The sequence below is a fragment of the Phoca vitulina genome, unplaced genomic scaffold (assembly GCF_004348235.1).
Source record: "Phoca vitulina isolate PV1807 unplaced genomic scaffold, GSC_HSeal_1.0 scaffold11, whole genome shotgun sequence".
NCBI lineage: Eukaryota > Metazoa > Chordata > Mammalia > Carnivora > Phocidae > Phoca > Phoca vitulina.
The window spans coordinates 11,860,134-11,974,815 of record NW_022589714.1 but is presented as its reverse complement, the minus strand read 5'-3'; the positions used below and the strand labels follow the sequence as shown (position 1 = coordinate 11,974,815).

The following is a 114,682-nucleotide window of genomic DNA, read 5'->3' as shown; positions in this document are numbered from 1 at the left end:
AAAGGAAAGGAAAGGAAAGGAAAGGAAAGGAAAGGAAAGGAAAGGAAGGAAGGAAAGGAAAGGAAAGGAAAGGAAAGGAAAGGAAAGGAAAAGAAAGGAAAGGAAAGGAAAGGAAAAGGAAAGGACCTTACACCTAAAGAAATTAACACAAAATAAATCATAGATCTAATGAAAACATGAAACAAAAAAATTCTAGAAGAAGATATAGGGAAAAAGTATTTTGATATTAGGTTAGGCAAAGATTTCTTAGGTGTAGCACCAAAAGCAAAACCATGCAGAAAAATGAATCAATAAATTGGACTTTATGAAAAGTAAAAACTTTTGTTTTGTGAAGATTTTGTTAGAAGAATGAAAGGACAAGTCACAGACTAGAGAAAATATTTTCAAATCATATTTCTAACAAAGGACTTGTATCTAAAATATATGAAGAACTTCAAAAATTCAACAAGAACCCATTTTCATATTGCTTTCTGTTCTGAAACCCAAAAATTCAACAAGAACCCATTCCGCTAAACAGACATTTCACCAGAGAAGATACACAGGTGGCAAATAAGCATTTTAAAAGATGCTTACCATCATTAAACATTAGTGAAATACAAATTAAAACAAAATGAGAAATCCCTGCATACCTATTATAACAACTAAAAAATTTTTGGCAATATCAAGTGCTGTGAGGACATGGAGTAGCTGAATTGCTCTTACATTTTGGTTTTACTTTGGAAAACAATCTGGCAGTTTCATAATAAGTTAAATATACACCTACCAGAAGGCCCAGTAATCCCATGCCTAGGTATTTATCCAAAAGAAATGAAAACTTGTGAACACACAATAATCTGCATACAGCTATTTATAGCAACTTTATTTGTAATTGATAAAAAATGGAACAACCTAGATGTCCTTTGGCCAGTGAAAGGATAAAAAAACTGTGGTACACTCATATAATGAAATATTACTCAGCAATAAAAAGGAACAATATATTAATATAAGCTACAGCATGGAACAATTTCCCATGCATTTTTTTAAATGTAAAGAGTTGGACCCAAAAGGCTACAAACCATATGATTCTATTTTTGACATCTTGGAAAAGACAATACATAGGAATAGTGGTTGCCAAGGATTACAGGGGGGTGAAGAGGTAACTACAAAGGGGCAGTACAACAGAATTTTTTAGTGTATCAGGATGGTAATGACAGACACAACATTTAGTCATTTGTTAAAGCCTTAGAACTGCATACCACAGGAGTTAATTTCAGTGTACGTAAATTTAAAAATAAAAGAAAATGTAAAAACTATTACTTCACCTCTCCATCACCAAATCCACTTATCCACACTTGTATCCATATTCATACTCTGCCTTCTCTGACACTAAAATGGATAAGCCTTTTTTTCCTGCTTCACTTGTTGAACAGGGACAACTCATCTCCACTTCTTTTGCCTGTAGACTGAGGTATGTACCATTGGCTCCCCTGGTTCTCAGAACTTCAGCCTTGACTGAATTATACCACTGGCTTTCCTGGGTCTCCAGCTTATAGACATAGGATTGTAGGATTGCTCAGTCTCCATGATGGCACTACAAAATACTGAATTTTAGAAAATAGGGTGCAAAGGAAAGACAGCAAGATGGCCAAAACAGACATCCCATACTTAAATCCTGCTCAACAACAACAATTTGGCATTCATCCATGGACAAAAGTGCCTTTGTGAGAGTTGTGGGACCCAGCACCATACACCAAGGGATCCAGGAAGAAGACTCTTCTAAGGACTTCCTCTATGGCTTGCTTCCTTATGTCCTCAGTGTCTGTTCAAATATCTCTTGATCACATTATCATAGAAGGTATCTCTGATATGGGTATCTGACAATCCACAATGGTGTCCCACCTTACTCCCCCCTTCTCAAATAATTTTTCTCTCAAGGGCTTATCCCCATCTGATGAACTATACATTTTACTTCTTTATTTATATCTTACCTCTTCTCACTGCAATGCAAGCATCTGGAGGCCAGGACCTTTATCTCTTACTCATTGATCCATCCCCAGAACACAGCACAGAGTAGAAGGTCACAAACTATCCAGTGAATTTGTAATCCTGAGGAGCAGGCAATATCACATTCTCTTTATAGATGAGAAAACCTGAGACTCTGAGAATTTATGCAACTGCTCAAAATCACACAGTATGCACTGGCAAAGCCCAGAAGCCTAATAAAGGAAGTTTCCTCCCTTTTTCATTTTGCCTTTGGCCAACTCTGCAAAATAGTCATTGCTAAAGAGAAGAGAAAAGTCATATGAATAACTGCCCTTCATTGCTCTTTTAATATAAAAAATATCAGAAGATATTGAAAGCTGGAAATCTTCTCAAATTTTAACAGCCTTTGACCCATTTATGTTGAGTGCCTAAAATGAAATTCATACAAAGGAAGAGCTGTGCATGCCAACTTGTCTCATTTTTTCCCTTCCTTTTCTCCACATGCCTTGTAGCTTGATTCACTTCAGTGGAAGAGTACAAATAATTCACCAAGCTACCTGTTATGGATAATGAACAATCAACCCATGTGAGATACTCAGAGTTGAAAAGTGGAAGGAAATTACTTTGAAACAGAGATGAGTCCAAGGACCACATCAGCAGATTGTGAGAATGCATAGAGATAAGAGTAATGTTGAGAATGCAAGCCAACACTCATGCCTGAAAACGGCCCTGGAAATAAATGCTATTATTGTCTCACTGAGACACTGTACTAAAAAAAACGCAGACCACAGTTTCAGCTAAACTTGTAAAAATATCTAGAGTGTATTAGTCAGACCACTTCCATAGTTTTGATTCTATACCACTAGGAATTTTTGTTAAAAGTTTAGGTCTCAAATTTATCCAAAAGTGCTTTCAATTCCCGAATATTTGCTCAACAAGTTATCCATCTAAGATAGGAAGACATTTCTACATTCAGTGTTTATTTTAGGTAATCAATGCCTTAACTGCCAACACCAACCAAATGATGAATTTAGGTAAAAATTTGATGACTACTGGGATGGTTGTCACCCAGCTTATTTAAAAAAAATAGTCTGCATTGCATGTCTTCATTTCACTTTAATTCTGAGATGACTGCCTCAGCCTGCTCACTGTGCTAGCCCACACTGTCCTGTCTTCACTGGATAAATTTCCTTGGGTAGTGAAGGGATGGAGAAACAACAGGAAGGTGTTAGATAGTGTTCAGTCTTACTGAGGCACAGGACTCTGAATCATTCCCACAAAAAATGTCCAGACACCTGAAGAAAATAACTAGTGAAATTTAAGCCTAGGCCATCAAATTAGAGAAGGAGTAGAAGAACTCAGTATAGTCTCATTAGTGTTTGAAGAATAAGCTCTGTGATTGGTCTAAGAGTCTGTTAACACAACTTCCTGAGAGCTCTGGATAACCAGCCTGAATCCTATTCTGCAGCTTCAGATTTAGGAGCTTACCTGGGACCAGGATTACTCAGCTTGGGGAGGACAAGGGTGATAAATGAGAGATGTGTTCATGCGTGAGTGTTCCGCTCTCTGTTTTACTAAGCAGTCACCCTGTATAATCCTGAGATCGAGATAAATACACCTAGCTCAGAAGAGGTGGTCCTCTCAAAACACATCCAGACTACTGTAGGTATCATCTGTAGACATGCCTCAGCCTCATGTGTATATGTATAACGCTACCTTGAGGAGTGGGTTTGGCAGTTGTGTTTCCTGGGGTTCTGATGGGTTCTTGCTGACCCAGACATTGCCATCCACAAATGTCTACCCTGCTATCCTCTGGAAGCTAACACCTCTATAAATGTCCTGAGGACTATTGCTGACTGCACCAACTTCCCTCTCTATTATCTGGAAAAGGAAATCTTATTTGATTGACCCAACAGGTGTGTTTGTCTTTCTGCCAATGCAAATTTGCTGGCGCAACTGACAGTTGTCAATACAAAGTTTGTGCCTGAATTTTGCACTGGGGCTTCAGCTCACAGGAAAAGGATAGCCCTGTTTTAATATCTTCTATACACATAAACACACACATAAAGTAAAAGATAACTTTATACATACATACGTATTTATATACTATAATACATTCAAAGAGGTTTCTAATTGCTTTTATTTTTTTATTATTTTTTATTATGTTATGTTAGTCACCATACTGTACATCATTAGTTATTGATGTAGTGTTCCATGATTCATTGTTTCTGTGTAACACCCAGTGCTCCATGCAATACGTGCCCTCCTTAATACCCATCACTGGGCTCACTGATTCCCCCCACCTGCTCTCTAAAACCCTGTTTGTTTCCCGGAGTCCATACTCTTTCATGGTTCATCTTCCCCTCTGATTTCTATCCCCACTTCATTTTTCCCTTCCTTCTCCTAATGTCCTCCATGCTATTCCTTATGTTCCACAAATAAGTGAAACCATATGATAATTGACTTTCTCTGCTTGACTTATTTCACTTAGCATAATCTCCTTCAGTTCCATCCATGTTGATGCAAACATTGGGTATTCATCCTTTCTGATGGCTGAGTAATATTCCATTGTATATATGGACCACATCTTCTTTATCTATTCATCTGTTGAAGGGCATCTCGGCTCTTTCCACAGGTGGCTATTGCAGACATTGCTGCTATGAACATTGGGGTGCATATGGCCCTTCTTTTCACTACATTTGTATCTTTGGGGCAAATGTCCAGTAGTGCAATTGCTGGGTCATAGGGTAGCTCTATTTTTAAATTTTTGAGGAACCTCCACACTGTTTTCCAAAGTGGCTGTATCAACTTGTATTCCCACCAACAGTGTAAGAGGGGTCCCCTTTTCCACAACCTTGCCAACATTTGTGGTTTCTTGCCTTGTCAATTTTTGCCATTCTAACTGGTGTAAGGTGGTATCTCAGTGTGGTTTTGATTTGAATTTCCCTGATGGCTAATGATGATGAACATTTTTTTCATGTGTCTGTTAGCCATCTGTAGTCTTCTTTGGAGAAGTGTCTGTTCATGTCTTCTGCCCATTTTTTGACTTGATTATTTGTTTAATGGGGGTTGAGTTTGAGAAGTTCTTTATAGATCCTGGATATCAGCCCTTTATCTGTAGTGTCATTTGCAAATATCTTCTCCCATTCCTTGGGTTGCCTCTTTGTTTTGTTGACTGCTATGCAGAGGCTTTTTATCTTTTTTTTTTTTTTTAAAGATTTTATTTATTTATTTGAGAGAGAGAGTATGAGAGATAGAGAGCACGGGAGGGAAGAGGGTCAGAGAGAGAAGCAGACTCCCTGCTGAGCAGGGAGCCCAATGTGGGACTCGATCCCTGGACTCGAGGATCATGACCTGAGCCGAAGGCAGTCGCTTAACCAACTGAGCCACCCAGGCGCCCAGAAGCTTTTTATCTTGATGAAGTCCCAAAAGTTCATTTTCGCTTTTGTTTTCCTTGCCTTTGGAGACGTGTCTTGAAAGAAGCTGCTGTGGCCGATATCGAAGAGGTTACTGCTTATTTTCTCCTCTAGGATTTTGATGGATTCCTGTCTCACATTGAGGTTTTTCATCCATTTAGAGTTTATCTTTGTGTATGGTATAAGAGAATGGTCGAGTTTCATTCTTCTGTATATAGCTGTCCAATTTTCCCAGCACCATCTATTGAAGAGACTGTCTTTTTTCCATTGCATATTTTTTCCTGCTTTGTCATAGATTAGTTGACCATAGAGTTGAGGGTCCATATCTGGGCTCTCTATTCTGTTCCATTGATCTATGTATCTGTTTTTGTGCCAGTAGCATACTGTCTTGGTGATCACAGCTTTGTAATATACCTTGAAATTGGGCAGTGTGATGCCCCCAGCTTTGTTTTTCTTTTTCAGAATTTCCTTGGTGATTCGGGGTCTTTTCTGGTTCCATACAAATTTTAGGATTGTTTGTTCCAGCACTTTGAAAAATGCCATTGGCATTTTGATTGGGATGGTGTTGGAAGTATAGATTGCTCTGGGCGGAATAGACATTTTAACAATGTTTATTATTCTGATCCATGAGCATGGAATGTTTTTCCATCTTTTTGTGTCTTCTTCAATTTCTTTCATGAGTGTTCTGTATTTTCTGGAGTACAGATCCTTCACCTCTTTGGTTAGGTTTATTCTTATGGTTTTTGGTGCTGTTGTAAATGGAATCGATTCCCTAATTTCTCTTTCTACAGTTACATTGTTAGTGTATAGGAAAGCAACTGATTTTTGTGCATTGATTTTTGTATCCTGCCACATTACTGAATTGCTGTGTGAGTTCTAGTAATTTGGGGGTGGAGCCTTTTGGGTTTTTCACATAAAGTATCATGTCATCTGCGAAGAGAGAGAGTTTGACTTCTTTGCCAATTGAATACCTTTTATTTCTTTTTGTTGTCTGATTGCTGTTGCTAGGACTTCTAGTACTATGTTAACCACTAGTGGTGAGAGCAGGCATCCTTGTCATGTTCCTGATCTTAATGGAAAAGCTCTCAGCTTCTCCCCATCAAGAATGATATTTGCTGTGGGCTTTTCATAGATAGTTTTTATGAGATTGAGGAATGTTCCCTCTATCCCTACACTCTGAAGAGTTTTAATCAGGAAAGGATGCTGTATTTTGTCAAATGCTTTTTCTGCATCAATTGAGAGGACCATATAGGTCTTCTCTCTCCTCTTATTAATGTGTACTGTCACATTGATTGGTTTGCAAATGTTGAACCACCCTTGCATCCCGGGGATAAATCCCACCTGTTCGTGATGGATAATCCTTTTAATGTACTGTTGGATCCTATTAGCTAGAATCTTGTTGAGAATTTTTGCATCCATATTCATCAGGGATATTAGTCTGAAATTCTCCCGCCTTTTTGATGAGGTCTTTGCCTGGTTTGGGGATCAAGGTAATGCTGGCCTCATAGAATGAGTCTGGAAGCTTTCCTTCTGTTTCTATTTTTTGAAACAGCTTCAGGAGAATAGGTATTATTTCTTCTTTGATTGTATGGTAGAATTCCCCAGGGAATTCATCAGGGTCTTGATTTTGGTTTTAGAGTGGAATGGTGTTATAGAAGGAAAGAATTATGGGCTTGAGTAGTTTATTAAACAAAGACTTTTTCTATATAAATATGTATGGTTTGAAGGAATTTAATCTAACCTTTATAATAAAAATATTTTGCCAAGCATTTTAGTTATAGGTCTTGATATATTCAAACTATCCTAGGAAGGAGATAAAGTATCAAGTGTCACTGAATGCAGCAGCTGTGGGTGATGCCCCAACACTGTCTCTTATAAACTTTATGTGAAATTGAGTCAAGAGCTGAAAGCTCTGACTCTTCAAACCACTAATTTCAGATGTAAGCTTTCTTAACTCCACATCTCACAAAATATTCAAGCTAACTTTGCCAAAGATCAGAAATCTAAGCATTTGTATGAAATTAAGAAAGATAAAATGTTTAGAAAACATATTGCAGTTTTATACTAAGCCCTAAGATGTACTAAACTATTTAAGATAATTGACTTCAAGAATTAATCAACAAATGGGAGTTTGAGCTATAAAATATGAATATTTAAAATGCAAGGAATTCTCTTATCCATGAATGCAGTCAAACAACACTGATCTTCATCATTCATTCAGCTCTAGATCAAATGTGTGCCCAGGATAAACCCTCGACATAGGTGCAGCCTACAAGCCATGGGGAAAGAGAGCTAAATGCAATTATCAATCCTGCACAATATGCCTGAAAGGAAAAGCCAGGTTCTCCCTGTTTTGTTCCCAGGAAGGATGGGGCATCACAGGAACAGGGAGAAAGATATCACAACTTTCAAGTTCGTACAGGTACCATTGTGGGACCTTATGGCCACTGTCTCAACCAGAACAGCCACTTAGGCTATGTTCCTTAGGTATAGGACATTCCTTCAGGCTCAACACTCCACACTTTGCTTTGCATTTCTACTTTCATAAGGTCTCTCACCTTTCTGTCCAGTGCCTTCACATCTGGAATCATCTCATCTGCATGGCCACATCACAAGAAGTGTCCGATGGACTCTGCATGGCCTCAGTTCCTTTTTTAGGAGAGGCTCCCTTCACATAACTTCCATGATTCTCTACACCACAGCCTGCAAGGGAGTGATATACTATTTATACATCCAACCAACTTCCCCAGGATGCCCAGTGCCCAAGTCCCACCTGAGAAGTGGGTCTGATGAGTTATTGTGCTTGAAGATCTCCAAAGCATAATTTTTCTTTAAATACAATGTGTTTCTCAAAAGAAAATAAGAGCTATGAGAAGAGTAGATGGTGTGTTAAGAAAGCTTAATATTCTAACAGTATATTTCAAACATCAGTGCTTGTTCTTATTACCCACTATTTGTACCTTTGTGTTCATCTTCTTCCTGCCTTTCACAGTGTGTGCATGGCTGTATGGCTACAGGCACATTCCTGTTCTTTCCTATATTTTCATTCTCCTTTTCCCTTTCTCTTTTACCCATGACCCACTAAGCATTGTAGTCAGCTAATTCCAGGTTAAAGGATTAATTTTCCATACCCACAGGCAAAGACTGTGCTTCCTGTCATCTGGTAGCACACAACTTCCTAGGGATGAGGTAGGAAACCCAATGCTCCTGAATTAAATGACCCTTACATAGTCCAGCATCTTTGCTAAAGGAATCATCCTCTCCATCTGGGGCAGTCTTACAGAAAAGTATTTAATCATTTAGAAGCAAATTAGAATCTTAGAAGTAAAATTATTCTCAAACATCCGTTAAATTATCAAAAAAGAAACTAGTCATCTTGCCAAGTATATATCAAGTAATATTTTTAGCCACTAATGGAACCGAAGATTATTTATTAAAAGAGTTATGGTTTATAAATGTCATTATTATATTGTACTATTTTTTTTTTTAAGATTTTATTTGCGAGAGAGAGAATGAGAGACAGAGAGCATGAGAAGGAGGAGGGTCAGAGGGAGAAGCAGACTCCCTGCTGAGCAGGGAGCCCGATGTGGAACTCGATCCCGGAACTCCAGGATCATGACCTGAGCCGAAGGCAGTTGCTTAACCAACTGAGCCACCCAGGCGCCCTATTGTACTATTTTTAAAAGTCAACTAATTACCCCAAAAAGATGGCAAAGTCTAGGCAGTACAGGAGTATGTTTTCTTTCTTTCTTTTTTTTGTTTTTTAGCAGCATGTTTTCTTAAACAAAACAAAAACCATTAGTTTTGACACTCTTTTGGCTAGAGTACTAATTAATGCAGCATTTGTGTAACAGTGAAGGAATACTACCAAAAATACACATCTATGTATGTGTGTATGCAAATATAATACATATTATATACATATATATGTAAAATTATTATGGTTGACTATTTGAATTTTGTTAATAAAAACAGTACTGAGAATAGCCTCTTTTTGGCTTGACTTATATTAGAAAAAGTGATATACAAGAATCTGGTCCTTCCTTTCATGTAAATGTATACATACACAAATATACATTTATATGTGTTTTTTCTTTTAAATCTTTATAACTTTATAAGGCCTGCTTTTCCTACTATGCACCAGGTACTTGAATGTACACTAATCCTCATGAAATCCTATGAAGCAGGCTTTATTATTTCTATTTTATTGATGAGAATGATGAAACTTGGAACATGTAGATAACTTGTAAGTTCGCACATCTGATGAGTGGCAGAATGGGGTCCTAAACCCATGTCTCCTCAATCCAAATCCTTAGTTTTCCCACCATGTATGTTATCCAATCATATACATGTAGGTATTTTATTTTGTAAAATGAAAAAGGAAGAGAAAATGGTCTCTGGAAAATTCAAACATAGAGGTCTTTCCTCTCTCCTTCTGTGTCCCTAATTTCCCTTTTCTGGCTATATCATTTTGGCACTGCAGAATATTAACAATGCCCAGGGAAATTCAAAGAAGTAGAAGGTGAGAAATGAAGATTCTCCTATATCATTAAATACTTTCACAGTTACTCCGTTTGACTGACAGATACAAAGAGGTTTCTCCGTGACATCCATCACACTGCCTAGGACTGTTCCAAGCTTGGTCTCAATGACAAATGCTTGAAGTTAATCATCTGTTTGCCTCTACCTTTCCTTTGAAGACATTGATCAAGCTGTGTTGACAGAGCTGTGATGAAATATCAGGTCTGGGAAATGCTGAGCTAGCTTTGAATCTACCATTATTTGAACACAAGTTTTGAGGGACATCTGTCATTTTTCTTTGGCATTAACTGTCCTCTTTAATATGAGGCCACATACGTTTTAGTCAGAGTTGTAGATTCTATAAATGCTTATAATGAAGTTCATGATTGGCATTGGGCTATTATTGCTGAGTGCTAACAATATCATTTAATTCACCAAAGGTCAAAGAACCATAACATTGTAGGACTTTGGAGATAGAAATTTATTCGTGCTCTGTTACCTAAACAGTGAAACAGAATTCTTTTAAACTTCTTTATATGTTATAACATCTTCCATTTAATAGAAAGCATCACATAGATTATTCTCCACATAATTTAATTACTTGAGTTTCAAATGCATTTTAAAGACATTTAAGTATACTCTTAATAGTTGTTAGTATACTAAATAGTTAGTAAAATAACTGTTTTCCCTCTTTTATACATATGAGGAAGTACATGGAGTTCTATAGACTTTATGGAGAACTGAGTCAGGCCATTAAACCAGAACATTTAGCATGTAGAATAATTTGCATTGGGCTCGTGGAGAAAAGAGAGCTTCAACAAATTAAATACACTAGAAAAAAAAATGCCAGGAGTCAGCTGGATACTAGTTCTGTGGAGACTCTCCTCAACTCTCAAATGTATACCTTTCCAATTTGTTTCAAGTAAAATCTTAGAATGTGAAAATCCTATTAGAAATATTGCTTAGGAAAAAAAAAAGAAATATTGCTTAGGGTCAAAGAGTAGATTGAAAAAGGCAGTTACCCATAAAATAGCAGGTTTATAATACTTATATACTTGGGAGAGTCCCAGATGCTAGAACTTGAGGGCAGTTAGGAAGAAAAGAAAGAAAATGTCCTTCCTTTGTATTCATGGTACAGATTCATTCCCAGTAAAATAATGAAACAACAGTAATAATAATAATGATAATTATTTGATTTTAAAAATTTAGCAGGCAAGTTGTATTTCTCCCAATGCCTTCCTTCATGTATCTCTCTAAGCACTTTCCAGTTGTTCAGTGTCATCATATTCCTCTCACACAAGCCAGCTCCCAAACTATTTAATGATGAAAACTTAAGTAATAATCTCCAAATACACATTTAATTTTATGAAAAAAGAACTTGTGGTTTCTTGTCTAACCACTGCATTGACTGAGGCTATATTTCTCCTACGTGCAATGAGAAGGCTCCACTATATAGCAGCTAAAAGTTCAGATACTGAGTGTCATTTTTTCTAAATATGTATTTAACATTTCCATGACTTCAGTTTAGGGGAATAGATGAAATAAAATGCTGATGTGTAGTTTACCACTTAAAAATAATCATGGAACACTACAACAAAAACTAATGATGTAATGTATGGTGATTAACATAACATAATAAAATAAAATAAAATAAAATAAATAGTTCTAAAAATATTATCTATTATTATCATTATCATGACTTTAAAGGACATTATTGAAGAGTCTTAAGCCAGAGAGTGACAATATCCAATGATATTTTAAAAAATACTATATAAAGAATGGAACAATGGTCACATGATAATGTGCTTTTAAATTTCATTTAGAAGAAAACAATATGCTAGCATATTCAAGAAAAAAATTAGAAATAGAAGAACAATGAGAAGATTATATGGCATTAAAATTGTTCTAAAATTTAACAAAAAATTGTTCTAAAATTTAAAAATGTGTAACATACTCAAATGTACCTTCTCTATTTTTGTTTTTGTTTTGAAACAAATTATACTTGTTTATGTTGTTCAATATTTCTTAGAGATAATTACATTTCAATATATAACTATGTCACTCTTTTGCATAGTATACAATTCAATTAATCACCTTTTATAATAAATTTCATTTAAAAAATATTAAAAAGTAGCAAGCATACAACAGTTATCATGTTTTATGCCTAGATATACAAACCGAAGAACAGAATTTTGTGTCTGGTATGGTGATGTGACTTCTGTCCAGATCAACCCTCTGGTTCACACTAACAACTGTAAACTCTGGGCAAAATACAAAAAACAACTACTTAAGAATTCCAAAGAATAAACAAAAACAGGTATACAATGGAAGGTAGTCAAATCGGAGAAATAACCAGAATCTCCTTCCTCCCTGTCTTTGTGGTTTTGCCCCAAAGGTATTAGGGACATTGTAGGCAATTAAATAAGGGGTAAAAATAGTGACATATTTGTCCATTGGGGATACAAAATAAAGACATTTTCTGGAAAAAAAAAATTGTCTCCAGCAGAACTGCCCTACAAGAAACGCACTACTCTGGACCAGAATGGCAACACAGGAGGCTCCTGAATTTCCTTCCTCACATAGATGCACCGAATATACTGTTACACATGGAGCAATTCCCTCTGAGAGAAACCTAGAAACTAGCTGAGTAACTCCTATACATCAGATTACTCAGAAAATACCCACATCAAAACTGGTAGGAAAGGCTGAGAAACACTCTCATCAAAAACCTCACCCTAGGGGCGCCTGGGTGGCTCAGTTGGTTAAATGACTGCCTTCGGCTCAGGTCATGATCTCAGGGCCCTGGAATCAAGCCTCGTATCAGGCTCCCTGCTCAGTGGGAAGCCTACTTCTCCCTCTCCCTCTGCTGCTTTCTTACTTGCGCGCTCTCTCTCTCAAATAAATGAATAAAATCTTCAAAAAAAAAAAACCTCACCCTTAGTACAGTGCCATATAATCTGGAGATATATATATATATATACCTATCTGCTGATCCTTGGTTGGTGGAGCATATTTAATGAATGAAGGACCATGTTGACTGGCATGGGTAACTTGTCTTCTGCACTTGTAATATTCTAGCTGTCCAACAGGCCTCCCTCTAAATGAAGGGATGAATGCTGTCTCTGTGTAAGTTGAGCATGCTTATACAAAAGCATGGGGGAAGCAGACAGGTAAGCTATAGAACAACATCTATGACCTAAAAGAGGCCTTTACTCAGGGCGGGCATGCAGAGCAGTTTAAACTATTTCCCTGATGTCAAGATGTCCTTCAATTTCTACTTCTCTCTCAGACCAAAACATTCACTCTATGTGCTCTCTCCAGACACATTAATTCATTTAGGTAGAACTCCAAGGGATGGGAGTACAAACACATAAGCAATCTCTTAAGTTGATAATTCAACCACAGACAACACTTGCCTTTGTGTGTGTTGACTTTAAACTTGAAATATCCCTGGAATTGCTTCTCCTGTAATAGTTTTCCCATTTGTTTTGGTCTATGTTTTTCTCTTCTTTTGTTTCCCTGAGATCCCAATGCCATCTGCTTTCTTATTTTCAGCAATTCCTACAAATATCTTGTCTGCTAATAGCTTTCTCCCCTTTACACCAGACTGCTATAGATTATTTTTAAAATAAATTTTCTGCAAGTTTAAGGATTTTAGGTGAGGAGGGATGCACATATATCAGCTCAGTCTACCATTATCACTAGATACAATAATTTAATGAGTAATTTTCAAGGTTTATAAGATGTAGTGAAATGTGCACTTTCACAATATTATTAGGCATGAAAACGAATGTACACTTTGTACAAATTATTAAAAAATGAGATATACTGAGCACGAAATTTTATAATACATATAAATACATTTTAAACATTCATACTCTTTAAATATAAGTATTAATATATATTTCAAACATTCCTTTATAGGAATCTATGCAAAAAGAAAAAAATCAGACCCTTGAGCAAGGCTATTTACTTAAGCATTTTTATGAATGCAAAAAAAAAAGGTACATTCAAGATATCTAGCACAAGAACTAGTTAAACAATATGTGGCCCATCTACATGTTAAAATAGCATACAGAAATAAAAACTTAAAAACTCAAAAATATTTAATGTTATGTGAGAATCTTCATAATATAACTGACAAAAATCTGAAATGTTATACACAGTACTGTGTCAATTTTTTCATATATTTAATTATGTGTACAAATTTTTAAAGGACTTGAAGGAAATTTATTAAAATGTAATTGGTACCTGGTTGTTGAATAACTTTAACTAATCACTGGATATTGTCTTCTATAAAACTTAAAAAAAATTATTTTCCAAGTTTCTAACACTAGCACATATTATTATAATCAGAAAAAAAACAAGCATAAAATGATTCCCTTTTTAAAGGTGAGTTTATTTTTTAAATATTTTAAATAATTTGCCAAACAAATCCATTCTCCTAAGGTTCCAGTTAATCAAGGTCTGGGCTCTATTTATTGTTTTACTTATAATGAAAGCTATTCAGTCTTTCATGGCCAAAATTTTATTTTCAAAGTAATTTCTGGTTCATTCTATTTGCCATGATGATGCTTATTATCACCTCTGCATGGGGACTCCTTCAAAATTTTCCTCATGCTACTAAGAAGGATTAATACAAAGAAACTACACAAATGGAGATTAATAATAACTGAGACCTCTGAATAAAATAATTTTATACCCTACTTTCTACTAATGAGCTTTTGAACACTTAAAACTGAAGGCCTTAGAACTGTGGTCCTTTGTGGCTTCTCTTGTCTGTCATGAATGATTAAGTGGCTTATTAAGACAATTAAGTTTGGACCTCTAACTAATTGTTTTTACTGCAACACAGTATCCTATTAGACATCCCCAAACCTTGTGGGGCTTTTTTTATTCAAAGTTTCAGCTAAACTATAATAGTGAAAATCAAGAAGCTGTGGTAATTAATTATCAAGGATCAGCTCATTTGAAGCACCATCTCTTTCTTTCTGCCTCCCACCCTCCATCTCTCTCCTGTCAGAATCCGAATGTGGACAAAAAGTTGTAGTAAGAACTTAAATTTCTCTGTTTTTATTTAAGATGATTAAGTTAAACTCGATATGGTTTCTGGATAAAGAGACTCCCTCCTCACCCATGTCTTATATCTGGCTAACTTCCTCTCCAGCAGGCCTCAGAGTAAATGTCACTCTCGGGGGAAGGTCTCACAAGCTCCCATCTGTTATCACAGTTGCACTGATATATCATTTGTTTGATTGTGTGCATAATGACCGTCTTCCTCAAAACTGTTGGTTTTATGAAACCTACCTACCTCGTATCCCATTGAACTTCTAGTACGTATCTCAGAGCATGGCAGGTACATGATAAAAATTTTATGAATGGGTTAATCATAATTCATCACTTTCTCCTTATCACAGTTTAGTCAAATACAGGGACATTTTATAAAAACAAGTTTTTTTGATCTTCAGCTTTCGGAGTTTTAAAAAATTATTTAATTCTATATGCAAGACAGAGTAATATAATTGGAACAGCACTGGATTAGTGTTTGGAGGCATATCTGCTTGTGCTGGTTGTCACTTCTTAGTCCCATGATGTTGGCTAGTCAGCTCAACTCTCTGAGCCACAATTTCCTAATCTACAGATTGAAAATAATAATACTTCCCTTCATGCTTCACACAGTTATTAAAAGGATCAAGAGAGAATTAATTTGAAATTACAAACTCTACCATACTATCCAAAAGTAAGAGGCTGTCATTCTAACAGTTTTATATATGGCAGCTCTTCATTTTTACTGATTACCTCTAAATATATAAACAAAAAAATACTTCCAGGTGAAAATTAAAAGCATTATAGTAGTCTATTATAGCCCACCTCATTATTACATCTTTGAATAAACCACTAATCTATCATCTAGATAAAAGAATTGATTACAGCAAAATCACAATATGACATAGAGTTTAGATAAAATTTTGAGTAATGTTTCCCAAGCCAGAACAAGAAGTTCTACTGTGCTTTATGTGGTGAAGTTTCAAAGGAAATAGTGAAATTGAGCCTCACCAGGCAAAAAGTGTTCTCTTTCTTCTTCTCTCCCACCTTCTTTCTCTTTCTCCCTCTTATCTCAGAGTTTTCAGAATTGAATTTATGGTGGTAAAATCATCAAGCAATGAGTTCTGGCCATCAGACAGATAAGCTTAAAACCTAAATGTCAACCAAAGCCAACATCATACTCAATAATGAAAGATTCCTCTGAGATCAGGAACAAGAAAAGGGTGTCCATTCTTAGCACACCTATTCAACACAGTACTGAAAGTCTTAGCCAGAGAAATTAAGCAAGAAAGAGAATAAAAGGCTCCCAAATCAGAAAAGAAGGATTAAAACTGTCTCTGTAGGCAGATGATATGATCTTATATAGAGAAACCCCTAAAGATTCCATCAAAAACCTTTTAGAACTAATAAACAAGTTCGGTAAAGTTGCAGGACACAAAATCAACACATAAAAATCAGTTGTATATCTATACACTAATATTGATCTATCTGAAAAAGAAATAAGGAAAACATTCTCATTTACAATAGCATCAAACAGAATAAAATACTTAAGAATAAATTTAATGAAGAAGGTAAAAAATCTATATACTGCAAACCATAAGATATTTATGAAAGCAACTGAAAAAGACACAAATAAATGGAAAGATATCTTTTGTTCAGGGATCAGAACCATTAGTAGTGTTTAAATGACATACTAATGAAAGCTATCTATAGGTTCAATGAAGTCCCTATCAAAATTCCAATGACATTTTTTACAGAAATAAAAAAAAGTCCTAAAATTTATATGGAACCACAAAAGACCTTGCATAGCCAAAACAATCTTCAAAGAAAAAAAAAAAAAAGCTGGAGTCATCATACTTCCTGATTTCAAATTATACTACAAAGCTATATTAATCAAAACAGTATGGAATTGGCATAAAAACAGACACATAGACCAATAGAACAGAATCAAGAGTCTAGAAACAAACCCACACATATATAGTCAACTAAATTTTTATCAGGGAACCAAGAGCACTTAATGGGAAAAAGATAGTCTCTTCAAAATTGTATTGGAAAAATTGGATATTCACATGCAAAAATAAACTATACCCTTATCTTACACCAATCACAAAAATTAATTCAAAATGGATTAAAGACTGAAGTGTAAAACCAGAAACCATAAAACTCCTAGAAAAAAATATAGAGGAAAATCTCCTTGACAATGTTCTTGGCCATGAATTGTTGGATATGACACCAAAAGCATAAGTAGCAAAAGCAAAAGTAAACAAGTGGGATTACATCAAACTCAAAAGATTCTGCACAGCAAAAGAGCCATCAAAAAAAATGAAAAGGCAATATATGGAATGAGGGAAAATATTTTTAAATCATATATTCAATAAAGGGATAATATCCAACAAATAAAAAAAATCTCCTACAACTCAATACCAAAATAATAATAATTATAATAATAATATGAACTCAATTAAAAATAAGCAAAATATCTGAATAGACATTTTTCTTTTTTTAATTGAAGTATAGTTCACATACAAAGTTATATTAGTTTCAGGGGAACAACATAGTGATGCAATTCTATACATTACACTATGCTCATCATAAGAGTAGTTATCATCTGTCACCATACAACATTATTAAAATATTATTGATTACATTCCCTATGCTGTATTTTTCATCCCTGTGATGTTTTATAACTGAAGTTTGTACCTCTTAGTCCCCTTCACCTATTTCATCCATCACCCCCAAAACCTTCTGGCAAGCACCTGTTTGTTCTCTGTATTTATGATTCCATTTGTGCTTTGTTTGTTTCTTTGTTTTGTTTTTTAGATTGCACATATGAGTGAAATCATGATGTTTGTCTTTCTCTGTCTGACTTATTTCATCCAGCATAATACCCTTTAGGTCTATCCATGTTGTTACAAATGGCAAAACCTCAATATTTTTTATAGCTGAGTAATATTCCAGTGTGTGTGTGTGTGTGTGTGTGTGTGTGTGTACCACACCTTTATTCATTCATATATCGATAGGTACTTAGGTTACTTCCATAACTTGGCTACTGTAATAAGACTACAATAAATATAGGGATGCCTATATCTTTTTGAATTAGTGTTTTCATTTTCCTTGGGTAAATACCCACAGAATTACTGGATTGTATGGTATTTCTATTTTTAATTTTTTGAGGAAACTCCATACTGTTTTCCACAGCAGTTGCATCAATTTACCAACAATTTATCAATTAACTGGTGCACCAATTTCCACCAACAATGTACAAGGATTCTCTTTTCACCATATCCTCACCAACACTGTTATTTCTTGTCTTTTTGATACTATCATTCTGGAGGTGTAAGGTAGAAACTCACTGTGGTTTTGATTTGCATTTCCCTGATGATTACTGATGTTGAGCATTTTTTCATGTGTCTGTATGTCTTCTTTTGAAAATTGTCTATTCAGGTCCTCTGCCCATTGTAAATTGGATAATTTGTGGGGATTTTTGGTGTTGAGTTGTATGTTTTCTTTATATAGTTTGGTATTAACACTTTATTGGATATATCATTTACAAATATCTTCTCTCATTCAGTGGGTTCCCATTTTTCATTTTGTTGGTGGTTTCCTTCATTGTGCAAAACTTTTTTTTTTTCATGGGTCCCAATAGTTTATTTCTGCTTTTGTTTCACTTGCCTGAGGAGACATATCTAGAAAAATGGTGCTAAGGTTGATGTCTAAGAGATTATTGTCTGATTTCTTGTAGGAGTTTTATGGTTTCAGATCTCACATTTAGTTATTTAATCTATTTTGAGTCTATTTTTGTGTATGCTCTATGACAGTGGTCCAGTTTCATTCTTCTGCATGTAGCTATCCAGTTTTCCAACACTATTGAAGAAACTGTTTTTTCCCATTTTATATTTTTGCCACATTTGTTGCAGATTGACTATACAAATTGGGGTATATTCTGGGGCTCTCTTTCCTATTCCAGTAATCTATGTGTCTATTTTTGTGCCAGTACCATGTGTTTTGATTACTATAGCTTTGTAATATATCTTTTTTTTTTATTTTATTATGTTGTGTTAGTCACCATACATTACATCATTAGTTTTTGATGTAGTGTTCCATGATTCATTGTTTGCATATAACACCCAGTGCTCCATTCAATATGTGCCCTCTTTAATACCCATCACCGGGCTAACCCATTCCCCCACCCCCCTCCCCTCTAAAACCTTCAGTTTGTTTCCCTGAGTCCATAGTCTCTCATGGTTCATCTCCCACTCTGATTTACCCCCTTCATTTTTCCCTTCCTTCTCCTGATGTCCTCTATGCTATTCCTTAGGTTCCACAAATAAGTGAAACCATATGATAACTGACTTTCTCTGCTTGACTTATTTCACTTAGCATAATCTCCTCCAGTCCCATCCACATTGATGCAAAAGTTGGGTATTCATCCTTTCTGATGGATAAGTAATATTCCACTGTATGTATTTTTAAGAGAGAGAGATAGAGATAGCAACAGAGATAGCGAGAGAGAGCAGGAGCAGGGAGAAGAGGGAGAAGCAGGCTTCCCTCTGAGCAGGCAGCCTGATGTGGGGCTCAATCCCAGGACCCTGAGATCATGACCCAAGCCAAAGGCAGATGCTTAACCGACTGAACCACCCAGGCGTCCCCAACAGTGTTTGTTTTAAAATCTATCTTGTCGGGCGCCTGGGTGGCTCAGTTGGTTAAGCGACTGCCTTCGGCTCAGGTCATGATCCTGGAGACCCAGGATCGAGTCCCGCATCGGGCTCCCTGCTCAGCAGGGAGTCTGCTTCTCCCTCTGACCCTCCCCCCTCTCATGTGCTCTCTCTCTCAAATAAATAAATAAAATCTTTAAAAAAAAAAATAAAGTCTATCTTGTCTGATATGAATATTACTACCTCAGCTTTTTTTTTCTACTTTCATCTGCATGGAATATCTTTTTCCAACCTTCAGTTTCAGTCTGTATGCCTCTTTAAGTCTGAAGTGAATCTCTTGTTGGCAGCATATAGATGGGTCTTGTTTTTTATCCATTCAGTCATCCTATGTCATTTTATTGGAGCATTTAAACCATTTGCGTTAAAAGTAATTATTGATTGGTATGTACTATTGATGGGGATGCAAATTAGTACAGCCACTATGGAAAACAGTATAGAAGTTCCTCAAAAAATTAAAAATAGAACTACCATATGATTCAGCAATTCTACTTCTGGGTATATATGCAAAGAAAATAAAATCAGGATCTTGAAGAGATATCTGCACCCCCATGTTCATTGCAACATTATTCACAATAAATAAGGAAACAACCAAAATGTCCATCAATGGATGAATAAAATGTGGTGCAAATATACTCTGGAATAGTATTCAGCCATAAAAAAGGAAATCTTACCATTTGCAACAACATGGATGAACCCTGAGGGCATTATGTTAAGTGAAATGAGTCAGAGTGGGACAAATGCTATATGATCTTACTCATATGTGGAATCTAAAATACCAAACTCATAGAAATAGAAAATAATTTGGTGGTTGCCAAGGACAGGTGGGTGGAAGTGGGGGAAACAGGTGAAGGTGGTCAAATAGTACAAAGCTTCAAGTTATAAGATAAATAAGTTCTGAAAATCTAATGTACAGCTTGGTGACTACATTTAACAATGCCGTATTGTATACTTGAAAGTTGCTAAGAGTAAATCTTAAAAGTTCTCACCACACACACACACACACACAAACACACACACACAATGGGTGTTAGCTAACCTTACTGTGATAATCATCTTGCAATATGTATTTATATCAAATCATTGTGTACACATTAAACTTACATAATGTTATATGTCAATTATGTCTCAGTAAAACTGGAAAAAAAAACACTAAATGTCAGCACATTGAGAATCTATCTTTCAGGGAGTAAACTTCATCCATCTTATAGGCAGAGAATGATGTATAAGATTACAATTCCAATATGCAACAGAAATATGAATGTCCTACTTTCTTAAACACTTACATCAGCATAATCAGCTCTTTCTCCCAAAGGAAGACCCTCAAGGACAGTCAACCTTTAATGGGCCAGGTCTTTGGTGAGAACAGAACCACAACAAAAGTGAGTTATACAATTCAAATAATGGCCTGAAGCATGGATCTTCACAATAAAGCCACTGACCAATATGTTCTTTTTGTGTTTAGAAAGGACATAGCCAATGTTTGCTCCTCTGGGTCAACTTTTCCTGATTTTATTGCTGAATAACATCCTCATTAACTATTATTTTTCTTTTAGATTTATTTATGTATTCAGTCAAGTCTGTTCTGACCCTGCCAGTAAATTTAATTTTTTTTCAGATGACTACATATCTTTGTTCTGATACACTATCCATTGATTTTATAATTTAATTCTCAAAGGACAATTTCATTACCCCTATTTATAAGCTCTTAGGGGTACTTTACAGCTGCCCCCAGGGACCACCTTCAATAAAAACAAGAAAGAAAACATTAGCCAAATATGAGCTCTCTATTGTTCAAAAGACAGTGATTTATTAAGCCAGAACTCAAATATGGGAAAAATGTTTTAAGTGACGTCTGGCCAAAATTATATTAAAACAAGACTAGTGAAGATCTCAAAGGATTTTTTTTTAATATGACCTGCTTTGACAAATGATATAACCAGATCTTAGGCAACATGGAATAACTTTTCATTTAAGGCATTAATGTGTGTAATGAAGTAGCAAAAGAAATGAAAAATCAATTTCTTCAGCTTATTAATTTATGTTGAGATTGATTTCCACTTATAATTCATTATTATTAGTCTTTTTTATTGATATCTGACTGTTCATTTATAAAGCATAGCCTTTGATAAGCTAAGTATTTATTTTAATAACAATAGAAAAAATATTGAAAACTTAGTTGGATTACCAATCATCTCATGAATAAGACTTTTGATAGAGTCACAAACTGTATAAAAACAACCTAGGCAATAGTACAACTCAAATATTCACAAATTTAATGCTTGGGATAAGATGTCAAAAGAAGTTCTAGGAGCACATAATTCAAGAAACAAGTTTTTTTTTTTGTTATGAATTTTATAGTTTATACTGTCTTACTTGAAGTTAGGATGAGAGGCATTCCAATGTCACATTAATGTAATCCATGTATTGCCATGGAAAGTAGACTAGATGTCTATATTATAAATCTCTGTTTTAGAAAAATGTAATCATATTTTTAATAGATGTCTCCAAAAGAAAGTAGGATCTTTTTTCAATAAAATATAAAACAGAAGAGAAAAGCCACAATGATACAGAAGAAAGATGTTTTTTGCCCCTATCCTAGGTTATATAGAATTCTAGTGACATTTTTATAATTATCATACTCACTGTAATAGGAGCATATGTCCTGGATGATTGCCATCAGCTTACTTGCCTTTGAGATGTTTTAATTCAAGCCCATTTCACTATTTATCTATGCCCAGACTCATCCCACAGCAGATTTATGTTTGGCTTTTATACCATTTTGGATATGTAAAAAGAAAGCGTACAAACATCCAACATTTTATACCTTAAGGGAAAGTTACTTTGTAATATATTTGTAGGATAGTTTTTAACCAAGTGAAGCCAAAAATTTTACACATTCCAATCTATGGGGGAGTGCAGGGAGAAGGAGAGTTGGAGGTATTTATCAAATACAAATTCCTAATCCCTAGATGTTTTATCCTTGAAATCAATCATGTTTCTGAACCAGATTACCCCATCACCTCTTAGCTTCTAATAATGGAATATAACCCCATTTTGCTAGTCATCCAAGTCATCAGTATTATGGATTAAAAAGTCACATAGTTTTGGAATTTGAATAATTCACAGGAACAAAAGGCACAGCATAGGGAATATGGTCAATGGTATTATAACAGCATCGCATGGTGACAGATGGTAGCTACACTTGGTAAACATAGCATAACATATAGAGTTGTTGAATCACTATGTTCTATATCTGAAACTAATGTAACACTGTGTATCAACTATACTCAGAAAAAATGTCACATAGATAAACCATATTAGCTTCTCTTTGAGATCCTTGTTTTTATTATTTCAATTAAACTTTTTAAAATGTTTGTTTCCTGTCTCTGTGCTATAGTTTAGGACACAAAATAAAAAATATATATATATTCTTTAGCCTCAAGGAGCTCAAAGTCTATGGCAAACACAGACGCTCATCTACTCAAATGACTCTAATACAAAAGACAACAATGACCGATGATGATGATGATGATGATGATGATGATGATAAACACCATTGACTGAACACTTACTCTGACCTAGACACTCCTTTATGAGTTTTGCATGCATTACCTACTCAATGATGTAGATGTTAATATTTTTATTTTTACAGATAAAGGAACTAAGAGATTAAGTGATTTGCCAGAGGCCACACAGCAAGTAAGTCTAATCCTTGAGCCTACTTCCTTTTTCACTTCTAAATTGGATACCTCTCTAATAAAAGCCCCATAAAATGTATAAACAAAATGCCATGGCAATAGTAGCTGTAATTAATACCATGAATATTGGGATAGGGTGGTGATGTCACTGATGAGAATAAGGGTGGGGAGGCTTCATGGAATAATAATTAAGCTAGGTTTGGAATAATGTGTAGCGATGTTTCACAGGGTAAGTCTAGGAGCAATACAATGAAAGGAAACTTAAGAGCAAATGCTCTACTGAAGAAAATGCAGGGCATATTAAAGACTAATTATAGAATGGTTGTTGAAAGGTTTGAAAGCAGAGTCTAGGACAAAGGGTGCAGTGGGGGGGAAAATGAGCCTGGAAAGTAAAGTCATAGAAAATTAGTTTAAGGTCTTGAATAAAATGTTAAGGAATTTTTGCTTTAGTTGGTAAGCAATGGGAAGTATTTAAGATTTATATTTGTTAAGTAAGATGCCTCTTACTTATGGATTGCAGAGGGAAAACTTTGGAAACAAGGAGATGAATTAGGAGACCATGCAATAATACAAAATAGGTAGTCTTTAAAAACAAGAAAAGAAGTGCATATAAGCGATAGTTCAAGGAGGACTCTAGTAATCTCAACAACAGATAGGATAGGGAAAGAGAAAAGTCAAGAGTTACTCTGAGCTTTCTGTCTTACACTCTCTTGGGAATCACCAACCCAGAGTACATAGGAGGTAGGAGAATGAAAATCAAGAAAAAAATGGATTTGTGTTTGGGTGTATTGACTTTGAATTATTAGCAGGATATCTAGAAGGAGATGTTTAGTGGCACTTGGACATTGGAGGGATCATGTCTGGCACAATATGATCTTGAGAATAGATAAACTCCCATAAAATGAGCACAGAATCAGAAAAAAACACCAACTCTTGCAGAATGCTTACATCTTAAGAGGGGATGAAGAAAGAGAGGCTAGGGTGAAGTGAGTAGTCAAAAATAAGAACCAAGTCAATAAAGTGCATCACCACATAAATCAACAAAAGATATTTTGAAAGTGTAAAATCAACAGGGTTTAATGCTGTGGAAAGATTCCATGTGAAGATGATGGGGGAAAAGCAAATTATGAGGAAGTGTTCTCATTGTGTCATAACAGAAATAATGGAAAACATTGTTTCAGTAGGGTATTAAGGATAAATGACAAGCTAGAAAGTCAATGAGATGTGAGGAAACGAGTTAAACTCACTTGATTACTCCTTCCCACTGAAATATTCTCAAATAGCACCAGTCTATCAGTCCATTCCTAGGTTTGTTTTCCAACTTGGTCTGGACTCAAGGTCCAGTCACTATAACTGTTTGCAATGATACTTGAATTTTTGACCTTCTCACCTGGTCCCCAGAGTCCCTCATGAAATCCTGCTTTGCTTATCTGAAATCCTGGGAAGATTGTTTTCTCCACTCCAGCTTCTAGACTATCTGAAATAAGTGGAGAAAACTATTTTACCATACAAGTGGATCATTTATAGGTTTATTTTTTTTTACAAAAACTGAGTCTTAAGTACTGTTCAAAATCTGTTACTTATCTCCAGCTGAAGGAAAATCAACACGTAGACACACTAATTACCAATTATTAATTACCCTAATTACCAACTTCCTAACTTTAAACATACTTCTAAGCTCCAATTTCCTCATTCTAAACTGAGCATAGTAACAGTTTTTCAAAAGTGATTGTCGGGGCACCTGGGTGGCTCAGTCGTTAAGCGTCTGCCTTCGGCTCAGGTCATGATCCCAGGGTCCTGGGATCGAGCCCCGCATCGGGCTCCCTGCTCAGCGGGAAGCCTGCTTCTCCCTCTCCCACTCCCCCTGCTTGTGTTCCCTCTCTCGCTGTGTCTCTGTCAAAGAAATAAATAAATCTTTAAAAAAAAAAAAGTGATTGTCAATATTAGACTTAGTATATACAAATTACTTTGACTAGTTCATAACACATAATAGGTACTCAATAAACAGTAGCTGTAGTTAATACCATGAATATTAGGTAGATCATTCACTACCGTGTATCTCCCAAAGCTTTTTATTCGCCTAACATACTCTTCCTTTGTTTTCATGTGAAGATTTATTGACAATGTCTATTCATTTAAATATTTATTGAGCACCTACTATATTGCAGGCACATGCTAAGTATGCAGTATGAATAAAACAGACAAGTGTCCTAATCTCAAGGAGTTTACTTCTGTAGGTGCTGATGAATACTAAACAACTAAAGACATACTCAGAACAAAATAACTTCAGGTAGTAGTAGATATTATGAAGAAATAATCAGGTTGGTAGAATAACAATGATGGTTGGAGTGAGGGGAGGAGATGATTATGAATAGATAAGAGCCATAAATATAAACTTGTTCAACTCAGTTCCTCCACACTTCAAATTTTTTCTCAAAGTCCATTTTTTCATATCTTCCTCTTCTATAAGAGTAAGATTTGTTTTTATTCTTTGTTCGAAGTCAATCCTTGTTGAGTTCATTTTGTATCTTTGTCACCAACTTTCTCTTATACTCTCTTATATATTTACTTTTTTTCCCAATAAGTTCTTTTTTTAAAAGATTTTATTTATTTATTTGACAGGATAGAGAGAGGGAGAGCACAAGCAGGTGGAGTGGCAGGTAGAAGGAGAGGGAGAAGCAGGCTCCCCGCTGAGAAAGGAGCCCGATGTGGGGCTCAATCCCAGGACCCTGGGATCATGACCTGAGCTGAAGGCAGTCACTTAACCAACTGAGCCACCTAGGCACCCCTTTCCAATACTTTCTTTCACTGAGTCTATAATTATAATGGGGTATTGGAATTATTGTGTATTTCCTTTAGTAAATCTAGAAAGTTGAAATTTAGTACTTCTTTTCTCCCATAATATATCAATTATATTTCAAATATTTTACAATCTAAACCAACTCTAAAGTGACCATTTGAAAGACATATTAGCAATGGAAACATAACACTCTGTACTAGCAAGAAATGCAATGATTACAATCGGGAAAAAATGGAAAAAGAACTTCTGAGAGATGCCAACTTTGAGGAATTTGAAAGGCAGAGGAAAATAGCAGACCTAACCCATCTGCAGTCAAAAATAAAAATGTTTGAAATAGTACACAGCCAATGGGAAATTCAACATTCAAGTGGGCTGATCTCTTCATTTGTAGGTAGGTACACAACATACAACCTCATGCTACATCTTACATCACACATAAGTGATCCATATATAAAACCAACTTGTGAAAGAAAAAAAATGCATGAAATTCCCCCTAATAATATAATTACAAAAAATGCACAGAATTTTGAACCACTTCAACTATTAGCTCAGTTTTAACTTTGTGTCCATATTCACAGATGCCCTATAGATATTTTTCATCTTTTCTTCCACTGTGTGCCTTCTTTGCATTGCATACTTAGACTCAGAAAAGTAAATACAAAAACTGCAAGCTCAGCCAGGTGGAAAAAGAAGAAAAATGGAGTATAATTGAATAAATCTTCTGAAATAGAATAACATTCACCACTGTTTATTAATCTCTTTAATAGCCCTTTCCCTGAAGAAGGAAAAGAACCAAGACCTTTCAGACCACTCCAAATAACTTTAGCTGCTGGCTCAGAGAGATTTACTCACATAAATCTCTCAAGCTTTGTTTCTTTAAGAAATGGCACTCACTGGGTGCCTGGGTGGCTCAGTTGGTTAAGTGTCTGTTTTTGGCTCAGCTCATGGTCTCTGGGTCCTGGGATGGAGCCCTGCATCATTGGGCTCCCTGCTCAGCAAAGAGTCTGCTTCTCCCTTTCTCTCTCCCCCTGCCTCTCCCCCTGCTCATGCTCACTCTCTCTCTCTCAAATACATAAATAAAATCTCTGGAAAAAAAAGAAAAGAAATGGCATTCACTGTGTAATTTGGCTCAAAATCCACAATCTTGCAAATGTAATTTCCTTGCAGTCTTAAGTGACAGCAAACTTAAGCTGAGCATTAAATGTGTTGTACAGATCACATAGAGACCTGAACATACTTTAGTTGTTAAACTAGAGGAAATAAAGGGGGAGACAAATAGGAAAAGACAGACAGGGATACCAGGACAGATGGGGAAGGAAGAGAGTAAAAAGACATCAGAATTCTTCCAGTCCACTCAGCTGATACCCAGGAATCAAACATAGCTCTGTCCCTTGCATGAAGCTGTGACTAGAGCAGGCAAAATCTGACATAGGTATCATTGTCTCTCAAATGTCTAAGTTTTTCTTTTTTTTTTTGGTCTGGCCAGAGTACTTTACTCAACTGCCATATGACACCATCTCCCATATGGGCTAGACTTGCAGGGAAGAATCAGTCCTTCCTCTTTCCAGTATCATCTGTGAAAGACCACGTGAGAATAGTGAAGGCCACATCCAGTTGGAAGGGTTTCCATGACTAAACATCAAATAAGATGTTGCAGTCACATTTTTGTCCCTGTCACACTTAAGACCAAGCTCCCAAGTAACCCCTTCTGCAGCTGCCTCACTGTACATACCCATCCTCATTCAGTCCATCCCTAAAGAAATATTGACATTGACACATGAACTGCACATAGCTGGCTGGCCTACCATGTCCTTTATGCAGTTGAATTCACAAGGTGACACCAAAGTAAGACAAGTAATGTTCCAATTTAGGTGCCTCCACCTCCCTCCTCTGAATCCTGATCCACTGGCTGCCAAAGCCAGAAGGGGTTTGGGATAGAGTGCTTGGTCATGGGGAAAGCTGCTGTGGTTGGCCCAACAGATGGGCAGAGTGGAAGCTTTTACTTATTCACAGTCTGAATGACATCCTCATCCTCGACTGTATGGCCTTTACCCACTTTTTGAGGATTGTGTTTCACAGACAGACCCCAGACCAGAGTGTATTTAAACTCTTTGATAAGATTTTTGTGAATCTTCATGCAGAAATCCTCCACTGTGGTCCTGGAGTAAGGCAGAACCACCGGGGACCTATAATCTGGCAACTGGCCTTTGGGTTTGGTGTTAATCCTCACTAGTTTCAGATAGTCCCAGATCTTTTCTAATAGGTCATCAATATTCCAGTGGTGATGGGCAGAAATGGGTACACAGTGAGGCACCTTATAGATTATACCCAATTCCTCAATGGATAGCTGATCAATTTTATTGATTAATAAATACACATACATACAAGGGATATAAACTCTGCTTTCTTCCACCAGGTCAACGAGGTCATCCACTGTGGCATCATTATGCAGAGCCAATTCAGCATTGTGAATTCAAATGTCTAACTTTTTAAGTGTATTTAAGAAACATATCACCAACATTATCATATACTGAATTATATCAATAGAGACATAATACATATCATAATACTATTATAGGGAGAACAGTTAGTCCACAGACCCTTTGCTTTCAGTTTCTTGTATTACCAATCAATTTCTCCCATTTTGTGTTTTCCATCAAAGTACTGGTTAAAAAAAAATACAGTGAAATGGAATAAATGGTTTCATCTAAGTGATGTTTCCCTAATGCAAAGCTTATTGATAAAAGTATAATATCTGATACAATGTGCTAAAGAACTTATTTACTTTACTATTTCATTCAATATGAACTATAGAACAATGCATACACATAAAAATGAGCTAACCACAGATTTGAGTGGCAATATATGAGAAAATAACTGTCAATTTCTTTCTAAATTATTTCTCTGGTATTCAGTAAAGTTGTTTGTTACAAGAAACTTTCTTCAACTGCTCTTCAGTATATCTGTAATTAATTTGTACTTCTGGTTCTGAAGAGATGAAGAAGAAATTCTAATAAAAGCATAAAATATTTTGATAGCTTTGAGGATGTTTTGCAAGATAAGACTTCAAAAACTTTCCCACCAAGCTTTAATTCCATTTCTGTCTGTCCAAGGGAAAACATATAGTTCTAATTTTCATTCTGCTTCCTGAAGTTCTCAATTCGCTTTCCTTACTCTTCATCAATTCATGTATTCTCTCCTGCATTTCTCCCGCTAGCCACACTACTCTTGGGATTATCTCTTTATCACTGTCAGTAACCACAGGACTCATTAAAGATAGGATGCCAAAAGTTATTTTGGACTAAGGAAATTGCTATCTCATTAAGAGTTGTAAATATCTATAGATGCCAGGTTACAGAATTTAAAATGTGGTACCAATTTCAAGCTAAAAAAGAAAAAGAAAAAGAGAAAGGAAAGGAGGAGAAAAGGTAGGCAGGCAGACTGTAAGAAAGGACTTCACTTCAAGAATTGGACCTCCTTTCCTTGGGTTCCATGTTGTCATTTATCTTTTTGTTTCCTCTCATTTTGCGGAAGCTTATTCTGCAGTAACTAATGTATATGTGTGTTAAATCATCACATTGTACATCTTTTAAAAAAATCACATAGTACAACCTGAATATATATTATTTTTTGTCAAACATACCTGAATAAAGCTGGGGGAAAAGGGCACAGAAATCAAGAATGATTTTATTTTTTGCATTCTTGAAAAATATTCTACATAAGTACTTGAATAATAGTTTGCTTAGTTATATAATTTTAAGCTGAGGACTATGTTCCTTTTAAATTTTAGGCTATATTTCCATACTCTGGTGTTGCTTTCAACAATTCTAATGCCATTCTGATTCCAGAGTCTTTGTAGGTAAATGTGTTTTGTTTCATTTGTTTTGTTTCTATTTTAATTCTCTCTTTGGAAAGTTTTGAAATCCTCTGCTTTTTCTGAAAGTTCATAAAAATGTACTTTGATGTGAATCCTTTTTTTCTGGGCTCTTGCTGGTTTCTTTTCACCTGAAGGCCTTTGTAGTTCAGTTCTGGAAATATTTTTGTGTTCTCTTTCTTGAGCAATTTCCTAATGCCTGCTTCCTCTGTTCTCTCTTTATGCAATATCTATAAGCTGAATGCTGAAACTCTTAGATTGATCATCTCATTTTCATACCTCTTTTCTTCTGTTTTCCACTTTTTTATCTTTTGATTCTATTTTCCCAGGGATTTTCTCAGCATCTATTAGATTTTCCTAAATAATTTTATTTTAGTTTACAGGAAGTTTTTCTGATTCTGTTTCTTTACATAAGCATCATACTTTAGCTTTTTGTTTGTTTGTTTGTACTGGATGCACTACCTCTTGTCATTCTGAGGATTTCAATTATAACAGTTGCTTTTGCTTAAGTGTCTGCTAATCCTCCCTGCATTGTCTCTGGTTTTTTGTTTTTGGGTTTTTTTTACTTTTCTTTTTTAAAATTTGTCATACCAATGTGTTGCTGTATCTTGTGTACAGAGGTCCAGAGTATGCAGATTCAGTTTTCCCTGAACATTAATGGCTAGCCTCTTACTTAGGGGAGAGTCACCTGGTTTCCAGGGAGGGAAGAAGATCTGGAGATCCAACTGCACACAGATTTTTCTCCATTCCAAGAAAGCATTACTAACTTAAGGAGCATGGAACATCTTGAGAGTGAGTTTTGCAAGCTGCACTGGTCTTCAGTGAGGTCTACCATAAACAGCAAATCCACACACCGGAGACAAAAATAACAACATCCATAAAATGCTTTCTTGATATCTGTCTTGGTTCTTTCTTGGTATTTATACACATGTGTCATTCTCCCCTTGGTCATTAGATTCCAAGTCACATTTACCTTCTTTCAGTTCTCATGGTACTTCGAGTTCCGTCCTGTGCTTATTTTAGAATTAAGACAATAATTCTGTATATAGATTACACATAAGCAGATACATACTAAAGGAAGGAGCAACAACCAAAAATTTATGACCAAATGAACATAACCTCATGGTTTAAGGAAACATAAAATTCTATAAAGTATCTATTCTAATAATTTAAAGTAAATCAATTCTTTGTTGATTGTTATACCAATCTACCATAGGAAATTATGTAAGTAAAATAGTAAACCCAGAAAGGGATGCTCCATAAAGGCATATTGATTGACTGGATGTTTTTAAAAAGGATACATCCATAGAATTCCTTTAAATAACTGTACCAAGCACTACAAAGGACTGGCTAAAACAACGCTCACAAACTTGGTCATTAAGAAAAACTAAGAACATAAACTAAATCCAGATTTTTGTGAGTTCCCTTTTCTGAGAGCTGCCACTACCTGCTCCTGGAGTCATGCTTGTACTCCAGTGCCCTGTTCTATGGCTCCAGCACATTGGGTAGTTTACAGACGAGCTAACAATGAAAAGTCTGGGCTAGGGTATTTCCAGGTATTTGGAATTGGACCAAAGAGCAGAAAGGTCAGTCAATGGTGGTTGGTTCTTTGTCAAATGATGCAGACTCCTAGGTAAAGGATCCCACTCTGAGGAAGCCATGATAGAGATGTGTAAGTAGAGTACAGAAAACCATTCTTTAGGAAGAAAAGGACAATGAGAGATGCCTAGAAATGGTCATGTGTATTACCCGCGAGAGGCACATGCTAAGAAAATCTGCCTAGGTCCTGGTGAATTTCAGTTCTAGTTCCTGTCACGATGCCCTCACTACCTTTCTATCCTTGAATTCATGGGAAAATCCCATATCCTTCTAGTTAAGCTCTTTTTCCATAAAAACAAAATAAATCAACTTATACAAAGGCATTATTATTATTTTATTGATTCCAAGACACACCTGACAACTGGCATATAAGTGTTCTAAGGAGTGTTGAATGGAATACCAGGGTCACATTCCAAATTAGGTGTCCTTTTACACTTAATAAAATATAAACTCTGAAATCAACCTTTATTTGGTAAATTATATATTCTATGTCTTCACCTTATGGTCAAAATCTATGGGATAAACTAAGGAACTATGTTTTGATTTGATAAATGGGAATGATAACTTGACTTTTTTAAAATGCTGAATAAATCCAGTGAAGTTTAGTAATGTGGGAGAAACAAATATATTTGTTTTTCATGTATTTTCTTCATTTTCTCCTTCACTTACATAATTTATTTTGATGTAAATGGGAGCTATACCCCTCAAAGGACTAAAAGGAAATCAAAGAGTACATCTCTCTCAGAAAACATCTGGTCTGGTGAAAGTCCCCTTGAGCTTTGCCCTTGGAGTGAGGAAGCTTTCTAAAGATGAATTACTGAGTGTGGGCAATTCTGTCATGGTGTGAGTGTGTCTGTGGCGTGTATTTAAGCTGACACATATAATATAAACTTTGCATTTAAGAGCCTGCATGGAAATTAAATTTCTAACTTAAAATATAGCTTGAAGAAACAATTATCAATCCAGTGTGCATTTGTGCTTAGAAATGTTTAGTGTATTGTAGATGAGCTGCCAGAGTGTTAGATTACAACATGCCCAGCATTAGAGAATGATTCATATGAACACCTGTGCTTCAAGGAATAAACATAGTAGCATGAAGTAGCATGAAATAGAGTTAAAGGACTATCCATTAATTGACTATGTGTAACATAATTTCACTGAACCACATAATAACAATAACAATAATTATTAATTAATATATGTATAATGCTCTATTGTGCTAAAACCACTTTAATATACTTGAATATTACCTTACTAGAATTTCCCAACAACCCTGTGAAGTACATATTCACCATAACTTACTAAAGAAGCACCTGAAGTTCAGAGATGCTAGGTAACTTTCTTAAGGTAACACGGCTTGGAAATGGAAGAGCCTGAACTCAATCCCCAAATTCTTGTATCAAAATCTGTTGTTCTTTTACTATCTAATACTGCCATCTAAAGTAAAATATTTTTTTAACTAGCAAGGATCACCTTAACACTGCTTTTTCTCTTTTCAGATTTCTGCAACATGGCTCCATAACTAAGCAAACCAACATACCATAAGGTATGAGATTCTGCACACTACTTCCTGTGCTGCCCAGATGAAGACCTGTTCTCGAAGTCCAAAGACTTTACTGCCTCCAGGAATTCTCCCAGAGTCAGTAGCAGTGTAAGGCATGAGGTCAGCCCCAGGGCAGTTGGTCACTAACAACCAGGATCAATAAATAGAGAAGCTACAATAAGCTGTTTCCACAGCATGGTCAGGGAGGCCCACAGACCATCATAAGGCCATAGCAAGAGTAATATGAATGCTTAAAGAACACTTTGAAAATAAATAATGCACAAACCTGTGAATTACTCTCATCATCCTTGCCATGCCTTTTTGCTGTTTGAAAAAACAACAACAAAAAGACTTATGCTCTGTCTTGTGCTCATTTCATGATCATAGGCAAGTGTCTTCCTTTTATATCCTTTTTCTGTAAAAATGAGGATAATAATTTCTACCTCATAAATTTATTGAGAATATTTTTTAAAAGAATGCATGTATAGTGCTAAGAACCATGACTAGCAAGAAAAAGCCTTGACAACTATTGTTAATTTTATCATTTTTATTAAGAACTAAAGCCACATAGTCCAATATCTGCATTAACATGATTTTACTCTTCCAAGAAACTCTTGTCCAAGAAGCTGAAAGTGCAAATAACTATTTTTTTATTTCAGGAACTTCCTCCAAATCCATATATCCAAACTTTTGACAATCTCTAGTTGCCTCCGTTCTCAGGACAATAGACCATTCAACTGGGCTTATCAAATGAAATGGGCAAAAGACATGAACAGACATTTTTCCAAAGAAGACATACAGATGGCTAACAGACACATGAAAAGATGCTCAACATCACTCATCATCAGGGAAATACAAATCAAAACCACGAGGAGATACCACCTCACACCTATTAGGATGGCTAAAATTAGCAACACAGGAAACAACAGATGTTGGTGAGGATGTGGAGAAAGGGGAACCTTCTTGAACCGTTGGTGAGAATGCAAACTGGTGTGGCCACTCTAGAAAACAGTATGGAGTTTCCTCAAAAAGTTAAAGACAGAACTACTCTACAACCCAGCAATTGCACTACTAGGTATTTATCCAAAGGATACAAAAATGCTGATTCAAAGGGGCAGATGCACCCCAATGTTTACAGCAGCATTATCAACAATAGTCAAATTATGGAAAGAGCCCAAGTGTCCATCGACTGATGAATGGATAAAGAAGATGTGGGGTGTGTGTGTGTGCGTGTATACACACACACAAAGGAATATTGCTCAGCCATCAAAAAGAATGAAATCTTGCCATTTGCAGTGATGTGGAACTACAGTGTATTATGCTAAGCAAAATAAGTCAGTCAGAGAAAGACAAATACCATATGATTTCACTCCTATGTGGAATTTAAGAAACAAAACAGATGAACATGGAGGAAGGGAAGGAAAAATAAAATAAGATAAAAACAGAGAGGCAAACCATGAGAGACTCTTAACTATAAAGAACAAATTAAGGGTTGATGGAGGGCGGTAGGTGGGGGATGAGGTAATTGGGTGATGGGAATCAAGGAGGGCACTTGTTGTGATGAGTACTGGGTGTTATATGTGATGAGTCACTGAATTCTACTCCTGAAACCAATACTACACTATATGTTAACTAACTTGAATTTAAATAAAAACTTGAAAGAAAAAAAAGAACTACAGAAGAATAAATTTCTGTTATTTTAAGCCAAAAAACATGACTACTTACACTTCCACACTTCCTTGAAATCCTTGTCTCACTGTGGCCACTGATTTTAAACTGTTATGTAAAGAACTTAGTCAGATCCCAATCAGGTTGCTGCTGCAGTGAAAGATCCGTCTTAACAGACTCAAAAAACAAAATATACATCCTTGCCTTCACCTCCCCCCTCAGAAATGTTACTCAGGCTTCAACAAAATATTGATCTCCCTTACTGGGTTAAAAATAAATGCAATTTTGTTTTATGTTGGTATTCTTTTTTGGTGAGTTAGCAGTTGACATTATTATCATTTTTATGCATATAACCTCATTAGTAAGTAATTTTGGCTATTTCAGAATGAAATAAAAATGTTGGTTTTTTTTTTCAATGTATGTGCATTATTTATTCAAATGGATATTATGTTGTTAGGACTTCAACATTTATTGTTTAGACATAGGCACTTAAATGAAACTTCACTTTTCTTTTGGCCTAGGAATATCATAAAAAAAAAAAATCACCAAGATACCTAGAGTACTGGAAGCAAGCAAAGTTTAGGAACATCTGCTCTAACCTATTCTCTGTGCACACTGTGATTGTACAGAATTTAAAGAAAGATTCCCTAAATCCAGGGTAAAATTGACTTTGGGCCTCTTTCCAACCTTCAACCCTACCAATATTTCTATGGGTTTCTCTCTCCCTTTGAATGTTTTCATATGAATTTCTAGATGCCCAAAAGTCCCCCTATCCTGAGGAAAGTTCTCATTTTAATCATTAGGACGATTAATCTTATACACACTAAAGATGGAGCTGCCTCACTCTGGCAATTTAATTTATTCATTCATTCAACAAATATTTATTGAATAGCAGATATGTGTTAGGCATTGTTCTAGGACTGGAGATACACTGGTTAGCAAATTTATTACATTAATAGTTCTAATGCCCTGGCAGCTCATTTGTAATTGGCTAAACATTTTCAAGCATAAATGCACACAGGAATGATCATTATTTCTGAAGTAGGTGTCTAATCCAAGTTAAGAGCAGAATTTTCAGCAGAGAAATAGAGACATACCACCTATTATGCTCACATTAAACCAGGACTGGGGTTGGTTATGAAATTTTCAAATGTGTTTTTTCAGCTTTGAGAGAAGCAAATACATGAACGATCAGTCCTATTTTCTCCAGGTTTCCTGCTTTGCTTCTTATCCATTTCAAGAGTTTTCACAAAAATATATTAATTTCTTTATTAGAATCTAAAATCAGTTCTGGATCATTCAACTCTTCTACTAGAACCAAGTAATGGTCTATCCCGTAAGTCCAGCTAATACTTTATCTTGCTGTAGCTCAAATTTTATTTTTCTAAGAACCTCCTGGATACAAGTTCAAATTATCTTTAATATTATAATGTTCTGAATTATCTTCTGAATATACTCTGAATTTTGCTTCCCCCCCCAAAAAAAAACAATTAGAAAACTATATGTATTTTTGAGTACACAGAGAACTACATTGCAGCAATTAATAACAGTCAAGTGAAGGTGTAAATGAGTTAAATTCTTGTGTGGAGGTTCCTAATTGCTCTGTCTATATTCTACTTTCCTTGTAACAAATTCAGATAAGTGGAGAGGAGTCCACTAAAATGATGCCTCATTTCCAAACCAAATAAACAAACAAAAAAACAGCTCAGAGCTTTTGTACAAGGAGCTCCTGTTTTGCTTGACAATAGATCAATAAGTGTAGTTTTTCAAACCACAATGAGCAAAGCAGTGCCCTGTTACATCTGTGGAACACATTCAAATGCACTGAAGTACTGTTGTTATTATAATTTCAAAAAAAAAAAAAAAAAAAACCCAGAATATGGTGTTTGTCTTTCTCTGACTGACTTATTTCACTTAGCATAATACACTCTAGCTCCATCCACATTGTTGCAAATGGCAAGATTTCATTCTTTCTGATGGCTGAGTAATATTCTATTCTGTATATATACCACATCTTCTTTATCCATTCACCAGTTGATGGACATTTGGGCTCTTTCTGTAATTTGGCTATTGTTGCTAATGCTGCTATAAACATCAGGTGCATGTATCCCTTGGAGTCAGTATTTTTGTGTCCTTTGGATAAATACCTAGTAGTGCAATTGCTGGATCATAGGGTCAAGAAACAGACTCTTAACTATAGAGAACAAACTGATGGTTATTGGAGGGAAGATGGGCAGGGGGATGGGTGATGGGTATTAAGAGGGCACTTGTGATGAACACCAGGTGCTGTATGTAAGTGATGAATCACTAAATTCTACATCTGAAACTAATGTTGCACTGTATGTTAACTAGCTGGGATTTAAATAAAAACTTGGAAAAAAAAAAACAGAATAAAGGAACATACCATTCCCTGTGAAAGTCTGAATAAACCATGCTCCCTTTTCACTCCTCTTTGCATATTACTTTCAGGTAAGGATAAGGGGTACCCAAAAAACTTTTGGCTCTCAAAGCCACACCAAACCAAGAACAAGTTTAGTAATTTTTAGGGTCCATCTTTCTTCCTCATACCAAACTGGTGGATATACAATAAGAGAATGATACTGTGACAGGAAAGGGAGTCACCAAACCAGTGACCCTTTGTGAGAATAAATGATTCTTTTTTTTCCTCAGGGAAACCGAGGAATGGAACTTCAGCAAAAGGAGCATTTTTAATTCCCATGGACTTAAAAAAAAGTTCCCAATATATCCTAATTTAAGGCAGGAAAAACTCTACATGAAATTCTGTCTGAATGAATCCCCTGAACCTTTAGGGACAAATTTGCAAAACTAGATATTGAATTTACTCTTCTTTTTCCTTGCCTAGCAACACTCTGCAAGCAGCACACACAGACACACTGCAAGAGGAAGCTTGGATGAGAAAAAGCCTGCTTTTCTCAATTGTTTCCAACATGTTTCAATCCTGAAGGCTTACCTTCAATACTTTTAATGTCAAGGAAAATTAATGATAATATGCACCCAGGGTTAGCCCTGAACCATTTTTAAAGTCAGATGTTTTTATTCCCAGTATCCTGGGAGTAGCCTTTCAAAGTGTTTCTGACAAGCTCTCCCTACATGGACTCTGACTCTTGTCTCTTCCTCTGCCCACTTCCTATGCCCTCCCTCATCCAGACCCACACATTTATACTTTCATATTAATTCAAATCACTGTGCCACTTCTCCTTGGGATTTTGGGCTTAAACTTTAACTCCAAAAATGATGTAAATGTGACTCCCCATTGAGGAGATAGGCATAAATGAAACAGGTAAGAGAGTTACTAAAATAGCCTTTTTGTTAATGACTCATAAAAACACCGAGTTAAAAATATTCTTTCTGTTTTTATCCCCAGGGACTCTGTAATGGAGAAACTACTTTTGATAAATTTCCTTACCTTCAATGTTTTTTCTGTATCGTAGCTTCATATAAACTTGTTAATATTTAAGATATTCTTTAAAAAAAAAAAAAAACCTAGACCTACCAGAGTCTAGGTTCACTTCAACCTTACTCTGGGCTACCTTTTGGCAGATTCTACATGCCCAAAGGGGATGCTGATTAAATGGTTTCTGAACTGGAGTGTGCAGCCTAGGTCCTGATTGCTAGATGGTTCTAATTCCATCTGTCTTTAGAGCTGCCACAAAGCCAGGTGCTAGTTGTTGCCTATATATTAACACAATAATGCAATTCAATTTGGAAAACAGATGCTTAGCTTCTACTATGTGCCCAACACTTCACATGTAAAAAACTTAGAAAGGCTCCTGGCAAATGGTATGATCTCAAAATATGTTACTATTATACACAAATATATGCCTTGATTCAGAATATACTGATGTTTGAGATTCAATTTTACTACCTCTCTGTCTCAGCACTATGTTCTCATGGGATTCGAATTCAGCATCAACTTTAGATGCTGTTAACAAAGGTGAGATGAGTCTTTCAGTAGTGTGATTTAATTCTCCCCAGGCTCTCACACTGGGGCACTCAGTCCCACTGCCCAGAACGTTTTATGTATTTCCAGATTGGTGTGCTGCTGGAGAAATGCCATGTCATGTGTTTGCATGAAGGACCCCTGATGACATGTACATCCTATTGAATGAGGAACAAAAAGTTGTTCTCCTGAACTTTGAGAAACAAAAGTGTCATTTCCTTGAAATTCAAGGCATTTTCACTTCCGATAATGATTGATTCAATGTTTTGACCCTCTTCTGAGTAGTAGGGACAATAATGGGAATTCAGAGCTCTCGATGGCATAGTGTACACTTCTGGCATTTCATTCCTACACCTACCACAGTGAAGGAAGGCTTTAAAACTTCTAAGTAGGTATCCAAAAAAACTGAAAACAGGGACTTGAACAGATACTTATGTGCCAGCGTTTATAGCAGCATTATGCACAATAGCTAAAATGTAAAAATAACCCAAAAGCTAAAATGTAAAAACAATTCATCAATGGATGAACAAATAAACAAAATGTGACACAGGCATACAATGGAATATTATTCAGTCATAGAAAGGAATGACACATGTTACAACAATAATGAACCTTGAAAATATGCTAAGTGAAATAAGCCACACACAACAGGACAAATGTTGTATGAGCCTTATATGAGATATTTAGAATAGGCAAACTTACAGAGACAGAAAGTAGAATAGAGGTTACCAGGAAAGGAGATTACCAGGGAGGAGATGGCACAGGGAGTTAATGTTTAATGGATACAGAGCCTTAGTTTGGAATGATGAAAAAGTTCTCGAGAAGGATAGTGGTAATAGTCATATATTGTCAACATATTTAGTGCAACTGCATTGTATACTTAAAAAGGGTTAAAATGGTAAACTTCATGTTATGTATACTTACCACAATATAAAAAATAATTTTAAAAAGTAGTGTTGCAGGGATTTAGTGACAACATCATTCACATGTTCTATTGATCCAAAGTAAAGTTAAGACAGTTGAGTGGTGTTAAAAATTGGCTGCTATTTGTCAATGCTAGAAGTGTTTTATGTTTTTTGTCTCATGTTCTTTTTTGCAATATGTACTCAACACTCTTTCTTGACCATTGCTTAGTTTAGGCCTTCATCATTTGTCTTGTGTATTTTGTTCTATACTGCAAAAACCTCTAATAGGCTTCCTAGTTATTCATTATTCATTTTTTGTGAACAAAACCAATGTCTGATCTTATATCTTTATCTTAACTCTAATTTCTGTCTTAATTATCTTCAATGGCCCCTATAACCTATAATTACAAATAATCAAATACCTTAGGACAATGTCTAATTCTCCTACACACACTTAGACTATGGCCTGACCATTAGCACCAGCTTCCTACTTGTCACCACCGTGTTCCTGCCAGGCTGGACTACTTGTTGCCCTGCCTTCTCCATTCATGACATTTACTATATGTGAAATATATCTTCTCCCTGCCATATTCCCCTTATGATAGTATCAGTCTAAGGCAGCCTAAAACAGCCATCTCCACAAGAGGGATATCCATGACACATGGCCCTGAGAGGTTTTCTCCCAACCAAAGGCCCTTTCACTATGAAGAGGTTAGAAGAGCACTATCAGAATATGGGACATGATTACAATTTTCACATTTCCATTTCAGTCTAGCTCCTCATTACTTGGTATTGCCTTCCTTCAGCTATAACATCTTCAGTCAGGTTTCAGTAATATGTTTCTCGCCCTTGGGAGTAAGTTTGCTCTCTCCTTAGCTGACTTGTATATTTTTGTTCCAATTCATTAGGTGTTGAATGCCAGTTTCAGTTTCTGAGGGCAAAACTACCTATGCTTGCATGTCAGTTCACTGTCACACAATGCAACATCCTAGCCCATGCAATATTTAATACATATTCCTATACAAATTCTTCTAGGTTATTAGCTTCATGGAACACTGCCGGGTGATTTATGTCCTTATCCCCACTACCTCTGGGAATAGCTGAAATATAGAAACTCTTGCTTCAATGTGATAGTAAGAAATGTGTTATCAGACAAAAATAGAGTTTATTGATTACTATGTAGACATTAAGAATTAGTGAATTCTTTAAAACCTAAACTTCATTGAAACCAGTAACAATTTGTTTACTCATTCAACAAACTAACATTTTATTAAGTACCTACTAGGCACCATTCTAAATTTGGGGGCAATAAAAAAATATGATGTGGTTCCTGCTATCAAGGAACCCAGGAGTGTAAGAAGCAGAGATTTAAAGACATATAATTCAATGTTTTAAGTGAAATGATAGAGTCATTCCCAAAATACTGGGTGGGGTGAGGACTGATGAACAAAACCTAATCTGGACATCCAAGACAGTTCTCCTTTCATTAAAAGACCTTAACTCATAAACTGAATCTTCAAGAATGAATGGTAGTATAATATAAAGAATCATATTGAGGCCTAGTGTTAATCATGAAGAATTCTAATAATTTGAGTAGAAGCATTTTACCTATCACCTATACCCTAGTCTATCTCCAGGGATCTTATAGAAGAATAGTCTTAAATGGAGGACCCCATGTTTCCTTCATTTTCAGCTAATTGATCTTTGGGGGATTGAAGGCATTTATTTACTTTTAGCTCCTGTGACCAACAGTGAGGATAGAAAAGCAAGAGTATACACTTCCAGTATATAAAATTTAAGTAATTTGGGACTCAAATGTCTGGCATAGGACACCATAAAATTTGGCCATGGTTTATTCAGGATAAAAATGGACAAGACAATGCCCTCAAAAGGATAGGAACAAAATCCTCTCCTTCTGCCCGTTTTCACCAAATGAATTTTCCTGATAATGGGAAGGGTAGCCATTGGGATAAAATAGAGGAAGCATTCTGATAAAACTTTTGTGAATGTTTCTCTGTCTACATCAGATTTGAATCCAGACTTGGCTGACAGGTAGGGCATGTCATGTGGAATATCATGTGACTACTATAATCTTCTCATAGACTCTGCCTAAAAATGCCCTTTGACTTTTTTTATATTCTTTTAAGTTATCCCAGAGCCCCAAAGGGTCACTACCATAAAATATTTGGAGATAATTCCTAGTAGCCATGACAAACAGGAATCTGTTAGGCAAGTGGGTGAAGGGGTAAGAGCATTTCAGACAGAGCAAAGACACAAAGGTGTGGAATCACACAGCCAGCTACACACTACAGGGCAGGTATTGGTTGGAAAGATTATGCAATTAGAAGCAGATAGGGGCCGATGGGGGCCTTTTACTCCACAGTAAGAAAACTGATGCTGTAGACAATTATATCATATTGAGGGCTTTAACAAGGATAGTGAACATCAGATATGTGTTTAAAGAGTTTATTTAGTCTATTAGCTATTTAGAAAATGGAATTGATGGGAAACAAAGGCTAAATGCCCAGAGACCACCTAGAAAGACCACAAGAGTTAAAGCAAACTAGAACAGAGGCAATAGAAACAGAGAAGGGGTGGGGACATACTCAAAAAATACTTAGGGGTTTATTGGATGTGGCTGGCGAGGGAGAAGTCTCAAGAATTGCTCTAGGTGGTCTTCTAACCAAACCAAATGGTTTGATGATAACACCATCAAGGGAGGTGATGGTGGTGGTGATGATGGTGGTGATGGTGGCTGTGATGGTGGTGGTGGTGGTGGTAATAGTGGTGGTGATAATGGTGGTGAGGGTGGTGGTGGTGGTGATAATGGTGGTGATGATGGTGAGGGTGGTAGTTATAGTAACAGTGGTGATGGTGGTGGTGATGGTAATGATGGTGGTGGTGGTGATGGTTTCTGTTTCTTATTTTACTCTCCACCCCTCCAGTTACCTGGACTGTAAGTTTGTTCATCTGATTTTCTGGGAGGCAGCAGATAATACACGATCTTTTATCTGCCTACGGATAAAAGATATTTCCACAGCAAGAGCCTCTCAGATTTTCCTGGAAAAAATAGAACTCAATCTCTTTCATAGTTACTCACCATCTTGTTTTCCTTACTTCTTGATTTTTTTGTCATTCACAGAGAGAGAGAAAGAGTAAAGAGAGTAAGGAGAGAGAGGGTCCTCTGCAGTCCTTGGGTCCTCTGCAGTCCTTCTGACACTCTGACACTCCCCAAAACATAGAAGACAATAAGCCCCATGACTGTAGGGGCTGTGAATATGTTCCTCCCCAAGTGAAAAGTACTTAGTAATGAATAAGTGAATGAATAATGCATCTCTGATGTCATTCTTGTTACACATATTTTCATGTTTCTTTGTAGGATTGTAAAATCCTAGAAAGCAGGAACTGCCTTATGTTTTATAGCATTTTTGGTGCCTTATATAGCACCCAACTGCAAACTACGTAGTTAAGGAATTTTTTTCAGTGGTTGAATGAACTCATACAGAATTATGTAAAACAGAAGAGGGAGTGCTCAGCACTGTGAGACATAAATCCAAAGAATAAAAATAGTTCCTGCTCTTGAATAATTGGAAGAACTAAACGAACATACATGAAAAAGTTTGGAGAAAATGTTAACACTGTTTCTGGCCGTAAAAATATTCATGGAGATTAAAAATCTGTGAGCTCCAGAATTGGCAAAAAAGTTTAGAAGAAGAGTTAAAATTTTATTTGGCCCTTTAAGAAGAGATTGGCTTTAAATAAGTGAAGGGAATATAAATTCAGTATCTGGGTTGGCAGTGCCAAACTGCAAGAAAATCCAGGATGAGCCCAGCATAACATGATGGAGAGGGCAGGGGGAAGCCCAAGGTAGATGGGACAGGGAAGGGATTGGCAGCGTGAATGAAACTGGAAGCTCTACTCTTTGTTGGAGAGGTAGGAAAAGATGGCATAAGGTCTATGAATATATTTCAATCCCATATTCCTTTCTGTTGAACATGTGTAGAGAAAATACTTTGTACATACTGTTCACTGGTTTGAAACCCAAGTTTCTCCTCAGAGTGTCACGGTAGAGCTAGCGCAACCACCAACTTGGCAGGGGCCTCATGATTTTCCCAGTCAAGCGTGCAGATGCTGTGATGAATATGGAAGGCAGTCTGGGAGAAACACACAGAAACAGATTTATTTTTTAGTAACATTTATTTCCTCTTGGCTCATCAATATTGATACAACTGATAAAACACAACATGAAAAGACAGAAAAGCATCTCTTCTCACCAAAGAGAAGAGCTGAGATGGAATGAAATTGAGCAAAAGGTTGAAAGTACTTAAGTGGAAACTCTTGTAATGCTGCTAATTCGTTTCCTACAGACAACAGAATGCTTCTGAAATAACTAATAGGAGTAACTGCACACGAATAAAGAAGTCACTAAAAGTCAGGATTCTTTCCCATGTATTTCTAATTAAGAAAAAAAGCCCATTCAGTAATAATGTAACAAAATCTTAATCGTGCTATTTATGGTGTTTATGAGTATTTGTTCTATTTTGAAGGTTCCTCTATGAATTCCATTTTGGCAGTTATTGGAATTTTAAGAGATCATCATTCACATGGATATATTTTTCATAGGGTTTTAGTTTGCCACACTCATTGTAGCCAACAAAGAAATTACTGCCTTTCATTTTAACAGTGCTAGCAGTGCTTGGCATATAGTAGATATTCAATATATATTTGTTGAGTTCAATTCTGAGAAGATTTATTTGCTTTGCAGCTAAACATGTAATATAAAATGACTAATTTCTAGAGAAACAACTTTTTTCCCCCATACTCTCAAATTTTCCATACTCTCAGTTTAAAATTTGCTTTGTTTTCTTTGTTTGCAATAACAACAATAAGACATAATGATAATAACTTATTCTGCTCTCTTCTGATGGTAAATTCCATAAGAAGGGAAATCTGGACTGTTTTGTTGGCTGCCTGGCATATAATAGATTGTCAACAAATATTTTTTAAATAAATGAACAAATAAAATTGACTTCCTTGACACCTGTGTGTGTGAGAAATATTCTTAGTAACTTTAATACATGTACACATTTACCTCCCCAAATCTAATTGTACTCATAATTTCTTTGAGACATCTCTTAAGACTATCCTGCTTAGAACTATTCAAAATGGTGTTTTTTAACTACCAAAAAAAAAATGAACAGAATTAGGATTTATCTAATTCTAGATGAACTAGACACAATTCAGAATTTTCAGGAATTAAATGTATCAACTAATTCCTTTCATTTACTAACTATTGAAAACCTAACTTGGTTTCTAAAATTTCTGAAGGAATTCCAAATTAAAAATCATAAACACAGCAAAATAAGCATCAGTCTTGATTTAATATTCTTAATTGGGTCATATTTAAATAAGAGAGACTATTCTGCTCTATTGGAATATGAAAACCTTATTCAGGAGCCAAACAAAATGAAAGAGAGTGCTTTTCCAGAAGTATTTCAGCCCAATCCTCATAAAAACTTGTGTGGGCTATCCATTATTTGCTGCAGTTTGGAAACTTTTTAGACTTTGGAACAATTCCTTCAGAGAAAAGGGTTTGCAAAGAAGTAGTATGTAAAACAGATTATTAGAGTTGCTCAAGTGGCAAGTGGGGGTGGGTGGGAAACCATGAGGATCTAGGGAATCCTGTTATGCACAGGGAATTGGGGACTAACAAGAGCTTGATTCTAAGCACAAGACTCCACTAACAAGACTGCCCAGGTGACCTTCCAAGCTTCAGAATTCTTATCTGTAAAAGGGAAAATATGACCTATCTTATGCAATTGAGATGACTGTTTGAGGTATTCAGTGTAAAGCCTGAGATGCAATAAGCGGTCACCAAATGGTATAATGGCAGAAAACGGTACTCCACTCCTCTCCTTGGATCTCTATTCAGCATTTTAGTGCACTTCACCCAACTCCTCCCCTTCAGTGAGCACTTACACTTGCTTTTGGGAGAACCCAGGCAGGGATAGGTGAAGTGCCTGGAAATTCACATCACCAACCCATCTGGTCCACCCCATGGCCCTTACCCAGTGACTGAAAAGTACTGAAAGGAGTATTTAAGCCTTACTATTCATTATACTACCCCACTTCAGGGTCAAGCTAAAGCCATCTCTGGCACTTGGACTTAAAAAAAAAAAATTACTCCCTTACTTGTCTTCTTGCTTTTCCCTGTCCTGCTGCCCTACTCCCTTTATAGATCTTCCTGGGTGTGCTTCTTTAGCAAAGAACTTACACATGAATACCCTCTTTAGGGCCAACCCTAGGCTACACAACCTAAATGGGGATCAATGGATGTTTATTAGCATGGGATACAAGGTACTGAATAAAAACCCCAACCTCATTTTCAGACACTCAGCCCCGTTACATCCTCTCCATGGCTACTCTAACTCTGCCCCAGAGAAGCCTTGGGGCTCCCAATACACCATGAATGTACATGCCTCCCTTTTTTCTGTTAGAATGCCTTTCTCTGTGAGAAATGCCTAGTCATCCTTCAGGACCCTCTTCAAATGTTCCCTCCTCTGTGATATGCCCTGAAATCCCAGCAGAAATAATTGCTCCCTCTGTGAGTGTCCTTAAATTGTATCCATATCTCTTCTATAAAATACACCACATTGTACTGGTGAGTGTCTGGGAAATTTTTGAGAAGATTGACTTCATACTACTCATTTACCTTTGCATTTCATCTAGTTCCTCTCCAGCCATCCTTCCACTCCCCTTCTTCCTTGTCACATACATGTCCAAGACCCTTTACCCAAACCCATATAACTACATGAGTTTTGGAATTCAAAACTTTCAGCACTTAGAATGGTAGAGGCCATGTACCACATCTTACAGAATATTCCTAGCAGGTTCTGGGGTGGTACTTCAAAGCTGAATACATCACAGTTTCTTCAGTGAGATATGAGTATTTACATTAAATGGGATAAATAAAAAATGCATATAGCCTCGTATCCATTCAGGTCATGTTTTGCAACTAAATGAATTCAGGATTTTTAGAGCTTTTTGGATTTCAGATTTAAAATAAGAGGTTGTAGACCTTTAATAGAAGCTCAACATGTGCTTATTGAACTGGACCCAAGAAGACATTCTCTCGTTGCTGTTTCCATTTAATTTCCTTCCCACTTAAAGTTATTTTTTTTTTTTTTAAGATTTTATTTATTTATTTGAGAGAGAGAGAATGAGAGAGAGAGAACACATGAGAGGGGATAGGGTCAGAGGACGAAGCAGACTCCCTGCCGAGCAGGGAGCCCGCTGCGGGACTTGATCCAGGGACTCCAGGATCATGACCTGAGCCGAAGGCAGTCGCCTAACCAACTGAGCCACCCAGGCGCCCCCCCACTTAAAGTTATTAAAAGCAGCTTTTTTAAAGCTCCTGGATACAACTGCTTTTTACCAGAAGCCAAGATGAACTGCCCAAATTATCAGATTTCCTTACTCAATTCCTAGAGAAACAGATTATACTGTTTTGCTGCTTCTCTGAATATCAGACCTATGAAGGAAAGTCTTCTATGTCAATATATAAAAATTGCAGAACCTTGGAATAGTCAAATACAATAATTTACAAAATCTGAGGCTAGCAAATTGCTTTAATGTGACTTTCCCTTGGTTTGTACCTGGCTAATAATAATCTCAGACACAAAAACTAAATCCCCCAAAGAGATGGAATCATATTTGATGGCTGGAAGCATTTTAGAGGTCACCTAAAATCCCTTCATTTAAAAAATGATGAAACCAAGGCTCAGAGATGTTAACTGACTTTCTCAGGTGCACATAGTAAGTTAGTAAGCAATGCTGAAACTAGAATCAAGATCTCTAGAAAGAGTCCCCTTTTCTCCATGCTATCTTGCCTCAATAAAATAGGAGTTCCTCTGACCCTGATCCTTTTAGTCTTCTATTCCAAAGGCATGTTATCCTATTCTATTCTCTGAAAAACTGCGCTGCATGCATGGTACACTTCCTGGTTCTGCATACCAAGACTGTCATTTGAAAACAGTGATAATAGTAGCTTTCCCTTTACTGAGTCTATATAGTATGTCAGTCTCCACTTGGGGCCTAATAAAAGGAAAATATAAATGGAAGATAATATTACCATGAGCAATTGTGGTTCTAACAGGCATACATTAAAGGCTTAATAAAATTATTTTTGAAATATTCTTAGATTTTTTTTAAAGTTACACTTACAGTGAAATAAAACATATTAGGCTTATTAATCAAACTCTTAATATAAAATGATTCCAGAGTTCAAGACCTTTATAACCACTTTATTGAAATAATGTCAATAAAATAATGTATTTAAATGCTACACACAAGTGTGCCTGGGTGGCTCAGTCGGCTAAGCATCTGCCTTTGGCTCAGGTCATGATCTCGGTGTCGTGGGATCCAGCCACCCTCCACACGCACACCGCGGGTAGGGCTCCCTGTTCAGCGGGAAATCTACTTCTCCCTCTCCCTCTGCCGCTGATCCCCTTACTCGTGCTCTCTCTCTCTCCCCCTCCCCCTCAAATAAATAAATAAAATCTTTAAAAATAAATAAATAAATGCTACACACATTTTAATTTGCTGTCTCTGTAGTATCACTTAAATAGGGATTTTGAACTAAATTCTAATCATGAAATTTAAACATGAAAAGATCAGTTCAAGGAAATAGTTATTTTAATGTATATACCATAAACCTTGAACATGATTTTAAATATCATCACCTTATTTAAGGAGTTGCAAGTATTTCCCATTTCCCAAAGCATTAGGCACCATTGAACTTCATAAATTTCAGAAAGAAGTAATAATTTTTCAGCTGAGTTTTATCTACAGAAAAACTAAGTTGCGGAAAACTAAGAGAGGGGGGAAAAAGAACTTTGCATCTCTGTTTCCTATCACATCATAGTATCCCCAGAGGATTTCCTCCTCCACTGGCCACCCTCTTCCTTCTTATTTTGGAGAAAGTGAAGAGAAATTAGGACAAAAGTGAGTTCATACCTGCCCAGAGAATGCGAACATACAGGGGATGTGAAAATAAAGAAAATGAAAGTTTAAAACATCAATTTCCGTCCACTTTAGGCCATTTGAAATACAAACAAAAGAATCTCAAGATGTTCTCCCATCAGTTTATTCCTTTAAAAAGTAATGACTACCTTTAGGGAAAACATGTGAATGAACCCCTCCAGCAAGAGGTAATCATAGCATTGATTCTTTCATAACCACACCAAGTTTCATTTGGGTTTCTTAAGAGAATGGCATAGCTCCACGTTTTCATTTGACTGATGATCAAATTCCCCAACCAATGTAATCAGAACAACTAGGTCACTGAGCACTCTTAATTAATGAGAAATTCAAAGCCAATTTCATACACCACCTAGGTTTAATTTTCCATTCACCCTGCTGCTATTAATTTGAAGGCAGTAAAATCGCTCTAAGATGTTTGGCCAAAAGTAAGATGTTTTTACTCAAATTTATCTTTAAAATGGCCATTGGCACACAACCGTTAGTTCCACCCTCCCCCAACATACACAGACTTCAAGTATCTCTGTAACCATGTTACGTGAAATGATTTATTCTGTTGATTACAAGAATAGCCAGTAGAAAGTGAGAAGCACCAACTTGAAGTGTCAAACAGGCAAAGATAATGTGGAGAAAAGAACTAAGTAAAAACAAATGCAAGGATTTTTGTTTTGTCTTTTCCCCACTATACCTTCAGTACCTAGGGCCGTAGCTGGCCCATACTAGGCACTCTGTAAAAATTTACTGAATGAGTAATTGCCCTGTTCTTCATCACTCATACTTGCCATATAGTCCCAGGTATTGCCTTTGAAACTCCATTAGCCTTCTCTACTGGACACAGCCAGGGAGACATCAACCCTGCAGGCTGGTACCACAGAGCACCCACTGACAGACCATCTCTAGTATCACTACAACATGAAACATCTGCTAGCACTCAGTATACTAAGCTGGCTTTCATAAAAGTGTCCCCCACTTCAATTCAGATGTTACCTAGAAGTCACTTTTTTTTATGCCCATGGGAACAATTGACATTTGATGTATAGCAGCCTGGATTCAATCAGGAGATGGAAGGTTACCCTCCAGAATGGAGGCAAAGAACATGTGATTAGCACCAGTGGTGTAGACACACAAAAGTGATGAGAGCCCTCTAGGTTGCAAAGGGAATCTGGGAGCCAGTGGAGTTGGGTGGCCTTGGACACTGGTCCAGGCAAGAAGCCTTTGGGACACCAGTTCCCATTTCAAGAGGGGTATAGAAAGGGTATCATCAGACAAAGGCTGTAAGGTGGCTGAGGATACTGAGCCCATGGCTGGGGCAGAGCCCCACCGCATATTTGCACTCTGACACCACGGAGACTGCCCACCCCCACTTCCATTTGCCACAGCATGAAATAGCAGGAGAGCCCATTTCCTACAATGTCACTCCAGAGCCTTTTACTGAGAAAAGTTAATAATACGCTTACTGTGAAAGGAGAGAAGGCTAAAGGAATTGCCTCTATTATCACAGGGCATATATTAAAGAGTAAGTCTGGAGCTAAAATGCAATAAATTAATAATGGCACAGACTGTTACTTCGAAAAATAACATTGTGTGCTTGTTTTTGTGTATGGGCCAATTGACATGTACAAACCTAAGTCCCAACTGGGACATAAAGCAACCTCCAGAGAACTGTCTCCCTAAGTAGGCATTTTCCTAGAGGTTACCTCAAAGTAAACTCTCAAATTGGGGGCAGGTCTAAAATGATAACCAAGTCAGGTTTGGAAACATTTCTTCTGAAATATATCCAGACGAGGCCCTATAATAACCAACTGTCCTAAATAGCAGTAAGACTTTACCAACAGTATAGTGATTACAATTATCATAAAGAATCAATCCATTCCCATTCTCCTGATTCTGATATTTATGCCGACCGTGAAGTTGTCTAGAGGACATTGTTGCGTTTTTTTTCTTCGTTACCTAAAATTACACAATATTTCAATAACTCAATTCTTCACCAATGAAAGTCTCACATATATCATACCAAACTACTTGCTACATCCATTGCAGTGTAAAAACCAACCCTCATTGTTTTGACCCTTAGGTCAAAGGATCCTTTGATTCTTAGGCATATAGAAAGTATACATAGCTCCAACAACAAAAAGCATTATAATCCATTAAGTTAAGAATTGGCAAACTCTCCAGTGAGTTTCTATATATCTGAAACTATAATAAGGGAAATAACTCAAACATTTTTATTTCTAGAAATTCCCCTCAGCTCCAGGTCTTAGAAACATGTTCCTCAGGAAGTCAGTTTAATCTTTCATGCACACCCTTTGGCTTTCCTGAAAAATTACAATTTCTGATAATTGCAAGACTGCTTCAAAACTTTAAGCATAGAAGAAGAAAATAAAAGGAGTCAATTTTACTCTTTAAGATAAACCAACTCTAGAGTTTGTAATTTATCCATCTTTCCCTAAAATAAGTAAATAGGAAAGAAAGTCTTCATATTACTTTGTGACTCTGAAACTTTGGGAGGATCCAGAAGGCCAGAGTCATAAAACCTATTAAATATTCTTCTACAACATGACCTGAGGGGAAAACTCCAATAAAACTCAGGGAAATATTAGAGTGTAAAGTGAAATGTTTCTCCTCTAAGAGTGAATATCACCTTGAAAGACAAAAAATTAGTTAATAAAGAGTAGGCCCCCATCTTGAATTTTCTGGAATAATCCTGATTATACCATGCTTCCTCGAGTATCCCCTTACTGCATTTCTAAATGTATTTGTTTTAAAACAATTTTCACTTAGATTAGCCAGGTACCATCGTGGAGGAAGATTTAAATTCCTCTTGAAAAGAGGCTTGATACATTGCTTTTTTTAAAAAAGATTTATGTATTTTGAAAGAGAGAGCATGGGGGGCGGGGAGAAGCAGAAGGGGAAGGAGAGAGAGAGAGGATCCTCAAGCAGACTCCCCACTGAGCAAGAAGCCTAACACACAGGTCTCCATCCTAGGACCCTGAGATCATGACCTGAGCCAAAACCAAGAGTCGGCCACTTAACCAACTAAGCCACCCAGATGTTCCTGATAAATTGCTTTTTACTGCCCAGGGAAGGTCTGGAAAAACTTGGTGAAAGTTAATAAATTATGCTCTCAGTTTGTAAATTTTTATATTTTCAACTGTTAATTTATTAAACGTCAGAACCTCCATTTTCCTATAGCCCCAGGAACCCCTCCTTGTACAAATGCTTGCAACAACTAACAATTAATGAAGCATTAGAGGCAAAGAACATATGTTTTGATTAGTTATGCCATATATGCAGTTCAAACTCCAACTATGTAGCTGGGAAAGAGTATGCCACTTAGACCCTAACCTACAGGTGTGTTAATCTCTACTATTCAAACTCCAGGCTCATTTTAATAAACTGAAAAAAAGCAGCTGCCCTTATTGATTTCTAATTATCTATTACATGATTTATAACCAGAAATAGCGAGTGTCCATTTCTCAAGAATCAGGTAATGGTTATAACTGCACAGTTCTACTGGAGGATTGAGCTATACCCAGGTTTAAGAGAGCAAGAGCATTACTTGAATAAAATGTTCACTGAGTGACCACATGCTATGTGTCTATATGTAAGTGTCATAAGATGTTAAATTTGCCTTTTCCTATGTTCTCAGAGTTTCTGCAGAATAACCAGTGAATATCACTTATGGACAACATGTTAAGATACAAAGAACTAGTTCTGAAACCCTTGGCTATCACTCACTTTTGAGTCTCACGGCGCAATAGCAGAGGGAAAGGGCCATTTACCACATTTAAAGCTAAGGAAGGTAGCTTTTGAGAACCACACAGAGAGCTGGAGTTTGGGGAATGCAGTCTTATGACTAACTGTCACCTAGAAAATTCGACAGTCAGGAGGATGGCTGCAGTTTCCCCTGAAGATGAGAGAAGAGATGGCTAGGTGGGAATAGGAGTGAGCTGCACTTCCACGAACAGCAAGGTGAATGTGCTTGTTTCCCATGCACCAGATATGGGTCTGACAAAAAGCACACCTACAGGAAGGTGTTCCCAAAATGATTCCAACAGTCTGGGGGGAAGGATCTCTAGAGAGAAGTTTTAAGCAATGAGGGCATTATCTAGAACAAAGATTTACAAATACAGCAACCCGAAAAAACACTGCACAAGAGAAAGTCAGTATTTGGAAACCTGCCCCAATTGAAAGCATTTTAACAGCCAAGAGAAACTTTTTAAGTCACCCCAGTTATATACAACCCTTTTGCTTCCTTTACTTGTCTCATCCCTTCTCCATTCTTCCCTACCCCAAAAGGCTAAAAGCAGAGAATGGGGAAGGAGGAAAGTATCAGAGGGGGTAATGAAAAAGATAGCCTGCACTCCTCATCCCGCTGCACAGCTTGGGACCTGAGTCAAGCCTGACCTGGAGGAGAGAAGTTGGACTGCGTGAGATTGTGAAACTTTGGTATTAGACAAGACTAGATTTTTCAACTCCTGAAAAATGAAATAGTTCTATTTATTATTACCTGAAAGTAACTGGGAAAGAGAGCCAAACAAAGACACAAGGCCAAATAGGGAACAAAGTACCAGCTTTGTTAACAGCTTGATGAAGCCCATTAATACCTCAAAGCAATGGTCTAATGAAAGCTGGATGGAAACCATACCTTGTATTGGAATCTCTAAATGAAGTTTCTTATTTTTTCCCCACCCCTCCAATGAGTCTGTGGGTACATCACCCCCAAATGTGAGGGTGGGTCTTTACTGCTGCAATCTAAGGAAAATCCAACATAAAACATGGACATCAATGCAGCAACAAAGGCAAGAAGAGACAGCAGGAAAAACCATACTTTTCCCCAGCATCCAGGACTGTGCTGCATGTGTTGTCTGGTCTATGTCTGGGAAATATCCCAGTACAAACTGTCATATGGATGAGAAGGATCTGAAGATCTTCCTGTAGGAGAGGTAGGGATCCTGGGATAAAGGGTAGGGAGTGAAGGCAAACTCACAGGACTGGTGGAGCCTGAAGGTCCTGAGAAGCTGGGTCCTATCTCAGGCTCCACAGGAAGTAGAAGGACTGCCTACTCAGGGTCATACTTCACCCTTTAATATGGTGACATTTCGCCACGTTACCTTAGTAGAAAAACATGGCCCTGTGTCTGATCAATCTGAGCATATTTCTTCCTTGAGTAAGGGCAAGACTTTGGAAGGAAGGGGAAGGTGGAGGAAAGTTTTCTCCTCTGAGGGACAGAAACAGCTCCCATAACCTTACTTGATAGCTTTTTGGAAAACTGCTTATAAAAACAGACTTAGCTCCTTTGATGAAATGACACTTATGAACTAGAGTGAATAATTTGTCTGAAGTCACCTGATTAATAGCTCTACTCCCTACTTCCCTTTATGCTCTGAACACTTAATGTTTGCTAATGATGCAATTCCATTACCCAAGTTTCTGGCAATTTAAACCTCATCATGTCTTCTTCTGACCTACTCTAAGAAGTCTCAAATAATTAGACAGCTCTTCACAAGTACCTATTTTACGGGCAAAGCTCATAGGAGAAAATAAATGTATTCCAATTCGTGGTGATACCAAACTCAATTGTATTATCTAATACCTGTGTGAAATTCATAATCTGAGTCTGGACCAAAATGACACAAATTAGAGTGAAAAGTTTCTAACTTTTCAGATTCTTCACATATATCAATAATAATGACAATGATAGCACACCATTTTTTAAGATTTAATTTATTTATTTGACAGAGAGAGAGAGTACAAGCAGGGGGAGTGGCAGGCAGAGGGAGAGGGAGAAGCAGGCTCCCCGAGCAGGGAGCCTGATGTGGGGCTGGATCCCAGGACACTGAGATCATGACCTGAGCCGAAGGCAGACACTTTACCGACTGAGCCACCCAGGTGCCCCGATAGCACACCTTTATTGTTTATCATGAACCAGGCACTCAGCTAAGCACTTTATATACTCCATACTGTCTATATACCCACAACAACCTAGAATCCATTCTTTTTTCATCTACAGGAGATGAAACAGTTTAGCAATTATAAATGACTTATCCAAAAACATACAGCTACAAAGTGGTCCAATCCAGGTCCTTAAGATTTATACCAAAATGCCTCTCATCAGAATGCAGGATATCTGGACTTTTGATTCTTACATTGCTACTGCTAGTGCCTTAAAGAAAACATGTTTTATATTGGTGATATAAAAAGGTATGCATGCCTGTTTCAGTTGTTTCCTTATTGGCAATTACTACCAAATATGAGTGGTCATTTTGAGATAACTTAAAAAGAATAAATGAAAATGTTTCAACAGCCCTTTATCAGTCTTCCAGGAACCTTTGGTGATTAACATTATTTTAAGCTAGTAGCTTAAAATGTTGGTTTTATTTATTATACTGAATATTTACTTCTGTGTGGGCAGTACAGTTTTATATTTCTGATAGAAATTTTACTTTAATTAGAATAGAAGGTGATATGTTTGTGTGTATGTTGTCTTGCTATATTTTAAATGTTTATGTCAAATGGTAACAAAATGCCTTCTGCCTTTTGTTGTATATATGTATATATCCTATATTCCCATCAAGATCCAAAGAACAAGAACCCTATACTTGCCTTCATGGCAGCTAATGTGGAGAAATCTTCAAGGTTAAATAAAGAATTGTTGTTTTATCTCATTCATAAGGATTCAGAAGAAGAATAATATGACTCCAAAAAAAGGTAACAGTAGTTTAGGAAAGACTAGAAATGTTTCAGTTGTTACCTCCTACGGCTAAAGTGCACATAGTCCAGCTCTATCTCCTGATTTCTTTAAAATCTGAGTGTTCTATAAATATACACCCCATAGTAATGGCGCAAACAAGAAGCAGCATTCTGGGTAGCATTTGTATTCCAGGAAATGAAGGCCGAAGCCCTTTTGCTGCCAATACCTCACCTCAAACAGCCTTGGTGGCACTGAGTGTGTCATAGGGGCATCATCTGAAGGCCTGTTTGGGCCACTGGCACCCTAGAGTGCCAGTTCTGGAGAGGCTCAGCAGGACCAGAGGACCCCAAGAGATACCGAGGAGGGCTGGTCTCTGAGTTCACATGCTCTTCCCTGCTCCCTTTCTTTCCTCTCAGCTTCCATTCAGCCTCAGAGAATTCACCGAGTCAGAGCTGCACTGAGTGCCGCTGGACAAGAAAGACCCCTGAGTAACTGCATCGAAACGAATGCACACCCTTCAGTAGCCCAGCCTGGGACTCAGAATGGCTCTGGGGTCCTCCTTAGACGCACCTGCACCAATTCCTTTCTCCTTTTCCAAACCCTGAGCAAACATAGGACTCTCAAGGCAAAATTAGAAAAGTTTTCCTTGGGGGATGTTGTCTGGGTCCTTACAAGGCCTCTATCCCCCGATGCTGAAGCAAAAAAAAAATCAGCAGGATTGGGGATCCTTACTGGTTACTTGCTGCCCAGGGAATTTCCGAGGTACTTTTCCACCTTTACTGGGGAACATACCAGAAATTCTCCTCCTTGGCTTACTTTCTAAGCACCTAAATATGGTTTACTAAGTACAAGACCTGAAGCAGTGCATCTGACTCCATCCAGCGTGTCTAAGTGAATGGGATGAGCTGAGCTGTCAGGTTTGTGCTGCTTCTATTGCAGCTCAAGGCACAAGCCCATCTCACAGAGCCCTGGAATCTTCCAGCTGCTCCCAGACTCTTCCTCTTCCTGGCACATGAGTATGAAGGACACAGTCACAGAGAAGGCTGAGCCTTGGAGAGGTAAGTAAATGTTAATTTACATTTCAAAGGTGTTTTTACCTGTTTCAGGAAGACATATCCTTTGCTCTTTAAACACCCATCTACAATCAGCTCTGATGCTGTATGGACCTTGATCCACCTCTCACAGATTTGCTAGAGAGCTTTAAACCCTCCTAATCTCAGGCTGGATCACATTTGACTGGTAAAGTTTTTAGCTGAGTATTAGCTGCAATCGCCACTTCATTTGATCATTAAATAGAGGAATGAATTTTTTTTTTTTCTCTTGACTCCTTTAATCTTCTCCTTATTAACAAAAAAAGGCCTTAGGTCAGGAGGCTGGCAGGGATATCTAGTGAATTACTGATCTCTTTGGAGAAAAGCTCTGTATAAACATAAGGTATTATTGCATCTGACCATTCTAAGACCAAGCTTTCTGCCCTTTACAAAACTTCCACCTCCTTTAGGGCTTTATGAATAATTGAAAACACCATATTTGTGTCTTCCTAAGTACTTCCTACATAGTATTACAAGATAGTTTAGTAGAGTAGAGACAGATTGCCTGGGCTCATATCCCAACTCTGGTAATTTCTAGGTTTCTTAACCTTTCTGTGCTTCAGTCCGCTTATCTGTAAAATGTTCATTTAATAGGGCTTCCCTAATAAAAAATTGTGCAGAATGAGTTAATATATGTAAAGCATTAAAACAGTCACTGGCACAGGTTTGGATTCTATAATGTTAGCTATAATTTCTTAGAAAAACCTGTCTAAAATTGAGACAGAGAGGGACTGGACTCAGGTCCCCTCAAACCCTAATTGCCAAATGCAGCATTCCAGGAGAGTTAAGTCTATGCCCTTTAGTAGCATATCTTGCAGGAATGTGGACGGAGGATGCTTACTGAAAGGAGGAGGCTTACTACAAAGACTGGCAAAAACCCGACCAGTCTGTGCCAAGATAGACCCCAGTACTGACCTTTCACCAACTCTTTCCCTCATTATAATACTAAGAACCAAGCCAGGGATGGAGATTTAACGTACTAATTAGACATGCAACACATGAAGAAGCATAACCTTTAAATGCATAAGTGCTAATAGACCCCCACCTCTACTTGCTCAGATGTCAACCTTTTCCCACCTAAGTTTCTTTAAAACACTCTTCCTGACCTCTCCTTGGGGAGTGGGCCTGAGGATTTTCTCCTTTTTGCTGCCTCCATTGTGCTTAAGCATAAGCCCTGATAAAGCCTTGCCTGGAACTCCCAAGTTGGCCTCTTACCAATTTCTATTGTTTAGAGAGCCCAAGGGCCCAGTTCAGCATCAAAATGATATATCTTAAAAATTCAAAATGAGGTTAAACACTGAATTTTTACTCTTTGGAGTTATCCATCATCAGGATGTGTCAACCTCAGCAATAAGCTCCACGTGTGTCACCTTGAGAAAACCCTTTATTTTTTTCTTGAGTTTTGGTTTCCTAGTCTGTAAAATGGAGACAAGAGTGATGCTTACTTCATAGGATTGTGTCTAGCAAATGAGGCAAAGAATGGGAAACTGTGTGGTGAAATTCTGAGACCTGTCACCTAGCCCAAAGCCAGAAGAATAATGCCTGCCAAGTGAAGTCAGGTAATACAGAGCAGACAGAGTTGCTCTTTGCAAGGCCATAGTATTAATGATCAGGTGAACAAGGTCTAGCTTTGGATCTCCAAAAGGCTGACACAGAAATGGTTGAGAAATCAAAGTCAATGTAGGTCAGAGAGGAACAGAATACAGAAGAATAACTTTTTGAAGCAAATAGGAGAATATTCCCAATATTTTTTTATCCTCAAACAAGGTCCTTCTAGTGTAAAATATGCCTTCATCTTTCCACTTATGTTACACAAATATGTGAGAGGATGAATAGTTGAATGCTGTCTTAAGAAGAGCTAGGTTCTCTAGTGAAGAAAGAAAGGAGATGGAAACATTAGGGCTTCCCACAGGAAAGAGGGCAAAGGCCATAGTGCAAGATGTCTAGATGAACTGGCACCATCCTCCCTTGCCCATTTGAATCTTTGTCCACTCCTCCCTCTAAGGGGAACATATTCAGGAGCTGGCCAAAGGGCCGTACCAAATTTGAGCATTGGACACAGGAATTAGTCAAACTGGTTGAATATTTATTAACATAGAATTAGTTTTGACAGAACATGGATGAGGTTGGCTGCTAACAGGCATTATTCAAGATTCAAGCCTCAAGTTCAAAGCAGGGGGTGTTGCTCTGTCCTGGTCAGGACCACTTCTGGCAGAAGTTTCTAGGCCAGTGCATCTCAGTCTTACTTTCCACCTATCTCACCTGGGGGTCTTGTTAAAATACAGATTCCTATTCAGTAGCTTTGAATGAGGCCTGAGATGGAGTACTTCAACAAGCTTCCAGGTGATGTTGCTGTTGCTGCGCCAAAGATCGGATTTTGTGGAACAGGGGTCTAGTCTCTGGGTAAGTTCCTCAGAGAGAAAGATTTTTGACAGTGAGTGACCTCAATCTGAGAGCTTTATAAGAGCTACAAGCTCATTTATTATCTTGCTAGATCTCTTTAGAACTCTCTAAAGGTTGAAAGGGTTTACTTAGTTTCAGTCTCTAGGGAGGGGGTAAATCATTCTCATTCTTTCAAGAAGTTGTGTATTAAAAAATAAGATACTAGACTTCCCTGCTGCTCTTTCTGAGAGTCCTGCCCACTAAAGACCAAAGAGCTCTTCAGGGCGTGTCTTCCAGGCATGTTTTCAATGAAAAATTGAAAACACCACATTTGTGTCCTCCTAAGTACTTCCTACATAGTATTACAAGATAGTATAATAGAGTGGGGACAGATTGCCTGGGCTCTCTGTGGAATCCTGTCACTGTTTCTACAAGTCAGAAGTGTCAGATCAGCCCTAGTAGTCAAATCAACCACTGGGCTGGGACCAGAATACCTAGCTGTGACATAATGGGTTTGACAAGAATCTCTAAGGACTCATTATGCTCTGAAGAGACATGATTCTAAGGTTCCTGTTTCTCCCATCAAAGTATGAGGAATTTTTGTTTTAGTTGTTTTAATCAGAGGTTAATGCACACTACTCAGAACAAAAGGGGGGTATCAATACAACCTGCTTATCCTTTAATGAAGGAGATGGCACCCCTTCTTGTGACACCTGATTATGATAAATTTAAATCAGGCATGCAGTTACCAAGGGAAAAAACAACCTCCTGCAAAGTAAGCTTTAAAAAATTCTTCACAAACAGTCAAATGAATTCATCCATTTTCTATGGTGCAGACAAAATTAACTTTTTCTTTTTACCTTGAACACTAGTGTATAATCATTTTGAACAACAACAATAAAAAAGATATCTATCTAAATATACCCAATGGCTTATCTTCACCTCCTTGAAGTTGCCACTGTCCCCTTTTTTTCCAGTAACAACCATCATCTTCTAGCAGAATACATAATGTAGGTATTTCTTATGTTTATGGTTTATTGCCTATCACTGTGCTAGAGTGGTCCTCCACCCCACAGAGGCCAGGATCTTTTTTTTCTCATTGTTTACTGAAAAACTTAGAGTAGTGTTTGGTATATAGAAAGCATTAAAAAAAAAAAACCTAAAAACTAAAACACCTAATATCTTCTAAATCCAAACCCCAAAAGTAAAATGGTATGAAGAGGAAAGGAGAGACACATTAGTGCATATAGATTAAATATGTATAATATGCATTGTACCTGCTGGATGATTAAAAGGCTTCAGAGTTTTAGAATAAGTTTTAGTATAAATAGTCATATTAACTAATGTCAACTGTTTCATTGAAAAGATATAATTCAAACAAAAAGAAATGGCAATATTTGTAGTAAAGCAGCTTATTATAACTAATGACAGAGGAGCAGGAGCAGATGAGGGCAAACCATTAATTTTTTCCATATTAACTATAGACATCTGCATTATTCTGTTTGTCAGTGTTTGTCCATCTCTGAAGACAATGGAACTTTGATAGCCTTCCCAATACTGACAAAGCAAAGCCTAGTATCATCAAGGGCTCTCACAGATCCACAAAGAGGCAATGGTGGAGGAAAAAGTGGACATTAGCTCTAAGCAGTGGAAGAAGCTCATGTCACCTGCACCACAAGTAAGTGAGCACGACCATCATTGTCTCTGTTGGCTTTCCAATCCATGAGACTTAAGTAGACAGCCGTCGTGTCCCAGGCTTGTTTCAATTCCCCACTATGAAGCCCTTCATTCAATCATCTTCTGTGTCTTGGTGCCTTACGGAAGTCCTCGTAGCGATCCAAAGGGATACGTGCACCCCAATGTTTATAGCAGCAATGTCCACAATAGCCAAACTATGGAAAGAGCCAAGATGTCCATCAACAGATGAATGGATAAAGAAGATGTGGTATATATATACACAATGGAATACTATGCAGCCATTAAAAAAAAAAAAAAACACGAAATCTTGCCATTTGCAATGACGTGGATGGAACTAGAGGGTATTAGGCTAAGCGAAATAAGTCAATCAGAGAAAGACATGTATCATATGACCTCACTGACATGAGGAATTCTTAATCTCAGGAAACAAACTGAGGGTTGGCTGGAGTGGTGGGGGTGGGAGGGATGGGGTGGCTGGCTGATAGACATTGGGGAGGGTATGTGCTAGGGTGAGCGCTGTGAATTGTGTAAGACTGAAGAATCACAGACCTGCACCTCTGAAACAAATAATACATTATGTGTTTAAAAAAAAAAAAAAGATAGTAGGAAGGGAAAAATGAAGGGGGGAAATAGGAGGGGGAGACAAACCATGAGAGACTATGGACTCTGAGAAACTGAGGGTTCTAAAGGGGAAGGGGGTGGGGGGATGGGTTAGCCTGGTGATGGGTATTAAAGAGGGCATGTACTGCATGGAGCACTGGGTGTTATTCGCAAACAATCACGGAACACTACATCAAAAACTAATGATGTAATGTATGGTGATTAACATAACATAATAAAATAAAATTTAAAAAAAAGAAAGTCCTCTTTCATGCATAATGTATAGGTTTAGGTAGCTGAAGAAATGTTCTTTTTATTACTGCATTCATCTCCCAGTAATCCATTTAATAATAACAATTATAATAACATCTTAAATTCAAGCAGTGCCTTTAGCACTACTTTCTCCTCTGTCGGTTTCTATTTCTTTGATAGCTTTCCTCTCAATGCTTACATATAAAATGGAAAGATGTGGAGGACAGAATTATAAATATTACTTTATAGGATAATTTAGTCAAATATGGCAATGCCCAGAACAAATTACTGAAGACTATTTTGTGATTTATGGTTTATGTGACAAACTGCTCTATAAAATAGAGGCTCAATAAAAGCCAGAAGGCCTTCAATAAGGGATCATCTGCTACAACCACAGACCATCAAGAGAATACAGGGCACACAATGTCCATGTGGCAGCATGGCATAGAAGAAAGAGCATTCACTTTAGAGTCAGAAAGACCATTAGTGAAATTGAAATTCTTGCTCTATCCTTACTAACTGTGACCTTGAGCAAGTTTCTTAACTTCTTTAAAAGTTAGTTTCCTCTGCCAAAAGTTGAAATGCAGATTAAATTAGATAATATAAACATACAGTAGACACTCAGTAAAAAGTAGTTGGCATTTTTACTATTCTCTAAATCTCAGAGATAACAACTCTACAGCTTCTATGGTATGTTACTGTTAAGAAAAATGGTCATTACCATTATTAAACACACATTTTTTTTTTTTTTAAACAACTCCCAAGACTTTAGGTCTTTTTTTTTTTTTTTTAAGATTTTATTTATTTATTTATTTATTTATTTGAGAGAGAGAGAATGAGAGACAGCACATGAGAGGGGGTAGGGTCAGAGGGCAAAGCAGACTCCCTGCCGAGCAGGGAGCCCGATGCGGGACTCGATCCAGGGACTCCAGGATCATGAACTGAGCCGAAGGCAGTTGCTTAACCAACTGAGCCATCCAGGCGCCCATTAAACACACATTTATTGAGCATTTAGTATATGATAGATTATTTTTCACAAAAATAGAATATATATTGAGATAGGTTATTTTATTACCTTATCTTATAGATAAGGAGACTGGGAAAATCACAACTTTTCAGTGACCTACCTGCAGGCCTCCAGAGGTTTCTCATTGCCGTTGGAATAAAATCCTGACCACTTACTGTGGCTCACCAAGCCCTGTAAGGGCTGGTCCTTCCTCCTTCCATGACTCATCTCCTACCACCACATCCTCACCCTAGGTTTCCAAACTCAACAAGCTTGTTCTCTCTGTGTAGAGTCCCTAAACTAAGGGCCTCCCACGCCCTACTTCAACCCCCATTTTTGTATGGCTATCTCCTTGTCATTCAGATCTTAGAACAAATTCCATTTCCAGAGAGGCCTTTCTCAACCAGCTAATGGATAGTAGCCACAAGCTTATTCTCTATGACATTACCCGATGTTAATTTTCTGCAGTTCTTACTCTCTGATTATTGTTCTTATTTAACTATGCATTTGTTTGTTGCTGCCCCCCCCCCCCCCCCCCGCCGCCACCCCCACCACACACACACACACACACACTCTCGAATGTCAGCCCCAGGACGCTGTCAAGGAACCTTAATAGCTGTATTCACTTCTGCATCCCCAGTTCTTAGGACACTTCCTGGCACATGTTTGGTATGCATAAATATTGTTGATTGAATGAATACGTGAACAAGTCACCTTAATCTCTTTGATGTTGAGAGACTTTTCTTGTGTTCAAAACTCAAACTGAGTCACTTTCTCCAGTTCACTAGGCACAGAGAACAAACAGTGGAACTCATGTATCAAACATCTTCTATTTGCTAAAACATAGTAACTAATTTACCCCTTAGATTTTGGAATGCAAAACACTGAAAGGATTACTTCGCATACATATATCCACCTCATTCTTCCCTACTGTGACTAAATTACTTATTGTATATTGGTTTCTGTTACATCTATTCCAGTCTTCGTTTAACGCAGAGGGTATTTTTTAATTCCCACCACCCACCACTGCAGCTGCCTCCATGTGCCCCTCTGCCCCTTTGAGGTCTGCACCGGGAGGACACCCAGCACTGACAGTGACCAAGATACCACCCTAGGCTCTTTGTGCCATTCCTAAACTTCCTAGTTCTGGGTAAGCAATGTCTGTGACCAGCTGGTAATGTCTCTGTAATGTTTCCTCCTGAGATAAGAATATCTATTCTACTGGGACGCCTGGGTGGCTCAGTCGTTAAGCATCTGCCTTTGGCTCAGGTCCCAGGGTCCTGGGATCGAGCCCCGTGTCGGGCTCCCTGCTCTGCGGGAAGCCTGCTTCTCCCTTTCCCACTCCCCCTGCTTGTGTTCCCTCTCTTGCTGTCTCTCTCTGTCAAATAAATAAATAAAATCTTAAAAAAAAAAAAAAGAATATTCTACTGGGTTGTAATGGGAATTAAATGAGGTAATGCATGCAAGGTGCATGGGAACACTAAAAATTGTGCCTAATTCTACATACATGTTTGGAAAGAGCTAAATGGATGAATGTCAAGAAAGAGACAAATAGGGGCGCCTGGGTGGCTCAAGTGTCTGCCTCAGGCTGGGGTCATAATCTCAGGGTCCTGGGATTTAGCCCCATGTCGGATTGGGCTCCCTGCTCAGTGGGGAGTCTGCTTCTCTCTCTCCCCCTTCCCCAGCTCATGCTCTCTCTCTCTCTCAAATAATAAATAAATAAATAAATAAATAAATAAATAAATAAATAAAATCCTTAAAAAGAGAGAGAGAGAAAAATATCAGAAACTCCTTAAAGTTCCAAAAAGGCAAACAGTTTCTCTGGTAGACACAAATTTTCCCTGCCTAAGGTACTTTAATAAATAATTAACCTTAGAGCTATTTGCTTATAGCTAAGAGAGGAATCCTGTCATACAGCAATAAATTATTGCTCTAATATAAGGAACAAAACAGAATAAGGTTTGTATTTTTAAAAGGTATATATTTCAGATTTTTTTCCAAAACAATTCAAACAACTTGCAAAGAGACTGTCTTAAATAAATCTCCACACACTGTGGGCCCTTCAGAACACACTGCAGAATGTAGCTAAGTGGTAGAAGCTCCGAAACAGATAGGGTAGCAAAGAGGGCAAGATGGGGACAATGACATGTATGGGCAATGAGATTCTCATTGCCCAAAGTTAGAGAGCTTTTAATTTTAAATATTATCAGTTCTAAATCAATTAAAATTATTACAGTGTAATCATTATTTTACACTGTACAAAATTATTACAGTGTAATAATTATTTTCAGTGTACAAAATTAAGAGCATCCAAGAGACAGACAAATGGAAACTAATTCAGAAACAAGTCTCTTTGAATTTGTTTCCAGGTGTTCTTGTGAGAGAAGTTGAAGGTAGGTCAACATGGAAATTAGAGAATTGACAAAAAACAGAGATAAGTGGACATACCAGTAATACCTCTGAAAAATTGTCTAAATACTTCCTTTTAATTCAATTTAGTTAATGGTTATTTAGTCCCTTCTATACATAACAGCATGCCTGCTTCTCTGTTATGTACCTTGTGATTCCCAAGACATCACTCAGTTTAAATGTTCACAAATTTTTTTAAGCTTTCAATTTTGGCTAAATAGTTTCCACTCATTGATTTTGGACCTGAACTTCAATATTTAGATTAATAATGAAACTTGAAAGAAAATTCCACCAACTTTGCAAAAGATAATGTTCTTTCTTATCCTTTTCCTTTTCTAAAGTTGTAATTTCTTTTCTGTTGGTTCAAAAATTCTATGATATTCCCACAAAAACTCTACTCTCACCGCTATTATGATATATGCACACTACATTTAAAATTGATTCCAACTTACACAAAAAATAAAAGGATAACAATGAGGACTTATTATTCACATTGGAGACCACTTCATAAAAGGATTCATGATAGGTTTCCATCAAACATAGCGCTTCTTTCATGCAGTTATATTATTCAATTTACAAAATTGAATTTTCACAAATGTATCTATTGCCCAAAGTGCAGTAAACCATAATCTATGAAAATCACTACATTTCACGATAGATCAAATGAAATAAGCCTCACAGATTTCTATTAAATCTTAGGTCGGAGGGGTTTTGTTAAGGAAATTCAAGAGTTCATAGCTTCATTTAAGCATCACAGGATGCTCTAAATTTCATGAGAAAGTAGGTCAAGATAGTGCTACCCCCCTAATGAGACACAGTGGGGTGAGAATTACATGAGAGAGGGCAAGAAAAGGAATAAGTTCCTGGATAATGTCAGGGTTCAATGCTCCATGAATATTCTCATGTTGCTCCATGATTAGAGCTTTTTGAGCAAAGATACCTAGCAACCTGCATTAGAGGGTAACTGAAATAGAGACCCTAAAAATAGAGACGACTGGAGAGACCTCTTAACTTTCCTTGAAGCCATTTACTTGGGGTAAATGCCTTGCTTGGGTGTGAAATAAGATCTCCCCACCCTCTCTCCAGAGAAGAATTGTTTAAATTCTAGAGCAAAAGTCTCTCTACATCTTCTGAGGGGAGGACAAGCAGATGTGCCAGCCACTCTACATAAGATATAAGATTCATAATTTTGGGGTTCCTCTCCTGTGGTGCCTGGGCAAGGACATCAGGTCTTACTTACATCACTGTGTGGAGAAGTGGGGCCTGGAGAACTGGCACGAAGGTGCTCTGTGAGAAGTAATTTGTCTATTTTCTGATCCAGAAAACTTGGGTTCCCTGTCAAGATAAATAAACAAATAAATTAGACATTTAAAAAATGACAGATAAAAAGAGAATTTGTGGATAAAGAAATGTAACTAAATTGAGGGCAGAGGGAAGAACCCTCTTACATAGACCAGAATTTCTCAATTTTGGCCTTTTGAACCACTTAATTCTCTGTTGTGGGAAACCATCCTATGCATTGTAATGATGTTTCGTGGCACCCCTGGCCTCTATCCACCAGATGTCAAAAGCTCCCCAACAGATGTCAAAAGCTCCCCTCCAGTGGAGACAACCAAAGATAGCTCCAGACATTGCCAAATGCCTCCTAGAGTGCAAAATCACCCCTGGTTGAGAATCACTGATATAGACATATTAAATGTCACCAACTATGGCCTCAAATTCATAATAGTCTTCAAACATGGCCTATTAAGTGGCCACAGTGCAACTGCTGTTCTCCTTTTGCTTTAGCAAACATTACCCCAGTATTAGTTTGGATCACTAAACTAAGGTTACTATATCCCAAAGCAATACTTCAGGGGATTATCCTATTTAGAAAGTTAGCTCTCCTAGACTAAATTATGTGATCTATTAAAGAGAGTAGTCCAGTTAGCTGGACAGTAGTAGTCCAATTAAAAAAAACAAAAAACAAATATAAAGTTGTTTACAATTTACAGAATTTCAAGGTTGGAAGAGACATAACTACTCATCACTTCTGACCATACTTATATCCCTTTTTAAGTTTTTACTTAATTTTTACTTAATTCCAGTTGGTTAACATACAGTGTAGTATTAGTTTCAGGTGTACAATATGGTGATTCCATACAACACCTGGTGCTCATCACAAGTGCACTCCTTAATCCCCTCACCTATTTAACCCATCCCCCCACCCATCTCCCCTCTGGTAACCATCAGTTTGCTCTCTATATCTAAGAGTCTCTTCCTTGGTTTGCTTCTCTCTCTCTCTTTTTTTTTTTTTCCCTTTGCTCATTTGTTTTGTTTCTTAAATTCCACATAGGAGTGAAATCATATGGTATTTGTCTTTCTTTGATTTATTTCACTTAGCATAATTCTCTCTAGCTCCATCCATGTCATTGCAAATGGCAACATTGCATTATTTTTTATGGCTGAGTAATATATATATATATATATATATATATTATATATATAAAAATAATATGTAATTGCCTATAATATGTAATATATATTACATATAATGTGTAAGTATATATAATTTGTATATGTCTTATATATAATATGTAACTGAGGCCATAGTAATATATATATATATGCTTTAATATTCTCCACAATATCCCTGGTGAGCTATGGTCCACCCAGTGCTTGAACATCTCCACTGATAAAAAAGGTTATTGCTTTCTAGATAATTTGGAATTTTAGAATTTTCTTCCTTAAACTGAGGAAAAACTATCTCCTTTTAGCTTCAACCAATGATCCAGTGGGTCATTCAAACAAATCAAAATATCTTCCCACATGATAGAATATAACATATTTGTATTCAATAACATATTTCTCTAATATCTACCATTTTTGGATTAAATACCTATAATTCTTTCCACCATATTTTGTAAAGCAGGATTTTAAGTTCTTCCATCTTCTTGACCATTCTGTGAAATATTTAGTTTGTTCATGTAGCTTTTATAATCTGGTTTCCAAAATTGAATGCCATACTCCAAGTGTGATCTGAACATTATACCGTAAGAGCAGATAACATCATGTCCCCTTTCTAGATACTATGTTTCTTTTAATGTAGCCTAAGATGGCTGTGTTTAGCAATAAAGCAAACAGAAAAAAATGATAGAGGGACTTCTTGAAGTCAGTGATATAATTTTTTTTTTGATTTTTTATTTATTTATTTGAGAGAGAGAGTGAGAGAGAGAGAGCACAAGAGGGGGGAGCGGGAGAGGGAGAAGCAGACTCCCTGCTGAGCAGGTAGCCCGATGCGGGACTCGATCCCGGGACTCCAGGATCATGACCTGAGCCGAAGGCAGTCGCTTAACCGACTGAGCCACCCAGGCGCCCCAGTCAGTGATATAATTTTGATGAATAATAAAGAAGATAGAGATTCTGTTTTATTTCTGTCTTCTCTAACAAGGAAAATTATCTCTTGAAAGAAAATTTTAAAAGCAAGAATGGCTTTATCTCTTTTGTCAGACAAACCATACTGTTAATTCATATTGAACTTACTCTCAGTTTCAACTAGAAAATGTCCCCTTCATATATATGCTGCCAAGTCCCCTCCTATCTTTATTTGTGAAGTTAGTATTTGGATCCAAGTTTAGAATCTTACATTTAATTTCATACCAGTGAATCTTTGTAAAAATATTTTCTAGATTTTTATTTAAGATTAACATTGAACTCTCAAGTCTATAGTTATGAACTCTCCACTTTCATGCTTTTAGAAAAATATAAGTTTGCCTGTTCCTCTCTCCTATCACCTCATATTGCTGTTTACATTTATGTACATACTTACCCTCTTTCATAGCCACCTTCTACAATATTTTTTCTACAAAAATGAATGAACCCCTTCAAGAGGGGGTGATTTTGCCATCAATGGACTTGTTCAAACATAGGCTAGATATCAGTTACTAAGAATTCTCTTTCAGAAAATAATTCATTTTGATATAAAAGACAAAGGCAAATATGTATTTTCTTTATTATAAGCAAAATTATACCTTTGATGTGAAGCAACACATCTATTCTTTATTGGTTTGTTCTATTGCCAATATAACACATTAAGGTCTCTTTTGATGTTCTCATTTTTTCTGAGGCTCAATTTCTGAACTCCAGTCAAGGTTATGTTTGACCCAAGATGTTCTTGGAGATGTAAATAAGAATTAACGCTGAGCTTGGAATACTGCTCAAAATAAGAAAGAAGTTGTCCAAGAAACTAAACAGTATATAAACTTCCAGAATTGCATAAATATACTGAATATTACAGAATAACGGGCTTTGTCTTCACCTACTAAAATATATAAACTTAAAGTTTCGTACTAGTTTACCAAAAATTCTTTAGAAGTCCTAGGGCAAAGAATTAGAATTAGGAGATTCATCAATAGGAAAAATTAAAATAACCTGGAAGCAATACAAAATCAAAATGTCACATTTCTATACGCTAATAATGAAGCAGTAGAAAGTGAAATTAAGAAAACAATCCCATTTACAATTGCACCAAAAATAACACAATACCTAGGAAGAAACTTAACCAAGAAGGTGAAAGGCCTGTATTATGAGAACTACAAAATGTTGATGAAAGGGGATGCCTGGGTAGCTCAGTCGGTTAAGTGCCTGCCTTCAGCTCAGGTCATGATCCCAGGGTCCTGGGATTGAGTCCCACATCGGGCTCCTTGCTCAATGGGGAGCCTGCTTTTCCTTCTGCCTGCCACTCCCCTTGCTTGTGCTCTCTCTGATAAATAAATAAATAAACCTAAAATGTTGAAAGAAATTGAAGATGACACAAACAAATGGAAAGGTATTCCATGCTCATGGATTGGAGGGAAAATATTGTTAAAATGTTCATACTACTGAATACAATCTACAATTTAATGCAATTCCTGTCAAAATACCAAGAGCATTTTTCACAGAGCTAGAACAATCCTAAAATTTGTATGGAACCACAGAAGATCCCGAATAGCCAAGTCATCTTGAAAAAGGAAAGCAAAATTGGAGGTATCACATTCCAGATTTCAATTTATACTACCAAGTTGTAGTAATTAGAACAGCATGGTATTGGCACAAAAACAGACACATAAAGCAGTGGAACAGGATAGAAAGCCCAGAAACAAACCCTTGATATCATGATCAATTAATCTTCAACAAAAGAGGCAAGAATATACAATGGGAAAATGACAGTATCTTCAACAAATGCTGTTGTAATATGAAAACTGGACAGCTAGCTGCCTGCAAAACAATGAAACTGGACCACTTTCCTACACCATAAACAAAAGGAAATTCAAAATGGATTAAGGACTTAAATGTGAGACCTGAAACCAAAAACATCCTAGAAGAGAACACAGGCAGTAATGTCTCTGACAATGACCATAGTAACATTTTTTTTCTAGATATGTCTCCTGAGGCAAGAGAGATAAAAGCAAAAATGAACTATTTGGACTACACCAAAATAAAAAGCTTCTGTACAGCAAAGGAAACTATCAACAAAATGAGAAGACAACCTACTGAATGAGAGAAGACATTTGCAAATGACATATCCAATAAAGGGCTATTATTCAAAATATATAAAGAATTTATACAACTCAACACACAAACAAAACCAAATAATCCAATTAAAAATGGGCAAAAGGCATGAATAGACATTACTCCAAAGAAGATATAGAATTGGCCAACAGACACATGAAAAGATGATCAACATCACTCATCATCAGGAAAATGCAAGTCAACACCACAATGAGATATTACCTCACACCTTTCAGAATGGAGTTAAAATTAAAAACTCAAGAACAAGTATCAGTGAGGCTGTGGAGAAATAAGAACCTTGAGCACTATTGGTGGGAATGCAAACTGGTGCAGTCACTGTGGAAGACAGTATAGAGGTTCCTCAAAAAATAGAACTATCTTATGATCCAGTAATTGCACTACTGGGTATTTACCCAAAGAATATGAAAACACTTGAAATGATATATGGACCCTTATGTTTATTGCATCATTATTTACAATGGTCAAATTGTGGAAGCAGCCCAAGTGTCCATTAACTGATGAATGAATAAGGAAGACATGGTGTGTATATACAATGGAATATTTTTCAGCCACAAAAAAGAATGAAATCTTGACATTTGCAATGACATGGATGGAGCTAGGGAGTATTATGCTAAATGAAATAAGTCAGAGAAAGACATGCCATATGATTTCACTCATATGTGGAATTTAAGAAACAAAACAAATGAAAAAAAGGGGAGGGGAGAGACACAAACTAAGAAATAGACTCAACTATAGAGAACAAACAGGTGGTTACCAGAGGGGAGGTGGGGAGGATGGGTGAAATAGGTGATGGGGATTAAGAGTACATTTATCTTGATGAGCACCGAGTAATATATAGAATTGTTGAATACTATATTGTACACCTGAAACTAGTATAACACTGTAATGTTAACTATACTGGAATTAAAATTTTAAAAAAATATATCCTGGAAGCTCTGAAATGTCTGATAGATATTGTCTGATATTTTTGTGGGGATGATGGTGGGGCAGAGAAAGCCACCCCCATCCCCACACAAATATCAAACAACATCTATCACAAAAATGCACAATGACTCCAATATACAGTCGCCATCTATGTCTGTTTATCTTTCCTATACTTTTTTTTACAAGGCAACTTAAGGACCATCGATACTATAAAAGTTTTCTTGAACAACCCTGTCATTCCTTTAATATCTTATGCTTCCCTGTCATGCCTCCCTGATACCCTGTAAAATTATTAGAGACAGCAATGACATCTGGACTTCCATATATACCCACAAGCAACTAAGAAGAATAGGTAAATTTGCTGAACTGAGCCCTCCACCAAAAGCTATACCTACAATAAATGTTTGAAAGATAAGGTTATTTTATGCACCAGTATTTTTGCTTCGTAGTAATAATCTGTCTGTCAACTTTTAGCAAACATTATTTTTCTGATTAGTTTTTGTTCCATTTGCTGTCCCTGATAGCCTTTTAATTAAGTTGCTTGTTCGTCAAATGCCAGTTTGCTATGCTTGTTCTCCTTCATGGATTCAAAAATAATCAGGGCAGGTGTTGTATAAATTGAATAGGATGACATGCTGTCATGATCAATTGCTAATTAATTTCAGAGTCTTTCTGCTCCCATGATGTGGGTGAACTCTCTCAAATGAAAAACAATAAACAATTATTACACATTTTGTGTTTGTTAAAGCATTTCATAATTAATAGTAGAGATTAATTCTTAACCAAGTGTTTTCATCCAAGTGTTAGCAGACTCTGTTGTGTAGAAACTATGGTTGATTTTATTTTTTATTCTAAGAAGCCAGTGATCATTACTAGGCAACATACGAATATACGGGGAGAAAAAATTCACCTTAGATAGAACTCCCATATATGATTAAAGGAGAAACATTTTAAACAAGAGTGAATAAAAGGGTCCTTCATGTTTTTGATAACAAAAACATATCACCCAACAACTATTGAGCTCTTTCTATGTACCAAGTACTTAACATGTATCATGCCACCTAACTTTAACACCAACTAAATGGCATTGGTACTATCATGGTGTAGACTAGGAATCTGTTGTGCCATTAGACCACTTACCATGTACTAGGACTTCAAATGAGTTGTGCAAAACCACACAGCATTCGCTAAGCAGTAAGCTTTATTGGGGAAAGGGAGAAATGTAAAAGACCAGAGTCAGCACAAAGAAAGCATGGGTTCCCGTATGCTCATTATCTTATAGTAAGGCTTGTCAAGCAGGATACTCTGCTGAACTCTTGTGTGATTCCATATTCTTTACCTTTAACAGGGTATGTATGATATAGCAGTTGGGTTGGAGGGAAATAATCAGACTGTGTTTTAGGTGCAGTCTGGTTTGGGGTACCAGCAGTTTAGAGCAGTCGTCTGGAAGCTAGCTCCCAGGCCCTAGAAATCTTGAGGCCTGAACTATCTCAGCCTCTCCTACCATAGAAAGTCCCCAGAGTAGCTCCTCCCACTGACAGGAAGGAAGACCTGGGTCTCAGCAAGCAATTTGTCCAGGGGACCCAATTTGTCCAGGGGGCCCCTGGTTACGTTTGGATTATTATTATTATTTTTTTTTTTTGGTATTACAAGTGATATTCTATTCTATTCTATTCTAGTCTAGTCTATTTATTTATTTTATTAACATATAATGTATTACTTGTTTCAGGGGTACAGGTCTGTGATTCATCAGTCTTACACAATTCACAGTGCTTACCATACCACATACGTTTGGATTATTTTTTAATTGAATCACAGAAATTAAGTTTTAGGGAGATTAAATTACTTACCCAGGATCAGAAGACAGTTGAATGATATCATTGGAATGTCAAAAGAAGCAACTGACCTAGAATTGTGGACCTGTGAAACTACTTTTTTGGAATGATATAGTCAAAAACTGAGACTGTTTACTATCAACTGTCTACAATAACAACCTACCAAGATGTACTCTAGGTAGAAAGAAATGAAAGCAAAAAGAAATAGGAGATGCAAGAGAAAAGGATGAACAAAATGATTGGCAAACATGTAGATAATTTTCAATAAACACTGTCTGAATTAAGAAATAAAAGGAAAACAATATCTGACTTGTGGATTAAAAAACAGAACAAATAATGGATAGTAATACCACATAAGTCAGGATAGATTGGAGTCTATATATTCCATGGTGTATATGTCTTCGGGAGAGGGATTTTGATATAATATTTAGACTCAGATAGTATGATAATACTTCAAAAATAACTATTTAGAAAGAAAAATATGTATAATTATGAAACAGAACAGGAAAAATGAATAAGAAAACAAAGTTAGCCTATCAAAAGATTAAAGAGGCAAGAAAAAAGAGAAATGTAAAAAAGTGGAATAAGGGGTGCCTGGGTGGCTCAGTCAGTTAAGTGTCTGCCTTCGGCTCAGGTCATGATCCCAGGGTCCTGGGATTGAGCCCCACGTTGGGCTCCCTGCTGAGTGGGGAGCCTGCTTCTCCCTCTCCCTCTGCATCTCCCCCTGCTTGTGCTCCCTCGCTCTCTCTCTCTCTCACTTTGTCAAATAACTAAATAAAATCTTTTTTTAAAAAAGTGGAATGGGGCGCCTGGGTGGCTCAGTCAGTTACGCGGCTGCCTTCAGCTCAGATCATGATCCCAGGGTCCTGGGATCGAGCCCGGCATCAGGCTCCCTGCTTGGCGGGAAGCCTGCTTCTCCCTCTCCCACTCCCCCTGCTTGTGTTCCCTCTCTCGCTGTCTCTCTCTCTCTGTCAAATAAATAAATAAAATCTTTAAAAAAAAAGTGGAATAAAATGAAAATCACAAAATACGATGATAGAAACATGTACAAATACTCCAGTAATCAAAATAAATTTTAAAAAATCTTGCCATGTAAACCACAGAGAATGTCAAACATTTTTTCACTCAGTTACATGCAGTGTATGAGAGGCACACTGTCTTAGCTAAGGATGCTACAACAGAATAGCATAGCTGGGTGGTATATACAGTAGACATTTATATCTCACAGTTCTAGAGGCTACGTCTAAGATCAAGATGCTGTCAGATTTGGTTCCTGGTGACGTCTGTCTTCTAGGCTTGCAGATAGCTGCTTTCTTGCTGTATCCTCATACAGCAGAGAAAGAGAGAGACAGACAGAACTCTAGTCTCTCTTCCTCTTTTAAAGACATTAATCCCATTCATAGAGGCCTCATCCTCGTGACCTCATTTAAACCTAATTACTCCCAAAGTCTCATCTCCAAATACCATCACATTGAGGGTTAGAGTTCCAACATATGGGCAACACAAACATTTAGTCCAAAATGCATGCATAATACATAAGGATATAGAAGAGCTGAATGTAAAAGGACAGGAAATTATCTTTTATATATAAGGCCAATACTGGGCACAATAAAGCTGGGGTCACTCTTTACTAGCTAATACAGATTTTAAGACAGAAAACATCATTAGAAATAAATAGGAACACTACATTATGATAAGAGGTTCAGTTCAACAAGAAGCTATTACAGTTCTAAACTTCAACTAGCCCAATAAAATAACATATATACAGCAAAATTTGATAGACTTACAGAAAGAAAAGGACAAATTCACCATCATAATAAGTGGTTTTATCACTTCTCTGACAATTTTTGCCACAGGCGCATTCACTTGTTCACATATTATCTGTGGCTGCTCTTGGGCTTCCAGTGGCAGAGTTGAGTGATTGATAAAGAGATGACATGATCCACAAAGCCTGAAATATTTACTATTTGGCCTTTTACAGAAAAGGTGAATCAGCCTTTGCCCTAGAGGAAGATCCTGAGACAAATATTTGAGGAAGAAGCTTATTGTCAGTGTGCAGAGAACATTGGTAGAAAGGTGAAGAAAGATGACAGGGCAAAGAAGGCAGTCACGAAAGTATGGGCCAGCCAGCTACAACTGTGGGTAACTGATGCTTAGTTCTATGGGGTAACTCTGGGAAGCAGTGTAGAAGCTAGAATGACAATGGTACCAACTGCAGTCCTAACAGAGCCAAAGCAGTGCAGTGGGGAGAGAAGGAAAGTATAAGAGCAAAGTAAGGAGAGATGGCAAGAGAGCAGGCCCTCATCTTAATCCTACCTCTTTCAAGTGCACGTTTCTGAGCCAAGTTCAGATCTGAACCGAGGAAATGGGGAGAATTTTTGAACTGGACGAACAATTGAAATCTAAATTAAGATTTCACTGGGATTCCTTTTTTTAAGATTTTATTTATTTATTTGACAGAGAGAGACACAGCGAGAGAGGGAACACAAGCAGGGGGAGTGGGAGAGGGAGAAGCAGGCTCCCCCGCTGAGCATGGAGCCTGATGCGGGGCTCGATCCCAGGACCCTGGGATCATGACCCGAGCTGAAGGCAGACGCTTAACGACTGAGCCACCCAGGCACCCTTCACTGGGATTTTTGACAACTAAATATGAGACTATTATAATGCCTGAGATGGAGAAAGCCATGAGATTTGTGTGAGGTATCTCCCTGAGATGAAGCAGGAAAAGCCTACAATGTTTCAGGATTTGGGAGGGAGGAAATGAATACTATTTCATAATTGCACCTCACCAGTCCAGCTTATTTAATTAAACATTAATAAGAAATAGCTCCCAAGATGCTAGGACATATAAAGATCACAAAACAGCATAATGTGTGAGAGAGATTAGGAGAGAGAGCAGTACTCATCAGAGTGGAAGGCAAAGATTTTTCTAAGGAGACCTGGTGTTGCACCATGGACTGGGGTAGGCACTAAAAATGCAAGTATGAAAAACGAAGATGCCATAGGAAGGGAGCGATGAGAAAGACAGCATAAAAAGACCTACTATCACAGGAAGTAGTGTCACACAAACACAAACTGATATCAAACTAAATCACACACACACACACACACACACACACACAAAGGAAATCAATGGTTGCTGAAGAGTTTTAAGTAGTACAGTGATGTATCAAGACTCTATTTTATAAATATTACTGTGACAGTAAAGTGGAGGGTGGACTGGAGGAGCGAGTGCCAGAAAAAAGGCAGTAATAACAGAACTAGAAAGAAGGGGAATTACTAAATGGACATTGAGTCAACCCAGTCTGGCCATTGTCTAGGAGTAGATATGTGATTTCTCACTTGGACGATAGGTTCCATGATCACCCCAAAAAGGGGAATACAGGAGAAAAGAACACATTGGGGGAGAAGTTTCCCTAAAACATCCACTGAGTTATCTGAAAGGGTCATCACAGGAACCTTTCCCCTATACCTATTCTTCAAGACTTATGCCAGATGTTATTCCTGGGAAACAAATTTTCCCTCCCTGCATTTATTGTCTGTATTATTGTATGCATATTGTGTGCATTGTTCATCTACTGTTCTGAAGTTTGTGATTTATTAAGTCACTCTAACACGACCTTGGAGAGTTGGATGAATTGAGTCATTTTTACATTTTACTTTTCAAAGAGCCAAAGTAGACATGAGACCCATAATAGGTACTCAACAAAACTGAATAAATGTGTGAATTAATGCATAAATACTTGTCCCTCAACCCACATTTACCACAACTGAAGACTATGACATGGCCAGGTAGTTCCCCTCCTCCTAAAATAACTGCTAAAAGCATCTCTTTCTTAGGCTTATTTCAAAGAAAGAAGGAAATTGAATTGACTGTTTTAAGCAGTAAGTGGAAACAATAATATCTCCTCTCTTTCTTTCTCTCTCTCTCTCTCTCCTCCCCACACACAATCCCCATCCCCTAGGTTACAATACTGAAGTCATAGGGTAAAAAAGGAACAATATTTTCAATAACAAAAGTTAACATTTATTGAGCACTTTCCATTTGCCAACACAATACCAAGTACATTTTATACGTTATCTCATTTCATTCACTCATTAGTTGAATGAATGATCTAGGCAATGTTCTAAGCATCAGGGACACAGCAGTGAACAAAACAGACATGTTTTCTATCCCCATGGATGTGAGGATTCTAGAGAATATGGCCAATGAACACGGTAGCCAGTAATAAATAAGCAAAATTCAGACTGTGCAATTGCAACATAGGAAATAAGTTGGGAGATATAACAGAAGAATTTGGACATAGCAGGTGCAGGGTAGGTTAAAAGACCTTTTGAGAAGATGAAATTTAGGCTACAATGAGGATGAATAGGCCCCAGCCATATGAAGGGCTGGAAAAAGTAAGGTCTCAGGCAAATGGAAGAGCAAGTAAAACTAGTCTGAAAGAAAAGTAATAGTCTGGTTTGTCTGAGAAAAGAAAGGAGATGAAAGAGACTGCAGAATGATGAGCCAGGAGGAAATGGGTAAGACATAGATTAGGGAAGGCCAGGCCATGGTAAGAAAGTTGGTATTACTGAACTTATAATGGGAAACTACTGAAATGTTTTTAAGCAAGAGAGTAACATGATTAAATGTTTAAGCTCTGGTTGCACATGGAAAATAGATTTGGAAGTTGGTTCAATAATGGACATAGAGGGACTGGTTTGAAGACTCTCCAGTGGTATGGCAAGAGGTGAAGAAAAGGGGATGGATGATTGAAAATATAATTTCAAGATATGCAAATCTTGCTTGTCAACTGGGTGTGGGTAATGAAAACAGATAGGTATCAAGAGTAAAACCTAGATTTTTGATTGAAGCAAGTGAAAGCATAATGGTGTCATTTACTAATAAAGAATAGAGGGGAAAATGAGATGGGGAGAGGGGGAGAATCAAAACTGTTTTGAGCAAATAAAGGAAGACACACATCTAATTATGAACAAGTAAAGTGATGTATACATCTAAGTATATATATCAAGTCAGCAGTTGGATTTATCAATCTGAAGTCAAAAAAGGAGATAAACATTTGGAGCATATTGGGAAATAGAAGTTATTTAAAGAATGAAAGTGGTTTAAATTACCAATGAGTGCCATATTAGAGAGAAGAGAAAGGGGAGTGGAAGGAAAAGAAGGGAGAGATCAGGAGGGGAAGGAAAAGAGAGAATAAAACAAAAGAGAGCCCAAGTTAGCTTTGGGACATACTAACATTAGAATTTGAACAAAAATAGAGAGGCAGGGAATGAATAAATGGAAAGAAAATCAGGAGAGTAGTTTATAGTCAAAGTTAAGGGAAGAAAGTATTTCAAGAAGAATGTAGTATATCAAATGCTGTTGAGCAGTTGAGTATTATAAGAACAAAGAAATATCCACTATAAATTTTCACAATAGCCCTGAGGTAATTATTGATACTATCTCTACTTTAAAGTTGAGAAAACAATAGTTTTAGAAATATATCATTTAAAAAATAAGTTCTGGAGATAGGATTATAATTGAAGCTGATAATGAAAAAGAAGTTTATCATAACAAGGTAGAGATTGAAAAAGAGCACATAGAAGGTATAATTTGGGAGAGAGAGCATTTTAAAGAAGTGATAAGAAATTGGGTTCAGAATACCTAATTAGGGCTCAGGAGAGTGAAACATTGTTCATTTTATTTCAAATTGAATGATTCATCCATTCACCAGATACCTTCTGAGTATCCACTCTGTGCCATACATTGTTCTAGGCTCTGGACACACAGCGGTTACCAAGATCCTGCCTCGAGGTGCTGACATTCTAGTGAAAGAAGCTAACAATAAGCAAGCAACAGATAAATAATAATATAGCTTCTGGCAGTAACTAATGCTAGGAAGAAGAATAAATCAGGGGAAGGGGAAAGGTATGATGGAGAATCAAGGGCTGTTTTCAGTGGAGCTGTCAGGAAAAACATCCTGAAGTATGTAATACTGGAGCAGAAACTCAAATGAAGAAAAGGAGTGAGCTATCTGTAGATCCAAAAGCAGGTCCATCAGCAAGCCAGGAATGGACTGAAGTTTGATCTGTTTGGCAGAAGAGCCAGAATGTCAGTGTGCCTGGAGAAGAGTGAATCAGGAGTGGCTGGAAAAGAAGGTTGGGCTATGGGAAGGAACTGAATCATTTATGGCTCAAACCATGGCAAAAAGTTATCATTATATTCTTTTTTTTTTTTTTTTTAAAGATTTTATTTATTTGTTTGAGAGAGAATGAGAGACAGAGAGCATGAGAGGGAGGAGGGTCAGAGGGAGAAGCAGACTCCCTGCCAAGCAGGGAGCCCGATGCGGGACTCGATCCCGGGACTCCAGGATCATGACCTGAGCAGAAGGCAGTTGCTTAACGAACTGAGCCACCCAGGCGCCCAGTTATCATTATATTCTAACTGCAATCTCTTGGAAGAATTTTAGGAGGAAGGGGTTTTGGTCTGATTTATTCTTGCAAAGTTCATTCTATCTGCTGTGTGGGAAATAGACTTTGGGAACAAAAACAGATGCAGAAAACTGCCCAGGTGAGCAATTTGATATACCTTTTCAGATATAACCCAAAGCTTTAAATTCTCCTAGGTCTTAACTATGCAGAAGGTCAAAATGTTCCTGATATATGACAGGCATGTGTTGATTAAGAAAGAAGTTAAGATTAGAATGAGGTAAGTTTGCCATCAGCAACACAAGCATTTGAACCATAATTAACTGCCATGGTTTTATGGGCATTTATCCAGATCCAATCTGTGACTTTTATTAGCTTCACTTTATGTTTGCATAAAATCTAATGGGGTGTTTTATTTTGTTCTTGGAGAGACTTTAATTGTAAAACATTTTATAAGTTATAACCATCATTTACATGGATGCTAAGATATGGCATCATTTGTATATATTAAGGAGAAAAGAGAAATACTGTGAACCACTTAAATATTTTCATATAACATTGTATTTCAGTATTAAAGGAGAGAATAAGTATTAAAACATATGGAATAAACAAACTTATGTTACAGAATAACACAATAAAAATCAAATGTCTTTCTAAAACCAGGATCCCATTAGTTTCTTTTTATTAGTTTTCCAGGGAAACATAGCAACCTTCAAAAACAGTAGAAAAAAACAGCTAAACAAGCTTCCTTATAGAAAATTAGAAAATGTTTGTGTATCTGTGTGCCTAAGACTAAGAGCTATTAAAAATCCAAATAACTAAAACTAATCTTATCTTACCTGAAATTCTATTTTATCCTTAAGGGATTCTGCATCAGATTTTAGTAAAGAGGGTTATTTCTAATTAGGACTATCATGATATATTTTTATTGATACAGCAATGTTCTTCAAGTTTGTACAACTGTTCTCTGCCTCAAAGTGGTTGAAAATCGTTTCAAAACACTCTAATGAGTTTAAGGAATACCATAGATTATTTTCAGTGCCCTTTCCATGGTATGGGTTCAGAGATGGAGAAAAATTAAATCCTTGTAGGCTTCACTCTTAGTGAATCCAGAGAATAAACGTTGTTGAGAAAAGCCCAAGGAAACATCTTCCCATTTACTGGGGAATGTAGACTTCAGGCCATCTAATTAAGTAAAAATTAAATGTAGCTCAAAGAACATCTGACATATTCCATTAAGCATTTTCCCAGACTTTAAAACTATTCTGTATTATATTGGGAGATAGAATTTGAATTTAATCCTCCGCCAAAGATATACTTGGCTTCCTTACATTTGAGCCACTGTTATGACAGGGCTTCCTACTCAGTCATGGGGCAGAGGGAGAGCTCACTGATTTAGACAAGGAGATTACAGCCACTCAGTTGGGGTAAGTGGAATTCAGAGTATTTCCAAGTAAATTAATCTTAATATTTCTGAATATAGCGAACACCTGAAGCTAAAATATTTTAAATTTCTTGGGTAACTTAATTTAATCTATAAAATATTTGTTTTAACATCATTCTATGAAAAAAATGTACTTTAAAAATGCTCAAAAGAAAAAATGTATTTCTGAAGCAATTTAAATATACTTTGAACAATCTGCTTCTACACAATTAATTAGAAAGTTGGCATTTTGTTCATTTATAGTGCAAAGAGGCAATATAATAAAGACAATCGATACCTTCCTTGAGAGTCCTGTGGGCCTCTGTAAAGTATATGACTCTCGGGAAGTTATTTAACAGTCTGAGCCTCAGTGTTTACATCTGAAAAAAAAGGGAATAGTAATGTCTAATTCATTTTATTTTTGTGAAATCTAAATAAAATAATGTTAAACAGAGCATAACTTTTGGTGTTATAGTAGAAAGTAAATATGAGTTCCTTTTCTGTACAATCACTGAAATAACATAAATCCACAAGAAGTATAATCTGAATTAAAGCATCGTCTTGTATGAAATGTTATTAACAAAAGATTGATGTCATGTTTGCTTAAAAGTGATGAAAGTATGTCCTATTCCTATCTATGCTATAAACATGAAATAAATAGGCTGAGGTTATAGACTAGGGGAAGGCAAGAAACAAAATTAATAGAAGTAAAATCTAAGGTATAGGAAAAGAGGAAAACTGGAGGGAAGATGAATTCCAGATAATGGAAATGGCTCACACTGTAATCACCTGGAGACTTGAGGAAAAGAACCAGAAGAATATACCAGATACAATAAAGAAATAGCGTTTTTTAAATATTATTTTAGAGAGAGAGTGAGAGAGAGCATGAGTGGGGAGAGGGCCAGGGAAGAAGGAGAGAGACAAGCAGATCCCAGCTGGATTCCACAACCCTGAGATCAGGACCTGAGCCAAAACCAAGAGTCAGCCGCTCAACAGACTGAGCCACCCAGGTGCCCCAGGAATAACATTTTATTTTATTTTTTTTTAAGATTTTACTTATTTATTTGAGAGAGAGAGCACAAGCAGGGAAGAGAAGCAGAGGGAGAGAGAGAAGCAGATTCCCCACTGAGCAGGAAGCCATCCCAGGGCTGGATCCCAGGACCTTGAGATCTTGACCTGAGCCAAAGGTAGTCACTTAACCAATTGAGCCACGCAGGTGCCCCAAGAATAGCATTTTAAAATATAAAGAAGTCTTACAGATCAATATAAAAGACATTAAAGTTCCCATGGAAAATGTGACAAAGACATGAAATGACAGCTTAAAAGAAAAAAAATATATATGGCATTAAACATACGAATAATTGTTCTGTTTTTATAGGAATAAAGTAACCTAAATGTCATCTGTTGCCTATCAAAGTAGCAAACCTCATAAAATAGTAAAAGTAGTAGTAGTAGTAGTAGTAGAAAAAGAAGAACCAGTACAGTAAAACCCATGCCTTTGCCAACTGCTAATGTGAATGTAAATATGTAATATGTGTACCCTTTCTTGAAAGCAACTTCAAAATATCTATTGAGAACTGTTAACAAGAGTTTGTATTCTCTAAGTAATTCCACTTCTAAGAAAATAGATGCAAAAATTATATGTAAGGATGTTATTTTCAACATTGATTTATAACACTGAAAATTATCTAAATATCCCAATAATGGATTGAATAGAAAAAACGGTAAGCTATGATTGTCTGTATGGTGGACCATTAAAGAACCAATAAATATATTCTTTTGAATATTTAGAAACAAGCACCGTTTTCCCTATCTATGAAAACATAAAGTAATAGATACTACACAGCCTTGCCAGAAGTTTGGTTAAAAAAAAAAAAAAAGACTATATCTACTTAAACCTAGATTAAGAAGATAGTGATGGGGAAAGGTGAACAGAGATTTAGAAAAGTGGATCTCTGTGCCAAGGAAGAGCACTCCTGAGTTAGAGCTGTCATTTAAATACCCATACTAGATCAATATATTAGGCTACTAATTTAAAACTTAAATTGGCATTTTTCATTCATAAAATATATTGAGAAGCAATGTATTCAGTGTTACCCTTGAATTAAGAATATGAGCTTTGAGGGGTGCCTGGGTGGCTCAGTTGGCTAAGCAACCAACTCTTGGTATCAGCTCAGGTTAAGATCTCAGGGTCAAGAGACAGAGCTGGAGCCACTCTGCACTCAGCCGGGAGTCTGCTTGAAGATACTCTCTCTGTCCCTCCCCCACTCACATGTACATACGCTCACTCTCTCTCTCTCTTTCTAAAATACATAAATCTTTAAAAAAAAAAAGAATATGAGCTTTGAGTTCATGCAGTGCTGGGATGAAGGCCTATTCTTTCTGACGGTTGATGACTTAGGGAATTTATTTAACTCTCCCAAGCCTTAGTTTTCAACTATAAAAGAAGGCCCCATCACACCTGAGGAATAGTGTTAGGATGAGGTTTGGATTAAAGTTGGATTGTATGTAAAGTACGTAGCCTATGGCTAAAAAGATGGCAGTGATTATTAGTGCAGTTTCATGGCATTCATTATTACCTAAGCCCCCCAAAAAACTTTTATTTAAAAGCTTTTGATTCATCAATTCCATTCACAATTCTTAAAGACCACCAAAGGTCAAGAGCTTTGTGCATGGCTCCGTGGATGTGAAGATAAATAAGTTACAACCTTTATTTGCTGCATTAGCTCTATCTGACAGTGTGCTACACCCCAGGACAAGGATGTTACCATGACCTCTGCCTTTAAAGCCCCATATCCAGAAGAGTAAAAAATTATAATAAAATAGTACAAGTGCCATTAAAGAATGATGTGAAATGGCTTTAGGGGCTCAAAACAAGAATAACTACCTTGACAATGAAGAAAACCTTCAAAAATTGAAGACAAGTCTTGAACTAGAATATTCACTAGCATAGACTTTTGCATCTCTCCCTGTGACTGAAAATAGCATGTTCTCACTTTTCAAAAAAAAAAAAATTAAGATAGATAACTTAAGATAGAGGTTTGTTTTGGAGGTGTAAAGAAAAAAAGCAATGGCATTTTTAATTGTATATCATGTCCACAAATAAAGAAATATCTGACATTCAGGAATTGTAAGCATCCCTAAACAAATTTCCATTCAAATTACCAAAATATATATAAAAGCAGAAGTCAGAAAAAAGGAATAAGAAGAACATGCCCAGGTTTGACAAGCATCTAAAGCAGTATTGTTGCAACAGGGTCTTATATACAATTTCATCTATATCATTCAGCAAGTTCTACTGCAATTATCTAGACAGAGAGGCTGCTGGGAAGGATAGCAGGGAGATGTTTCAGTGCTCCTTTCTGTTCCTGCAATTACTTTGCCATAGATAGGGCCCTAGTTTCAAGCGGAGGCGGTGGAAGGAGAAGCGATAAGGAGTTAGCATTAAAGGCGTAAGCGAAGGATAACTTTTAACAAAGAGAAGTTTCAAGTCACAGGGAATTTATTTAAGTATCTTATTAAACCAAATGTCCTTTGCAAGCATAAAAAACTTGAGCTCAATCCTGGTGAGTAGAGGTATCTGTGAGTTCTGATGTGGAGGGTGGAACCCAGCCACAAGGTGGGGAGGAAGGGGAGCGGGAAGAAAGGAACTTACCTCTGGTTTAAAGCAGGACTTCCAGTGGTAGCCATGGTGGGAGTAACCATGATGGGGACTGGCGGTGGGTGCAAGAGTGGAGCTTAGACCACAGAGAGAAACAGCTGGCCAGGGCTGGCAAATTTCTCAAGCTCAAACACATGGGATGTTGTTTAGAGTAAGGAATCTTAGCCTAGCTCACTCTTGGGAGTTTCCAATTTTATTCACAAACATTATGTAAGGAAGGTACTGCTGATCACTGTTCTGGTCTAAGGTCCTCCCTATGGAGCTTCTCAGTTCTGATCTCATTAGTTCTCTACCCTTCTTTGTGCTTATGGGTATCCTGGGGTATTACAGGTAGCTGAGTGATGGAGAATGGGAGAAATAAATGCGTTTCCTGAGACTGTAGAAAAGGTAAATGTAAGCAAGAGCATGAGGTGAATGAGGGATAAAAGGGAAGCTGAGACTGGAAAGACAGACTGGGGCATGGTGAGAAAAAGCTTGGTAAGTCACCACCAAGTTTAGATTTTAATTGTTCTGTAGGCAATAGTGAACTACTGGAAGGGTATCTGCAAGGGCGTGATAAGTTTCAGCCAGGCACTTTTAAAAACATAACTATGGAGGTATTTGGAGGGGGGGGGGAACAAGAATTTGAGAGAGGGAATCCAGTTAGGTAACTATAATTATAGTTAAAGAAACAATAATGTTGAACTAAGACAGAGTAGCGGTAATGGGAGAGAAAAAGAAAGAGAGAAGGACGGAAGGAAGTGACAATGACTAATGCTTTTAATCTAAGCAAATATGAAGCTAGTGATGCCATCTATACAGGATGAGGGGAGGATGTTGGGGGAGAAAAGGTAATGAATTCGATTTAAAGCATGCTGAGTATGGAGTAGCACTAATAACCATTAATATAAAACAAAAGAAAAACCCAAAACTTACATTTTAAGGCCATTTTTTATTCCTGTCAAATGATGACTAAAGGAAATCTTAATGTTTTGAAACCCCAAAACTAGGTGGTGATTTCTTATATTACAAAAGGATTCTTCATCCTGTACAAAGTGGTTCCCCTAGACTCAAATCATAATTTTGCCTGATGCATCAAAACCATGATTGATTGTTTAATATTTAGGTCTAGAGATAAATAAGAAGGTATTACTTTGTGATAGGATAATGTAAATGCAAACGAAAATTCCCTAGAGTAGAGATAAAGTGAGGGGATAAAGAGAGGAACAGAAGGAAAGGAAAAGACAGGTGATGAGAAAGGCAGAGAAACTCACAAAAGGAAAAGAACTTGAATCTAAAGGCAAGAATAGCCAGCATAGGAAGAACAAAATGGTGAAGCATCTAAACTTTGTAGAAGGGTGGAGAATCCGACTTAAAGAAAAAAAAGAAATACTCTAATGTGAAAGATCACGCAGAGCATCTCTTTTTCAAAGTCCAATATTCAATTTGTCCTGTGAGCTCTTGAGGATTACAAGAAAGGCCTCCCTTAAAGGAGAAGCTTTGAAATTGCCTTGCAATCTCTAAAGCCCCGAATTCTGCCTCTTATTAGCACTGTGACCTTAAGCAGGTGATTTGACCTCAGCCCCAATGTCTGTATGTGTGAAATAGAGATAATGCCTAAATGATTGATGTGAAAACTGAATGAGATAATGTAGTTTGGTCCTGGTACATAGAAAGCATTCAACAAATGGTAGTTGTTATTATTATGAATAAGAAATAATTCATACATGGCTCCAAATAATTTCATATCCCACCATTAGGTATTAATTCGTTGCCCTTCCCAGCTGTCTTTGATTAATGAAAGTCCACTCTGGGAAGAATAACCTATTCCAGTCGCTAACATAGGGTGACCTATAATCCTTCAACTGATCCCATTTTCTAAGCACCAGGAGGGACTTAGGGTAGCTTGATTCCAAAATCACATATGAGATACTAAACAACAACAGCACCCCAAAAACCTACTGGAGAAATGGAGAAAACACCATTTTAGAATTTGGCAGGCCCTCCCCCAACATCAAATATAGCAAATATAATTAATATGATCCTGACTTTCTCTTCATAAAGAAAATGATAAAAGGAGAAGGCACAGAGTAAAAAGAGTATAAATTTAGCAAGAAGTGCCAATGAGAGTGTAGAAGATGTGAGTATGAAATGAAAATTTGACATTGTGTTCAGGATTCTCAAAGGTGAGCAAAGATATTGGAGATGAGTTAGAGTGAAAATCCCCAGAAATTGAAGAACAAGTCTGAGTCCAGACACCAGTCTAGAAACAAAAGACTCAAGGATAGGGAGAGGGTAGAGTTTAATGAAGAGACAATTCAACCACCAGTAAAAAGGGATACCTATTGTATTTCCATCTAGAATTGCATTGCTTTGTTTATATTTCTTTTACAGCAAAATTGTCTCTCAATATTAAGTCATGAGATTCTGTAAATTATTTTTGATAATGCTACTGTATTAATAATTCTTCCGTAGATCTCACTGTAGTGAAAGTGGATATTATATTTCTTTTTAAAAATTCAATCTTTTTTTTAAAGATTTTATTTCTTTATTTGAGAGAGAGAGAGAGAGAGCACAAGCAGGGGCAGCAGCATAGGAAGAGGGAGAAGCAGGCTCCTCACTGAGCAGGGAGCCCGACTCGGGGCTCAATCCCAGGACCCTGGGATCATAACCTGATCTGAAGGCAGACACAACCGACTGAGCCACCCAGGTGCCCCCAAAATTCAATATTTTTAAAGAGAAGGTAATTTTAAAGATGAAAAGAATTTTATAAAGATAAAAAATGCGGGGTGCCTGGGTGGCTCAGTCGTTAAGCGTCTGCCTTCGGCTCAGGTCATGATCCCAGCGTCCTGGGATTGAGTCCCACATCGGGCTCCCTGCTCGGTGGGAAGCCTGCTTCTCCCTCTCCCACTCCCCCTGCTTGTGTTCCCTCTCTCGCTGTGTCTCTCTCTGTCAAATAAATAAAATCTTTAAAAAAATAAAATAAAATAAAAAATGCTATCATAAGTTGATCATACAACATGTGCCCACTTCCCATTTTAAGGGTGATTAATTCATGAGTTTGTGGAATAAAGAAATCAGAACTTGATACCATGTACTATATCTCTCCTATTATTAGTGTCATACTTTTCTTTAAAAATACATAACAAATATAACATTATTTTTTTCATCATGATAAGTGTACTCTTTAATCCCCATCACCTATTTCACCCCACCCACCTTCCCTCTGGTAACCATGTGTATGGTGAAAGAAAGTGGTCCAGTTTCATTCTTTTCCGTGAACCTGTCCAGTTTTCCCAGAACCATTTGTTGAAGAGACTTTTTCCCTTTGTATATTCATTCCTCCTTTGTCAAAGATTAATTGACCATATAATTGTGGGTTTCTATCTGGGTTTTCTTTTCTATTATATATATTCTATATGTCGATTTTTATGCCAGTAACATGCTGTTTTCATTACCACCACTTTGTACTATAACTTGCAATCTGGAATTGTGATACCTCCAGCTTTGTTCTTCTCTTTCAAGATTGCTTTGGCTATTCAAGGTCTTCTGCAGATCTATACAAATTTTAGGATTTTTTTTTTCTAGTTCTGTAAATAACGACATAGGTATTTTTATAGGGATTGCACTAAATCTGTAGATCGTTTTGGGTAACATGGACATTTTAACAATATTTGTTCTTCCAATCCATGAGCAGGGCATGTCTTTCCATTTCTCTTTGTAGGTTTGAATTTCTCTCATCAGTGTTTTATAGTTTTCAGAGTACAGGTCTTTCACCTCTTTGGTTAATTTTATTCCTAGGTATTTTATTGTTTTGGGTGCAACTGTAAAGAGAATTATTTTCTTAATTTCATTTTCTGCTGCTTCATTATTAGTGAATAGGAATGCAACAGATTTTTATACACTGGTTTTGTATCCTGTGACTTTACTGAATTCGTTTATCAATTCTAGTAGTTTTTAGGGTGCAGTCTTTAGGGTTTTCTATATATATAGTATCATGTCATCTGCAAATAGTGAAAGTTTTGCTTCTTCCTTACCAATTTGGATGCCTTTTATCCCTTTTTCTTCTCTGATTTCTGTGGCTAGGAGATCCAGTACTATGCTGAATAAAAGTCTTGAGAGGGGATATCCTTGTCTTGTTCCTGACCGTAGGGGAAAAATTCTGTTTTTCACCATTGGGTATGATGTTGGCTGTGGGTTTTTCATATGAGGCCTTTATTATGCTGAGGTATGTTCCCCCTAGACCCACATTGAGAAGGGTTTTTATGAATGAATATTTTACTCTGTCAAATGCTTTTTCTGCATCTATTGAAATAACTATGTGGTTTTTATCTTTTCTCTTATTGATGTGATGTATCTTGTTGATTGTTTTGCAAATATTGAACCACTCTTGCATCCTGGGAATAAAACCCACTTGATCGTGGTGTATGCTTTTTTTAATGTATTGTCAGAATTGGTTTGCTAGTATTTAATTGAGGATTTTTGCATCTATATTCATGAGAGGTATTGGCCTGTAGTTTTCTTTTCTTGTGTGTGTGTGTGTGTGTGTGTGTCTGTGTGTGTGTGTGTGTGTGTGTGTGTGTGTGTGGTGTCTTTATCTAGTTTTGTTATCAGGGTGATACTGGCCTCAGAATAAATTTGGAAATTCTCCTTCTCTTCTATTTTTTGGAATACTTTGAGAAGTATAGGTATTAACTATTTTTTTAAGTTTTTATTTAAATTCCAGTTAGTTAACATACAGTGTAATATTAGTTTCAGGTATACAATTTATTGATTCAACACTTCCAAACAACATCCAGAGCTCATCACAAGTGCACTCCTTGATCCCCCATCTTCTGTAAAAGTTTGGTAGAATTCACCTGTGACGCCATCCGGTCCTGGACTTTTGTTTTTGGGGAGTTTTTTGATTACTGATTCAATTTCATTGCTGGTAATTGATCTGTTCAAAATTTTTATTTCTTCCTGCTTTAGTATTGGTAGGTCATATGTTTCTAGGAATTTATCCATTTCCTTTAAATTGTCCAATTTGTTGGCATATAGGTTTTCATAATATTCTATTACAATTGTTTGTATTTCTGTGGTGTTGTTATTTTTCCTCTTTTCTTAGTGATATTGTTTATTTTGTTTCCCTTTCTCTCTCTCTCTCTCTGTCTGTCTCTCTTTCTTGATGAATCTGGCTAGAGTTTATTAATTTTGTTGATCTTCTCAAAGAACCAGCTCCTGGTTTTATTGACCTATTGTTTTGTTTGTTTGTTTGTTTTTTAGTTTCTATATCATTTATTTCTGCTCTAATCTTTATTATTTCCTTCCTTTTGCTGAGTTTGGATTGTGTTTGTTCTTTTCTAGCCCCTTTAGGTATAAGGTTAGATTGTTTATTTGAGATTTTGTTGCTCCTTGGAGGTAGGTCTGTGTCCATATAAGCTCTTCTCTTAAAACAATTTTTGTGGCATCTCAAAGATTTTGGACCATTGTGTTTTTCATTTTCATTTGTTTCCATGTAATTTTTTATCTCTTCTTGGATTTCTTGGGAGACCCATCCATTGTTTAGTAGCATGTTGTTTAACCTCCATGTATTTGTGCTCTTTCCAGATTTTTTTCTTGTGGTTGATTTCTAGTTTTATAGTATTGTGGTCAGAAGAGATACGTGGTATGACTTCACTCTTCTTGACTTTGTTGAGATTTGTTTTGTGGGCTAATAAGTGATCTAGTCTGTAAACTGTTCCATGTGTACTTGAAGAGAATGTGTATTCTGCTGTTTTAGGATGGAATGTTCTGAATATGTCTGTTAAATCCCTCTGGTCCCATGTGTCTTTCAAAGCCACTGTTTCCTTGTTTTCTGTTTAGATAATCTATCCATCAATGTAAGTGGGGTGTTAAAGTCCCTTACTATTACTGTATTACTATTGATCATTTCTTTTGTTTGTTATTAACTGTTTTATGTATTTGGGTGCCCCCATGTTGGGTGCGTAAATGTTTACAATTGTTCTATCTTCTTGTTCCCTTTATGATTATATAGTGTCCTTCTTTGTATCTTCTTACAATCTTTGTTTTATTTTTTTAAAGATTTTATTTATTCATTTGAGAGAGAGAGAGCATGAGCAGAGGGGAGAGGCAGAGGGAGAGGGAGAAGCAGACTCCCCACTGAGCAGGGAGCCCAAAGTGGGGCCCCATCCCAGGACCTGGAGATCATGACCTGAGCTGAAGGCAGATGCTTAACCATCTGAGCCACCCAGGTGCCTCACAGTCTTTGTTTTAAAGTCTATTTTGTTCGATATAAGTGTTGCTACCTCAGCTTTCTTTTGGCATCCATTTGCATGATAAATGTTTCTTCATCCCCTCACTTTCAATCTGCAGGTGTCTTTCAGTCTGAAATGGGTCTTTTGTAGGCAGCATACAGATGGGTCTTGGTTTTTTATCCACTGTCACTCATCTGATGTCTTTTGATTGGAGCATTTAGTCCATTTACATTCAAAGTAATTATTGATAGATATGTATTTATTGCCATTTTGTTACTTGTTTTATGGTTGTTTCTATAGATTTTCTCTGATCCTTTCTTTTCTTGCTCTCTTTCATGGTTTGTTGGCTTTCTTTTGTGATATACATGGATTCCTTTCTCTTTATTCTTTGCATATCTATTACTAGTTTTTGATTTGTGGTTACCATTAGGTTTGTTTACATCTTCTGCACAAAGCAATCTATGTTAAGTTGATTGTCACTTAAGTTTGAACCCATTCTTTACTCCTTTCCCTCCCACATTTTAGGTATATGGTGTAATATTTTGCATCCTTTTATTAATCTCCTGACTGATTTGTATGGAAATACTTACTTTTATTGCTTTTGTGTTTTTTACTTTGCATATTATCACTTATGGTCTTTCCTTTCCACTCAAAGAGTCCCCTTTAATATTTCTTGTAGGGCTGATTTATTGGTCACAAACTCCCTTAGTTTTTGTTTGTCTGGGAAACTCTTTATCTCTCCTTCTATTCTGAATGACAGCCTTGCTGGATAGAGTATTCTTGGCTGCAGATTTTTCCCTTTTAGTACTTTGAATATGTCATGCCACCCTCTTTCTGGCCTGCAAATTTCTGCTGAAAAATCTGCTGATAACCTTATGGGGTTCCCCTTGTATGTAACAGTCTTCTTTTTTCCAGCTGCTTTTAAAATTTGTTCTTTATTGCTACTTTTTGCCATTTTAATTACTATGTGTTTTTGGTGTGGCCCTCCTTGGTTGAATTTTGGGGGAGATCTCTGTGCCTACTGGATCTAGATATTTGTTTCCTTCCCCAGATCAGGAAGTTTTCAGCTATTATTTCTTCAAAACAATATTCTGTGCCCTTTTCTCTCTCTTCTTCTTCTGAGAGCCCTATAATGCAAATGTTATTATGCTTGATGGAGTCACTGAGTTCCCTAAGACTATTATCAATTTGTATAATTTTCTTTCCTTTCCTTTGCTCAGCTTCATTACTTTCCATTACTCTGTCTCTAGGTCATTAAGTAGTTTCTCTGCTTCATCTAGCCTGCTATTTATTCCATCAAGTGTATTTTTTATCCCATTTATTGTGTTCTTGATCTCTGATTGGTTCTTTTTTATCTCTGTGTTGAGTTTTACTGATGTCCTCCACTCTTTTCTCAAGTGTTTATGATCATTACTTTAAATTCTCTATCAGGCATATTACTTATATCCATTTCACTTAAGTCTCTTCCTGTGGTTTGGCCCTGTTCTTTCATTTGGGACATATTTCTCTATCTCCTCTTTTTTCTCTGTCTGCTTTGTGTGTTAGGAAAGTCAGCTACTTCTCTTGCTCTTAATGATAATAGCCTTATAAGAAGAGGTCCTGTAGTGCTCTGCAATGCAATGTCCTCTGTTTCCCAGGGCCTGGCACTTCAGGGAGGGCAAATATAACTTTAAATTATATTTTCTCATATACATATACTGTGGTACACTGTTTGTACTTATGGTCCCAATTCTATCTCTGCCATTGTGTGGGGTGTTGTGCTTCAGCCCTTAACCCTGAGCTTGTTCATATGACCCACTTTGGCCAGAAACTAGATTAGCAGACATAATACCAAGCAGAGATTTAGAAAACCCTTGAGTATATCTCCTAGCTTTGCCCTAGCATTTCCATTCTTGCACCTTTATTATAAACATGAGACCACACCTGGGCTAATCTTTTACAGAATAAGACATGTGTGGAAGGGTTGCATCTCCCTTCATCCTATCTGAAGCATTCCCAGTCCCAGCAGAGCAATTAATACACTGCTGACTGCAGTACATGAGTGAGTCCAGCCAAGATCAGCAGAACATGCCAGCCAATCTATGGGCTTGTTTGTAATAGAAAGTGCATGTTGCTCTATGCCACTAGTTTTGGTGTGGTTTGTTAGTATTATGCCAAAAGCTCATTGATTCATACACACACACACACACACACACACACATTTGGTTACCTCTATAAATTCATACTTCTTAGTTTCCACCTTAGCATAGTTAAAAGTTTCTTTTTAATATTGATTGATGGATGGATTATAGAGTATGTTAAACAAAATTTTTAATGTATTCAAGTGTTCTAGCAGTGATTTTTTTTTAATCTCAGGACTCTTTTTCACTTTCAAATATTACTGAGAACCTCAAAAAGCTATTGTTTGTGTATATTATATCTATCTATATCTATTATATAAAAATTTAAAACTGAGAAATATATAAAGTGCAAGAATAACAAGTAGACATTCCTTTAGCCATCAGAGAAATGGCTCACAAGTCATGTGGCTTCTGGGAAACCCCACTATATACTCTTGAGAGTATGAGAGTGGAAAAGTCAAATGAGTTAAAATTTGCAAAGACTTAAAAACACTACCTGACAAATAGTAAATGATATATGATGTCAAATAAATAAAAATATGACATAGCCTGTATTTGTTTCCTGAATATCACTACTGTGTAGTCTTTACAATTATCAAGCATGAGATGATTTACAATAATATGTCGTCTGAGGAATATATTTTAGTATCAAATAGGAACTATTACAGTATCTACATTTCTGCATAATGAAGGATTCTTTCCAACACCAATTTAATTAGGATGTTACTTTTCTCACCAAAAAGCAAATCAGTTAAAAATCCCTACACTTCAGAGACAAAACACAAAGGCAGTTGAGTGAAAAATACAGACATTGCTCAAAGCCACAGCATGACACGAATAAAGAAAGTTTTCAGTTATAATAATTGATTAGTGGCCTGCATTTTGCAGATTATGTGGAGGGATACAAATCCTGTTGGTTCCCACTCAATATCTATTATTCCATTCTCCCTTAATTATAAAACCCTAGTTTAATTCAGAGTGGCAATGTTCTGTTTTTTAATTGTCTGCTGCTTGAGATATGGATGTGAGGACTAGAGCCCCCAAAGCCATCTCAGACCACAAGGAAATCTGAAGAATGGAAGCCAGACACTGAGAATGAAGAACATGACATAGAAACTTATATTTCTGATGAAAATCAAGAGTCACCAGATATTAATGAATTGCTTTCCTACAGACTTCTTTTACATGAGAGAGAAAAAATCTTCTATCTTGCTTCAGCCACTCTTTGAGGTATTCTCTTAGTCATTTAGGTACAGCCAACTTAATCTTAAACAGATACAACAGATAAGTGATAATAAATTGTTTTGAAATTGAACTCTAAAAAATCATGGAAGTAAAAACTAGTAATTTTAAAAGAAAAAGGTAAAACAAACATTTGATTGAAAGTTTTCAATAATTTCAACTCATTAATTAGGAATTAATAGCAGAACTTCACTGTATATCATTTGGAGTAAAATGTATATAATAACTATGCTTTATATTACCATAGACTATATGTATTTGTCATTTCATAGTTCATTTTCTGTTAGTCTAAATTAAAGGGTCTGGACTGAACAAAAAGGCAAAGGAAGGGCAAATATGCTCTTTGCTTTGGCTCTGACACCCATCTTCACTGGCCCTCAGACATCAGCTCCTCTGGTCCTCAGGCCTTTGGACTTGGACTAAATTACATCACCAGCTTTCTTAGTTCTCCAGCTGGCAGATGGCAGATTATAGGACTTCTCGACCTCCAAAATCATGTGAGCTAATTCCTATAATAAATCTGCTTACAAAAAGAGAGAGAGAAATAAAGCAAGAGAGCGAGGTATAGGTATAGGTATCGTTTTGAATCTGTTTCTCTGGAGAACCTTGATTAATGCAATAGCAATAAACATATTTATTTGCATTGCTCTTCCATTTTGTTATTTCTATTTTTTTAAAGATTATTTATTTTAGGGAGAGAGTAAGTGCAAGTGGGGAGAGGGACGGAGGGGGAGGGAGAGAGAATCTTCAAGTAATCTCCCCACTGTGTGTGGAGCTGACTGAGGGCTCAATCCCAGGACCCTGAGGTCATGACTTGAGCTGAAACCAAGAGTTGGATGCTTAACCAAATGAGCCACCAAGGCACCCCCCCATTTTGTTAGTTCTAAAGGCAGTTTGTCAAAGCTGTCAGATAAAGTTTTTAAAGTGGGGGAACAATGGTTGAAATAGAAAAATATACCCCAAAATATTATTTTTATTTATAGTTTCCCAATGAATTATTTTCATAATATATGGAGGTGGAGAACAATATTTGAGGGAAAAAAATGCATGTAAAGCTGAGGGAAAAACATCAATGTATTGAGTAGATTTAGCAGGGACAGAGACAAGAAGTTGCTACATATTTCTTTCTTCAATCCATCTTAAATTTTCTCATCCTTTAATTTTCTTCTCTGAAAGATGCAAGCAATATTACAAGCTAATTCTCTCTTGCTCCAGCTGAAGGATACTATATTGAGTAGGCTTTAAGTAAATTAATTCCCAAAAGAAGTCCTCCAAATTATTAAATCATGAAATTTCAAAACCTCTAGGATTTAAAATAATCCACAATTATTCATCTGAAAAGTTAGTTCATGAAGAGTTTTGCTTTGAGGAGACATGTGGGGGAAATGATTCTCAGTTTATAACTGATGGTTTTACTAAGCAAAGGGAAAGGTTATATCATATAAAGAAAGAAAGGCATGAAATGTTCTCAGAGAACATGAGTCCAAGTATTGGGGGGAAAGTATATTATGTTAATATTTCTCATTATTGAGGAAATCCTCATTGTTTCCTTTTTACCCAGTCTCTCCAAACTTCCATATTTGTTTACATATTAATATATGAGAACAATAAAGAAATGGCTATAAAATTTGTCAAAAGATCAAGGGGGCTAGAGATAATATCACAATGTGGATAATATTGACATAACCTTATAAAGTTGCATTTATTTACCTATTTTAAAAATGAGTAAACTAAGACTTGCAGGCATTAGGTAATCTGACTTTCATCACACTTCAATTAATTTGAACCTAGGTTTCTAGGAATCCAGATATTGCTCTCTCTTTATTATGCTACATACTAAGCCTTTTGGTCTTTTCCCTTGTGGGACAACAGTGTCCCCTGAGAGAAAGAAAACACTATTTATAAACACAGTGTGATGGATGGCATAATATAAGTACAAATCTAATAAGACATAGGTATAAACAGGAAGGGGGTAGAATAACAAACTACTGGATTATAGGTAGTGAGTCTAAAAAGACTTAATACTGAAGACAGCATCTGAGTAATGTCTTAAAGTGCAAATTGTGAGAGGTTAGAAATGGGAACTACTCCAGGCCAATATGACTATGAATGAACAGAGGTAAAAAATAATAAATGATATTTACATAGCACTCTCCCTATGCAAATCATAAGTTCTTTACATATACTAATTCATTTAGTTCTCACCATAACCACATAAGATGGATACTATAATTATCCTCATTATAAAGAAAAAACTGAGGTACAGAGAAGCTAAGTAATTTGCCTTAAGTCACACAGCTGGAAATAAACAGAGCTAGGAGTTGAAACTTGGGTATCCGGCTCTAAAGTCTGGACTCCTCACCCCTCCCAGTAGCAAACACAAAATTTCCTTAGGATTGAAAAAGAGCCAGGAGTTGGTAGAGTGTAGAATGAATAAAAGAATGAAAAGACTAAAAAGATAGATGGGGGATAGAGGATGACAGCCTTGAATGTCATGCTAAGGAGCTTAGTTTTCATTCTGTAAGCAGCACATTAAGTTCTCTGAAAGAAAGGTATCACATTCAGAACAGTGTTTAAAAAATGTTCTCAAATGGTTCTGTGAGAAAACACACTGCAAGCTAAATAATAGCAGCAGAAGTCTCAGAAAAATCATTGGAAAGTTTCTTTGATAGTTCAATGAAAAATTGAGGGCTTGAGCCTCAGTTGGAAGGAAAAGATGTTATAAAACAAGACGCATCATACTCAAGATTTCTCACTGAAGTTGCATCTCCCTTTGGGATCTGGAAAAGTACTCAACAGAAGAAAATAATCTTGTCAGCATTTTCTACAGCATCCTACTTTTATTGCTGTCGAATCAATTCTGGGTCTATTATCATTTCAGTGGAGGTTTTCAGAAAGAAGTCAAACAAAATAATCTCCACCAATAAAATGAGAAAATGGCCTAACTCAGGGAGCTTGGGTGGCTCATTTGGTTAAGCATCAGACTTTTGGCTCAGGTCATGATCACGTGGTCGGGGATCAAAACCTACCTGGGGCTCCATGCTCAGTGCAGAGTCTGCTTCAGATTCTTGTTCCCTCCCCCTTTGCTCCTCCCCCTGCTCACTCACACTCAATTCCTCTCTCTCTTTCCCTCTCAAATAAATAAATAAAATCCTTTAAAAAAAAGAAAGAAAGAAAAGGACTCTAACAGTACAGTTGACTTTTCTCATGAGAAAGAGCATGAGTATAGTAAGATGACCTAAAAACTGTTTTAAGGTTTGAATGAAGTAATATATGGAAAGTGCTTATTATAGGGCCTGGCACACAATAGGCACTTAAAAATAGTACCTGCCATATCATCACTATTATGATCAGACCTTCACCTACATCCTATTTCTTCAGCCCTAACCCTTCCCTATGGAGTGCTGTACACTCACCAGTCACTGCAGAGAAAGGTGTCAGCCAAGAGACTTTAAAGCCATCATGACACTATAGCACTTCTTATTATTATTTTTTTATTTATTTAGAGAGAGAGAGTGTGTGGGGTGAAGGGGCAGAAGGAGAGGGAGAGAGAGAGAGAGAATCCTGAAGCAGACTCCCACTGAGCACAGAGCCAGAGGAGGGGCTTGATCCCATGACCCTGAGATCCTGACCTGTGCCGAAACCAAGAGTCAGAGGCTCAACCAACTGAGCCAATCAGGCACCCCAGCACTACCTATTTTTTAAGTGTTTCAGGTGTTTGTGTTATTTCTTTTACCAGAGAATAAACAGTTGTTCAACCATATGATCCAGAATATGGTAGGTACTCAACAAATATACTCTCGCAAAAGAATAAGCAAAGATGTGTCCCTTCTTCCACTCACCTGTAAGTTAAACAGGTTAAAAAGAAGGGGAAAAGAAACAAAGGAGAATCCTGAAAAAAAAATTTTATTTCAAAAAGAGAATAATTATTATAATATATATGCAGCTATACTGATCTAAATAAGCAAATAATGCAAACTGAGGCAGTGTTCTTTGTGGAAGAAGGTCTGTGACATAATAGAAAATCTATGTATTGGTCTCTCCATCCCATTCCTGGCACAGAGCTCCTAAAACTCTTGTAATTTCCTAAAGGATAAGAGCATTGGGGGCATCTTTTATTCTAATATTTGGTCTTTGGTCCTGGTTCCTAACACAGAACTCCTACATCCCTTGGAATGTCTCGAGTGATAGGAGTCTTTTGTTCTAATGAGGCTATTCTAGGTAGCTTCAGGATGGGGCTGGTCACCAGAAAGACCAAGCAATGATTAGATGCTTGGACCTTTCAGCTCCACCGCCATCCTCAGAAACAGGGAGACTGAATGAGATCAAGTTAATAATAAATCATGTCGGGGCACCTGGGTGACTCAGTCGTTAAGTGTCTGCCTTCAGCTCAGGTCATGATCCCAAGGTCCTGGGATCAAGCCCCGCATTGGGCTCCCTGCTCAGCGGAGAGTCTGCTTCTCCCTCTGCCTGCATCTCCCACTGCTTGTGTGTTCTCTCTATATATCAAATAAATAAATAAAATCTTTAAAAAAAATAAATAAATCATGTCAATGTGATGAAAGTCCTCTGAAATCCCAAAAGTGCAGGCTTTGGGGTTGGTGAACACATCCAAATGTTGGGAGGGAGGTACACCCTAAGTCCATCAAGACAGAAGCTCCAACACTCGGGACCCTCCCAGACCTTGCCCTATGTAACTCTTCATCTGGCTATTCATCTTTATCTTTAATTGTATTCTTCATGTTAAACTAGTAAATTGTTTCCCTGAGTTGTGAGCCATCCTAACAAACTATTGAAACTGAGGAGAGCTTCATGGGGGAATCCTGACTTACAGCCAGTCAATCAGAAGCACAGGTGATAATCTGGTCTTGTAATTGACATCTGCAGTGGGGGGCAGTCTTGTGGGACTGAACCCTTAACTCATGGGGTCTGTGCTAACTCTGGTTAGTGTGAGAACTGAATTGAATTGTAGAACACCCATCTGGTATCAGAGAATAATTTGGTGTGGAAAACTGACACATCTGGTCACAGAAGTGTTCTGTGTGTATCGTAGAGAAGAAACACAGGAGGGTTTTTCCTTTACGAAGTCCAAATGAATTGGTTTTGTTGTTGCTGTTGTTGTTGTTGTTGTTGTTGTTTTAATGAGGCATCATCTGAAAAGAAAACTGTGGCTATATATGTGTTGGTCTAGGACTCATCACAGACACACACACAAAAAACAAAGACATTCTAACTAAGTCCTTGTGAAAATCAGATGCAATAATTGACCTTCAAGAATTCTATGCCTGGGCCCTTATTGTGGTTTGCAGAAAAGTATAGTACGACGCAATCCATACAGTTGCTTTAGAAGGGATTGAAAGAGCATCATTTCAATGAATATGGTTTGTTTTACCCAATATTCTGTAGATAACAATTAATAGGAATAACTTATATCATACAAACTGTTTTTTCCAGAATGCTTTCACACTATGAAAAGCCCATAAAGAATTATATTCTGAGAATCTAGTCATATTTGATTATCGAGGAGCGTACCCCACCCAAATTCAATAGTACCGAAAAGTGTCCAGCCTCAACTCTCAAGTTGATTAATTATTAAGGAAAAATTCTAAATTTGAAGGGGAAAAAACCAGAGTGGTATAATTTTTCAAAAGGGCAGCATAATTGCTTCTTGCATTATGTATTGAATCCCTTACAGCCAGATTCTATTTGGATTACATTTCCCCAATTATAATTTTCTCCATAACTGAACGAGGTGTTTATCTGAGTCTCTCTTTCTTAAATTTTGTTATGATTCATTAGTGACTGCAAACCCTACTTTAATATCTAATTAAGATAATTGTTTAAATTTTTAATATAATCTAACTCCTAAGTTTAACATTACAGGCAATAAATAATGTTATAAGCAATAAGACAACAAAAAAAATCAAATTAACATTGTATTAAGATGGAGCTATTCAATTATACATCCAAAGATTTTAGGTAATTCTCCTCAGCTTTGCATGGCCACAGGTTTTGTTAAACCCTGGAAGCAAACTCTTGCCAATTAGACCATAAAATTAAGACACCCCCTACATAAATTCTAAAGATATAAATATTATCTTGAAGGTTGAATTGTTTGTCACAGAGCTTCTCTTTTCACAGTTCAACCCTCTTCTCTAAAATTTCAAAGTATTTAAAGGATTTTAAAATATCTGACAAAATTGCATACTGACATGAACTAATGCAAAATCTCTAATGACAAGCAAAATTTATAACCACCAAATTTTAAGACTAAAATAGCCAGTAAATCAATAAGCACTTACCAAGGTCTTACTCTGCCTATAATGCTAGGTGGAAAGTTTTAACACACAATACCTAATGCCTTAAATAAGTTGCATTCCAGTAATCCAGTGATGATGGCTGGTAATATACATTCTGACTTTAATATTAACATTTACCCCAAGATGTAAAATATCTCAAGCCATATGGTTAAGGAAGTAAGCAGAGAGAGTAAGCAGTAAGGATTTGGAAGGAATATTGGAAACCCCTGAGATTTAGATAGCATTTTCAGAACAGATTTTGTTCTTTTCATCTCTGTAACAGAGTGCTTGACATAAGGCATTTGTTTCAAAAATGTTTGTGGAATTACATCCAGTTGCTATCCATAGGGAAAGATATTTCACTTAAGTAAAGTACCATGCACAAAGGCTGGAGGAATGGGGAAAAGAATAATTATGTTCAAAGAGCGTTAACTCGGGGAATCAGTTGGCATTTTGGAGGAGTGAGAGGTAAGGTTGGAAACATGAGTTTCTTATCATTTCTTCTTCGCTGTCTTTGCCTGTCCACACTCAAGTTTTCTGATATTTCTTTCCTGAGCATTTAGTCTAACTTAGTCCCTTAGCAAGTTCCGACTAGCAAAAATAATACATTATATATTAAAAAAAAAAGATAGTAGGAAGGGAAAAATGAAGGGGGGGAAATCAGAGGGGGAGACAAACCATGAGAGACTATGGACTCTGAGAAACAAACTGAGGGTTCTAGAGGGGAGGGGGGTGGGGGGATGGGCTAGCCTGGTGATGGGTATTAAAGAGGGCATGTACTGCACGGAGCACTGGGTGTTATACGCAAACAATGAATCATGGAACACCACATCAAAAACTAATGATGTAATGTATGGTCATTAACATAACGTAATAAAATAAAAAAATTCAAACAATAAAATTAAAATTAACCATAAAAAAAAGTACATCAACAATCTCAATCCTTTCATCTGATGAGACTTAAAAGTAAGTCATCCTCAAAACCAGACACCAAATCCACCAGACTCCTATACTATTGCTGCTTTGTCTCTACCAGTCAGATTCTGGACCCTACCTTCAGATAAAACCTAGTACCTGTTTCTTTACCCCTTTTGGGAGCATCTCTTGCCTCTTCTTATTTCTGATCATCTATTTTCTCCACCATTTCTTCTGTGGATTAGAACCTGATACTGTTCTCAAACTACTGGCATAAACCACTTCTCATCCCTCACCCTGTGGTCTCTGGTACCGACTACTGGATTCCCTACACAGAGATCCTATCTGGTTAAACGTTCCACCCTGGCTCCAGCATTACAACTGAGATGGCTAGGCATCTTCTGAGGCTGTCTGGCTGCCCCATCTCAGAGCAATCCCTAGTTCAGGCTCTATTTCCCATCTCTCTCCTGTCCTGCTCTGTGAATCTTGAACTAAGTTTCAACTCTCTCCAATCCCTGCCTTCTGTGATGTGCTACCAGAGACAAACATTTATGTTTTGTCCCTAGGTGGTGAGGCTTGGCAGGAAAGCTAAGTTGGAACGAGGTTTCAGAAAGTATTAAATGCCACACAAAGGACTTTGGATGTCCAATAATCAAAGGAGAGTCTTTGCATATTTTTGAGGAGAGACATAGCACAGAGAATTAGGATTTTAGCATGATTAATCAGGAAACTGATCATAGTAAAAAGAAAAAAAAATCTGCAATTGGTATACACAGCATAGTTGGTAAGATGGGTCCACTTTGCTTCCTGTGACATATGCCATTGCAGTGATGGCCATCTTCTTCTGTTATTTTATTAAAAGTTTTTAAATGATTAATATTAGCTGTGACAGTTGCTAAATTGCTATGGAGATATTTCAAGTAAAATACTATTATTTTGGTTGAAATTAAAAAGAGCTATACATGGGGAGTTAATCACTAATGAAGAAGTGATTGCTTTGGAAGAATTTGAGAATAAAGCTTTCCTGGAATATTTTCTAAAATAAAATAGAATATTTTTAGAAGGATAGATCAGTTGGGTATCTTTGCCGGAAGTTTACCATGTTAATATAATTCTGCAGTAAAGCCTGAGAATAAATAGATGCACTGTATTCTACCTCAAGTTGTTAGAGTACACTGTACACTTGAAAATTTGTTAAGAGGCAGATTTCATGTAATGTGGTTTTTATCGTAATAATAAAAAAAATCAATTTGTCATAAGCTTTGGGATGAACCATATTAGTGTTTTCCCCTGTGAATAGGAAAAATATAACCTTTGTCAGAGAAGGGTTTTTTTTCCAATCATATTATATAACATTGTTTTCTTCTGAAATGGCTTTACTTTGATTTTCAAACTAACAAATATTTTCAGTATTTGAAATACATAGTATTTCTTAACGTTATGATGAAAAATCTAAATATCAGTTTTCTGGGGCGCCTGGGTGGCTCAGTTGTTAAGCGTCTGCCTTCGGCTCAGGTCATGATCCCAGGGTCCTGGGATCAAGCCCCGCATCGGGCTCTATGCTCAGCGGGAAGCCTGCTTCTCCCTCTCCCACTCCCCCTGCTTGTGTTCCCTCTCTCACAGTGTCTCTCTCTGTCAAATAAATAAAATCTTAAAAAAAATAATAATAAAGTATTAACAACAAAAAATAAATACCAGTTTTCTGTTTAAATAATCCAATCACAAATAACCCGTATTTTAACTGGATATCACTGTTTATTTGCTTGTTAAAAAATACATTTTTAAATATAATCATGGAATCTTCCAATACTTTAAAAAGCAATGCAGCAAGAGGCAGAAAAAACTAATATGTCTGATTCTTAAACAGCTGACTTTGCTAACTGTTTTATTATTTCAATTCTCCAATTAAAATTGATTCATGTTAGCTATGTTGCAAATTATTAAAAGAAGTGAAAAATATTTGCCTAGATTTATTTAGTCTAGGATTTGAGTACATAATTCCCTTCTTTAATCTCATTTGAGCAAGTTACAAATAGATTCCACATGATTATAAACCTGAGAATACGCAGTATAATTTATGTTAAGGCAGAGTTTAGGGAATTCATGGTAAACATAATAAGGGATTTTTATCAAAAGCCCATGTCCTCATTATTTGGGAGTGTTAAATAAATTTAAAGGCAGGACTATTTGTCTGATCTTCTTTTCATTGAAAGACCAGGGGATCATCTTCCCAGTATGGTCCTGCAGAGCTGATGGGTAAAGAAATGTACCTCTCTCACGGGGCTGGGGATTCCTAAAACCTTAAGGGCATGAAAGCCATGAATGAGGACAGGAAGGTCTAGAAAGGTAAGAAATAAGACAACTTGCTTTAGAAATGAGAAGGGCAATTACATTTACAATCATCATTTGTATTCACCTAGTTCATTCACCGCTCACTGGTACTTAAAGTGCCAAGATCAATGTTTTATCCATCTTCGTAAATCGAGCTCTTAATATAGAGCCTCAAATATAGTAGATGCTTAGCACATGTTTCATTACTCAAATAAAATGTAACTTGTGTATTTATGAAGACCAAATAAATGGATTGAGTAAATTTACAATTAAACATTTACAGTTAAGTACAGATTAAGTATAGATATAAATACATGCATATATATAATTTAAAATACATAGACTCATAACATGAGTGAAGCTTGTTAATCATCAGTCCCTCCTCAATAGGGAGCAAAGATCTTAACCAGAAGTTTTTGAGATACAGACAAACCTAATGCTGATCTGTATCTTCTTTTTTTGTCTTCTGATCTCTTTTTCTACATTCATCCCATTTCAGTCTATACCGTCCCAGTAGATTCCCAGCATCAGTGCTAATGCTTCTGTGGCCATACTGCTATATATTTCTCTCCCTTTTTGCTACTGCAAAAACCTGTGCAATAAAAACAATTCAGCAGAGCAAATCTTCAATAAAATCACAATAGCCTCTCTGCCTCTCCACCTCTCCAAGTGACTTCCCAATAACACTGCCTTATTCTTCATGTTCTAGTAATAACAAATTGCAATTATCTGCATATCCAGGGCTAATTTTACATCTTCATGCTTTCATACAGCACTTGCTTGTTAAACCACTCTTTCAATCATTATTCAGCTAACCCACCCCTAATTATCCTTCCCCTATAGCCCTTAAAGTCTTTCTTAATGAGCATTATTATTTTAAACTCTGAATTTAAACTCTGAAATGGTTATCAGGTATTAACTATTTTTCCTGCATAATAATTCTGATATCATCTTGGTGTGTGTGTATATATATATACACACATATATATACATATATATATACATACATATATCTCAGACAGATTGATAAAATGGCAGATAGATATAGATACAAATATGATATAATGGCAGATAGATATATATATAAAAGTTGTTACATATCAATATATAGAAACTTTGTATTCTTTCTAAAATTTATCTTCAGAATTCTAATCTTTTAATTAATATATTTATAGCTATATGTCCATAGAATACCATAATGTTGTATAACTTAGATTTTAGAGTTGAAAATTATTCCTTAAGTTGTCTTCTTGATGGTTATAACCATCAATGAAATTTTTAAGTATTAGCAGATTATTTCCATGGGACATGAGGTCTGATCTTTATCATTACCTATCTTGACAAATAGCAGATTATATCATTTTTTATCTTACTGAAATCTCTATTGATAAATTCTTTACTTTGTCTTTGAATGGAATGCTAGGATAAAGTTGGTACCAAAAAATTGTTGATTAATTAACTAAACAGAAATGACATTTTTTGAGTGCCTTCATGTGTTGATCCATCTGTCAAATGAGAACATAGTTTATATCAGCTCGGATTTTGGAGTGAGAGAGATCAGGATTCCATTCTGGGCTCTACAACTTATAGCCATGTGTTCTTGGGATAATTACTTTGATTTACTCTCCTGCCAAATGAGGATATAATATATTGAAGTTATTGAAGATTGTGTTAGATAAATATGAAAAACATTTAACATAATGCCCAATAAATTTGTGCAAGAATTAATCCCCACCAAAAGCCCTATGTGCTCTATGAGGGTGGTGTATAAAGGCAAGGAAACTGAGGATCTGACCAAGTTGCAGAGAAAATAAGCAGCAGAGCTGGGATCCAAATCCAGTTGAGTGGTGCTTGCAATCTGAAGGAAGTTTTCACTCTTGCTGCAAGAAACATTAGTGGAATTTCCACCTCAGTATTTTCTTAAAGGATATATGCTGCTGAACTCCAGTTCATTTGTCAGATTCTGTCTCCCCCAAACTCTCTTTAGATCAGAGTTAACATAGTTCCTTAGCATTTCACACTCTGCCCAACATGTTTATAATTGGATGGTCTGATAAATGATCCTGCATGAGCCAGCATATAAACATCTTTGACCTTCCTCTGTCATTTCCTATGCAGAATTCCTCTGAAGTGCCTCATATACTGTTTGATGGGCCCTGTTTCATAGCAGATATGCACTAATCCAGGCATCCTCAACGTCTAAGCTACCACCTGACTATAAATAAGCACTTTTAAAACCTATTCTTTCATCATTTTATCCAGGTCACTCTTAGAATAGGTGCCACATTTTAATCTAATTGTTTCTTTTTAATACCTGCCTTTTTAGCTTCATAGTGAGCTTCTCATAGATGGGAACAATTTCCTCACCTTTCTATATGGAGCATCTATCATGGTGCTTGCCATATAGTTGATGCTCACTAAATATCTAAATGCCACTGTAACAGTCTCTATAAGTTATGGTTTTATTATTCTTTATAAGAATCCTCAAGAGTAATACTTACCTATATTTTTATGATCCTGTCAATTTTATAATCTCTTACTCAGAAATTTGGTTTTCCCATCTCATTAGGGAAACATAAAGAATTCCCAAACAGTTGCAGAAATTACTGGGGAGTTCATGTCACATTTCCTTTACTAGGTAAAGGAATAAGCATAGATTCTCTGTATTTAAGTGAAGTCTCAATCATTATAAAACACACTGCTTTGGGGGTGCCTGGGTGGCTCAGTCGTTAAGCGTCTGCCTTCGGCTCAGGTCATGATCCCAGAGTCCTGGGATCAAGCCCCGCATCGGGCTCCCTGCTCTGCGGGGAGCCTGCTTCTCCCTCTCCCACTCCCCCTGCTTGTGTTCCCTCTCTCACTGTGTCTCTCTCTGTCGAATAAATAAAATCTTCAAAAAAAAAAAAAAACCACTGCTTTGTTAAGAATGCCTCTTTTGGAAATTTTAGTCTTCAGGGGCAAGATAAAGGTAGGTTGGGGCAAGAAGAGTACTCAAGAAGAGAGAGACATAAACTTCCAGTTATCAATAAATTCTGAGGATATAATGTATGGCATGGTGACTATAGTTAACAATACTGTATTATACATTTGAAAATTGCTAAGCGACTAGATTTTTAAAAGTTCTCATCACAAAGAATTTGTAACCATGTGAGGTGATGGATGTTAACTAAACTTATTGTGGTAATCATTTTGCAGTGTATACAGATATCAAATCATTGTTGTACACCTTAAACTAGTACAATGTTATATGTCAATTATATCTCAATAAAACTAGAAAGAAAAAAAAAGAAGAGACAAAGGCCTCACAACAGTGTTTGGGAACTATGGTGAAGAGCTATGGATATAATACCTCACTAGTTTTTTGTTTGTTTGTTTGTTTGTTTGTTTTGTTTTGTTTTGTTTGATTTTATTTATTTGACAGAGAGAGACACAGCGAGAGAGGGAACACAAGCAGGGGGAGTGGGAGAGGGAGAAGCAGGCTTCCCGCTGAGCAGAGAGCCCGATGTGGGGCTCGATCCCAGGACTCTGGGATCATGACCTGAGCCGAAGGCAGACGCCTAACGACTGAGCCACCCAGGTGCCCCCTCACTAGTTTTTTTTAATCTTTTCTGATGTTCCTGGGGTAATTTATACTCCTTTATCACACTACAGTCTTTATCTTCTGCCACTTCCCCTGACTGTCCAAGAAATAATTTCCTTAATTGTATAATGGTGTGTTACTGAACATTTTTTAAAAGGAAAAAAGAAAAAAAATTTAAGAGTGAAGGGAAGCATTTTATTTTTAAAAATGGTACAGACCACACATAATTAATTTATACAAGGGGCCTTCGTCTTATTATGCTAGGATTTATGATACTCAACAAATATTGCTCAGAAAATTGGCTCTCTGAGTCCTGCAAAGAAAAATATACTAAATTAGTTGTAAAATTTAAAGGTTAAGCATATATAAAACTGAATATCCTAATTAAATAAAATTTAGAACAAAATTAACGGCACCTATTTTTTGGTAATCGAGAGTTAATAATAAAAGATAGAAATTTCCTATATGAACATAATAATGATTCACTGTTGTATGACTCAATACATTTAAATGTCTCCCCCAGTAGCTTGAACCTGTACAGATTAAAGATTTCTTTGAGTCTGTCCCTTCCATTCCCCACTATATATGTTTTAATACTTTAATAGAAATTTGGTTTAATTAGATATTTTGTTAATATATGATATAAATGGAAAAAATGGGTATGAGATGAGCTTTTTTGTTTGTCTGTTTTAAACTATCTCTTGAGTGTGGGTGCTTTATACATGCGGCAGAACCAGGTTCTGTGCCTTTTCACACATTGGTCTGGCCCCATTCTCCCCCATCTTAATGGAACAATCAGTCTACTGTTTTGTTTCCTTCATTCCTTCAGTCTCTACCCATCCTTACTCCTGGAGGAGAGAAAGTCTTCATGTATAAGAATGTATCAAAATTATCCTTTGAGAGATTGATATTAGTAAGAGAATAGCCACGTGTGCAGCTCGGAGCTGCTCAGCACCATACACGTTACCACTGGCATCCTGAGCCTCAGCGGCTGCCGCGAGCGCCGCGTGACACCCCCGAGCACATGCTCGGTGCCAGGGCCGGTGGGACCTCCTACGCATCTTTCAAGCCCATCAGCGTGGCTCCGTCCCTTCTGCCCATCCTGTCCTGACCACCACCGTCTCTTGCCCGGAGTGAGGCCAGAATACGACTCTTCTCCCCCAGGGCAGCCCTCCCAGACCCCAGACTAGTTGACAGTGAGACAGTGAGAGCCTCTTCAAGGAGGGGAAGCTGCTGCCTGCCATCACCATCCTAGGAGGCTGCGTTCTGATGCCTGCGGAGTGTTCATCCTGACCTCGATTGTTTTGCCACACAAGGAGCTGAGCCGCAACTTCACCAACCAGATCATCCTCTGAGGGGGACTGCCAGAAGGCACCCCCTAACTCCTACCCGCTCCCCTCGCCTGCACGGCGGCCTCTGTCCAAAAGGACCGGAGGAAGCCAGGCAGGATCTTCACATGCCAGGAGCAAGGTGGGTGGCCTGGGGATTCCTGGCCTCCCTCTCCACTCGCTAATAAACCCCAGTGAACCATGGGGGGAAATGTGGTCACTTTGACCTCTTATAGGAGGATTTAAAATAAAGCAATGAATTAGAAATATCTATATAAGAATTTTCTACAATGCAGCTCAGTATTTTGGATTAAAGTGAAAGTACAGCCATTCCTTATTCTTTTTTTTCTCTTAAATACAAAACTTGTGGTTCTGACGTACACTTTCCCCCTTTCCCAGAATGGATGCTTTCTGCTTTTCATCCACTACTAACCAATCTTCAAACAGACGAAATCCAATGATTAAAATACTATAGGAGGTAGAGGACTGATCCAGGAAACAAAGGTTTAATAATGTGTTATTCTCACGAAGAAGTTCTAAGTCTTCCTCATGTATAAGGCAAGGGTCTCTTCTATTCATCCTACTTGGGAACAAACAGAAAATGACTCTAAACATTTTGGTTTTTTTTTTTTTTTCCTCTCTCTCTCTTTCCTTCTCTTTTTCTCTGGAGAGAACCTTCCACTCGTTTCCAAGTACACATTAGTTTACACACGGACAAAGCAAAAAGAACAGTCTCGAACCCCCAATAAAACCAAGTTCTGCTCTTGTCACTTTCTTGTACCATGTAATTTTTCTTCAACCTATACAATATGCATCCATAAATAAGATTTGCTATCTTCATTTTTACACACCCACCTGAAGTCTGTCCTGTGTAAGACAACATATAAGAATATGAAAGTGACTAGGAAAGAAGGCATCAGTTCTATGCAGGGGACAGACAGAAGATAAATGAATGGACTGAAAGTCCTCTACAAGCTCCCTCCAGCTTTGTGTGGCTGGTTTCAGAGCACACAGCAACGTGGTACCAGGCAAGCACTGGGCCCAGAGCCTCCAACTCTAAGTAATACAAGGAAAGCCTTCCAAGGCAAGAAGTTCCTTAGCCCAGCAACATTGACTCACAAACTGCTATGATCCTTTTGGACTTATCTTCCAGGATCCAATAAGAGATGGTTCAGAAGGTAAGAAGTTTCTCTAGGAATGGGGCACTGGTAATAGCTCAGCAAACTGATCTGCATGAACAGCAGTTTGAAAATTTCAGCAATTATGGCAAATGTCAAATGATGGAACTTCCCCTCAGAAATTATTTAAAGTACTATGTCTTAAAACTTCAGGAACCCCAAGATTACTCTCCACAATGTCACCATGCTCTGCCTTCTATCAGCATAAGCATCACAGTGTTTATAACCCACATCAAGGAGGAAGAACCAGGTCTTATTTCCACTTTATTCAAATATGCTGATACTTCCTATGCAAAGTGATTAAGGAGATGTTGTTAAAGCCCCCCACACATACCATGATAAATATCTCTAAGATATTTTATGATCCCCAAATCCAAGTATGAATAGCTTCTACAACATATAATTTCCTCTTTTGAAGGGAGTAAATTATAACTGAACAATTTAAGTGATTTAAATCCTTAGTGACTCTATAAAAAGAAGACTGGAGTATTATATAAAACGTTACAAATAAATTCTGCCACCAAATAATCTCTACCCCACATTACATTATATCATTTCTTGGTAACATTAACCATGAACTTAGGTATATCTTCAGTATCTACAAAAATCAACAAAGCTGTGACGATGAACGTGTTTCTTGCCCTTATTAACATATCATTCATTTCAGGACAGTGAGTTGGCTGTCTTGTTTAGAGAGAGCATACTCATAAGCAAAAATTCTCTGCATGATGCACTGAATAAGGCAGTGGTCATTTTAATCCTATTTCTGATGAATTTTCATGTCGATGGGTTAAGATATTAACAGTTGCTATTGTGGGGGCGTCTACCATGTGCCATGTGCCTCAGGAAGTTTCAAATGTTCATTCATGAGTATAGAAATATTTGTGAGAGCTTGCTAGAAATGAAAATTCCTAGGCCTCAGTCCCATGAATCTAACTTGGTAAGTGGAAATAGGCCAGGAAGGATCCTAAAAGTCCCTAGACAATTCTAATGCAGCACACATTCAGAAATCCTGACAATTGTGATTAAAAAAAAAAAAAATTGTGATATAAAAGGGTTTTAAAAGCAGCAGGGTATAAAAATAAAATTAAAATAAAATAAAATAATACAATAAAAGCAACAGATGTTTCCAATCTTAGGCAGACAGAGGTCAAACAAAAGATTGATAGTAACAGTTTATTAGGAGACTCAGTTGTTTAAATCTTGCTTCCTTAATCTTGCTTCCTTTGATCTGCAGGCAGGGACTCAAGCCCAAGGATTCAGACTTGGGATGAAATTCAGTTTTCTGAAGAAACTCTTGGGAAATCACTGACTCTTCTGTTCTTAACAATGGGTGAACTTGACATGAAATCTCTTCTGTCTATAGAGAGGAGCTAAGCAGGAAGACAGGCAGCTGCTGATAGCATTTGATACTTTTCGCTCTGTGGGTCAATGACCATAACTGCTGCAACTGCATTTTCAGAGATGGAAAAGTTGAGTGAGAAAGTAATTCCAGAAACACTTGGCTCACCTTGTATTATTGACCTGGAGAGTGGGGGCTCCGGAACAAAGGGCAGTAGGCCTGGCAGGCTGCACAGAAGCAGAGTGGCCGTGGTCCGAACCACAGACCAAGGAGAGTCTGATGCTCCACAGCCGATCTGGAGCAAGCACAAACTGCCTTGAGCCAGAGCCAAAGTTCTGGCCTTTAATTAATCAAAACTAAATATCGATCACAAACGGGGACCAACTTTGTGTTCTGTGCATGAAGACGAACTTATTTGCTCCCAGCATCTTTCCTACTCAGTCCTTGGGGGTGCAGGGAGGAGGTAGATGGTGTCTCTATTTAAATCGTATTATTTAAGGTATTCTGTACCTCATTAATAAAACTGTGTAGCAAGATCCTCCACTGTCATCAATAATACGATTAAGGCTCATCAATGTGTTTGGTAAGGGCATTTGAGAAATAAAACCAGCAACCAATGTTTTGAAGCCACTAGAGTGAAAAATAAATCAATAACACAAAATATAAAACACTTACCAAAAAACTCACAAACCTACTTACCTACTAGTAATCTTGTTTGCAAGGTTACATGCTTCACAAAGTTGGCCTCTATTTTGTTAAAATCACTCTTTCTTGAACTTCTGCAGTAAAATGTGCGTCAGTGACCCACACTGTCCTCATTGACCTGTTGTGGCTCAGCACTTTCTTCAGCCATACCCACAGCAAAACCCAGCACCACCATCTATCTTACTGAAGCGGGAGCCCTGCCACACCTCCCAATCCTTCATTCTGTTCAGTACAATACTGACTTTTAATGCAAGCTGAAAAGCATCTCAATGGGCTAACAGATGGAGGAGAGCTCTTTTCACTCCTGTGGAGCTCCTAGTCTTCCCAGCATGCCACCAAGTATGGCAGTGCTGTGGACCTCGCCCTTTAGATCTATAATTTAACTAACAGTGCTAGTAAAAAAAAAAAACAGAAAGCACTCAACTGGGATTCATAGGCTTTTAAGCACTGAAACTGTTATACTCCCTGGCAAGTTTAATGTTCCAAATGCATCTCTTCAGTGTCAGTCCAGCCCTCCAACAGGAGAAAGCATAAACAGGAAAAAGGGAAAATACAGAGATATTTCTCTTTGAAATGAACTTCAGTGGAGATCCACATGTTTAACAGCTGTGGGATTATGCCATGTTTCAGATGCCTTGGTGGCACTGGGTTTACAATGATGGGGGTGGGGATGCACAGTCCCTGTCTTTGTGTGACAAACACCAAGCAAATAAATACATTGTTGTGAATGGTGATAAGCCCTCTGATGATAAAAAGAAAATAATGTTATAAATAATAAGAGCAACCTGCTTAGATTGGATGAAGAATGGCCTCTCTGTGGAGGGGACATTTAGGTTAAGATGTGCTAAGTAATAAACCGTAGGGAGTGAGGGAAAGAGTATTCCAGGCCAAGTGAATGGCATGTGGAAAAGCCCTGGATGAGGAAAGAGCTTGATACACTTAGGGAATTGAAATAAAAGGCAAGCATGGCTGGAATATAATGTGCAAATAGGAGAAAGACAGGAGCTGTGATGGGTGAGTTGGAAAAGAGCCAGATCAGTAAGGGCTTATTGGACTTTGGATTTCATTTGAGCCACAATGGGAGCCATTGAAGGATTTTAGCAAGAAGAATGCATATCCTGAACTCCATTTTCTAAAAGATTTATTATTTATTTATTTATTTATTTATTCATTTATTTATTTATTTTGGAGAGAGAGAGCATGTGCACACAGAGGGGAGGGGCAGAGGGAGAGAGAGAGAGTCTTATCAGATTCTGTGCTCAGCATGGAACGCAATGTGGGGCTCGATCTCACCACCCTGAGATCACGATGTGAGCTGAAACCAAGAGTCAAGTGCTCAACCCGGATACCCCCTGAGCTCCATTTTTTAAGGTTCATATGGCTGACTGTGTGGAGGAAGCAAGAATATAAGCAAGTAGAGAAATACTGTAGGCAAGTAAATATGGCAAATAAGGTGATATGACAGAAATGGAAAGAGAGAAAGAGACAGGTAAATAGAGAAATGTATTTAAAAATAAAATCTCTTCCCAACCCAGAAAAATCTCTCCATGAAGGTAGGAAAGAAAAAAAACACTTTGGTTACCGAATAAGCATTAAGCCAGACTGTGATGTTCACCACAGGCAACCTGCTAAGAGAGTGCGATGGAACGCAACCTCACCCTTTTATAGAGCTGAGCAGACACAACCTATTCCATACAGGTTCTCAATATTAGCAATGATCAGTCCTCAGGTAAGAGCCTTGACAGCACCATTTGTCACACACAGTTCATCCTACATTAACCTGGTAACCGTGGTGGTCATACATGTTTGCTAATTGGCTTTATCCACAGGAAAAAGAAACTTCTCACATCGTCAGGAAGGAGATAGCTTTGCACCTTGCAGTGAGGCTCTGCCAAGTCGGACTCCTACTCTCCCCCAGACCCTGGGAGACAGGGGCACTAGCTCCCTTGCTGTTTACATTTCAAAGACATGGCTCCCAAGTCTTTGAGAAAGACATTCCTGGATCATAAATCTGTGAAGAGACTCTCTGTTAAAAAGATGTATATACATTTCAAAGAGACAGAAAGAATTTACAAGTTTTCTAAAGTGATCGCTCTAAGGGAGGTGGGGAGATGGTCAGTCTCTTCCCTTATTTTCAACAAAGGCAATTAAACTTCTTATTTTTAATTTGTTTTGGTCCTTACAAGTGATAGATAAATAGATGATAGATAGATAGACAGATGTGAGATTAATGTATACTGGATTAGATGTGAAGATTGCAGATAGAGGAGAAACTAAGATGATGACCAGAAGTTTGAGCGATTATGTCAGATATATTGAAAAGAAAAAGACTCTGTATTCTGAAACACATAAAATGTACATCTGCAGTTTGAAGTGGCTGTCCCATTTGAATGTGATGAAAAATACAAGTAGATGCAGCATCTCCAGGAGACGAATTTCACAAAGTTGTCCTCCAAAAGTATTCAACACCAAAGAACCAAAGTGCTCAGCTCAGCAATTATGCAGGCAGCCAGCCCCGCAGAAGAGCAGGCACATATCTATAGAGGGACTTGGGCACATCCGCGGGACTATCACTAAAGCCAGCAAAGGACTTGCTGCAGTTATTAAGTGATCTTCTCACAGCAACAAACTCACTCCTCTGTCTTCTGCTTCGAGAGAGGCCGAGTGCGCCTTGGCAGGCTCCACAGCTCCTTTAACCTGTCCCTGAGTGCTGTGAGCTCCGACTTTAACCTGTCCCTGAGTGC

General features: G+C 37.1%; 1 long non-coding RNA gene across 1 annotated transcript; it reads right to left on the bottom strand.

The window, feature by feature from the left end:
• Window positions 1-6,952: 6,952 nt before the first annotated feature.
• Window positions 6,953-72,523, bottom strand: LOC116635458. Its single transcript, XR_004300169.1, has 4 exons — window positions 72,494-72,523; window positions 66,120-66,214; window positions 43,732-43,862; window positions 6,953-8,081 (listed from the first exon to the last, which is right to left on the bottom strand). It is a non-coding gene; the product is annotated as an uncharacterized LOC116635458 (long non-coding RNA).
• Window positions 72,524-114,682: the final 42,159 nt, after the last annotated feature.